We start from the raw sequence: 139,896 nt of genomic DNA, 5'->3' as shown, positions 1-139,896 counted from the left end.
AACCTTTAAAGCCCAATTATAGAAACTTGCTAATGGTTTGAGTATAGTTTGACCAGTCTGAGACCAGACAGTAGCTCCATATGAAAAATGTGAGAGAATCATTGAGTTCAAAAACATCTCTGCACAGTGAAGTGTTAAACAATTTCTAATAATTTTATAACAGTTTATAATTGATCTAACAGTTTTGCTGATTTTATCAACATGGCTCCTAAAATTAAACTGAGCATCCACAAATATTCCTAAATATTCTTCTTGTGATACTTGCTCGATAGGATCCCCATTGATCTGGATATTCAAGGACTGTAATGACATTTTCTTGATTGAAAAGCAAATAGACTTTGTTTTCTTTGTATTGAGAGTTAAACAAGAATCATTTAGCCATGATGATAATCTCCGCAGGCTGTCCTGAAGTTTTTCACTAACTACAATACTGCTCTTGTCCGATTTTGTCCGACAAATATCAGGAAGACTGTTAACATACAGACTAAAAAGGACCGGTCCTAAGATAGTTCCTCTTGGAATCCCTGTTACTATTTTACAAAAGACAGATTTACTATTATTAATGACAACACATTGTTCACAATCTTTCAAATATGATTGAAACCAAGACAATGCGCGTTCTGAATAATTAAATAATGAAAGCCTTGAGATCAGTAAATTACGATTCACCGTATCAAAAGCCTTTTTCAGGTCAAGGAAAACTGCACCAGTAATTTGTCCCCTGTTGAGTGATTGTTTAACCTTTTCAAGCAGTAGATTTATAGCCGTCTCTGTTGAATGATTATGTCTGAAGCCAAACTGAAGAGGATGCAAAAGATTGTTACTTTCTAAATACAATAATAGTTGTTCTAGAATAATTTTCTCCAGCACTTTTGACATGACCGGAACGAGACTTATTGGCCTGTAGTTGCTGATTTCCTGGGGACTTCCTGATTTAAAAATCAGTTTCACCAAAGCTATTTTCCATGCATTGGGGAATTGCCCTGTTCTGATGGAAATATTAACTATGTGAGTTAAAGGTTCTACTAGAATATTACTGTATTTTTTTAAAAACATAGCATCTAAATTATACATATCCTTTGCGTAAGAATTGCTTAAGCTATTGATAGCTTTTTGAACGTCAGAATAATGAATTTCCTTTATCTCAAACAAATCAGAACACTTTCATCTGTTTTGTACCATGTATAAACATTGGAGCTGGTAAGAACTTTGATGCCACGTCTTTAACTGAAGAGAGGAAAAACTCATTAAACATTGTTGCTAGCTGAGCAGGATCAGTTATGATTTTTCCTGCTACCGCAAGTTCATATTTGTGCTTAGTGCATGCATTGGGATTCAGTAAACTGTTTAATTGTTTCCAGATCATCTTACCATTCCCTGCTGGTTCTAACAAAACATTTATGTAATATTTAGCTTTAGATTTGAACATTTCTTTAACTACTCTGTTCCTCAAACTTTTAAAAAGCAGCCAATCTGTGGTCCTTTTGTTTTTAAGTAAAGATTTTAGGGCATAGTCTCTCTTTTTCATTAACTTCCTAATGTCATCCGATACCCAAGGTAGCTGTATTTTTCTTCGTCCCTTCATTTGAATTTCAAGAAACTTATTCATAGTATTACAAACTTTGAGAATATATGTATTACAGCAATCATTTATCTGACTCTGGTTTAAAATTGTTATGCTTTTTTAGTTTGAAGGGCAGTTTTCAGCTTTTCCTAAACCCAAATTGAATTATGAGGAAAGGTTAGTGAAGGCATTTTAAAAGCTTTTCTTTTTCATGATATTACTGTAACTCAGATTTAATAGAAGCAATATCATAATGTGTTCACTGACTGACAGTCTTTTTAAGAAAACAAAAAATGCAAAAATTCAGTGTAATGCAAATCTGAGAAACATTTGCCTTTCACTGTTCAATTGAAGACCTCATTTTTTTATCTGACTAAGCCTGCCTCATATTGACTTTTTATGGCCTGCACTTGCATAGCACTTCATCAAGTCTCCAGAGACCCCAAAGTGCTTTACACTAAAATCTTGCCAAGTGTCTTGCCCAAGGACACAATGACTGAGACAGAGCAGGGGTTCGAACAGGCATCCCACTGGTTACAGGATGAACCTCTACTACTGTTTAGACCTAGTTGTGTTTCATACAACTGCAGGTCCGGATGATGTCAGCCCTAGAGTCCTGAAGGCCTGTGCATAGCAGCTCTGTGGGATTCTGCAGCACCTCTTTAACCTTAGCCTGGCCCAGAAGAAGGTTCCAGTGTTGTGGAAGACCTCCTGTCTTTTTCCCACAAGAAAGAAAACTCACCCATCAGTCCTCAATGACTATAGACCTGTTGACCTGACATCCCACATCATGAAGGTCCTAGAGAGACTTGCGTTGGCCCACCTGAGTAAGCAAACAATGAACCATCAGGACCTCCTTCAGTTTGCTTGAGGTGGAGTTGAAGATGCCATCATAAACCTGCTTCAACAAACCCACTGTCATCTGGACAAAGCCAGCAGCACTGTGAGGATCATGTTCTTTGATTTCTCCAGTGCATTTAACACAATTCAACCTGATTTGCTTTAACAGAAACTCCAGAAGACTCAGGTGGAGGCCTCAACAATCTCCTAGATCAAAGACTACCTGACAAACAGACCACAGTTTGTGATCTCGTCTGCCATCATCTGCTGGAGTAGCAGCATCAGAGCCAGGGACTTAAAAAAGCTCAACAAGCTAATAAAGAAAGCTGGCTCTGTTCTGGGGACTTCTCTGGAGCCTCTGGAGATCATTGTGCAAAGAAGGATTCTTCATAAAATGTAGAACATTATGGAGAACCCTGAGCATCCTCTTCATGAGACTGTCCAACAACAACAGAGTGTCTTCAGTCAGAGGCTTCTTCAGATCTGCTGTAAGACGGAGCGCTACAGGAGATCCTTCCTGCCCACAGCCATCAGCATCTACAACGGCTCTTTGAGGAAACCTTCATAATGAGCCAAAACAACATTTAATTTCCCTTTGGGATTAATAAAGTATTTTTTCATTTGAGTTTGAATAGCTTGATGCAGGGTAGCTATATTAGCTGTGAAATGTTCCATATCATTGTGTTCTGATTGTATTTATATTTTGCACATCATATATGTTTGGTGAACAGAATTTTCTATGAACTTAATTTTTGACGTTTTTATTTTTATTGAAATCTGCTGCTTTAATCAGTTTTTTAGCTTTTATTTTGTCTCTTATTATTGCAGCTAGACACACTTGCATGTAGGTTTTGACTAAACATGGGCAAAAATGATTTGCTCACAAAGATAAAGCAACCATTGTGATTTCAAAACAAAACGGCAGCTTGAATCAAGATGAAACAGGTTTTGGGCTCACTGTTTCACTGCTTTATACGTCTTGGTCACCTGTGCACTCCACCCCATGTGACCCCATGTTGCCTGTATAGCTGATCCCCAGGTCTGCAGGTTTTTAAAAAGGAATTGGAGAAGAAGAGGAAGAAATTGGGTTGTACTGGGAGGATATGTCCAGTTCTGATCCCAGGTGAAGCTTTTCAACTGGCCGAGTGCTCTGTCTGTCCTGTCAGCTTTGAGCAAACACCCCGTCCTAAAAAGGAAGAAGGAAGGGAAAAAACTCCCAGATAGCATCACACACGACTGACCAGGGCCTCACCAGCAATGTGCTTGTCTGCTCTCCCCTTCGCAGAGCCTTCACAAGAGCTGGGAGGAATACTAAGAAAGCAGGCATAGATTTTCTGCAGGAGGGTGCGTGAGTAGGGGGGTCGGTAGAGAGACGCCTGTGGGAGGGTGGTGGGCTTGACTGCCCACATCAAACTCCCCTCACTTTCTCTCACCCTCTATCTTTCTCTCCTCCTCTTACTCTCATCTCCTTGGCTCTGGAGGGAACCTCTGTTTGTCAGCCAAGCAGTGGAGCGTCTCCCTCTAACCCTACCTCCTCCTAGTATTTCTCTTTTTTTCCCCTCCTTCTTTGTTTCCCCTTTCTTTCTTCCTATCTTGGTTTCTCTCTGAACCTCCACATCTCTCTTGCTCTATTTAGGTTTTATTTTTTGCAACAATCCTTGATATTTGTTCTCCTCAGGTCTTAAAAACAGCTTTTTACCTTCTTCTTTAACGGAGAGCTTGCTGAAGAATTGAATAAAGACCAGACACAGAGCTAAATATGACAGCAGCTGCTCAGCTTTGATCTGTCTGTATAAGCAAAGTATAAGGAGAGACGATGGAAGCAAATCTGATGCAAAGAATTTAGTCAGTAAGGGAAGGTAATTCAGAAACAAGTAAAGACTGAGAAGCAATGACAGAAACCTTGCTGCACTGCTGGTCACTGCAAGTGTGCAACTCACAGATTAAGTCTTCCTCAAAGGAGAACTTCATCATCTTTACATGTCATATCTATTACCCTTAAACATTTCCACGTCATGTTACAACTACAAACTTCATTGCATCTTTCTGAGAGTTTATAGGATAGACCAATTCAATGTTATGCATAGTCGTAAAATGGAAGGAAAATTATACATGGTTTTGAATGTCTTTTACAAAAAAATATCTGATGTAAGTATGGTGTGCATATGTATTCAACCCCTCTTACGATGGTACTCCTAAATAAAATTTTGTCAAAAATGACCTAGTCTGCTTTTGTAAGTTAGTTTCAGTATAAATACAGCTGTTCTTTGAAGGTCTGAGAGGTTTATTAGAGAAACAAACAGCAGCGTGAAGACCAAGGACCACAGCAGACAGGTCAAAGATACAGTTGTGGGGAAGTTTAAAGCAAGGTTAGGTAATAAAACAATGCCTTAAGTTTTGAATATTTTACAAAGCTCTGTTCAGTGCATCATCTGAAAATGTTTGTCCATCTAAACTAGCAGGCAGGGCAATGGGAGCAATAATCAAAAAAGCAGCCAAGAGGCCAATTGTTGCTAAAGGCCATGTTTGGAACAGCCACTATGTGGAGGAAGGGGCTCTGAGAACACAATGCTGTGCATAGAAGAAAACTACTGCGCATCACCTTGAACATAACATCCTAACAGTGACCCATGTTAATCATGCTGTGGGGATCCTTTTGTCAGCTGGAGCAGGGAAGCTGATCAGAGCTATTATGAAGAATGGTGGAGTTAAATACAGGCAGAAAACCTGTTAGACTCTCGAGGCTGAAAGAGAGGTTCAACTTCCTGTGGACAACAACCCTAAACACACAGTGATGTTCAGTAAACTAGAATCATTTGTCAGATTAAAAGCACGTTGTGAAAATAAAAACTTTTTTCATTAAGCTCACGTTTCAGTATTAAATTTGTTTTTATTGGTCTGATGTAATATTCTAATTTAAGTGGAAATACTCTTAATTATCAGAAATAAAGGCTTGAAAATGTCAGTCTCTGTGTAATTAATCTATATAATGTGTATTCATGTGTCAGAATGGTCCAGTTATGGTCCAGATTTAAATTCCATTGATAATTTGTGGAAGGACTTGAAAATCAATGTTCACAGATGCTTTCCATCCAATCTGACTGAGCTTAAGCCACAGAAATCTCAGACTCTATATATGCAAAGCTTCTAGAGACATATGCCAAAAAAACTTCAAGCTGTAACTGCAGTGAAAGGTGGATCAACACAGCTCCGCTGTCTTTATACAAATGCATGCCACACTGTTCAGATTTATTATTGTAAACAATCTGTAAATACCACATCTCACCTTCCTTCCAGTTTGCAAATATGTGTTGCTTTGTGTTGGTAAAGCACATATAAAAAACTGGATTTTACAGTTGTCCTTTTAAAAAACTGTTTAAAAAAAGTGTGAACACAGCAATGCACTCTATGTTCAAATATCAGTGATGAGAAAATGTTTTAAGATACGTTTTTCATGATCCAATTGCGATTATGTTGGATCTGAAGAATACCAGTTTGACAGTAAAAAGATCTAAAATGGGACCAGCATTCTGAAGGCATCAGGGTTTGACAAAGAAGAAGAATTTGAGGAATAAAGACAATTCCTCTTGTCCTGCCCAAGAGTGAATCCAGAAGGATTCAATGTTTTAGAACTTAGATTTGTACTAACTCCAGCATGAATGTTTCTACTGACAGATGTCCCCTTCCTCCATCTTCATCTCTCTTCCAGGTCTGCTCGGTTTTTCTTCTCCATCCCCTGCCTCTGTTTTTATCATCAGTCAGCTCAAGCTTGCTCCACATGTGTGCTGAGATTAAAGGTAGAATGTGGGGTTTCTATTGATTGCTGCCTCTGTGAGATGACAAGCCTGGTCTCATTTTATCCTGTTTACATCTGATTTGCTGCAATCCACACAAAACAAGAGAAAAACAAAGCACTTCTTTCAGCATACTGTCTTTCTGTATGTGCTCACATATTTCCCTCATCTTTTATTTCTTAGGAATACTTTTGTTTAGAGTTGTGCTTGTTGAAATGCCCAAGGCAGTCCACCGGAGCCCACAGCTAAGCTGCCATGTCAGATTGCAGCAAATGCCAAAACAAGAAGACGTTGAGTCACAGTGGCACTCTGTGAATGTGGCCCCCAGCGGATGAAGTCCATCATGCCTGCAGATGTGGCCTGCAGCTGGGGCAGGTGGATCACAAACTGCCACAACAAGGGAAGAACTTAAGATGGAAAAAACGAGTGACACTGACACTGACAGCATGAAACCTCCCAGACACTGTTTCCTTACACCACAGGATACAAACACAGCAGACTAACAGCCGGCTCTGTTTCAGAACTGACAACATTTACTCATTTAATCTGTGACTTTTGACCTCTTCCCTGCTCCCAGAGAATTAGAGAAAATTACTGAAAAAACAGCATCAGCAAGCACAATGAACACAGCAGACACGTTGTGGAGAAGTCTAAAGCAGGGTTAAGTTATAAAACAAATATATCAAGCTTTAGACATCTCAGAACACGGTTTAGTCCATCGTTTTATAATAGAAAGAGTACAGCACAATTTCAAACCTAACAAGACATAGAAGTACTGATAAACTGATAGGTTGGCAATAACAGAATTGATTAGAAACACAGCTAAGATGGTAACTTTGGAGGAGCTGCACAGAGCCAGAGCTTAGATGGGAGAATTTGTTGGGTTGACAAGTATTAGTTGTGTGCTTATTTAAAGACATCCTAATTAAAGTATTATTTATTTTTACCACAAGCCATGTAGGGGAGACAGCAAACATGTGGAAAAACGGGATCTAGGTCAGATTAACTAATGGCGTTTTTTCACAGAAAGAACTCTTGTTTTTGAACTGGTTCAGTTTGCATGCCTTCAAACTTTGATGCTTTCTTGAACACTGATGCCCATTTCCACCAGTTTTGCAAACTAAGCATGAGTCATCAACAGTGGGCGCTACACAGCAGATTTCATTTGCATATGTTCAGCATCCCTGAGTGTAACAAAAACAAGTAGTTATACATTGCAAGTTCAGTATGTTTTTACAAACATAACTAATGTTTATACGATATGTTCTCCATCATCGTACCTGCTGCTTCTTTTGTCCGCAGTTTCGACCCGCCCATAGTGACTTTACGGCTCGTTCAAAAGAACCAAGTATCCTGTGGTGCCCAAGTTAACCCAAAGTTCGCACTTTGGAACTTCTTTTCATTGGTGGAAACACACGTCACCGGTTCAAAATCACGTTCAAGAATTGGAATGGGCTCTGAACCGCGGCGGTAGAAAAGGGTTGTGAATGAATTACATTTGTCTGCATATAAAACCCTATGTGTGTGAAGTAACACACACCACACATAGTATAGTGAAACATGGTGGTGGCAGTATTATGTTGTGGGTTTACCCTAGATACTGGTCAGAGTTGATGGGAAGATGGAAGGAGCTAAATACAGGGCAAGATGGGAGAAGGCCTTCCAGGAGGCCAACAGCCCTTGGCATACAGCCAGAGCCACAATGCAATGATTTAGATCAAAGCATGGTATTATGTTAGAACGGCCCAGTTGAAGCTCACACTCAAAGGAAACTGCGAATATGTGAAGTAAGATATGAGAAGTCTTAAAAATTGATGTTCACAGATGCTCTCCATTCAGTCTAATTTGCTAAGTAAAATGGACAAAAACTTTATAATTCAAATGTATCCCTGTCCCTCTACTTTGCATTTATGCAATGCTTTATGCTTGTTCATCACAGTAAACCCTAACTAAATACTTTTGTGGTTTTACCATGACAAAATGTGGTTCAAGGAGGTGCAAGGAACTTCCATGCTTGAAGGCATCTAACACAGAAGTTGCGATGTGTAATTTTCAAGCGGGTTTCAGGTCCTAAACTAGACATGACAAATTTGTTTGTTCTGGTTGACTCACTTATTTACCCAGGTGTCTGGGTGTTTTTATCCTTAAGTGTTCAGTGCATGTATAAATCAGCCTTATGCATAAGTCAGACTCCTCCTGTCTGGAGTCACTCCGATGTGGACATTAATGGCTGTCTGTAAAGTGGCCTGCCAAGCCTTGCTAAACCTACCCCAAATCCCTTTACATCCTTTTATGCCAGCAACAAAACCTCCTTCTTCCCCTGAAACTATTTATCCACCTTTCAGTTCACGTCACTTTCCATTTAATGCTATTTTTTTCTTTCAGTCTTCTCATCCAACCCCTGGGATCTTCTCAAAGATGCATGTAGATGTGTGGCAGCTTGCTGCTAGTTTTTTTACCTTCTTAGCTCCGGGTTGTGAAGCTCTCCGACATTTTTCCCCAACATCAATTACTGTGCATTAGAAGGGGACAAAGTTCAGCTGATAGCTATGATACTTCAAGCATCAGCTCTAATTTTCCTTTTTTATACGTCTATTATTTTCATGAATTCTTGTTTCTCTGTTGCACGAGATTAATATTGGGAGTCTTTCTGCAGTTGTGTCCTTCATGTGTTATCACCGCTCTTGGTTTTCATGTTCCCCCTGGGGGAACATGCTGCAATAGTCGCCGTTTCCTGGCAGGAAGTCTGCGTCCCTCTTTTAAGCTCGGTATAAGTTGGATCTGCTCGCACCTTGCTGACATGAACTCCTCAGCAGACAACTTTCCTCACATGGGCTCAGCTGGGTGAGTGGCAGCTGTCTGTACGGATAAAACAGAGTAGGACATAAACTGTGAAGCAAGTCACCACCACTTCTGTTCTAACACCTTTGCTACTGCCAACCGCCTTTGGTTTGTTTTCATATAAAAAAACATTGCTTAAACTTTTAGCTTCCTGGTTTCGTGTAGAAGCCATGTTAAAAAGAAATACCAAATACACTTGAAACACATACACTGTAAAAAAAAAAAAAAAAAAAAGAAACATAAACTGCTTTACTCGTCTTAAAGAAAATTGAGTAAACCTTTCCTGTTTTAGGGCAGGTAGGATTATCACAATTGTTCCTATGACAGATAAATGTTGTAATAAGTTCTTCAAATTCAGACATTTACATTCACTAAGATTCCCTTGACTTTAAATAGTTAGGGAATGCCTAGATAAAGTCATAGCATTAAAAGCTTCTGTTAAATGACAACATTTTAGTTAAAATGAGGTACACCTGTGGATGTATTTTAAGGCAACACCTCAAACACACTGCTTCCTTGTATGACATCATGGGAAAATAAAAAGAAATCAGCCAGGATATCAGGAAGTAAATATATCCACAAATCTTGTTCATACTTGGGTACCAAAATGTGTGTATCAACCTCAGAGCAAAAGTAAAATACCTAATGCTGGTAAGAAAGTGTCATTATCTACAGTGAACCAAGTCCTGTACAGAAAATGTAGCGTTTGGACAAAATGGCCATTGTTACATTACAACATCCCAGCTATAAAGTAAGGGAGTGGCAGCATCATGTTGTGTTTTATTGCAGGAAGAACTGGTTGCACTTCACAAAATAGATGGCATCACAAGAAAAGAAAAGTATGTGGAGATAAGACATTATCCTTTAAAAATTAAAGCTTAGGTCATAATGACTCTTAAATGAACAATGACCCTATAAATACCGCATAATGTTTTACAAAGTAGCTTAAGGACGACAACATCAACAACAAAGTCCTAATCTCTGAAAATTTGTGGGCAGAAGGTTAGAGTTAGGGTGAAACTGTGTTTGAACAAGGCAGCCTTCAGACTTGCAATGGGTTCGCCAGTTCTGTTAGGAGTGGGCCGAAATTACAGCAAACTATTGGAAGGATACCCAAAATGTTTGATCCAAGTCTTACAGTTTAAATGCAATTCTAACAAATACTAAGAGAATGTATGAAAACTTCAGAATTTGAAGAAAATAAAAATCTCTAAAATTGTCTCTCACAGTAATTCTGGTAATCCTAACTGACTTAAAACGGAAATGTTTAAACAGATTTAATGTCACAAAGGGAAAATAAGACAAATGTGTTTTTATGCATTATATATGAGTATCTGTTTTAAGGTTATATGTGGAGTAATATTACTGCGAGCATCTCAAGTTTATTTAATTACTGAGCTTTAATAAAGATGACTTTGACTCAAACACTTGAAAAATAGTCAGCCATGGGAAAAGAAAATTCAGTCACAGGGGTCCAGAACAAGCCAGTGGCTGATGAAGACAAATGTGTAAACACATGTTGGCAGAATTGCTTTTTGGTTGAATGTGAATCGGCCACACTCAGGAGGGCAAAAAGCTGGAGTTGTGATTTATAGTTTCATGCTGTCCCCGGACCACCACTGTCTGCTGCCTCCCACTACTGTAATTACAACTTGTGTCTATTAGGATAGTCCTGCTGCCCACAATGTATTAGCTCAGCTGAGAGGAGAGATAGGGAAGAATCGCCTCCCCTAAAGAAATCTTTGGTATTCAAACCGCGTTTTCTTCAAAAACAACAGGAGAGCAGACAGAACGTAGATGATTAGATAAAGGTCAAAATAAAACATGTAGAAAGGTTGGCCGTACTTAAACATGCATTTTAAGATCCAAACCTCCAGCTGAACCTGGTGATGCATGGAAATTTATTCAGAGGAAGGATATCACATAAAAATCCTTATAGAGTATAAATGTTCAGTCAATAAATCAAATATTTATCCCACCTATTTGAAAAACAAATAACTTGTCATTAATGTAATTTATCTGCGTTGTAAAGGTTAATGTTGAAGGGTTTTTTTGACAATTCACTAGTACATTTTTTACTTTTGTTTCACATCACATCTCTCGCATTTCAACAGCCACTCTAAAAATGCTTTCAGTTTAAATGAATTCAGTTTATTTTAACTTGGACCTAACAGCATCTCCTAGTGGATAAATGCAGAGCTGTTTTTAAGTCTCTTGAAAAACACTTAGAATCACACAAGTCAATCAATTAAAGTCTCTCACATACAGAGCCCTGCACATTTATTGGCACCTGTGGTGAAGATGTGTATAAATCCTTAAAATGCTTCCATCATGTGTTGCGATGGCACAATTATTTACTGCAAAATTTAGAAAAATCCAACTTCCAATTTGAGGACAATATGGGGAAACCAGTCTCAAGGTAAGAATAAAAGATTGTTTTGCATAATTGCAGGTGCCACGTTTTTTGACACTTTTGACTATTTTGTAAATTATATTTTTTCATTTTTAAAGATGATCAGAGTTTCCTGGAACTCTTAACTACTCATTCATGTCTTCTTGTTTTCCTGTTTTCACCCGTTCCTTTCCACTGCTAGCCACCAGGCTGTATGAGGACCCACATTTATTTTGCCAACTTGCACTTGTCAATATGAAGATGGAAAGGTGTTGCCCTGCGATAGACTGGCGACCTGTCCAGGGTGTACCCCGCCTCTCGCCCATAGACTGCTGGAGATAGGCACCAGCTCCCCCGCGACCCACTATGGAATAAGCGGTAGAAAATGACTGACTGACTGACTGACTGAAGATGGAAAGGGACGTGAAAAAGATCTTCAGAACTTCCGGTTGGAGAACTGTTGCATTAGGATCACTAATGGGCCAGTACATTCTCAACAAGAAGCGAGGAACGTTTTCTCATTTCATGGGCTGCAAGAACAGAATGACGTCATTTCTCTCAGCTCTGGTACACGAGTTTTTACACGTTGTTTTTGACACATCATCCAGAGAAAACATTTTTCCTTGTGTTATGTCAGACAACGATTGTCTGAATGGGCAAAAATGTTTGCTGAAAAAATGGGGGTTTCAGCATGTGTGACATGGCACTTCTCAGAGTGCAATTATGACCAAATCAATGTTGTAGGTGAAGAGTAAACATTGTCCTAATGGTAGAATATGGTTGTACAAAGCATCAACTGAAGGAAGGGCGATAACTATGACGCTAGTGATTTTATTAAAAACAAGTTTTTCTAAATGTGCTTGTTTTCACCCGTAAATAAATGTATTCAAATTTTTGATTGATTTTTTATATTGTTCAGTGTGACATTGTGCCACCATGATAAAAACACTTTTTTTCTTAATGTTGCTCACACATTTTTACCAAAGAACATCTCTTCTCCAGGATAATGTCTTGCTGCACCATTACAGTCAGAGTGGGTGCCCAGTTTACAGGTTAAAGCCTGGACAGGAAATGTGTGCATGAGAAGCATTTCTAGTTAATGTCAGATAATCCCCTTTTCCAAACAGAATCTTACTTTTCTCTCCCGTAGGCATAGGCTTGGTCTGCCTATAAAAAGGGACTGATCACCTTTTACTTTTGTCCCTGGAACTCTGAACTGATAATGAGAGCTAGTGGTGAGCTTTGGTCAGTGTCATTTATGCTGTAATTGGCCTGAAGGTGTAAAGGGCAGTCTTGCATCAAAGAGCACCGAAAACTAAGTGGCTTGCAGTGACAGCAGTAAAAGAATACGATTAAATCGAGGAGGTGAACTCGCCTTCACTTCTTCACCTGAATCATTTGTGTAAATGCAACAAACTATAGAACAAAGTACATATTTAGATGCCTATTAATAGAGTTATATTATTTTACGAGAGGTTAATATGATAAAACATTCATAATCCACATTCAGTGCAACATTCAGTACATTATTAAGTAAAACAAAACATAAAAAAACATTGACATTTTAACTAAAATAATAATTCTGTAAACCTTGGTGCATTGTTCACAAACACCCAGGTCTGACCTTTCACACACGTTTAACTGTGTTCTTCTAGGACCTTAAAATTATCCTTGACGGACCTTTTGGAACAACCACACAGCCTCATAAACCAAGCCGATGGCACCCGCTGATGTGGGCCTGAGACAACCTTGCAGAAGAGGGCAGACTTCTACCCCCCTCACCTCATTAGGTCCTTTCACAAATCACATGTAGATGGTAAACAGCCGCCTTAATGTTTTGTTATGGGTGCTAATGTCTTAAAACATTCAAATCTATCTGAGCTATTTTATTTTACCCATTTAAGAATTTAAGATGCGAAGTCCAGTTCACTAGAAGGTGACACAATAAGATATTGACCTCACAGTAATGTGTTCTCCCTACTGCTAAGGCAATTCTGGTCTGAGAAACTGGTGCCCCGATATTTTGGAAAGTTTGAATCCCTCCTTAATATTTTTCCCAAAACATTTCCCCTCAATTGCTTTTAGCTATTATAACTTAAAATTAAGCAACCGACCCTTTCTTTAAACTCCAGAGAGAGAGAGAGCAAGACCAAAGATTTAAGTCTTTAATCAGCTGAGACGATATTCTGAATGTTAATTTCTTGTTTTAAAAAATGTCCTCGGTTAGTTTTGTTGTGGTAAGAATTTGACTTTTGGTTTTATTTTGTTTAAACTTCTTTTTACATTAACAGATCATTAGGAAATGATGACTTTATCATATGTAATTATTACAATTGATGAGATAAATCTTCTTTTCCATAAATATTCTTATGGTTCTTTTTTTAAATAGAGATCGCTGAATGGGTACTGAATGAGACTGATTATTTAGATACATTAATATAATGTTAAGTGGCCATCAAATCCACTACAGCAGTCAGTTCTAATTCTAACTTGGCTTTTGGGAAGAGAGAATAAGTAATGTAGAGGGAGAAAAATATATAAAACATCGGTTTGCTCTACTTCAGACATTTTTAGCTTGTAAACAATCGACATTGAGTTTAAAATAGAATGCTGTCTCATTTACTTATTCTTGACTCGTCATAGTGCGGTGGTGTTTTGGAGGAACAACGTGCAGACAAGAGTGTGGGAGCTGCATGGTCAGTAGAAGCCTTTAATGATACATAAACTGATAACTTACAAGAAGTAATAGGACACAGAGCATGGGTGAAGAGACAGATAATGAATGGACAGGCAAACAGTAGGATCCAGTGGCAAGCAATGAAAACCAGAGAGTTTAAATACAGAGGCATGGTGGAGAAATTACCAATGGGCTAGAAAAGCTAGTCAGATAAAATGTGGAGCAGCTGCTGGTAGGGAAAACGCAGAGAAACTGAAGGAGGGAGGCTAATGAACACAGAAATACAGGAAGAAATCTAACAACTCAAAATGTACAGGAAAACAAGAAATAAGTCAACAATAGGAAGAACTACAGTGGCAGCAACTAAAGAACATAAACAGGGAAGTGCAGAGAAACAGACAAGAAGGAAACTCAAATACCTAACACAGTTGAATCATGGCAGGAGTTAAATATTCAAATTAAGTAAAAAAGAAAACTTAATCAGGTGGGATTCAATGAAGCACTGACAGAAAACTACCAGGATACACCCTATGTATCTGAAAATAATATAAACGCTACTCTGAGGACCTTTTTAGTCCCTGATCATTCACAATCATCAATCTATTCCTCTGTTCACTTTTATTAATCACCCCTTTATTGCTTGAAACAAACAAATCTTGTAAACCAATTTGAAATTTATTAAGATTACAATTCTTTATGATCCGATACACCAGCATCACCCAACAGAACAGACTTCTGTTGTGATTTCATAACTGTGGTTAGATCCAGGATCCTGTGAATGCCTACAGTTGTAGAAAAGATGGTGTGGTGATGTTTGCACTATCACAGCTCATTAGTGAAATAGCTATGCTCTCGTCTCATCTGTGTGACCACAGACTCGAGTGGTTAAGGCTGAATTTGTGACTTATTGATTTCTACAGCTTATTTAAGACATGAGTATCTTGCTATACAGAAACATATGAAGGCAGGATTACTGGGAAATAGGAGTATTGATTGACTCAAGAAGTAGAGGCTTGCATTTCAAATTCCTAAAGAGAGGCAAGATTGAAGGAAAATATGTTTATTCTGAGATATCTGGAAATATTCTTATAAGTCACATCCTTTGTCCAATGATACAAAAAGGCATTCATTATTGCTATCAATATAGCACATTAAAAAAGGTGAGTGAATGTAGATTCGTATGGTTCACAAGGTTATTGTTATTCAAGATTTGTATTTTAATTATATATCTTTTTTTTTTAGGTTTTACTGTTTCTGTTTCTGTTGGTGCTGGTTCAGTAAATACTGGCATCCAGCTGCCAGTAACTGTAAAATTCACCCAAACCCATCAGTGAGGCAAATATCATCCTTCAATTTATGTAATTAATGTCTGATTTTTTTTTTTTTCCAGGGAAGTAAACCATTTCTATCTCTAATTCAGACTGTTGTTATCCCTTACAACTTAAACAGCGATGAGAAGCATCCAAGTCTATACTCAATATAATCTGTCAGGCACAATAAAACACTCAATTCTTTTTGATTTATTTCCTACCAACATTTATTAAAATTAAGCTATTTTATTTCGATTCATGCAGTTTTAATTTTTAAACTGCCATGCATAAATGCGATACGTAGTCATATGAATACGGTTATCCCTACTAGTCATATCTTTGAGTTTTCCTGCTCCTAATTCATTCAGTTTCAATCTTTGTTTAACAATGCAACATGTTTTTTCCATGATCAAGTGCCAGATGTGCTGAGTCATTTATGACTTTGGACAAATTAAATTTTAACGTCAAACGTCAAAAAAAGTGATTCATTTCTCTAATCATAGCTGCTGCGATTTTCCAGCAGGGGGCGTCGTTGCTTCACCATCAATCTTATTTTGGACGTCATCTGTGACGTAACCAGGAAGGAGAAAATCACTTTAGCCGTAGCTTTTCAACCTACAGGGAGCTTAGCCCTAAATGCTAAAGCAAAAACAAATCCTTTACCTGCTGTCACAGCGTAAGTTAAACGCTAAGTCAGAGACAGACCCCTTCAGTCACTTTCAACATCTGGTTTTAACGTTGGTTTTACTGCTAGCTAGCCAGCTAGCTAGCGGCTACGGCTGCTAACCAGTGTCTTGTTTGATTATTGTGGCAGGGTCTCGATGGTAATCGTTCAGCAGGCGTGCCAATAAGTTTTGCTGTGGAGAAATGTCTTGTAGAGCAGGATCCTGGATGTTTGCTGCAGCCGCAGTGATCGTGTGTCTGCTGGATGTTTTTGCAGAAGCGAAGGTAAAAACGACAGGCTGGTACTGGAATATTATGCAGCAGAAAGGCGGAGAAACATTAAAAAGCTGTGTCTTAAGTAACATGGAGATGTGCGTTTGTAAACTTGTTAGATTCTGTAAAAACGTTTTTAAACAGAACCTATTAAAAGACCTCACTTGTTAGTAAGGAGGAAGAATGCATCCCACCAAATTCTCTTTAATATTCTCTTTAAGTGCATTTTTTTTTTTCAAATAATTTTCTTAAATTGTATTTAATAACCTTTTATTATCAGATTAATAACTTGCTATTGATTTACTACAATATTAGGGGGATTGACTAGGAAAAAAACAGGAATGTGGCAAAAGTAATTATATTTGCAGATTAAGGCATTTCTTAAGAAATGAAGCTTATTGTATATTTTATAGGTTGTTCATTAATTAGTTTTATTTCATTGTTGTTGTTTTTTTCATAGTTGATCTCTTCTTTAATGTTTTTAAAAAACTGGTCTTGTGTGTTGATTTCTGAAAATATTTTAGGGATCCACTAAGAAAAAACAGAAATAAAAAAACCCAAGTAAATAAGCAACGTTTTTTAGGTGTGGCCTAAACAGATTTGTTTTCAGCACATAATGAGTGTTGAATTGTAATTACTCCTGAATAGTTGAAGCATGTGTTGGGCTCCTCAGGATGTTCCAAAAGCTAAATGATGCCACTGTCATCAAGTAATGCTGCTGGGATCCTGCTACTCACAGGCCCTTCCAAACATCTGTCAACACATGCAACATTTTCAAACGCCGACAACTTGTGTAAATTATTTAGCCTTTATTCATACGGCCCTTTCTAGGGTTTGTAAATTAGCACTTTCCCTACACACTAACCTCCACATTGGAAACACTTGCACAACCTGTTGTTTTGTTGTGCTGTGGACCAGCACATTTCTTCAGACCCTCAGGCTCATCTGTGATTCCTGCTGCTAGGACTCAGCTCATTTGCCACCTAACATATCACACCCTAGATAGCTGTTATTGCAACAGGACAATCAATATAATTCACTTTTAACTTTCAGGAGTTTCCATGCTGTAGATGTTCTGTGATTGGAGTTTGTTAATAGAAGAGGTAGAATAATGTCACGGGGTGGGGGCATTCAATTCAATTCGAAGATACTTTATGAATCCTAAAGGGAAATTCAATAAGTCCTTAAGCAGTTTTAAATAAAACCACGACGCATTCCTTCTGTCTTTTCTAGAACTTTGAGGATGTCCGCTGCAAGTGCATCTGCCCACCATACAGGAATATCTCTGGAAACATCTATAATATAAATGTCACCCAGAAAGATTGGTAAGAGGAACCTTTTAGTAGCACTCTGATTGGGAGTTCACACATTGGGTCCAGCAAGACTGAAGATTTCTCAGTGCAGATTCTGTATATTCTAAGAAGAGAAGCTTCAATGTTTATTGAAATAACCTGCGCTAGTTAATAAACCTTAGAGAGTTTCTTTATGGCAGAATAAAAGGTAATTCCATCCCATATTTCCTTGTAGTTGCAATTTAAATGATTTTTAATTCTAACAAGGATTTATATAAATGATATGAACAGGAATGGGAGTAGTGTTCATGTTTGTACCTTTTCAGTGTTTTTTTTCTTGTTTGTTTGTTTTATGTTTTTTTTTTTTTACCAATCTTGTTATTCACCATTTTTTATCAGCCTATGTCAGCTTCTAAAGCATCTTGTATTGGTAAATTGTAGATTCAAAACTACCGTAAAACAAAGTTAAGGGAACTTTTACATAACTTCGTTACATTTGCCAATGAGTGTTGCGGGACGACTTTGGCGGTGGTTTGTCTTGTAACCGGTGGGTTGCTAGTTCGACTCCCCGCTATGTCTATCTCAGTTGTGACACAGAGCAAGACACTTCACCCGCCTTGCCTACTGTTCGTGATCAGAGGGCTTGGTGGCGCCTGTGAATGGCAGCCTTGCTTCTGTCAGTCTGCCCCAGGGCAGCTCTGGCTACATGTAACATACCACTGTCAGTGTGTAAATGTGTGTATGAATGGGTGAATGACTGAATATAGTGTGAAGCACTTTGGGGTCTCTGGGGACTTGATAAAGCGCTATACAAGTGCAAGCCATTTACCAATGATGTGAAGAATAAAATATTTTTTTTTAATCTCGCGTTGTTTTTACAGAGCTACAGTATCGAAGCTTTGCTCAGGGTTTCCACTCCACTAATTTCAGTATGAAGTTGAATTCAGTGGATATGAAAAGGGTTTCAAAACCGTAAACCTGTTTAATTAAACAGGTTTACTGTTTTGTAGATTGTGAGGACATCTTTTGTCCATCTCCGTTTTCAGGTGGTCCCCAAGTTTTCAGTCAGATTTAGTTCTGAACTCTGCCTAGCCCATTGCAACACATAAAGTCATTCTATCGTTGCTTTGCATGTATGCTTGGACTCACTGTGAAGATCATAAAATAAAAAATAAAAGACACTTGAAGGTTTTAGTTCAAAAGTGACCAACATTGGAAAAAAAAAAGATCGTAATTAACCCCACAGCATGACGCTGCCACCGCCATGTATCACAGTGAATATGGTTTACTTTTATGTGTTGCTGTCTTTTGTTTTGACAAACTTAAATCTTTAAATTGTGACCCAAAGTTCAAGTTTTCTCTCACTAAGCGATAACACATTCTCCTGTGTGGCTTTGGCAGATTTTAGCCAGGCTCTTTGTTTTTTTATTCCCACTCTTAGTCATATGGCAAATACAGGAGATCGTTGTCACGCATAGATCATAACCAGTACCAACCAGAAATTAATGCAGCTCTTTCAGTGTTGCTGTTGGCCTCTTGCCACCACTCCCTGACCAGTTTCTATCTTGACTTTTTAATCGATTCTCAGGAAATGTCCAGCTTTAGTTATGTCACTGTTGCTCCGTGTTTTTCAAATTATTGTCTTTACTGTGTCATGGTCTTTGTATATAATGCTATAGATTTTGTGTACCCTTCTCCTGACTCACCTAACCTCTGAAAACTAGCTTTAGCTAAATGAGCAATTTTCTGGAAAATCCTACAAGAAAATCTAAAATAGCATCTAACTACTATTGTTCAGATTCACTGTCTTTGGCTGGCGTGTACCTAAATATGACTTGTAGTGGGAATTTAATTTAAATATGTTTCAACTATTAGTTTAATAGTGTGCTCAGTTATGCATTTAGGGTATTACAGCTTTAATTTTTGTCATTTGTTTGTTTTTAGTTGCATTTTTCAGGACATATGTATTATTAAAAGAGGAAAAAGAAATGTTTTTAATTATTCTGCGTGATGTAATGTAGGACAAATGGGGCAACAGGGGTTCGTGACACTTGTCAAGAAAAACGCTTCTATCAGTATGACTTCCTATTAGCCACTCTATCAGTGTCTGTATGGATCATTCCTGATCCATATTCTCCTAGTGAAGGATTTGAAGTTATGTAACCTACAGGTGTAGAAGTGCTGTAGTCATCCACTAGAGCCAAAAAAAAAAAACCCAACCTAAGGTGGCAGTTATATTTAACTTCAGTTCTTAAATTCATTGTCAGAATTTGTTCATATTTTGCTTTTTTGAATTTGTTGAATTTGCTTTGTAAAATGAACACATATTCTAATACATTTACAGCAACTGCCTCCATGTGGTGGATCCCATGCCAGTTCCTGGCCATGATGTGGAAGCATATTGTCTGTTGTGTGAGTGCAAATATGAGGAGCGAAGCAGCAACACCATAAAGGTACCTGGTGGATTTGTTCAAGTTCTGAGTGCAGATCTCGTTCAGTCTTTATCCTTCAATCTGACAAACTATCGGTTGGCATTCTTAGTTTGCATATCTTACGGCTCTTATACTTCTTAATAGAAAAAACATATAAGAAATGCATTCAGTGCATTGAAGCATTATGTTAAGTATGAAGTTTACATGTTAGATGTGGGTTCTGGGATCGGGCATTTAGATGATCTCCCTCTTACGATATTCCTCAGGTGACCATCATCATCTACCTGTCTGTCGTTGGGGCTCTTCTTCTCTATATGCTGTTCCTGCTGCTGGTTGACCCTCTTATCCGCAAACACGACCCCTACACTCAGCCTCTGCACAATGAGGAAGACTCTGAGGTAACAAGAAGCACACATAAAGGACATCGTTACATTTAAGGGGAGTGTGACGCTTTGGATTTTCAAATGCTCCTTGCTCTCATTGTGTCTTTTCCTGTGTCTGTGTTTTCAGGAGATGCGTCCTCGTGCAGACGCCGGGTCGGCCAGAGGAAACACGGTGCTAGAGCGAGTCGAAGGTGCACAACAGCGCTGGAAGAAGCAGGTGCAGGAACAGCGCAAGACTGTTTTTGACCGCCACAAGCTGCTGAGTTAAACCTCTCTGCTTCATCCATCTCCAGCGTAAAGAAATGGTCCCGGACTCAGTACTATTACACCCTCACCAGCTGCACTATTTCAAACCTAGCTTGTGTTGATGTGCAATGCAATGACTATAACATAAAAACTAGACAAGCTAATCTAACAAGCAGATTTATTATCTTGTAATTTGTGATATGATCACTGTAACAAAACTATGGCTCAACTTTGAAAAACATGCTTTGCACATTCTCTTCAGTTATTTTGAGCTGCTGCAAAGCATGAGATTTGCAATGCCTTTCTAAAATAATTTTAAGGTTTTCGGTTATTTCTATGAATAGATTTCCTTTTTGGTTTTTGAAAGAATTGTAAGACACCTATAGTTGTTTTGTTGCACGAGTTTTAAAAGTTACCTCACAAAGAAAAAGCACTCTGAGGTTAGTTTTGATCACACTGCTAAGAGGATTCCATAGTCTTAGCAAAAATAGTTTAGCATTAATAATTTATTGATATGCAGCATTTGAGCATATTCAGATTTCATTTCAAGTTTTCCTTGTTGGTATTTTTAACCTCAAGGTGTGCCTCTCTCTCTCTCGCTTTGGGAAAGTGTAATTCATCAAACCAAAAGGAACATTTGTCTTTAAATATTGGCAGGTCAACACTTTCTGAATGTCGTATAGAGTGCAGTCAGTCAAGTGATACTTTAAATTAGAAGCTTTGTAAATGTATGAAAATGTTGATGTTGCCATTTTCTTAGAGAGCAAATATCACAAAGCTTGAAGATATTTCAGAGCCAAAAAATCACAACCAGCCTTCCAATGGCTTCTTAAAGCAGATAAGTACGGTCATTTCAAAACACATTTTCTGACAGAGCTCGTATTTCTAGAACAGAATTACCATTACCATATGCAACAGCAGACCAGGACTGCTAATTGTTATAAACTGAAAACAGTTTTTAGTGGAAATATGTTGAATGGGAGTGAACCATAGCTACTTTTAGTTTTCACAAAGATCCACTTCCCAGGAAAGGTGTAGTGAATCTGGAAGAAGGGGCCTATTTTAATTGGCTGAGCTTAAATGCAATTCTTCATAATTGGTTATTTGGTAAGGTGTGTTTTATTTTATATCTTTAACATATAAATAAATATATCATAATCTACACATTCCAAACTAAACTGAGTAGGAAAAGAACATAAAAATGATAAAAATTCCCTTTAAAAGTCTTCATTCTCTGGTCTTACATAGGATATTGCCCCTTTTCCACTGGCTCGTTTTAGCCGGCACGGCTTTGCACCACTCGGTTTTGCTCTACTCGGTACGGTAACTGTTTCCACTGACCCGCCAACAGCTGAAGGTATGGCGACTGAAGCCCCACCTCAAGCCATGAGTGTAGTGCGCTGTGCTGCTATTAACGTTACTGTGTTACATTGTCACAAAGTAATCTGCGTGAAATGCCAGAAAATAAAAACATAAATAAGCTAAATACTAATAACGTTTGTATTAATATATACACAAGAACATCTTACGTTTTTTATGTCTAAAATGATCCACTAGGATAATTATCTGGACCACAGCCCAGCCAGAATTATAAACTAAGGCTCAGGGGTTCTGATGTGAGAGGGGGGTGGCAGGAGAAGCAGAGAGGAGAGATGCTGCTGTCTGGATGGTGAAGTTCCAATGTTTGCCTGAAGAAGTTACAATTTTGGGCTTTATGAAAAGGTTTTTGTCTCAGCCATGGCAATAATGAGGACAAGGACTTAAAAGCTCAAAACCGCAGACTTTTGACCTTTGAAGTTAGTTTTAGGTTGTTTTGTGTGTTTTGGGGGAAATGTTTGTGCCTCTGAACAGCTGATTTTATGTGTGATCAGCTGATTTAGGTTGTTATTAAATACATAGCTCTGCCTGCATGTAATTCAGAAAGCTGATTCGTCCTTTTTCTTTTCTGTCAGCCTTCACGCATGGTTTATGATCTGTAACTGGTAAAATTACATGTATGACCTGCTCCGGGCACTGTGGTCCTTAATATTATTGTAGTTGTTCTTGAGTTTTATTAACTTTTCCCTGCACTGTCTCAACAAAAACCTTCTAATTTATCCTCCTCCCACGGCCAATCAGTGAACAGCAGTGTGGTCACTTGACATGTAGTCCCTACTCATCCCCGGTGGCACCTGCTCAGGGCTGGGACCAAAAAACTAGGTACCGGTATGGAAAAAACAGTAATGGAAATGCTCGCATAGCGAGCCGAGTGGAGAAGGGCCAAATCGAGCCAGTGGAAAAGGGGCATATTTTTGCTCCAGAAGTTAGTGTAGCAAACTTTGCTCGTAGAAGGAGAAAATAAAAATGAGACCATAAAACCATCTTTGGATGAGACAAATTTTGAAAGCTGTCACTCACCAAAGAGCTGCTTGGTGTGGCAGAATCCGAACGCCTCTTGGCTATGAGAAGGTTTTTTGTTTGTGTACCAAAGCTCCCAGCTGAGGAAATTTTATGTCAAAGAAAGGCACATTTTCTCACAAAACCTTTAGTTTGACCTGCTGGTATTTAGTTGTCTGTGATTGTTGAGGTTTTATTTATTATTGTTAATGAAGTAAATTTAAGTATTGTTTCATATTGCTGTTGTTGCTTTTTATTTATACGTAGAAGAGATTGCAATGATTTACTACTGTTGAGGCATTTCTCTGGTATCGTTTCAATCACATCATAAAAATCACACAACCTACCATTACAGCTGTCAAATTTCACTTTATATTTATCGTAACTACTGATGTGTTAAAAAATGTCCTCTATTTCAATAAAGTTCTACAAAATAATGCTAAGATATATTAATTAAAGTTGTTCTGGTGACACATGGGGACAAAATGCACAGGTCCCATTGGTTTGTGGTGTTTTTTTACAGTTAATTTTCAGCTGTCTGTATTTTCATCTCTAGCCTCATAAAAATAAAGGGAACAAAATGTAAGATTTTGTGATATTTATTTTACTTTTGGAGTTACTTTAATTTATGGGCAATAGGGGGCGACACAGTACACTACATAATCTCTGTGAACTCAAATCTAATTCTACCTTTAATAGGGTCCTCACCTTTTATGAGGCTCCCATATAACATTTACTGAACTAGATAGGTTGGAAAATTATTATAGTATTTAAAGTTAAATATTCCCATATAATTAGTAGAGGTTTCTTTGCATGAACTCATTTAGAAGACCTTAGAGGTGTGTTTGTTAGTGAACATTAGTGAAAAAACATGAAGACCAAGGAACAAAGGATAAAGCTGTGGAGAAGTTTAATGCAGGATTAGGTTATAAAACAACATGCTAAGCTTTGCCATGTAGAGGATCGAGCAGATGCATGGAAGAAGGGGCTCTGGTCAGATAAAACCAAAACTAGATTGTTTTTTTGTGTAAATGCAAAAAACCCCATGAATATGGAGGTGTAAGGATTATGATTATTGATTAATGAATATTTATGAAAAGTTAAAATTAAAAAGTCAAAATTCATGAAAATAGTTTTCTTAACCAAAAATCCTTGCTTACGAATAGCAGTCAAAAGATCTCTGGTGTTGTGATTGTGGGCTCAAAGCACTTAATAATTACAATTAGTTAATTTTTATTAATAATTGATAATTATTAACCAAAACCACGCTAATGTCACTTTAATCAGCTGCTTCACCGATCAATGGGGGACCTTAGACCTAATTTTGACAGATAAATCACTCTTGGACAAAGTAAACACAAACGCTTGTCTTTATGCATGTGAACATTTATTGACCATATAGCCCTGATATAATTACTACTCTGGTCCAAAAAAATCTTCACTTAACTAAATATGCACTATTCTACAGAAGGGAGCAAAATGACTATCTAAAAATAATAAAAGAAAATATATGCACATTTAGGGTCTATGAAGATCAAACCAGCAGTTTTATGGACAAAATGTGCAATTTGGGTTAATCTGAAAAGAGAAGTCCTCCTGGTGTGCTCATGTCTCGATTTCGGCTGTCAGCTGGTAGAACAGTGGGGACGCACCCTTAGCCACTAGCAGCTGATTGCCCCAAATCTTGAACAAAGGGTCATAAAATCCTGAGGCGGGATCTTGGTGGAAAAACTCCAGTAATAATACTGGGACAAAGGAGTGGTCAGACCACGAGGTCCAGACTGCTGCTTTGAATGGAAAACTTTTAAAAGTCCAGCTTCTAACTCCTGGCTGATTTGGGATCAGCTGGACAAAAACATGAACCTTGCTGATCGCATCCGCGCTTCGTGATTCAACTGCAGAGCAAATCAAACACTCAGCATAAAACACTTCAATCAGTATTGCATGCAAACAGCTAATACCTTGGATTAACTACTGGTGATTCTAAATCACCTTAAACTATGCCTCATCCTGCCCAGACCTCTAAATACACCTATCCGACTAGAACGAAATTACTTTGGCGTTGATTTCTTGTCTTCACCGACATGAGGATGGGACATAGGTCTGAAGAAAAACGGAAGGGCGGTGGGGACAGTGTGTCACGCGTCTGTGATCAACTCAAAAATGGTAAACTTATCTGTCCAAAACAGGGAAAATATGAGGAACCGTTGCAGTCCGTTGAAAAACGAGGAAAACTCGTCTCCTTGGAAACACCTCTGTGGGTTTTCATCTGCGCCGGGTGTCGGCGTGGTCTTCGATCAGTTATAAATCTTCTGACCTACTTGTATCAGACAGATTTCCAGCTTTAAAGCTCTTCCGGGAATGGCCGTGTGGAGGAGACGTTCGCCTGTGAGATATGCGCCTCCGTTGCGTCGTCCCCGTGAGACACGCTCGAAATGGCAACGAAAGTTTGGTTTCTGCGGGTTTTATAATCCCGGGTGATGTCAGAGCTGTGACGTCTGTTGAGCTGCGCATGTCGAACTGCGCAGCCTAGTCGGTCTGTCCGACCAAAATGGATGACCCCAACAGAGGAAATTGGGCAACCTTAACACACTATTCCCCACTTTGATGCATGGTGGTGGCAGAATCATGCTGTGGGGATGATTCTGCCACCATTTTATTTAGCAGGGACAGAGAAGCTTGAAGAGTTGATGGGAAAATGGATAGAGATGAATAAAGGGCAATCCTGGAAGAAAACCTGTTAGAGGCTTTAAAAGACTTGAGACCGGGACAGAGGTTCTTCTACAAGCAGGACAGCATTAAAGCATATTAATAAATAAGAATGGCCCAGTCAAAGCACATACATTAATCTAACTGGGAATTTGTGATAACTGCTTTGTGAAAACTGCTGTTCACAAATGCTCTCCTTTTAGTCTGGGCCTGACAAAGGTTTTAGGCTCTAGAATGTGTGATAAGTGGTTCTATAAAGTACTGACTCAAGGTGGATAAATACAAATGCACGATGCACTTTTCAGATTTTTATGAAATGGTGAAAAAAACATTTTCATTTGATTTCACAATTGTGCATCACTTTGGGTTTGGCATTAAATTAGTACTTCTGCAAGGACTCTAATTAGCGGTATAACGCATCTTGAAGTTCTTAGCATAGGGATTCACACTGAAGCTCTCTGCTTTGTTACAATGACAAAGTTTACCATTTTATACATCTTAATTGTTGCTTTTCACATTTTTCCACATGCAGAAGAATGCACTTTATTGAAAACATGCCGGTGAGTTTAGGTTTATGTCAGTTGCAGGTTTGTTTGCTCTAGTTGCTTCTCCTCTTTGGATGTCTCTCTCACGTCATTTACAGTTGCCCTGCCCCTTCTACCTCCCCTTCTGCCCTCCCAGCCATTCCCAAGCATGGCCTGCCAGTGGTTCACAGTCTAAATTTAAACTGCTAAAGGGTCAACTGCTCCTTCAGCCACTCTGGCCCTCTTATTTTTCTCCACAGAGGTGAGCTTTTTCTGTCAGAGGTCCTCAGCCAGGAGGAGAAGTCTGTGGCTCCAAGCAAGGGAGAAGGAGTAGAGGGGAGAGAGAGGGTGGCGTGGGGGGATCCGCGCACAGGAAAGGCTGCTCTGGAACCTGGAGGCCTTCACAGAGGAAGATCTACCCTGTACCCAAGTTTGGGATTTTACATCAATCCCTGATTGTTTAGTGGATTTTTGGAAAGTTTGTGTAAGGCGAAGGCATCAGGATGGCGACCGACGCGGATGCGGCCAAGCCGGTCATCATGAACGAGGAGGAACTGAAGAAGAAGCAGAGGGAGAAACTGAAGAGGCTACAGGCCACAGGGGGCAATCCTCGTCCCGCCAGATCTCTCTTCCTCTTCACCCTGAAAAATCCTTTCCGAAAGGCCTGCATCAACATTGTGGAATGGAAGTATCCTTTATGGCCTAAAATTAGACATGCACATTCTGCATACACCATTACTGAATACACAGCATGTAACAAGTCATGTTTATAAAGTAATCACATCACATTTCTGCCAGGGAATTAAACTTATTTTCAGTCTGTCAGGTGATCATCAAATTGTGAAGACTTCTTTAATACTTGTGGCTTGTTTATGATTTTCTATTGAAACCAATTCATACTAATCTGTTCCCATCTGGCAGATGAAAGCAATCAACCTTAATCATATTCTGCTGATTTATGTGGAAAAATGACTGAAATGCAGCCAGTCTGGTGAGATTTTTGAACCAAGTGAGGCTGCTGACTGAAGGGAAGATAAGTTAAAACTCCTGTTAGTAGTTTAGAATATTATTGAAAAGTTCATTCATTTCAATAACTCAGTTTACTAATTGAAACACATTATATAGATTAATTACACGCAGATGTTTTCAAGCCTTTATTTCTACTTACAGCTAATGAAAACATGTTAAAAAGTCGAACTAATAAAAAACATTTTTAATGCAGAAATTTGGGCATAATGAAAAGTATGTTTAATACCCACTTAAAGGTTGTTAGTTTCAAACGATACTTTTAATTGGACAAACGAGCCTCATTGGAACGCCTGTTCCAATTTATTGAACATGACTGTAGTTAATAAGATTGGGAATATTATAGGATTAGCTGCTTACATGACCTTTTTAGGGTGTGCTGTTTACTGATGGATGATATAAAATAGAACAGACAATATAAAAGGTGCAGAAAATCAATCAGAAAAAAAAAAACATTTAGGATTTACAGATCAGTTGGTATTCTTGGACCTGTGGAGAAGTAAACATCTTACAGTCTGACCAAGAACATTTTTCCCCTGACGAGTAGGCCTGGTTTAAATGGCCTGTCATATTCTTGGGCTCTGCAGCTGTCTCTCATCATCACTGAGGGACATGATGCTGACCTGGCAGGGGAATTTTCTTGGAGAGCCCCCTATGGATGAGAATGAGGCAGCACACCAACAGCAATGCCAGAGAGGATTTAAAACCAGAGATCACTGCAGCTCATGTGTTTGATATGCTGTGTAACACTATATTTATATCACAAAAACCAGACCATCCCTCACACATAACGTTACTGCTGTCACTCAGCAGTATCATGTATTTCTCCACATGACATAAAAGGCTGACTCATGTACTTTTGTGATCCTGAGCCTTCCTCATCCAGAACCTTTGAAATTATCATCCTGTTAACCATCTTTGCCAACTGTGTGGCTCTGGCTGTGTTCCTGCCCATGCCTGAAGAAGACAGTAATAACACCAACGCAAATTTGGTAAGCCGAACAAAAACGCTTTAAATAAAGTATAACTTATGAATACATGAAAGCTCTAGTTATATATAGACCTGTGTTCTTGTCCAAAAGATGGCTTTGCAGCCTAACTAATCAGATACTTTTAGTTGTGTTAATTTGCTGGACAGTTACGTCAATGAGCATGTAAAGTATGATGCTGAATGGCTAAGGGCTCCAGCTGCTCATTGGGGTGAGTGCCAGGATCCATTTCTAATGCTTCCAAATACAACTGTTCTTTATTTGGAGTCCCATCTGCGTCTGTAGGGTCAATGAACAAATGTGCTCTTTGTTCATCTTTCCATGATGATCTTTTTATATGTATTTATATTTCTGATCACTGGCTTGTGAAGCAGACAAAAGTGCCAAAAGCATGCCATGAAGTATAATGGGCAGAAACTACAATTGCTTTGACTGTTTTAATATAATATAATACAGTTGACAAGAAAAAAGTACACATGTTTTGTGTCTACAAGACTAAACGCAATCAGCTCTCAGTCTTTATCTTGAAAAAACAAGTTCTGTTCTATATGGTTCAAAGTGTCAAAAATAATGCCTTGATGTCTTATATTAAAGCCGGTCCAGTATGTCATTTGTAGGGAGAGTCTTATCGAGATCTTGTTCCATATAATTACAGGCACTGTCCTATTCAGCTTCATGTTCTCCATGAAACGCTTCCAGATAGTTTTGCTCTCTGCCCCAAGTTTGTGTAGTTCTGGAGCAAAGTCTTCAAAACATTGTCTAAAAGTATGAACCAGATCCTATTTTAATTGTTGTGGGAACATAATAATTACCAGGGCAAAAAGCATTTTTTTCCCTTTTGATTAAGTAGCAAAAGAGAAGTCCCTAGTTTTGAGCATTGGCTCCAAGGAACGGCTTTATTTGTAAAAATAAGACTTGCTTTACAAAAAAGGGTTCATGGAAAGGGTTCATCTGTGAGATTGTGGTTTGTGTTTATATATGTATGTATTATACATAAAGTATAGGCACCTGATAGAGTTGAAACATGGTATTTATGTATTTCTGTATAAAAAACCCATAACCTTTCCTACTGGATGAACAATGAATCAGTTTTCCTGTTTTTGCTCAGTTAGGATTACCACAATTATTTTTTCTGCTAATGCTGGAATAATAAGAAAATTATTTAGACTTAGATTTTATTTAAATTAAGATGCTTACATACATTTTTGTATTATTTGGTAGAATTGCCTTTTGAAGTGATTGATTTGGGTCAAAATGTTTGGTATCCTGCCACAAGCTTCTCACCATAGTTTGCTGGAATTTTGGCCCATTACTCCTGACAGATCTGGAGTAGCTGAGTCAGGTTTGTAGACTGACAGGCTTGAATGCACCTTTTCATCTCTGCCCACAGATTTTTTATGGAACTGAGATCGCGAATGTTTGATGGCCACTCCAAAACATTGACTTTATTGTCCTTAAGCCAATTTGAAACCAAATTGCCTCCATACCTAGGCTCATAGTCCATTTGGAAGACCCACTTGTGGACAAGCTTTAACTTCTTGGCTGATATGTTGGGATGGTGCTTTAATATTTCCATGTAATTTTCTTTCCTCATGATTCTATCTATTTTATAAAAGAAGCGAGTACCTCCCACAGTAAAATACCAACAAAACATAATGCTACCGCCTTGGTACTTTACAGTCAGCTTCTAATGATCCTTACGGCCAAGCACTTAAATTGTAGTCTCATAAGACCACAGGACGTATATATAAAAATTAAGGCCTTTGTCTTTGAGTGAACTGGCTTTTTTTTATGTTGCTTTTGAAGTAATGGTTTCTTCATCTCTGAGTGGCTTTTGAGTCCATATCATTACAAGACTTGTTTCACTGTAAATAATGACACTCTCCTACCAGCGCACATCTCCTTCCTGAATGGTTAGATTGTCTAAATTAAAGCACAGAAGGGATCTGTTTTGCATCTTCCTGATATCCATACTGTAGATTTGTAGTCTTTTAAATCTTACCTGAAAACGTTTTTTACACAAGCTGTTTATTTAGGTTCTGTTTGAATCCCATCAGGTCTCTTGTGTGGCAGTTGTTCTTGTTTAACTTGGTTTTGGTCACTTTTATGATATTTTAGGTTTTTATGGTATTTATTTTCTAAATAGATATTTGTTTTAATTTTACATAATTTTAGACAAACTTGTTTTAAAACAGGTTGTGGACATCAAATTAACCTTCACATTATTTTTAGATTTTGCTTCCTATTGAATCTATTACAATAACTCTAAAATGACAAAATAACTAAGGCATTTTGTGCAAAGCGACAGTCTTGAGCTTTTGTCACTTATTAAATACACCTGTTTAATTGCTTAACACTAATAGTGAACCAGCCAATCACATGGCAGCAACCCAATGCATTTAGGTATCTAGATGTGTTGAAGACCACTTGTTGAGGTTCAAACTGAAGATTTAAACGGGGGAGGATTTATATTGGTGTGGAAAAAACTTTTATATATTGGTGTGGCAAACTTTAAGTACAATAGAGGATTTTTTTTTTACACCACAACCTACCTGCTATTGTTGCTGACTATGTCCACCTATTTATGACCACTATATACCCCTCTTCTGATGGCAACTTCTTGCAAGACAATGCAGCATGTCACAAACTCACAAATTCTCAATCTGGTTTATTAAACATGAAAATAAGTTTACCGTACTTCAATGACCTTCACACCAGATCTAAATTCAACAGAGCATCTTTGAGATGTGGTAAAATGATAAATTCACATCACTGATATGCAGCTACCAAGATGCTATCATGTCACCATGGACCAAATCCTTTTGAGGAATGTTTTTGACACAATGTTGAATATATGCCTAGAAGAATTAAGGCAATTCTGAGGGCAAAAGGGAGCCCGACCCAGAACTGGAGAGGTGGACCTAAAAAAGAGGCCAGCAAGTGTATGTAGCTCAAATCAAACAAAATAGAAAATGACGGTTTTTATAGTGTTTGGCAATACGTTCCGACCCAAATGCATCTGGAGGGGCTGTAGCTAAAATCCATCATAGTTAATAGGATTAATGAGAAGAAATTAAAAAGTAGGGGCAAAGAGTGGCTATTTTGAAGAATCTAAAATATAAAAACGTTTAGAGTTATTTCACGCTTTTTGTTTTCTACATAATTCCATGTGTGTTTATTCAAGCTTTGTTGCCTTTGGTGAGAATCTACAATGTAAATAGTCATGAAAATAAAGAAACCTATTAAGTGAGAAAGTTTATCTAAAACTTTTGACCGGTAGTGTGTGGTACATTTTGCTTTACTTTATTACTTTTCTAGAGTTTTAATTAGGGTTTTACATATTTCTAAGTACACAGTCTTATTTGGACTGCATGTTTAAGACTCACACTAATATGAAGGAGATGACACCTGACACAAATAAATACTCTCCTAATAAAACACCCTCCAGCTTCGTTGACATACAATAATTTGACCATTTTTTTTCCAACCCTGCTTCTTTGCCTGCTTTGTTGTGGCTCAGTCAGCCTCCTGCTAAAGCTTGCTTACTCCTTACCATCACTCTTTAGAGGGGAAAAATGTAAGAAGATATGATTCACCCCCCTGCTGCTGTCAGAAGTAGGTCAAGCGAGATCGAATCCAGAAATGTTTTCTCACGTAACCCAACACAGAAACATTAAAACGTTGTAGCACTAAGGCAATGCAGACATTCAACTCTCCATGTTTAGACAATTTTGCCAACTCTGCACATTGTTGTGCAGTGTTTGCTGTGTTGTTTGAATGTTTAGTTTTTGTCTGGTCCCAGCCCGGTTCTGAAGCCTGAATCTGACTGAATGAAGCAGTGGACAATGTATGATTAATAGTACACGTCAAATAAATCCTCTATTTGTGATGCCTGAATCTGTGTGATTTGCTTTGAGCTTTATTTTGATGTCATCATATTAGAGGAAAACCATGCCGCTATGTTCTGCATGTGTCCTATTATATGTGAACACTGATAATAAAAACATATACCTGCTTTTATTTAGCAACAAGCACAATTTATTTGATCTGTGTTAATTTTAGTTACAAGTATTAAAATAATAATCTTATCTAATACCAACAATAACTTAGCTGAACATTTTGTACAACAAATGCTTGAAAACCAGTCAGGGGTCATCAAACACCTGCTGTCTTAGCTTTACCTTTACATGTTGCTAATGTTAGATATATATACCGTCTAAGAGACAAAGGGCTTTACTTTAGGAGGAAATCTTGAGCCAAAACAACAAGGAATCATGTCTTTTTAAAGTTTTAAGTTCTAAGTTTTTAATAAATGATCTATACTAAGACAATTTAACCTAGGAAATGTGACATTAATACAGTTTCAGCTTGTCTGATTTGCTTGTCTTATTGCAGGAAAGTCTGGAGTATATCTTCCTGATCATCTTCACGTTTGAGTGCTTCATGAAGATCATAGCGTATGGGCTTGTGTTCCATGAAGGCGCCTATTTACGGAACTGTTGGAACATATTGGACTTTGTCATCGTTTTCATGGGGTAAGATGAGCTCTGTGCTGCAGCATGATATATCTTTTGCCAAAGAACCTATCCCCTTCCTTTGACACAGTAAGTTAAAACTGTTGTTCCCTTGAAATCCTCATTGTAATGCCTATTTTATTCCAACACAGCAATCTTGCAGTTTTAGGTGTTTATAGCATCATTATCTCTCCTACAGACTCTTTACCTTTGGATTGGACACCATAAACAAGATCGCAGGAGTGCCAATGGAGAAGGGTGGGGGGTTTGACATGAAGGCACTGAGAGCGTTCAGAGTACTGCGGCCCCTTCGGCTTGTTTCAGGAGTACCTAGTAAGAGCCGGAGGAAACCAGACATTTACATTTTATAAAAAGACAGATAACCATTTTTTCTCACTGTTTGGCATTTCATCAGACTTAATCATTCCTATTTTCTGCCATTTAGGATTTCCAAATTATTTCTATTTAATTTCAAAATTATGATAATCTTTTTTAGAGAATTGTTTTTATTTACTTTCTAATTCAAAATTTACACTGACAATACTATGCCTTCTGACAGGTTAAATAAAAATGTCTGCTCAATAAATTATATAAACACAATGGGAATGTCGTCCCATCATACCATTTAAGTAGACAGAAGTAGACAGGTCTTTTCCCAGAGATGAATGTGTTTTGGTTTAAAATGTAATTATCGCAGAACAAAAGCAAAATATCTTTCGAAGATGCTGGCTGAAGCTGTTGAGAAATTGTATCTCATTTATGGGCAGAGCTGAAAAGGTGTGTGTGTGTTTGTTTGAGCAAGAAGGTCTACAAACCTGACTCAGATACACCAGTCCAGTCAGGAGGAATGTGCCGAAATTCCAGCAAACTATTGCGAGAAGCTTGAGGAAAGGAACCTTAAATGTTTGAAGCAAGTATTACAGTTTAAAGGAAATTCTACCATACTAAGGAAATGTATGGACACTTTTAATTTAAAGGAAGTTTACAAAAAGTATTTAATTATTCTAACATTTAGCAAATGCAAAAACAAACCCGACTGACCTAAAGCATAAGAATGTTAGTCTGATTCAAGGTCTCAGTCTGTGAAAAACCTTTTTTACAGTAAGTGATTTTAATGTGGTTACAGTTAATTGTGTCCTGACAAACGCTACAGAAAAAGGTGTTCTCATATTTAATGAACTTAGTTAGCTTTTAAAGAGGCAATGATTAGAGTTTCAGATGCTCCCTGTGCAACTCTCCCTGGACAGCTTAGTAAATCTGAGCATATTGCAGAGCAGCTCACGTGACATAGACAGACATGAAGCTGCAGCAGCCAACACAGTCTCTCTTTCACTGTAAACATCCTTGTAAAAGGTGAAAGACACAGATTTATCAGATCAACAATATTTTAGGCATGACCTTTACAGTTGTGCTGGTTGTACACTTGACAATAAGCTGCAATAAAAAAAATTTTTTAAATGGCCACACAAGCTGCTGCCACATATCTCGGTCGAGCTGCAGCAGGAATAAAATCACAGACATTACAAAAGCAAGTATTGGCAGCTGCGTCAGGACAGCCATACTTTGAAGTACAATATCAGTAAAAAAAAAGATTCCTGACCCTTTTGGTTTTTTTGTCCTTTATCGTAATGTCCCGACCATTTTCAGAGAGCTTTAGCATCTCTGCTACTAAAAGTATAAATCAGCGGCAGTTAGAATTCATCCAACTAGCCAAATATAATAAAGTCATCTAGATGCATGAATGCATGGCAATATATTGTCCAGCTCTACTTTGGAAGATTAGTAAGAAATGTTTGCTCTGTTTCTGAAAACATCACTGAGCTCTTGTTTGGTTATACTTTCATTCTCAGGCCTTCAGGTGGTGATGAACTCCATCCTCAAAGCCATGCTGCCTCTGCTGCACATTGCCCTGTTGGTGTTCTTACTGGTCACCATCTACGCCATTATGGGACTGGAACTCTTCAAATGCAAAATGCATAAAACCTGCTACTACTCTGGCACAAGTATTTAACAAGAACATAATTAAACACGTTACCCTTAAGTCTAGACATCAGCCTGCTTTATTTATGTTTTTTTTTTTGCATCCACAGATATCTATGCAGCAGCAGAAGGTGAGCTGCCCGCTCCGTGTGCTCAGGCTGGGAATGGACGTCGCTGCATCATCAACGGTTCAGAGTGCAGGCCTGCCTGGGAGGGTCCCAACAATGGGATCACTCACTTTGATAATATTGGCTTTGCCATGCTGACAGTTTACCAGTGCATCACCATGGAGGGATGGACCAAAGTGCTTTACTGGGTCAGTAACCTACGAATGCGCAGTTTGTGATCCTTGTTACAACATCCCTATAGCGTTCATGATTTTACTTGTTAAATAAGTTGTGACCTGTTCTATTTTAACTGATAGTCTTGAATTGTCCCTCAGGTGAATGACGCCATAGGAAACGAATGGCCATGGCTTTATTTTGTTCCCCTCATTTTGTTGGGCTCTTTCTTTGTGCTTAATCTCGTACTGGGTGTGCTCAGTGGGTAAGATAGCTGCTGTGTTGTTTCTACTCACAATTGTGCGTGTTCTTCTTCTTCTGAAAAATGAACACTTACTTTTTTCGATCCTACACAGAGAGTTTACCAAAGAGCGAGAGAAGGCCAGGTCACGAGGAGAGTTTCAGAAGTTGAGGGAGCGTCAGCAGCTTGATGAAGACCTCCATGGATACATGGAGTGGATCACTCACGCTGAAGTCCTTGATGCTGACAGAGAAGGCAAAGGTGAGCTCTCTAAACCACCTAGAGTAGCTTGACAAAGTATATCCCTTAGACCTTTTGTAGTTTATCATTGTGAATTAGCAATAATGCCTTTTTTTCTAAGATTTTTACAAATTAAAATCTGAAAACACATAAATTATATATTTAGCCCCCTGTACTGTGATCATCATTTGCCCAACTGTGTGTAATTTAATATCAGTTTAAATACTTCAGTATTGTCAAGGTTGCATCATGAAGATCAATCAACACATAAATTAGAGCAACAGCCAAGAGGCCCATGGTAACTCTGGGGAGCTGCAAAGATTTTAAAAATTACACTCCACATTACCATGAATGCATCAACCACACCCTGAAACATGGTCCCCACATACCCACTTTTCTTCAGTAGATATGAGGTCAGAGTTAATGAGAAGATAGACGGAGCTAAATATGGGGCATTGCAATATTACAGGCCACAAAATACTTGAGAATGCACAGATGTTCACTTTTCATCGTCACAATGACTCAAAATATACAACAAGAGCTACAATATTCTGTTCTGTTCAGTTTTCACTATACCTGCTTCCTCTAGGTTCTATTCTGAGGAAACACGGTCTTTCTTTTCATTGTTATGTATTTGATTGCCAGATTTATCTGCCAAAAAAACTTATTAAGAGTTTTTCCTCCATCCACCTGCTGTTGAGATTTCTTGATTACATTAAGGCCTGGATGGCTTGAAATGTTTTACATTTAATGATGATAACTTTAATTTTCCTGTTAACTTTGGCCGAGCCATATCTTAAGCAGTCTGTAACAAATCTGGGGATGCTTTTAGACTCTGTTTTGAAGAAAAGCTTCTTCAAGTTAAGACAGATAGCTACACCTAAGTCAGTGTTAACCAGTCCCGACCTTGAGAAAATTGTCCATGCCTTGATTACAAGCCGACTTGATTGCTTTAATGCACTTTATGTTGGGGTCAGTCAGGTCTCCCTTTCCCGTCTCCAGATTGTCCAGAATGCTGTGGCTCGGCTTTTAACTGGAACTTGTAGCTTTTAAAACATTTCACCGGTTTTATCCTCCCTTCACTGGTTAGACTTTAAAATTCTCCTGTTGACCTACAAATGTCTAAATGGCCTTGCACCCATATATACTTACTTACTTCAACCTTATGTTCCTCGTCAGGCACTTAGATCATCTGAACAGCTGCTTTTGGTTGTCCCAAAAACCAGGTTGAAGTTTAGAGGAGATCAAGCTTTTTCAGTTGTGGCTCCTAAACTATGGAATAGTCTCCCCTCTGATATTAGATAGGCTTCTTTACTGCCTGTTTTTAAATCTCTTTTAAAAACAAATCTATTTTCCCTGACTTTTTAACCGATGTGAGTTGTCTTAGTATTTTATTGTTCTGTGTTCTATGCTTATTTTTCCAAGGCTTGTTTTTTAGTTATTCTTTTCTCTTGTGCCTTCTATTGTTCAGCCCTTTGGTAACAACCTGTTGTTTTTAAATATGCTTTATAAATAAAATTGATTGATTTGATTTGACAATGGAAAGGTTTAAATCAAATCATATTCATGTGTAGAATGACCCTGTAAAAGTCCAGAATGGAATCAAATTGTGAATCTGGGGCAAGACCTGGAAATTGCAGTTTACAGATTCTCGGGGGGTCAATAATTTATTCCAAACCCATCAGATTTATTTTGTAAATATTTTTGAAATCTTCCTTCCACTTCATTGTGATGTGCTACTTTCTCTTGATCTATCAAATAAAATCTTAAGACATACAACAAAGTTTGCAGTTTTGAGACTCCTCAAAATTGTACCTATTTTTTTAGGCCTTCTGCCTCTTACCAGTGGAGACTCTGACACAGACAGCCTGTATGACCTGGAAGGAAAGAGTCGCATCATCTACTACTAGTGAGTCGCTCACTCGGTAATGGCATCACTGCTGGCGTGGTGTATTTAAGACTGTTAGACACAGTGATGAAGGATTATTTTCATGTTTAGCCGCCTAGCCCGTCGCTGGAACCGTTTCTTCAGGATGAAGTGTCTGATTTATGTGAAAACCAAGAGCTTTTACTGGGCTGTGATGTTCCTTGTATTCCTGAACACTCTGACCATAGCCACTGAGTACCACCATCAGCCTGACTCCCTTACATCTCTGCAAGGTTAGCAGTTCATTTATGTGTTTCCTTAAGATTTATTGTAAAAATCACTTAACTTTCACAATTTCTTTCTTTCTTCTTTCATCTCCACAGATGTTACGAGCCGGGTCCTGCTGGTGCTGTTTGTCATTGAGATGTTTGTGAAAATGTACGCTCTGGGCCCCAGAGCATATTTCATGTCGCTGTTTAACCGTTTCGACTTCTTTGTGGTGCTCTGTGGCATCCTGGAGATGATCATGTTGTCAGCAGGTGCTGTGGCTCCCCTAGGTTTCTCTGTGCTCAGGTGTATTCGCCTGCTGAGGATCTTCAAAGTCACAAAGTAGGTTTATTTTCCTTTAACTTCTCTGCCATGCAAATTTGAACCATCAAAGCGTAATCTGATATCTCTGAATTGTTTTTATAGGTACTGGACCTCTCTAAGCAACCTGGTGGCCTCTCTCCTCAACTCTGTTCGCTCCATCGCTTCTTTGCTTCTCCTACTCTTCCTCTTTATTGTCATCTTCTCGCTCTTGGGAATGCAGGTGTTTGGTGGGAAGTTCAACTTTGATGACCACCGCCCGAGGCGCAGTAACTTTGACAACTTCCCTCAGGCCCTGATTAGTGTGTTTCAGGTAAGGCTTATCAAGATGATGTACTTTAAAGCAGCTCCAATGCAACATAAAAAACATTTGACAATAAATACTTTTTAATTACTTGTTTCTTAGATCCTTACAGGAGAGGAATGGACCAACATCATGTACAACGGTATAATGGCGTATGGAGGGCCTGAGATCCCTGGCATCCTGGTTTCCATCTATTTTATTGTCCTTTTCATCTGTGGGAACTGTATCCTTGGTGTTACACAGAAATATTATCGTTATCTTAAAAACTGAAATTAAACCAACTGAGGTTTTGTTTTTGTTTTCCTGAGCTCATTATGACCAGATATCCTCCTCAATGTCTTCCTGGCCATCGCGGTGGACAACCTGGCAGAGGCTGAGAGTCTGACTTCAGCTCAGAAAGAAAAGGCAGAAGAGAAAATGAGAAAGAAGCTCCTAAGGTGAATGAAAGGACACGTTTCATACTAGTCACAGCGATCAGTCGTGGGTGGAAAGCTAAAAGGTTTGAAGCAATTAGGTCACAGTAGCTGATGCTTTTCGTTTTGCCGCGTAGGTCCAAAATGCCAGAGAAGACTGACGAGGAGAGGGAGAGGATAGCAAAGAAACTGGCTGAGCAGAGGGCCAAAATAGAGGGAATGCCCACCACAGCCAAGGTTTGTATTCTTTCTGGCATCATATTACATAGTAGGGAGTATAAATACGTTTAGTCAACACTGATCTTTTTTTTCAGCTTAAAATTGATGAATTTGAGTCAAATGTCAACGAGGTGAAGGATCCATTTCCACCTGCTGATTTCCCAGGTAAAACAACTCTTTAACTCAAATATTGTTATACAAGCTGAGATGCGAATGGCAGAAATATGGATCACTTTACACATGTTTAATATTGCAGCTCTCTTGTACTGTAGCATAAGTACTGTTACCTATCATCACTGCTAGACTTAGCTGATCAATCAAATTCAGAAACTGAAGTTATTTTCTGTTTTCTGGTGATATAACGTATAGGATGTCCTGATCAGGTTTTTAGACCTTGATACTGATCACAGTAATAAACAGTAAGAGGTCTGATGCTTAATTAGAATCAATGCAATGTAAATGCTTGAAAAATCGGAAGCTATAAAATAGCATGCTTCATTTCATCAATGTTACATGGTCGGCATTAGGAGTCTGATTGTGTCCCACCTAACTTACTCACCAGTGACACTCATGGCGTTGCTGTCTCTCCTACCCAGGTTGTCCGGGAAGCAACAGATATTTAGTTTCTGCCATACAGCTTTATTATGCTGCTCCATCATGGGACTAACTAACATGTCTTGGTTCTGCTGACAATGTTTTCATGCAGAGCAATTTCCTAAAATGCTAGGCTAACACTAGCATGTTTAGACTGCTTTACAGTTTAGGTCATAACACACACTACATGGCCAGAAGTATTGGGTCCCACTACCAAATCAATGAATTCCAGCGTTACAGTCACTTCCATGGCTGCAGGTGTGGAGAAACTTGACTGGCCTGCTGAGAGTCCTGACCTCAACCTTTTTGAACATCTTTGGGATGAAGTAGAGCTGAGGCTGTAATTCTGTTTTTTTTTTTTCATCTAGTAATATGATCACATTCCTAAACCTTGAGGAAGATGCTTACGGAACAGTTTAAATTGCTATTGCTGGCAACTAGGGGACCATCAACAAATTGAACCTAATAGATTAAGAATAGGATGTCATCAAAGTTCATGTAAATGTAAAAGTAGACAGACAAATACGTTTGGCAATATATTGCATTTTAAAGGGGACATATCATGCAAAATCCAAATTTTTAGCCCTTAAATACATTTGGTTGTGTACTAGGAGTCTGTAGGAGGACAGAAAAGTTGAATTTAGCCTCTCCAGGTGCTGCATAGATATCTTTATATTCGGTTTGGGTCATATTTTTCAATGCGTTCAGTTTTCTCTATTCCCTGTTAAATTTTTTGAACTATTACATCACAATATTTGCTTCATAGGTATAACGTGCGCAGGAATTAACACTTCGTGGGAACAAATTAATATTTTGTGCACACTTTATATATATTTCGTGGCCACAAATTAATATTTCATGCGTACAAATTAATACTTCGTGGGAACGAATTAATATTTCTTAACGTGCACACGTTATCTTTATTTTTCCCCCAACCAAAGCATTGCAGTTCCACTTTATCGAGACCACAGTTGAATGATTTACACGTAAAAAGGAATAATTTTAAAGCATATGTGCCCTTTAAGTTCCCAGTTCCCAGTAATTGTGTGTGAAAAAGTTTTAAGCAGAAGTTCTTCCCCTGCCTCATAAACTTAACACGCTGCCTAAAACGCTGTAAAAGTTATTGACTAAAGTTTCAGCTGCTCTCTGTTCAGCACTCCCCTACACTAAATACTGTGGCTATGTTAGCAAAGCACACAGAGCAGGTTGCATGACACAGACAATCTTTTACTGTGAATCCCATTTTAAAGGGTAGAAATTTAATTTGGTCAGAGTTTACTTGGAGACCCATCATACCAATAATGACATAATACTTCATCTGGACCCCGATCTGACATTTGAGATCAGATCAGGACATGTTTATATTTTGTTACTGGAAGATTTAGAAATGTTTAGATTGGATGTTAAGTTGAATAACTTTGACATGAATGAGTCAGTGAGCGACAACATTAATATGTTTTAGGTGATGATGAGGAGGAAGAACCTGATATCCCAATCAGTCCTCGACCCCGCCCAATGGCTGATCTGCAGCTCAAGGAAGAAGCCGTTCCTTTGCCAGAAGCCAGCTCCTTTTTCATATTTGGCCCTCAGAACAAGTATGAGTCCGACATGTGTCCACTTGCACCTTATTAAGTAAAAGACGCATGTAGCATTCTGTTAGATATTGCAGTTAGATATCTTCCTGTGTGTGTTCACAATTTTCTATTTGGTATACAGGTTCCGTAAGCTGTGCTACAAGATCATCAATGCTTCGTCCTTCACCAACCTCATCCTCCTCTTTATCCTTCTGTCATCCATCTCACTGGCAGCTGAAGACCCCATCGATCCAAAATCCTATAGAAACCAGGTGACATCCAAGTGTAGTGCAGCGTGCTGAACAGTAGTTGTACATATAATGGAGGCAACAAATAACAGCTGTTATTCTTCACGCTTTTTCCAGATCTTGGCCTACGCTGACATTGTCTTCACAACTGTGTTCACCATTGAGATTGTGCTGAAGGTAGATCCAAGATTTAATGTATCATATAATCATTAAAACAGTTCTGAAGTGAGTCATAGGAATGATAAAAATAAAGCTAACAGCTACATTTCAGTCAGATGTGATGTAAAATAGAACTTCATTTAACAAGTTAGTAAATTACAAAGCCAGTTGATTATTCTCGATGACGTAAAAGTGTCTATAACTAAAACAACAGAAAAGACACAATATGTGTATTTATATGGAAGCAAATCGTTACCATATTTCAAATGAAAAAACATTTTCAGAAATGCTTTTTCATTTTAAGAATGTGGCTGCATTGTTTGACTCATAAATGAAATTAATAATCAATAATCCTATTTGCATTTTAATTTTCTTCTTCAAGACTGCTCATTCTTTCACTTAATTAAAATGAAAAATACTTTTGAGATTTATTTTTCAAAATGTACCCCAGCAAATAGATACCAAAATTCAATTTGAAATGTAAAATTTGAAAATGAAAAAGCATTTCCAGAAATGCTTTTTCATTTTAAGAATGTGGCTGCATTATTTGACCTATAAATAAAATTAGTAATCAATCATCCTATTTGCATTTGCATTTTCTTCTTCATGACTGCACATTTTATGCCATAATCAAAAAGAAAACAAAGCAGACATTGCTTTTTCGTTTTCGTGGTCTGCCCGCAAAGTCCTGCCCAGAACTCGAAAAAGAAAAAGCATTCCGAGCTGCGGGCGCAGAAGAGTGACGTCAGCTGCCGCTCTTCCTCAGCTCCCTGCTGACCGAGCTACCCATCTTGTTCGGTAGGGGGCGCTGTGCACGTCTGCATTGCATTACATTGCAAACGTGCCGAGAAATTGATTGAATTGCTGCAGGGCCGTGCTCAGTTTGTGGCAGTGGCAGGCAGAACTGGTAGTTCCGGTGGCAGCCTTATGGCCTGGGACATCCAGCTTGTTTTTAAGCATTTATTTATAATTTTCTGTGAGTGACAATTCAGAATAGCCGCTCATGCTCTATAATAAACCAGCTGTTTGTTCAATAAATCTTCGTCATCCTTTCAACACGTCACACATAGTGCTATTTATTTTCCATGTCAAGTAAATACAATCACCTTATGTTATGGATCTAAAGCTGTTTATTAAATAATAATCAATAATGAAATCATTATTTAAAGGTAACAGGCTATAACAATAATGACATCCCATTTGCCGATAATCAGCATCAGCTTCCACAAAAACAGCGGCAACCGCATTGGCAAGCTTTTACAGCCGGTCTGGCACCTTCTGGCATCCTCGCGGAATCCCCTGCCACCCTGCATTCCGCCACAGCCATTGCAGACGTGCACAGCGCCCCCTACCGAACAAGATGGGTAGCTCGGTCAGCAGGGAGCTGAGGAAGAGCGGCTGCTGACGTCACTCTGCTGCGCCCGCAGCTCGGAATGCTTTTTCGTTTTCGAGTTCTGGGCAGTACTTTGCGGGCAGACCATTAAAACGAAAAAGCAATGTCTGCTTTGTTTTCTTTTTGATTATGGCATAAAATGTGCAGTCTTGAAGAAGAAAATGCAAATGCAAATAGGATGATTGATTACTAATTTTATTTATGGGTCAAATAATGCAGCCACATTCTTAAAATGAAAAAGCATTTCTGGAAATACTTTTTCATTTTCAAATTTTACATTTCAAATTGAATTTTGGTATCTATTTGCTGGGGTACATTTTGAAAAATAAATCTCAAATGTCTTTTTCATTTTCATTAAGTGAAAGAATGAGCATTCTTGAAGAAGAAAATTAAAATGCAAATAGGATTATTGATTACTAATTTCATTTATGAGTCACACAATGCAGCCACATTCTTAAAATGAAAAAGCATTTCTGAAAATGCTTTTTCATTTGAAATATGGTAACGATTTGCTTCCATAAATTTAAAGCCTCAACCCTTGTATATTTGATGCAGCCTGCTGTGTAACTGCACTGTTTTGTCTGACAGATGACTGTGTACGGGGCATTCATGCACGAAGGATCCTTCTGTCGTAACTCATTCAACATCCTGGATCTGATTGTGGTCACAGTGTCACTCCTGTCCATGGGAATGGAGTGAGTTTACATTTAACAATCACTCATTGAGAATAGAAAGTTGCTGCTGGTATTCTCAACATAGCATGCTTTATTATGAAACCCAGCAGCAATTCATATTCCTAAGACATGGACATTAAGACAATGTTTTATGTTGTTGGCAGATCCAGTGCCATCTCTGTGGTGAAGATTCTCAGGGTGTTAAGGGTGCTGAGGCCTCTCAGAGCCATCAACAGAGCAAAAGGCTTAAAGGTAAATATAGTACTAACACACAAGGGTAACAATTCTCCACTGAAAGTAAAATAACTACAATATCTCAAAGAAAAAATGCATAAGAACATTTTTTAAGAGTACAAATAAATGACACTCCCAGTATTAAAAAATGTCCCATCTAACTGATTTATTAACACAACAATATGGAGCTTTTTTCATTTTATATTGTGATTATATTAATACATTTATGTGTAAATGTTATTTTCCTGGTACAGTTTTCGATCAGGTAGTTTAATCCATCGTTAAATACTTCTGAACTGTCATAAGATACATAAAAGGAAACATAAGACTATTAGAGGACCTAAACGATGGAAAACAAATACTCAAAAACTTTCTTAAGGGGCACATATCATCAATTTCACAACTTACCCCACCCAGGGATCTCAAAGCGCTCTGTGGTGATCACAGTCTTTCTGACTGCCACTGCTTGTGACAAAAACTAAACTTCAGGCTGCATTCAGGTAGATGTTTACATTTCTGCTCTGGTTCTGACCAAATTTGTTACTCTGATGCGTTTGGGGGCACGCATTCCCTGTTTGCCCAACAAATGTGTCACCAGAAAATACGAGTGAGCAGAAAATACGTTGCAGCTGTCACTAATTACTGTGAGTTAACTTACAGGGGGAAAGTTGAGAGAATTATTAGCTTAATGAAATAGACATTTTGTACTGACTGAGACACAAAAGGTAAAAACAATGCTGAAACAAAGCATTATCTTACCTAGGAAATTTTATGCTCACAAACAACGCCCAAGGTCACGGCAATGGCCTGGCTACTGACCCCACTAGAGCTATCTGTTGTAGTGATGTTTTGTGTTCTCTTGGTCTTTTTCTTGTTGCCAAGATTACACTTTTTTATTATCCTGGGACAAAAAGATTCTTGACAGCCGCTTTGGTATGGGAGAGTAAAAACATTTGCTTCATCTGTTTATTTTCACCAACAACTAACCCCCTTTTCTCTCTATGGAAAGTAAGAACGCTCACTCTATTCTTTTCTGTGATGCCAAAAAGCAGCTACGCATACATTTTGGCATATTCTTGTTAGAAAGAAGTATTTTCTATGAAGGAAACAATCAGCATCCTGTTTAAAGCAATAGACAGTCCTCTTCTGATGTTCCAGACCACTCATCACATCCATATATGGTAGTTCCTGTGTCTGGTTTCAAAAAGGTGGAGTTCTAACAGCTTTTTGGTAAAAAAAAATGGTGTTTAGAATTTAACCTACCTGCTTAGGAAAACAGTTAGGATTGTGATTTATTAATGAATCACACTTTTTTTATTAGATTTTTAGGTTTCCTTACTCTAACACGGCTAAGGGAAAATCTAACATTTTCCCTGTGAGGTTAATTCATTAGTTAAACTGTCTTTAAACTGTTCTGTGTTTGTTGCTATTTCCTTTTTCGTTTTTTTACAGCATGTGGTCCAGTGTGTGTTTGTGGCCATCAAGACAATCGGCAATATTGTCCTGGTCACCATGCTGCTGAATTTCATGTTTGCCTGCATTGGAGTGCAGCTCTTCAAGGTAGTTTATTTTAAAATAGGGCTTACTTGGTAAGCTTCAGCAAAGGTCACATTTCTAAATTGATCTACAGTAGGCATGAAAGCCTCGCTGCTTGAGGATTAAATTTGTCACTAATCTCTTCCCTGTCAGGGTAAATTCTACAGCTGCACAGACCCGACCAAAGTGACTGCAGAGGAATGCCAGTAAGGCAAACAATACTGACTTGCCATAGACTTATTTTATCAGAGCTGTAATGTAATCAGAGAGTCACCACTCTTTTTGGGTGTTCTTAGGGGATACTACTTGAAGCATGTGGAGAACTCACTACAAGACACAGTTCTGGCCAAAAGAGAGTGGATGAACAGTGACTTTAACTTTGACAACGTGCTCAACGGGATGCTGGCTCTGTTCACCGTTTCAACGTTTGAGGGCTGGCCGAAGTGAGCTCAGAATATATTTTGATTTGATAAATTGTGCCATTGTTTGACTGATTTACAAGTCAGGGAATGAAATTAAGTCAGTTTGTTGCCTGGAGCCTCCATCTGTCCTGTTCCTTTTCTTTGTTACTAGGCTCCTTTATAGAGCCATAGATTCAGCAGAAGAAGACATGGGTCCAGTCTATAACAACCGTGTGGACGTGTCCATCTTCTTCATTATCTATATCATTCTCATCGCCTTCTTCATGATGAACATCTTTGTGGGCTTTGTCATAGTCACCTTTCAGGAGCAGGGTGAGCAGGAGTACAAGAACTGCGAGCTGGACAAGAACCAGGTATGCTAAGATGAAGCTAAAGAGTTTTCATGTCGGTCCTACACAATCAGATAGATGATATGCCATGCAAAAGTATTCATACTGCTAGAACTTGTCAAGTTGAAACCGCAAACGTATTTCACTGGAATTGTATTTGACAGAGCATCACAAAGAAGTGTATATGAGTAGGAGTGAAAATGTTGCCTTCTTTTCAAAAGGTTTTCCAAATAAAAATATGAAAAGTTAGTTGTGCAATTGTGTTCAGTCCCCTGAGTTAGTACTTTGCTGAACCACCTTTTGTTGCAATTTCAGCTGAAAGTGTGGTGGGGTAAGTGTCCACCGGCTTTGTACATCTGAAGACAGAAATGTTGCCCATTTTTCTATGTAAGATGTCTCACGCTCATTTGGATTAGATTGAGAAAGCTGTAAACAACAATTTTCAAGTATTGCCACAAATTCATACTTGGATATAGGTGTGGATTTTAACTGGATCATTCAAATACATGAACATCATTAGAACTGAACATTCTATGTCTAGCTGAATGTTAAGGGTTTTTGTTCTGCTGGAAAATTCCATCTGAGTTTCTAGTCTTTTCAGCCTCTAACAGACTTTAATTCAGGACTTTTATATATAAGCTCCATCCACCAACTATGACCAACTCTCCTTTCCATACTGAAGAAAAGAATCCCTGCAGTATGATGCTCACACCATTAAGTTTCACCATGCTGATGGTTAGTTCAACATAATTTGCAGTATTTATTTTCTGCTACTCGTAGCATTTTGAAAGTTCACCAAAAAGTTACATTTTGGTCATATCTGCCCAGACGACCGTCTTCCTTTTTTATATCCTTTTGTCCTCTACATTTTTAGTGGCAAACTTTAAACGGGTCTTTCTATAGCTTTGTTATAACAATGGCTTTTTTCACTTTTCGGTTCTATATTTTTGCTCAAATGACACACAGGTGGACTGGATTATATTTAGGTGACTTTTAAAAGCAGTTGGTTAGATTGGATTTCCTTAGGGGTATCAGAGTAAAGGGGACTGAATACCAAATACACCCCATACTTTTCTGATTTTTATTTGTTAAAAACATTGGTATTCATGTATCATTTTCCTTCCACATCACAATTATGCACTACTTTGTGGTGGAGTTTTACTTAAAATCCAAATAAGATACATATAAATCTTTGGTTGTAACCTGTAACTCGTGTGTGGACTGACAGATTGTTTTATTTTTAACACTTACTTCCTGGCTGTCCTATCCCTGCTCAGCGTCAGTGTGTGCAGTATGCCCTGAAGGCTGGCCCTCTTAGGTGCTACATCCCAAAAAACCCATACCAGTACAGAGTGTGGTACATCGTCACCTCCTGCTACTTTGAGTACCTCATGTTCTTCCTAATTATGCTGAACACATTGTGTCTGGGGATGCAGGTAAGTAAGAGCGATGAGGCTGAATCCACAACTCATAATTATGGGAAACTTTCAGATTTTGTGCCAGAATCACAGGGATTTGTTTTTAGAGAATTTGTTATGTCCACTCTTGAAAATCTAAAATGTTATTCAAGATACTGCACAAGACTTTGATTACAAATACCAGATTTTGTGTGACATTACACCTGCACAATATATTGAATCGAAGTCTTTATTGCATTATTCATGTTTGCAATATTGCAATCGCTATGGACTGTCAAACTTGGTTGAATATTATATTTTAAGGGCCATGCATTCACACACTGCCTTCAAATAATATAATTCTCCAGTTGAATGGATTCCAGCTGCCCATCATGCCCACTGTTTTTGTAAATTGTTTATGGCTGAGATGCTAAAGCTCACAGAAAATGGAGACAACATTGTAATGATGGAAAGAAGAGTCAGGAAAATATGGGTTAATTGTAATCAATATCATCATCTCAATATTCAGCAGTACCATTGTGATGACATCTTCTACTGCAGCATTAATAAGCATATATACTTTGTGTAATAACGTATAAAAGTGCTCCTCTTAATAGCTGGCAGTTTTGCAAATCAGTTTTTTGTATGTTTTTGTGGTATTGTCAGATATTTGCCTGATATTTTCACAAACGTTTTACACACCTTACAAAATCAGATCTTTTGAATTAATTTATATTGAAACTAAGTGATTTTGTTTTCCATCTGAACAGCACTGCAACCAGTCGAATTATGTTACCAAACTGTCAGACACTCTGAACCTGATCTTCACTGTGCTCTTCACAGTGGAGATGATACTTAAACTTATGGCTTTTAAAGTGAGGGTAAGTGCTCTAATGTTTCCTGTGCTTATTAACTGATCCCTAACAATGAATCTGTGTGTCAGTGTGTTGCATTTCTTTATGCAGGGCTACTTCGGAGATCCCTGGAACGTCTTTGACTTCATCATAGTCATCGGTAGCGTTGTTGACGTCATCTTGAGTGAAGTCGATGTGAGTATATATGTCATATATTTAATGGCAAATTTAAAGAACTTGATGTATTTAGACTGTTGTTGCAGGTGCTGTTTACTGAAGTCCCCTGGCATGTCAAAATGAGGAATTCTTAGCCAGTATTTTGGGATAAGAGATTGTGTTTAATTCTTAATCTGAGGTTTTGACACAGTTCTATATCATTTGCTTCCCCATTTCTAGAGGTCTGCTGTACAATGTGCAACTACTGATTCACTTCCATCACAAAGGCACAATAATTTTTCACCCATTTAACTCTTGGCAAAGATTGTACATCTTGAATGTGTTGTGAGCACCTAAAAAGAGCACTTTTCCAGTTAGGGGATCAAATGAAATGTTTTGTTACACAAAGATTGTGTCAGTTTCCATCTTTTTGTTGCACTTCCAACCAATATTGCACTGTGCTACCCTCGTCTCATGCACAAACTTGCCTCAAATCCCGCATTTTCACAAATTTCTCCAGTTCTTCTTGATTTTATCTACACCCCCATCATACCTCCCTCTGTCCTTCATCAACCTCACTCCTCATATGTCTATCCTCCACAGGCCGCCCTGGACTCCAGTGGAGGACTGTACTGTCTCCATGGCTGTGCTGTAAATATCTGCACTGCTGCATGAGCCTTGCTGTGTGAGCAATCTGCTACATTCTTAACTAAAACACTGCTCTCTTTCACCTTAGCACTCTCTCTTTAGTCTGAAGAGTTGTGTGTCGCTACTTCGGTTGTGATTGTTGACGTAAAAGTGCAAATGTAAGACAGGCCTCAGTCAGGCTGATGTATTTTTCTGCAGGTTAGTTTTTAAAATATGCATTTACAGGTTTAGAGCTCATAACTACTTGACTCATAGAACAAATTTACTATTTTTGATGCAAATTGTGTGCATTTATTGCATTTGCATGGGTTACAAGATTAAAATCTGCAGCTTGTCTGATTTGCAAGCTTTATAATTATTTTAAGTTAGTAAGTAATTAACACCGTTACCCTTTTTTAAAGTTGAGAATGTACGTCGATCTTACCAAACTGCCTATTAATATTTTAGCCTTGCAAAAACATTCATAACCCTTGAATTCTTTCATATTTTCTCTTGCTATAACCACAAACCTGAGTGTATTTTAGCAGGATTTCATGTGAAACATCAAGGTAGGGTATAATTGTAAAGTGCAAGAATTATGATATACAATTTTTAAATATATCAATAAATAAAATACTGCCCCTTTGTATTCCAGCCCCTGATTACTTTCTAAATTCACATTTTTGCTGCAGTTACAGCTAGCAGCAGAGACTGAAATTTTGCCAATTTTTCTTACCAAAATATTTCAAGCTCAGTCATTAGCATTTGTTTACACTTTTTATTTTTCGATGAACAGAGACTTGTGGAATGTTCAAACCTACAGTATGAGGTCTTTACAGTTGTTAAGAAGTTTGTTAACTTCCTAACTGCTGTATTATCAGATTAAATTACACACAGGTTGAATAAAGTCACTTTATGAATACTTTTGTAAGGCACTATGTTTACGAAGGACTAATTTACACACAACTTTCTCTTTGTGCAGGAGACAGATCCTATGCAAGTAATTGCGGTAAGTCAATATAATCTCATCATTTAAAAACCTCCATGGTTTTGTGGTTTGCCTCTTTGAAGCAGTTATTCTCTTTTGTCTACAGGCATCTGAAAACGCCACAGTCTCCATCACGTTCTTCCGACTCTTCCGTGTTATGCGTCTAGTCAAACTGCTGAACCGTTCGGAGGGCATCCGTAACCTGCTGTGGACCTTCATCAAGTCTTTCCAGGTTTTTATAGTTCTCTTCACATTGTTTTTATCATCATTATACTTTCATTTACTGCAGTGCTTTTTACCAGTCTGTTTACTGTCTGCAGGCTCTCCCTCATGTAGCTCTGCTCATAGTGATGCTCTTCTTCATTTATGCTGTGATCGGGATGCAGGTACAATCGTTAGGATCAATTCTGCTAAAGACAAAACCTTGGGGATTGTTATCATGAATCTGGTTCTGGGCAGCCAACACCATGAGAATTGAATTTCCTCTGTAACGACCTACAGATCTTTGGAAAGATAGCCTTGGTGGACGGAAGCCAAATCAACCGCAACAACAACTTCCAGACATTCCCTCAGGCTGTTCTGATGTTATTCCGGTGGGTACCTTATCCAACCAGTAGATGTTTCTGATATTATTTCTGAGCCATGGTCCTATCTGTCAGAGTGTATCTATGTATCCAGATGTGCTACTGGAGAGGCTTGGCAGGAGGTCATGATGGCGTCAATGTACGGGAAGAAGTGTGACCCCAAATCTGACTTCCTGCCAGGAGAAGAGTTTACCTGCGGGTCCAACTTTGCGGTCTTCTACTTCCTCAGCTTCTACTGTCTGTGCGCCTTCCTGGTCAGAAGCAGCTTTATCTTCAACGCTCCTTCTTTATTTAGCCAATAATAATTTAGCAAAAATCTAAATATAAAAGAAGTGAAAACAGAATTTGGTGTGGATATAGTTATCTTTTCTCCTTATCCAGATCCTCAATCTGTTTGTCGCCGTCATCATGGACAACTTTGACTATCTCACCCGTGATTGGTCTCTTCTTGGTCCACACCATCTGGATGAGTTCAAGAAGATCTGGGCAGAATATGACCCTGAGGCCACGTGAGCCTAAATACTATTAGAAGTTTCACATCTTATATTCAGTTACTTGAAAGAAACATTTAAAATAAAATGGCTTTCTTACATACAGGGGGAGAATCAAGCATCTGGACGTGGTGACACTGCTGCGACGGATCCAGCCTCCACTGGGCTTCGGCAAGTTCTGTCCTCATCGTGCTGCGTGCAAGGTACACTCAGCCAGAAAGTTCCTGTGTTAAATGTAATAGTTTAGTTTACCATCATCAATTGTATTTTAATTTTGGCCTTTTAATTACAACAGACAACCACAATGATTGGTGAAAACAAGAATTAGTAGCACAACTTTGAATTTATTGTGAATTTTGCATAACCGCAGGGTCAGTACTATGCAAACAGGCTCAAATAAAACACCACTGATATTTCGATAAATATCCCTTACATAACTGCTGAGAAACTGCAAAGTTTTTGTAGCCATTAACAATCATCGACTATATTTCTGCCTGGATATTTGACCCACTTTTTATCAAAAATGATAAAGCTCATTTAAATGTATTTTTTTGGTACAGTACAAACTTCTAAGCATAGTCCATTAATTTTGAATTGGGTTTATGGTTAGCCTACTTTATCCGTACCAAAACCAGATTTGACACGTGTTTGGGATCATTGGACACCTAGTTGTGTCAATGTTTTAATCAACAATTTATTGATTTAAGGTGAAGTTGAAAAATCCAGACCCAGGCTTCCATCTTTATTATTTCCTGCACTTCGTGAGATGCACTAGTACCACTGGCAGCAAAATTAGGCTGTTTTGCTGCCAGTCAAACTTGCCTAAACTAGTTTGAAAGTCTGTCCTTGACTCCTCCAAACATATTGCTTTTCAGAGTGACCATACAGGTCATTCTTTGTTTTATTTTACCATAAAACATTTCTCCTGAAGACTTTGGGCATGTTTGCTTTGGTACGCACCCCCTCGGTTCATGTTGATGTTAATTTGCTTCACTGTGGACAGTAATATTAATGTTTACGCTTCATCCAGTTTATGACAGGCTTGAACCTTAGTGGTTCCTGGGTTGTTAATGAACATCCTAACCAACTTTCCTTCATCTGAGCAGAAGAGTTTAGGTCAAATGGTTGAAACTTTGACACAGCTGGGTTTTCCAGCAGGACATAGAACTGAACAAACATCAAACCTGGTTGTAGAATGGAAAACGTGGACCAGCATTGATCTGCTGGAATATCCAAACCTGTAAACTTCACCCGTGCACCAAATTACTTTTTTTTAAATATACCCTGGAAAACAAACTGTTCAAATGCATCACTAAATGCTCAAAATAGAATGAAACGTATGTCCGTAATGACTACAAACTAAAATGTAAAACAAGAAAATAATTTGTCCTCCATCTATCTGCAGCGTTTGGTTGGGATGAACATGCCTCTCAACAGTGATGGCACCGTCACGTTCAACGCCACCCTGTTCGCTCTGGTCAGGACTGCGCTGAAAATCAAAACAGAAGGTACAGCACATCAAAATCCGGTTAATGTCATGGCAACAAGAAATTTACTCCTTCAAAATGCACCTGTTGTTGTGTTTTTTATTCATACATGTTCTTACAGGAAACTTTGAGCAGGCCAATGAGGAGCTTAGAGCAATTATAAAGCAAATCTGGAAACGCACCAGCATGAAACTGTTGGACCAGGTCATTCCCCCTATTGGAGGTTAGTCTATGGACACAGAAAGACGCTAATTTCCTTCTCAAAAAAGAATCCAAAACCTCTAACATAGACAGATCTGACTTACAGATGACGAGGTGACTGTGGGGAAATTCTACGCAACCTTTCTGCTCCAAGACCATTTCCGAAAGTTCATGAAACGTCAGGAGGAGTATTACGGCTACCGTCCAACTAAGAAGAGCGCCTCGGGCCCAGAGATTCAGGTTACTTGAAGAGATCTAGTTCTCAGCAGATTTTTGTTAACTTCCTACTTTATGAACATCTTCACCTTTTTTCTAGGCGGGTTTGAGGAGCATAGAGGAAGAAGCAGCTCCAGAGATGCACAGGGCAATTTCAGGAGACCTGCAGAATGAGGAAGAAATGGACAGAGCTATGGGTGAGGCTACAGAAGAAAGCATTTATCAGGTATGAAACCAATTGCTCACCAAAGTGCAGTGATTTTAACATGTTTTCCTGCTTGTTATTGTGGCTATTTTACATTTTTTTACTTAAATCAAGAAATCTTAGTGCTACTTTCTTTCAACGGCCAAAAGTATAATTTTTATCAATTTGAACAAAATGGGAATCTTTGAGATGGTGTGATATCACTCACATTCAAATTCAGTGAAAAATATTTATCTCATCATTATTGAGACATTTTACCTGCTCTTGTGGTCGCCTCGGTTGGTATCTCCAGCGTTCTCATGGTCTGTTCGGTAACCGAGTAGAGTCCTTCTCCGCCGAGGCCGCCGGCACTCAGAACTCCCAGGTGACAAACCAGCGGCCCCTCCAGTTCTCAGAGAGCCAGTCTGAGTCTCCCCCCAACTCCTCTGCCTTGGTGCCCAGTGCAGATTTTTTCCCCACAACTGCACCCAAAAGCAACACAAACAACAACGCCTTCGCAGAGTGAGCATCAACACACACACTCGTATCCGGCAGGATGTGTGCGAGATACAAGCTGGTGGTGTCTGATTGGTTGTGATGTTTGTTGTTTTTAGATTTTTCTTTGAAAGAGAAGCCAGTCCAGAAGAGTTTTATAATCCCTCTGAGGATGAGGAACCAGGTATGACAGAGGACACTGAAAGACATGCATACACACCCTTACATACAGCGCCATGCAAAGTGTTTATACGCCCTGAACTTTTTCCCATTTTGTTCGCAATACCACCACACACTTTATTGTGTGTTATCAAGATTTTATTTGATAGACCAACACAAAATAGTACATAATTGTGAAGTGGAAGAACATGATGCGTGGTCTTCAACATTTTTTGTCAGATAAAATTCTGAAAGCCCCCCTTTACTCCGATACCCTTACATAAAATCCAGTCCAAACAGCTAGCAAGAAGAATCCATCTGGTTTGTGAAGGCTTCAGAGGTTTGTTACGGAACATTACTGAACAAACGGCATCATGAAGACCAAGGAACACAGCAGAGAAGTCAGGGAGAACGTTGTGGAAAGGTTAGAAAGAAGGAATGGGTTAGAAAACAATATTCTAAGAGGACATCTCTCAGCATTCATATGAAAACATGAAGAGCATGAACCAGCAACAAATCCAACGCAACATATCAAATCCAACCACCTAAACCGTCACGTCTGGCAAGGAGAGCTCCACCTCTGGAGGAGCTGCAGGGATCGAAAGCTCAGATGGGAGATTCTTTGAAAAGGACATCTATTGGCCATGCACTGCACAAATCTGGCCTTTAAGGAAGTGGCAAAAAAAAAAAACATTGTTAAAACAACAGCATAAGAAATATTTTTTGTAGTTTACCACAAGCCATGTAGGGAACAAAACAAACAAGTGGTAGATATTGCTCTGGCCAGAGCAGAACATAAATGATCTCTTTGGCCTATATGAAACAGACACAGCACATCTCCATGAACACATCATCCTAACAGTAAATTGTGGTGGTGGCAGTATCATGCTGTGGGAAAGCTTTTCTTCATCAGAGACATGAAAGCTAGTCAGAGTTGATATAAGATGGACGAAGGGCATCATTGGAAGAAAACCCGCTAGAGGTTGCAAAAGACTTGACACATTGGTTTGAGGGACACCTTCCAGATGGACAATGGTGTTGATATGATTGTTTGCACTTTATGAAGGGGTATCAGAGTAAAGGGTGCTGAATACATTTTTCTCCTTTTTTATTTGTAAAAACAATGCTACAAATCACATTCTTCTGACCCATGGATAACCTGAATTCACTGAGAGGGTCAAATTAATCTGCAAGCCTCACTTTTGTTTTGTGTAAAATAAAACCAAAAATTGTGTATATTTCCTTCCACTTAACAATTATAGACTTCTTTGTGTTGCATTGGATTTTGTGGTTGTAATGTAAAAAATGTGAAAAGGTTCAAGAGGAAAGAACACTTTTACTGCAACAGATTTAAACCACCCTAATTTCTTTTTTCCAAATCTTTAAATTGGTCTCGATCAATATTTCTCTTTTCTATTAGGGTCTATTTGTTTTTTCTCCAGTCCTTGTCTGTGACCATGATGGTGTAAAAAATGAGTAAAGTTGACAAGTAGAAAAAGAAAGACTCAGGCTTAAAGACAATTATCTACAGCATATGAACAGTATATGTAAGCCTTTATAAATTATAAAATGAGTGGAAAATGCAACTAAAGTTAAAAAAACACAAAAAAAACTGAAATACTTTCTGATGGACCACTTTAACAGATCAGCAGAACCGACAAATTACAAGCCTTATTTTGAAGGTTTTATTTACTCTGTCTGGATAAAGTGTAGCTAATGACAAAGAAACCTTAAAAATTGACATTTTGCCATATATTTACCATTTTTAGACCTAAGACACTCCTGGAACTTCACAGTGAGAACAAACAAATCACAGGTAATATTTCCCTCAACTCACACATGATAACATAATATGGACGATGATGAACATTTAATCATGCATGATTACGTTTTCTATGCAGTTCCCTTATGAGCCTGACTACGGGGACAGTCAGTGGGGACAGTCTAAGGCTGCAGCCGACCAGCTGGTCCAGGAGGTAAGAGGGAAATCTTGCTCTCTCATTTTTTACTTCCCACACAACAGTTACTACCTCTGTTATGGACCAGTCTCTTAGGTTATTTTTTAGTTACAAGATGACACAGCTAAGGTTTAGTTTTATTGTGTTTAGAAACCAATCGCATTAATTTCAAAAGCCTCAATTCTAAAATGCAGCAAAGACCATCGGATCTTAAATTTTATTTGCACAATTTAGACACAGTAGACAGTGTATACACTCTTTATGTAATGTTAACATGATTTCTTTTTTGCAGATAAAAGCTTATTTTAGTTGATGAGATATAAAAGATGTTGTGTTTTTAAAGTAACAAAGTGCTTTGCAAAAATATTCTGGAAGGTGAACCAGCCTCAAGTCCTTTGCAGCCATAACAGGTTTTCTTCTATAATCGCTTTATATGTAGCTCCATCCTTCTTTCTATCACCTCTCTTTGCTCTGAAGAAAACCATCCCCTTAGCATGATGCTGCCGCCACCATGTTTCACCATAAGAATGATCATGATCAGGAATCATCACACCAAGCCTTTTATTTGGCAAAAAAACTATTTTCTAGTTTATGTCGATCTTTCACATACGCTCCCAGTAAAACACATCGAAGCTTGTGTTTATATTGTGAGAAAATGTATAAAAGTTAAAGGGTATGAACACTTTAGCAACATACTGTATTTCTATATTTAGTAAATAAAAATGTGTATTCACGCAGGTGTCCTCTGAAAGCTTGATGGTCTTTTAAGACTTTGAGATTTGCTTGTTGCTTTTTTCCTCAGGCACTTGAAAGGGGAGGTCTTGTCTCCTTGTCAAAAGACCCGGGATTTGTCTCCGCAACGAAGAAGGAGATGGCCGATGCCATGCATATTCCTTTATCAGAGATGGAGGGCATGGCGAGGGGCATCCTCAACGAACGCTCCGACTGCATCCCCTCTGTCAAAAAACGACGTCCCATCCCTGTACCTCCACCTGTTGCGGCTGGAGGACAAAAACCCGGCCAGCCTGAACCAGCTGTTAGAAAGAAGAGACGTCCAATTCCCACAGTTCCAACCAGAAAGAAACAGGACGACTCCGAAGTGTAGAGGTGTGTTAGTTGAGTTTATGTGGATAAAGTGACTTCAGCTCATTCAAGTCGTACCAGCAAGCTTGTTGCCATCTGTATCTAGGCTGACTTCAGGTAAAATAACCGGCTGGATTGGGTACACTGATAATATATCTGACAGACATCTTTCAGATCTATAACTAATAACAGAAAAATATCTCAAAGTAAGCTGATTGATGCACTGCTTTCATTTTATCATTTACTGAGGATATCCATTCCACAGAGAGGGACAGCTAAGTGAATGAGGAAGGTGTCTTAGTGTAGCCTCGCTTAAGGAGGCAGGATGGTGAGCGAGGCTGTGTTTGGAAAAACAAGAAATGGCAGCAGCCTTTATTGGGCTGCAGTTTACTGAAGATGGTGGGAAAGTACTCTGCTTTGTGGAAACGACTAGTTTTTCCTCCCCTCCGGTAATGAAAAACATCTCAAGGATCTGGAACTTCAAAGTGACTTTATGACTGAGATTTCATCAGGTTTTCTCTTTAAAACTGTCCTTTGCAGTTCATTATAATGGAGGAAGCATTTTGTATAAAACCTAATGATTATCTGAAGGTATAACTGTAATAAATGATTTGATTTATAATAAATGTAGTAAAGTCACCAGTTCTAAGTTGTATGTTTATCCATAAGGGGTTTTCAACCTACCTGGAGTGGTTGGTTTAGCTTCAAACTTCAGAATCTTATTTTTATTCACATCAGCATGGACTTTTGCACTTAGTTCATGTTTTGTGCTAAAATTCAGACTTCCCAGAAGACTTTTACATGTTTCATTAATATTGTCCTCTGATGTGCCTGTAATTAACTGCCACACATGATGTTTTTAATGTTACCCTGAGTGTAAAATACCGACATCCTTACTCACCTTTTACATCTGATTCTGTACCACCATTACCCAGCCCCCAAAAAAATAAATAATCCAATGTGTTTGTATCAGCATCATTTTTTTCCTCTCAATATAAAGAACAGCGGCACGTGGATGTTTTGGTTGCCGTCTCTCCAGGACAGGTGAGAAAATTGAGAGACTATAAATAGCTTCTCAGGTCTCAGAAAGCCGAGACCTCTTCTTATGGAGCGAAAACGAAGCATGAAGCTACTAATAGGCAACGCGGCATCAATAAGAAAAAAGGCGAGCACAAATAATTCACTTTAGATTTATTAAAGCAAAGCCAACCAAACACAGAATCATCGTATTCGTGCTGAAGTGGTTTCAGACTATAGTCTTGCTTTGTTAAGACCAACATATCAGGTACTTTTGACTAAACGTAATCACGTCAGTTTCCAAAAAACTTTAAAATCTTCTTGTAGCGCTTTCAGCTGCAGCCAGTTATGGCTTTTATCACACAAGGGAATGTGTCCACCACACAACAACTAAACACTCCTGATTGAGCTTTTTAAAAAGTTGCACACATGAAATACAATTAGCATTTGAGCACAAAAAACAGAGGACAAACAAAGGCTTTAAGCAAACAAGTATAAATTCTACAGTTCATTAAAAGGCTTTGATACTCATTTTACTTTCTTGTTATTCATTAAAATAATGTATGAGAGTAGCCAAATTGAGAAAGGGTTGTTTTCCATTGAATGTGCAGAAAGTTGTTCATTACAGCAAGAAAAGGTTTTCTGAATGTCTGGTCTACAATATAAAAGAACAAAATACAACAGGGAAGAGGAAAAACACTGGAGGCCTACTGAATACATGATCTGTAACTATGGACTATATGGAACATGGTACTGAGTGGGCTCATATTACTCATTTGGGTTTGGGTTAGCATCTGGATACTGTGAGAGGTCAAAGGTGAGAACTTTGCTGATGACACAATCTCCTTGCTGTGGAAAAGAAAAGAAGAATCTGTTTAGTAATATCTTCAGATTAATAATCTCTTAAATACCATCTTCGCTGATTTTTTAAAGTGAGCTTTCAGTCCTGCCAACATGTCAGAAAAAAATCTTTGGAGAGGAAAAATGCTCAGCAGGAGACCAACGAGGTCGACACGTCCTGTCTGTTCTTGTTGCTGCAAATGAAAAGTGCTACAAAAATCAGACAACTCGTCATAACATTGAAAGATGGTAAAGACTCGCTGTTTATAGACAGAACAACCAAATTATACCTGCTTTGTCATGTTTCTATTACTGTATATTATATTTCCTACTGGTTCACTATACAGGTCCTTCTCAAAATATTAGCATATTGTGATAAAGTTCATTATTTTCCATAATGTAATGATGAAAATTTAACATTCATATATTTTAGATTCATTGCACACTAACTGAAATATTTCAGGTCTTTTATTGTCTTAATACAGATGATTTTGGCATACAGCTCATGAAAACCCAAAATTCCAATCTCACAAAATTAGCATATCATTAAAAGGGTCTCTAAACGAGCTATGAACCTAATCATCTGAATCAACGAGTTAACGAGGGTAAGACACAGAAAGAAATTTCTGAACGAATAGGCTGTTCCCAGAGTGCTGTATCAAGGCACCTCAGTGGGAAGTCTGTGGGAAGGAAAAAGTGTGGCAGAAAACGCTGCACAACGAGAAGAGGTGACCGGACCCTGAGGAAGATTGTGGAGAAGGGCCGATTCCAGACCTTGGGGGACCTGCGGAAGCAGTGGACTGAGTCTGGAGTAGAAACATCCAGAACCACCGTGCACAGGCGTGTGCAGGAAATGGGCTACAGGTGCCGCATTCCCCAGGTCAAGCCACTTTTGAACCAGAAACCGCAGCAGAAGCGCCTGACCTGGGCTACAGAGAAGCAGCACTGGACTGTTGCTCAGTGGTCCAAAGTACTTTTTTTGGATGAAAGCAAATTCTGCATGTCATTCGGAAATCAAGGTGCCAGAGTCTGGAGGAAGACTGGGGAGAAGGAAATGCCAAAATGCCAGAAGTCCAGTGTCAAGTACCCACAGTCAGTGATGGTCTGGGGTGCCGTGTCAGCTGCTGGTGTTGGTCCACTGTGTTTTATCAAAGGCAGGGTCAATGCAGCTAGCTATCAGGAGATTTTGGAGCACTTCATGCTTCCATCTGCTGAAAAGCTTTATGGAGATGAAGATTTCATTTTTCAGCACGACCTGGCACCTGCTCACAGTGCCAAAACCACTGGTAAATGGTTTACTGACCATGGTATCACTGTGCTCAATTGGCCTGCCAACTCTCCTGACCTGAACCCCATAGAGAATCTGTGAGATATTGTGAAGAGAACGTTGAGAGACTCAAGACTCAACACTCTGGATGAGCTAAAGGCCGCTATCGAAGCATCCTGGGCCTCCATAAGACCTCAGCAGTGCCACAGGCTGATTGCCTCCATGCCACGCCGCATTGAAGCAGTCATTTCTGCAAAAGGATTCCCGACCAAGTATTGAGTGCATAACTGTACATGATTATTTGAAGGTTGACATTTTTTGTATTAAAAACACTTTTCTTTTATTGGTCGGATGAAATATGCTAATTTTGTGAGATAGGAATTTTGGGTTTTCATGAGCTGTATGCCAAAATCATCCGTATTAAGACAATAAAAGACCTGAAATATTTCAGTTAGTGTGCAATGAATCTAAAATATATGAATGTTAAATTTTCATCATGATATTATGGAAAATAATGAACTTTATCACAATATGCTAATATTTTGAGAAGGACCTGTATTATTGTAAAATGGAGTAGTAATGTAACAACGTGTGTGAGGCACCAGGGTTTTACTCATCTTAAACAAAGATTAAAATTATTGCAGATTACTGCCAAATAACTGGCATTTTAAACTGGATATGACATCATTATTAGCAATTAAAATGAGCATTTCCTTTATATTGTGCCACTAGTGGCCTTTATTTACGATGTCCAAACAGGTCGAGGGTGAATGAGAGAAGATATGTGGTAAAAGTTCAAAGTCTGGAATTGAACTCCACATGGTTTTAGGCTGTGGCCTTCTCCCTAGAGAATGCAAATCCTCAGCTTAGCTCTGATATTTCCAGAAGCCCACTAACATTCCCAAATTTAGCATGTTCTGTGACAAAAGTTGAAACCAACCAGGATAAAACAGAGAGACTTCAAGGTACTCCGCTCAGCCTTACTGTTATCTGCTAAAAGTTCTTGCTCTCTCACAGCTGAGTTCCTTCTCTCCGGTCACAGACCAGAGCACACCAAGGCGACCAGCCATTTCTATGTGAATCTCTAATTATTACTGTTTGTTTTGTAGTGCAGGGTAGTTACTAGAGGCACATTAATATTGAGATTGAAAGAAAACATTTTATTTTGATGTTTTCAGGCACTGATTCTCTGTTCTATTGTTAGCTATGAACCCAAAGCAGAAAAACATCAACACGTTTTAATTATTTATCACAACTCCTATCAATAGTATGACATTCAGACATTATGGCATGTTTTCCTAATACCGTACCCTCGTTACAACTCTAAATACTACAGAAGCATTCAAAGGTGTCCAAGATGCCTACGCTTATTGTTTGTTGAACACATCTACAGCACATCCGTGTTGTGAATCATATGTTTGATGGTTAATGAAAAGGGAAACCTACCTCTGGATAAACGCCTATAAGAGAATCTGCCTTGGTGTAAAACTCCTCCTTCAGAGAAATGACAATAGCTTGGAAGTTCTGCACTGACTGGTCTTTGATGTAATTGGCCACCTTGAGAAGAAGAGGAGGATTTAATAAATCACAAGCATCTAAAAAAAATCACAAGCAATAAAAAAATTAAAAAATCACAAGCATTACTAAAAGAAAATCCGTAATAGGGAAACCTGAACCCACCTTGCCAATATTAGTGTTGTCCAGAGCTGCGTCAATCTCGTCCAGGACAAAGAAGGGGGCAGGCTTGTAGCTACGATGCAGCAAAAGAGAAGTTAAAGATATGGAAAGACTCAGAAATCCCACTGTCAGGATTTCAACATCAATGATCTACTTTTTAACCAGGTTTTAAAATGATTTAAACGTCACCTACAAACACCCCAGATTTCATTAAAGATTTTATAAAAGATTAAAATGTCCCCTTGTGTTACTTTACTGCCAGACCTGTGGATGGCAAAAAGCAGAGCCAGGGCAGCAACTGTCTTCTCTCCTCCAGACAAGTTGTCCATGGGTCTGAAGCGTTTCCCTGGCGCCACACAGTTATAGTTGATACCATCCAGATATGGTTCCTCTGGGTTTTCTGGGCCCAGAAAAGCCTACAGAAAAAAACGAAGTGATTTAACTTTCTATGCCAGGTGTCAGACCAACTATTCACAAGCCAAAATATATTTTTTGTGCAGCACGATGACCGATCAGTGGCGTTGAATATTATTTTAAATAAATTAGGGTTCTCTAAAACAGATTTCCCTGCAAGGGAAATTACCCAACCTGATGAAATTAATCAGCAGAAAATGAAACGTTGGGTTGTCTTGTACTCTACAACCATGAATTTGATCTTTTCTGCACTGATTACGCTCTGGTAATAGCTAAAACATACCTGGGCACTGCTGTTGCGTGACAAAGCTTTGTAGATCTCATCAATGTTGGTCGCCAGAGAGTCAAAACAGGTATTAAAACGATCAAATCTCTCTTTCTTGATCTGCTCAAAGGCTTGCTTTGCCTTTTTGGCTCTCTTACGAGCGGCTTCAAACTCTGAAATTGAACAAGTAAAATCATCACATCACACAGAGTTAATATTTGGCCATGCATTGAGAATGTATGTCTTCCTCTGGTAACGTCTCCAGATGCGCAACCATAATTTTGTCCTCTCACCATCACTGGTTTCTTGAAACTTGTCCCTGACACTCTCAAGTTTTTCCATGGCTTTCATGTTGGGCGCGCTGATCCTCTGCAAGATGCTCTGCTGCTCATTCAGACGCTGCTGCAGTGTGTTTGTCTCTGCTTTTATCTCTTCTTCCGACAATGCATCCTGTGGGAAATCACAAAGGTTTAACCAGCCTAATTTCCGTTTTTATAAGTAACGGAAACAGTACCGATCTGTAGCATAAAACAGCTCTATGCTTCGGTTTGTTAAGCAGTAAGCAGCTTAAAGCTTAGCAGATAAATCATTTATTTAGAGAGCAGACACTGCTTTAAAATAAAAGTGACGAACCACGAGTCATTTAGAACATCTACCTTCAGATCTTCAGACAAGTTGCTGTAGTCAATTTCTATTAGAGCTTCTTTAGCCAGAACACTGCTGGATGTCCTCTGACTGCTGGACTCATCTGTCTGGGAGCTGCCCTACAGCAAAAAAACCACAAAAAAAACCATTTTAATTTCTTTTCAATTCCTCATTTCAAAAAAGTATTCACAAACAACATCTTGGCCATGTTTTCATACTTCTCCCTGGCTGATATCGTCCATCGTTCCCGAGCGAAGCGGCAATCTGATGTCCTGCATCTTGCAGGCCTGCAGCAGGTTGTGGCGGTCACTGCGCTTCTGCTCCAATTTGGTCTCAATAGCTGTGACCTCCTTCTGGAGCTGGGTCAGTTCTCTGGAATACGAAAACAAAAATTAAAAAACAATCAAAGATTATATCCACAGTTCAATTTTAAATGTAATCTGATATTTAGCTGGCACTGACTTGTTAGCGCCTCCCAGTTTTTTGCGAATCTCTTCCATTTCATGATTTTTATCGTTGACTTCTGATTTCTTGGTGAGATGCTGGTTCTTCAGGTCCTGCAGCTGGGCCATTGTCTCATCAATGATTTTCATGTGTCTGTGTTCCTCCTAAATAAAACCACATGTCAGATTCGCCTTGATCTCAAACTAAAGAAATTTTAAACTCTAAATGTTTACTTCGGGTATATTTTTGTACCTTCTTAAGGCGCTCTATTTCAGCCTCATCTTTCTTAACAGTTTGCTCCCACATCATGACCTTCTCCTGGTCCTCCTTCAGCTGGTTCTTCTCATAGTCTAACTGGATTCCCAGACGCGTCTTCTGGGTCTCAAACTCAAGACTGAAGTCAGACAACATCAGTTAAACAACAAAAAAACCAAGAAGCTTTTTGCTATTGGAGAACTGATTTGATTTCTAAAACTGACCGCTTCTTTGCAATCTCATTCTGCCTCTTCACTTTCTCCTCCTCGAATTCTCTGATGTTTCTTACTCCAATCTCCTTACAGAATTCAACAAACACCTCATCCTCTACCTAGAAGACAAAAACCAGCGATTGAACCACAGTGAATAATAGAAAGGGACGTTTTTAGACATATTTTAAGTCAGTCTCACCAGGTTCATGCGGTCTCGGAGGTCGGTGATCTCTCGCTCGCGGGATTGGATGATCCTTTTGATGTCATTGATACGAGGACCAAAATTTGCAAGTTCGCTCTCCAGTTTGGATTTTTCCTGCATTAAAGAAACAAAACAAAAAAAACACTTTTAAAGCAATCATCACATCATAATTTACAAATTACAAAAAAACAGAAGACAAATCAAGAGCAGCAGGCCGTACCTGCATGTTGAGGGAGAGGTGCCTGGTTTTGGTCTGCTCCAGATCACTCTGGGAGTATTTGAGTCTCATCTGCAAACCGTGTGCTTGAGATTGCACCTGACGCAGTTCTGCCTCCTTCCTCTTCGCCTTCATTTGCTCCTACAAAGAAAATCCAAGAGTGATTTATGTTACAAACAAACTGCAGACAGTGAAAATAAAACATGCACTCAGATTCTTGACTTGGTCTTAATGGGTTACCTTTAACTCGTCTGTAAGTTTTTCTTTCTTCTCCTTCAGTTTGTCCACTGCCTTCTCGTCCCAGCGTCTGGCCTTGGCCTTCAGGTCGCTGGCTCCTCCGGAGATGACTCCAGACTTCTGGAACAACGTACCATCCAAGGCTACAGTCTGAATAGAGGAAAAATGTTAACAGAAGAGCATATAAAAGATCAACCGTATTCTCATCCCAAGTCAAGTATAGCACCTTGTGTCTGTAAGGCCCTCCGAAAGCAATCCTTCGTGCATCTTCGACATTCTCACAAACCAGAGCGTTGCCACATGCGTACTGAAGGGCTTTCTTGATGTGTGGCGGCTCATAGCGGATCACGTCAATCACCAGCTTGGCCCCTCGCAGTTCTCGCAGTTTTTCATCTGTTGGTTTAACCTTAGGGAAAACACGTTTTTAAGCTCATTAGGTGATCAATATTAATGACAATTACCTGCAAGATTGCTGGTAATAAAACCTGATGCAACATTTGGCTACAGCAGGGGTCTCAAACTCCAGTCCCCCAGGGCCACTGCCTTGCAGCTTTCAGATGCCTCCCTGGCCCAACACTCCTGGACCATATGAACGGATCATCGTCAGACTTCTGCAGAACTTGCTGAAGAGATAATTCAGCCATTTCGTTTAGGTGTGTTGGAGCAGGGATGAATCCAGAAGTCACAGGGCAGCGCCACTCGTGGACTAGAGTTCTGTGCTCTAAATCTTCAGAAATTTACTTACATTATCTCTAGTTTAAAATAAAACCCTTATTTAAAGTACTTTCCATTTAAATTAGTAGTTATTTTTCCAATCTGTAGTGTAGTATTCACCTCAAGGTAGTCAAGAGGAAGAAAGGTCTCAGGCTCTCCTCTTTGCTCCTTGATGTACTGAATGCAGTCTCTACCAGTCTTCTCCGAGTCAACAATGATGGCGTCCATGTTCTTGCCCAACACTTTTGTAACAGCAATCTGATATTTCTTCTGAGTGGGCTGACACAGGTCGATCAGGCGACCGTACTGAAGACAGAACAGCAGAGAGTTCTCCTATGCATCCAGCTCTCGCACTGTTTATGCCAGCAGGCAAAAAATTGCTGGGTTGACACGATTTTACTAATTGTGTTGTTCGAATGGACCCAGGGGTTGACTTACCACAGATCCGGGGTAGAGTCTTTTGATGCTCTCCATGATCTCTGCCTTGCGCTGCTGTCGGCTGTTCTCCTGTCTGTCGATCCTGGCGTCTCCTAGCTGCTCCATCACCTAAAGCAAACGGCAGAAACAATGGAAGTGGTCAGACCTGCAACAGTTGGCTTTTTCAAAAGTTCCAAGACCGTTCTGTTAGCATGGTTGTGGTTTTATTGTAATAAATTGTATTTTCTTAATTCAGACTTGATGATTTTTGTTTTTTTGGGCCCAATATGTTAATAAAGTATGTTAACACCAAGGGAAAATAAACATTAAATCATATCAGGAAAAATGATACTAAACACTGGTAAAGTTCTATAGCCTTTCTTTTTTTTTGCAAAACCACACAACCAGTAAATTTAGAAGTAATTTTTAAGTACTTACTGCACAGAATATTAAACCATTTTGGCAGTTCAGTAACAAATATTCTACCCATCCCAAACCAACATCCAAAGTTCTTACAACTGTCTAAACTGGCCCAGACCTCTGAGGTTTAAAGACACCAGTGAGAAACAGGTGGTCCACCTTAATAATAATATAGTAATAATATAATAATCCTCACAGCTTCCGCTTATACTTTTCCCAGATATATAAAATGTCTACAGCCTAAGATTCTTAGATTTAAAGAAGAGGAAGAAGTTTTCTTTGTCATGGACAGTTTTAGGAAACAGATATGCTACAGGAGAAGCCTCCAGTCAAGCGAAAGAGAAAGATGAAAACATATTCATTTTAACATAAGTGTAGCAGGTTAAAATGTTGATATATTTAATAAATAAAACCAGCACCTTTCTGTCTTATGTTCTGTGTTTCAGTTACCTGATTAAGCTCCATGTTGATCTCATCGATCCTCCTCTTGGCCATCTCCACCTCCTCTGTCAGCTCCTCCTCCATGCGCTTCTGCTCGTCTAGTGACTGTCTGATGTTTAACAATATAACGGTGTGTGAGTGAAGGAGTAAACTATAGCATACTATCAGATCAATGAACAGCAGAAATCTGCACATGGAGAGCAGATATATCAGTGATCTACCTGCTGGTGGTGATATAATCCTCTAGCTTCTCAATGCGTTTCTGGTTTTCTTCAATTTCACGGATCTTCTGCTTGATTTTGGCCTGACAAGAATTAATCAGACATTTGCAAAGTTGAATCAGTTCCTGTGCAAATCTTTTGATCAGAGAAAAAACTGCAGTCACTGTTTTCCTTACCTCTGTCTCCACTTTCTTCCTCTCCTCCAGGTCAAGGCGGTCCTGGTCAGCCTTCTGGTCCCGGTTGAACTTCTCCAGTTCCTGAGCCAGAGTGGCGGCACGCTTACTGGCCTCCTCCTTCAGACGATGGTACTGCTTCACCTAAGGGGAAGGAGAGACAGAAGGTCAAGCTCATTCTTTTACACTGAAATTAAATTATGAGATCCTGAAATAAAATTAAAAAAAAGTGTGATATGGACAAATTCTGAACTTTAAGATAAACAAATAATGATGGCAATAAGCTGAAAGGACTAAGTTGGCCTTAAATGTGTCATGTCGGACCTGGTTTTCCTCCAGAGTGAGGTCCTGACCCTGGCTCTGTGCCTCCTCCTCCATTCTTTCCTCGAACTCCTGCTTGGCCAACTCCACTGCCCTCATCTCCTTATCCAGCTCATCCATGTCTGCTTTGCGCTTCTTGTACATCTTCTGGGCGTTCTGCAAAGATTTTTTTGCAGCCTCCAGCTTTTTGATTTTGTGTGACGTGTTCTCTTTGGCCTTGATGTACTGAGGCCTCTTTTGGTTCAACTCGGAGTCCTTCTCTCTGCGAATAGAATGAAATAATAATCGTGCACTGAATATTTCAGGGGACAAGATGCAACTATGCGCACCCAGAGGGCTATCAGAATTATGTGAAGACATACTTGATTTCTTTCTCAATGGTCTGCTGCTCCCTCATCAGCCTCCCCAACTCTTTCTTCTTGTCCTTCAGTTCCTCCTCCACGTGGTCCATCTTTTTACGGTCCTTATCAATTTCTTTGTTCCGCTGGCCGAGCTCTTTGTTCAGCTTTTCGATCTCAACCTCATTATGGTACAATTTGAAGAGCTGTAATTGTACGCTTGCCCTGGCTACTTCATCTTTGAGGCGTTGGTAGCGCTCGGCCTGACGGTGATCAAAAACAAGGGACAGGATAATGTGATTAACGCTGCAACCATTTTTCATTTCCAAAAGTTATTTAGGTTGAACTTTATGGCATGAGGTTTTAGAAGCAATAGGATGCACCAATCAGGCTTTTCCAGGGTGAAAACAACTTTCTTTAGAGGTCTGACCTGGTTCCAAGGGAAACTGCAGTTTTTTGACTGAGGTAGCAGTTTTGAACCCAACAGAAAATGAAGACATTTATCCGATTTTTATTAAACTCAAGAAAGTGCATGGAAGTAAATGCAGTTAACTGATTCGTTTACAGACTGAAAATTGTAGATGTTCTTATTTTTGATGCATTTATTAAAAAGGACAAAAATGGGATTTTTCCATATTTGACGTGCTGATCCCCAATCAGAGCCAAACAAGGGAAAAATTGTCTCATTTTATCTTTTGGCCAGCCCACTGAATGTTGCATCTCTACTTAAAATAATTATTTTTCTTATGTCCTTGTCAAGACTGAAGAGAAACGATTATATAGAAATAACATTTATTTACAAGCCAACAAAAATAGACATCACGCCAATTTTTATATTAAAGAAAATATATTATTATAAAAGAGAGAATGCAGTTAAATATTAAATTTTTCCATAAACAGAAAGATTTATCTCTAAAATTGTATCAAGTCAGGAACAGAGCATGAAAATAATGCCTATAGGTCTTAGAACCAAGAGCAAATTCGAGCCCTGGTCCCTACTCAGACTTTAAAATGTTAAATATTGAACAAAAACTGAGTCCATTAACCTTATTTTAATTCCATTCAAAGCCCATACCTCCTCTTTCTCCTGCTTGGCTTCTTTCCGCTCTGCGGCAATGTTTTTCTTGCGATGATAATTGAACTGCGTGTCTTCTTCTGCTTTCACCATCTCCTTCTTTCTGCGGTCATACTCTTGTGCCAGCTCCCCAGAACGCGAGATCTCCTCCAACAGTGCTGTTCGCTCTTTGGGGTTCTTCATTGCAATCGACTCCACAGCCCCCTTTGATGTAATAAAACAATAAAACTCAGGTAAATAAAAACAGCTGCCCAAAAAATAGTAGCACCATATAAATATGGTGAAGAACAGCAGGGGTGTTAGCCAGAGATGAAACACTTAACCTAACCCACTTACAATCAACCAATAACAAAACAGAAGTGTGTTAGCTTCATTCTAATAGTTTGCTACTGAAATAATGTGAAGGAAGCAATTCACTAAACACTTACCTGAAAGACAAGAAAGTTTCTGGCCTTGATCAGAATGCCAAGTTTTTCCAGCTCCTCGCTGTATTCAGGCAGTCCCACCACTTTATTGTTGATGCGGTACTCAGATGAGGCCCCTGAGACAAACGGTGAAAAACTAAAGTGTTATTTAATAACAAAGCAAACATAACAGGGACAACACATTTAATGTTTCTCATTTGTTTGCAGAGAACTTGTTTTAAATTAGCTTATGTTTGTCATGCTGTGCTTATGGAAAGATATGCAATGACAAGAAGTTTGTTGTTGACTATAAATATTTGATATACGTCTTTTAATTCTGGTCCATAAGGGCCTCTTACCAATAATGACTCTTGTGAAGGAACGTTCCTCTCCATTGTCTTCCTGGTACACCATACTGACAAAAGCTCTGTTAGCAGCTGGCTTCCCCACAGGAGCTCCATGGATTAGATCTTTCAAAGTCTTCACACGCAGGTTACTGGTCTTTTCTGCCAGCACAAAGCTGATGGCATCCATAAGGTTGGATTTACCTACAATTAAAGTATAAAACTTTTCAGTTGTGTATCCACATCATATATGGATTTCCTTTTCTTTGTTTTCTTTTATATTTCATAGCTGCTGGTTTTATTTTTTACAGCTTTCTTGTGTCTGAGGTTTTCAAGTGTGTTTAAAGCTATTTACAAATGCATGTTTTAACAGTTTCTACATTGAATTGCGAGGGATAGTTTTTTAGGACAAATAATGACGTTTCCAAACTTCCTATTTTCTAAAATGGGTTTATTTTGTTCAGTAAATGTGTAAAAAGCGTTTAAAATTATTTAACAATTAGTTGTATTAGGGATCTGATCAAACTTAGAAAGCCCCATCAGAGGTATCTAAATGTAAAATGTATATATAAAAAAGTATAATCTCAACCTAAAGGTGGAAAAGGTTTATTGTTTTCTGATTAAGCTAATTTTGTTCAGGAAACGACCTCTGTAACTATCAACTAATATCAAGATCTCAAATCTACCAAAACGTTTTGTTAACTTCAGCGTTTTAGCTTCTTTTACAAACGTAAACTGCAAAAAACAGTACTGTCACTGTTTGTGACTATATAAACACACTGATGCAATAACACACCCTACAAAGCTAATACAACTAAAACAATGGTGCAGTGCTAAAAATTAAGAACAGATTATAAAATACCCGTCCCATTTTTAGTAAATGTTTTATAATCAATTATGCATAACTACTTTAAGAATAAGCAGCATAACGAGATGACACTGTGTTTACCGTTAGCCTATCCTAGCAACAATTTGCATTTTACCTTAGCTCTCCATCACAACATACCTGATCCATTGGGTCCGATGATCGCCGTAAACTTGTGAAACGGTCCGATGATTTGTCTTCCCTTGTACGACTTAAAGTTTTCTATCTCTATCAGCTTTAAGAAGCCCATTTTTGTTGTTTGTGCGCCGAAGTTTGGATGAATATAGGCACGGACAATGTTAGACAGTTAGCTAATAATGCTAGCAACCAGTCTGCAGGGAACAGCCAGTCTGCAGCGAACGAAGTGTTCTTGTAAATGAACGAATGCTCCAATTCAATCTGTAGCTGACCTTCACATGAGTTACATTATGAAGTAAACGCAAAGTCTCTCAAGCACAACGTCGTAAAAAATCTATATCAAAGGAATTTGGAACACTTGGAACAACAGAGCGCCATTTTACAATCTAACAGGAAAAGCTTGAGCGCGCGAGACCTGAAACCTCGCATTGTCTCGCGAGATGTAGTTGGACGCGTTGTAACCGCCGCTAGTCACCTTTAAAATTATGCTAACATATTTGCCACATTACTAAATATGTTTATTTTTAGGCTTAGATTACCTTTTTGTATAAATTAGAACACATGATGATTTTTAGAGCGTGCAGCTTTGGTAGCAAAACTCAGTGTTACCATGGTTACTAGGGCAACCAAACACAACATGGTGACAGCAGCAAAAAGGACCTTTCATTGATATTTAGCCAAAATACTTTTTATACAATTGTTATCTCACAGGTAAGACTCTAAATATGGGTTAATTAGTTGTTCTGATACACTTTTAATTCAATTTAAAAGCGTTATACAACAGGGGGTTTATAGACAGAGAAACCAAATAATTTACAGAAGCAATTAAATCGAGATTATCCGGTTGTCTTTTCTTAATCAGACAATTTGATTTTACAAAAGCAGCGTTATGTAAATTACCATGCTTCTCGTCCTCTGAGCAGCCAGTTTACTCCCGTTAGCCAGAAATATTTTTGTGTTGGTTTTATTGTGTATCTGTCATTTAAATGTCCTACTGTGCCCCAAAATGTATATGGTTATTTAACTTTGATTATCCTTTTTTTTAGAATTGAAGTGACTGACTTGCATGGGCCTGTATGAGATTCACATAGTATGAAACCTAAACTAAACATACCACTGTATTCATGCAAAGATTTAAAGCAGAGGCGTATTACATTATCTAAGTTTTTTTTATTTTAACATCATTTTTTACAAACTCATACTTATAGAGAAGATGAATCACAGTGAAGAAGTAATGAAGATGATAAGATGAAAGAATATTAGCAAGGAGAAAATAATGCACATTTTGGTAATATAGCACCTTTTAATGATAAAAATCATAAACTGCTTCACAAAGACGGAGCAAAATTAAGACACGATTAAAACAACAAACAATTGAATGAAATAAAAAATTAAATGTTACACATATTAAAATTGAGACTGATGAAGACGAGACTGAGAATCGGGATGAGCATGAGGGCAGTGAGGGTGAAAGTAAAGAGACATGTAGTATAGGTAGATGAGAAGTGTGACTTCTACTCTTTTCCCTTAAAGGGTTAAGAATGAGGCTCAATTTATTCAGTAAAATTGAGCACAATGTGGGGAAATTATAAGCAAATGGGACAGAAAGGTTCACTGTAGAATACTATGATCTACAGAGTAAACAAATAGCCTGGACTCTACTGCAACAAATGTCACATTTATTTTTCTTAAACAAAATTATGATGAATGACAATCAGACATTCTTGTAATGGTATGTTCAACAACAGTATACCTTTGTGTACAGGCAGCATTCAGACATTGAACCCATTTAAAGAGTTAATTTCATAATACTTTTATATCTAAAATAACATGTTTTGTAACCTGTTAAAGCTTTTGAATATGTTACATGTTAATAAATGACGCTAAACAAACCTTTTTCTTACATATGCACCATTATGGTACAGTGTTGCCTATAGGCAATAAACTCCCTAATCCACAATTTCTTAGTTCTTTCAGTATATGTAGAAACATAAGAACACTCTAGAAATATTTTGCCTAACTGCCATCATAATGCATAGCACAGAGAGTTACAACCATGATCGACTTACAATGCTGCTCCCTCTAATGCCTTAGCATTTGTGGAATCAAATAAGCTAGGATGCTCCAACATCGTGGACATAACTTGGATACCTGAATTAAACTTTGGTAAAATATCCCACAGTATTTCCATTGTAATGTTATTTGCTGACAGAACTGGATTTGTCTGAAGATGAACTTCATTATAGCTGAGGACGAATATTTTCTTTTTTTTTTTTAATGGTTTTATTTTGTTTTTGTCCCCTCTGAACCTGACTAGAAACTGTAAATATGTATAACATGGACTTGCCTTTGGATCAGTCAAAAGAGAAGGCCTTGGAGGCCCGAAGGTCTGCAGAAAGAGCACGCAAGGCCCGGGTCTTCAACACTCGTCTGCGTGTGATGGGCCTGGACCTGGATGCTCTAAACCAGCAAGTCCAGGAAAAGAAGTGCAGACAAAACATGGAGAAACAGCGAGACCAGGCTTTTGGTAATTCATGAAAATTCACTTATAATGAAATTTTACATTTGAAAAATTACATTTTATCTCTAATAAATATAGCTCACATGTATATTTTCAATATATTTTCAGATACCCTCAGAAGATGCCAAGATGAAACACTTCTTCAGCAAGACAACAATGAGAAAGAGAAGCGAAAAGCTTTGCACAAGGACCTGATCCAGCTCTGGAGATCACAGCAGCAAGTTGTGGACTCTCATGATGCTGACCTGCAGTGTGACCTGAAGGTGGCGTTCAAGATCACACTTCCAGAAGCTGAGCTGGGGCCTGACAGCATGCAAATATTTAAGATGAAATTGGCATAGGTGTGCTTGAAAGAAAAAGAGCAGCAAACCACCTAAGGTTCTTTGTATGTATTTAATTACAGGGAGAAGGTGTTGGAGGAGAGCAGATGAGGAGGGAGCAAGTAAAAAAAAATGAAAAAGATTTGCTAGCACAGATGGATGACAATAAAAGAAGGGAAATCAGAGCAAAGCACAAAGGTGAAAACAGTCAAACAGGAGCACAAACACATCCACGCAGTGATTATAGATGAGCAGAATTTACACCAGAGCTGCTGTAAATCACACACACGCACAAACAATCACATTCACCCACACAAAGTCCTCACTGTCAGGCAACTTTAATGAGTGCTCATCCCCAAGTGCTGTAATCTACGTGTGAGTGTGTGACCGGAAACCTTTTTTCAGTAGGTAATTACTAATGCAGTAGTAAGATACACACACATTTTCTTGTTCCACAGAGATGCTGGTGAACAGGGAGCTGGTGCATCAAGACCTAAGGGGGCTTCAGCAGGCTGCAGTGGAGGAGGAGCATAAGAAAGCTGCCCGCGTCGCACTCGACAGCTACAATCAAGCCCTGGTACGCAACAAACATGTGCATGCACAAACGCTCATGCACCATCCTTGGATGTGAACGTTTGAAGCCGAACCCAGCGGGGACTTTAAGCTGTGACAGAGTGTTCTCAGCTGGGACTTTCAAATTAAAATTACAAACTAAAAATGTTAAGTGATGCATACACACACTTGACACAGGAAGGAGGGAGTCACATTGTTTGGTAACAACCAACACGCACGGATTATCTGATATGATGTATGCATAGAATTGGTTGTCATTGATAGACCCCTCTTAGCTCTTTCCTCATTTGCCTGAGCACTCTTGTCTTAATTCCCCATTGAGTGGAATCCTTGTAAATCCCTCAGGTCATAGCATTTTTCATAACAATTATGTAGTTTTCCTAATAACCACTCGTGTGGATGATGCACAAGCAAATTCAACTTCCTGAGTTTATTGCTCAGGTGCAAATGCAGCACGCAGGTGCATCTCAATAAATTCGAATATCATCTAAAAGTTAATTATTATAATAATTTAATTCAAAATGTGAAGCTTATTATATAGTTTCACACAGAGTGCTTTATATATGTTAATTCTGGTCATTTGCCTCATAAATATTGAAAACCAAAACTTTTGTTACTCAGAAAATAAAACCAATAAAAAGGGATTTTTATTAAGAAAATGTTATGCTGTGGCTATGTAATGGCCTATACAGTCATATAGGCAGACAGTCATCAACACCCTACACAAGGAGTAAGCCACAAAAGATCATTACTAAAAAAGCTGGCTGTTCACTCAATGCTGTATTTAAGCATAATAATAAAACGTTGAGTGGAAGGAAAATACACTGTATTGCTAAACGTCTTGAATTGAATTCAGGTGTTCCAACCACTTTCATGTGTATAAAATCTAACATCTAGCCATGCAAACTGGTTCTATAAACATTTGTAACACAAAATGGGTCACTCTCAGGAGCTCCAGCATGGTACCATGATAGGATGCTTGGGAAATTGCCTCATTACTAAATATTTGACAGTCAACCTTTAGTAGTATTCTAAGACAGTAGAAGAAAGTGGGAACAAAGGCAATTTAGCCATGAAATGGTAAGCCTTGTAAAAACTCAGAATGGGGTCAGCTGATGGTGAGGCACATAGTGTGCAGTAGTTGCCAACTTTTAGTTGAATTAATAGCTACAGACCTACAAACATCATGTGTCCTTTAGATTAGCTCAAGCACAGTGTTTAGAGAGCTTGGGTAAGAGTGCAGTGAAAAGCGTCGATTGCAGTGGTGTAAAGCATGGTGGGAGTGTGCACAACTTGACTGTTCTGCACACTGGAGTCCTGACCTCAAACCAATAGAGCACCTTTTGGAATGAATTAGAGCGCAAACTGTAAGGCAGGCCTTCTCATGCAACATCAGTGTCTGACATCACAAATGCACTTCTGGAAGAATGGTCAAAAATTATTATAAACAGACTCTCAACATGTTTTCAAAGAAGAGCTGAAGCTGTTATAGCTGCAAAAGGGCGGGGGCAGGGCATATTAAATGAGATTTCTCTGGGTCTGTGGTAAGGCCCTACCATATGTTGCTCCCCACAGGCGGCAGAGCAAGCTGAAAACCTCAAGGAGCAGCGCAGGAGAGAAGAGAGGGAGAATCTGGCAGAAATGTGGCACACTGTGAATTCTGACATGATGACAGAGTGTGCAGAGGCAGCGGAGCGACATGTGGGAGGAGGGAGGCCACCGCAGGTTTTGCCAGACAGGTGGAAGGGGATGAGCCCCGAGCAGCTCAGCACCTTCCACAGGGAGAGAGAGCAACAGCGCCTTGACAGACAGGTACTGCTGGAGTCCCAGTTATATGTTGTCACTTCCATAAATGCACGAGTCTCCACACAGGCTGCACACATGTCTAAAGTTAAAAACAGTTCAGTCTTTTCTTGAGGACTAAAAATTAAAGTTGAAACTGAATATTTTTACTCTTTACTTTAAAACAAAAGGCAGCGTTCGATTTAAACATATGCACATACTAACACACAGGAATTTGTGTGTCATTCTGCATTGAGGTTAATAACGAAGAAATAAAGCCTTACAACCTCCTGTATATTACATCTACTCATGATTTTGCATCAAGAAAAAAAAAAAGTACAAGTAAAAAGATTATCTTTTTATATATGACATTACAGCCCATCCCAGGGCAACACAGATACACACAGGATAGACAACCATGCATGCACACACACAGACTTGAGGGCAATTAACCAAACATGCTTGTCTCTGGACTGTGGGGGGAGCAATTAGAGAGAACCCATACATCCCAGCGGTGAACATGCAAGTTCAACTTAATATTTTATATTTATCAGGCTTGCAACCACCGCTTTAGAGCAACAGTTGAAATGCATAATAGATAACTTATGCTACTTCAGGCTTTTATTTTTGTTTTTGTTTTCAGAGACAACTTTGGGATGAAAAGATTAGAAATGCAACCTGGGACTTGCAGCTCCTGAAGCTGTCGAAAAAAGCAGAGGAGAAGGAACAGAGAACGGCAGAAATGAGGAGAGAGCAGAGAATACAGATGGACCAGTACAACAAGCAGCTGGCCAGAGAGCAGCAGGCACAGTGAGTATTGCACACACGCACACAAACACACACACACAGACACACACACACACTTATCAGATAATTTGTTTGTAAACTAATAAATATTGTGAAATTTCTCATGTAAACAAATGTTTTCTGGCCATTTCTACTCACATTCTTATTTCTGTTCCAGTCAGGACTATCTGAACAAGGAGCTCTATACCAACAAACCCACCAAGGACTACTTTTACCAGTTTAACACTGGTTCCCGCTGACCAGCACCCAGCACCAGCTTGTCCCCTGTTAACAGTTTACTTATATTATAATATAATATATAATAAAGGATTGGATGTTCTTAATATGGATAATACCAATGATTTAGAAATAATCTAATGTCCAACACTAGGGGGTGCTATAATTTCAAGAAGTGTATTTTGAAAAGATGGTTGAATGGTTTTTCATTTTGTAGGTACTTTCAGGGTGTCCCCTAATGTAAGAGCTTCAACATGGTAATAACTGGCTGATGTGGGTGGGGTTTATGAGTAAAAAACTATATCTGACCTTTGAACCATGAAAAAAGAAATCAGTAAAAAGTGACGTATCTGTTGGGGTGAGTTGTGGGGTATAATTGATACACACTTGAAGTCAGTAACTTCACTTTTGGGTTGCTTTGTGATTTATGTCCAAATCAGTTTACACCATCCCTAATAAGTTGTTCATATTTTTTCTCTAAAGTTTTAGATTTGGTATGAACTGATGAATCTACGGTGCCATGGAGGGGCACTGTAGATTTGTAGTCCCCCTTACAGATTTCTTCTGATTTAGATTTTTTTTTTTTTTGTCACACATGAATCAGATCATCATTCAAATTTTAATATCAAAGAGTAATAAAAAAAACAGTTTTTAAACGATGCCTCCCCTCATTAATAAATGATTGAGTAAGTATCATTAACTACAATTTTTGGAAAGCTGGGTTCAATGTTAAGATCCCAGCTTTACTGCTACACCTACAAAATCAATTGATCACTTAAATAGTAATTGTCTGACAACATGAAGTTGCCTAGCCTATCTCAAAAGAACAACACATCATGCCCTGGTCCAAAGAAATTCCAGAACAGATGAAAAACAAAGACACTGACATCTATCAGTCTGGAAAGGTTTACAAAGTCATTTCTAAGGCTTTAAAACTCTATTGAACAACATTGAGAACATTTATCCACAAATGGAGAAAACCAGGAACAATAGTGAATCTTCCCAGGAGTAGCTGGCCTACCAAAATTACTTCAAAAGGTGCATCAATTTTCCATCCAGGAGGTCACAAAAGAATCCAGCACAACATCTAAAGCACTGCAAACCTCACTTGCCTCAGTTAAGGTGTGGGCTAAAATTGCATCCATGGAAGAGTTTCAGGGCAAAAAACACTGCTGCTTAAAAGAGAGCAATAGTCTAATTTTACATTTGCTTAAAACATTCTGTCAACTTATGAGACAAAAGTGAAAGTTTTTGGAAGGTGTGCCTCCTGTTACACCTGTTATAAAACTATCACCCATTTAAGAAAAATAGCATCTTACCTGTAGTCAAACATGGTGGTGGTAATGTGATGGTATGGGGCTGGTTTTCTGCTTAAGGACCTGGAGGACTTGCAATAAGTAATGGAACCCCTAGTTATACTTTCTGAAGGAGAAGGTCCAGCCATCAGTTTGTGACCTTAAGCTTCACAGTACTTGTGTTATGCAGCAAAACAATAATCCAAAGCATTCAGGAAACCCATCTATGGATGACAAAAAAAAAAACTCCAGGCTAAAATGCTTTTTATTAATTAAATGAAATTATCATTTGAAGCAATTTTATTTATGGTTATGAAAGAAAATGAGCTTGGTCAAGATACAGAATTGGTCTTTTGAGAATGACTTGACAATTGTGTATTTTTAGTCAATTATTTTAAATATATTTTGTGTAAATACTGCCAATAGAGCTGTAATGCATTTTCATGGCAGTCCTTCAATAGGTCCTAAGTCCTAACAGGTACATCAAAAAAAAAAAAGAAAATCAGAATATCGTGAAAAGTTCAATATTTTTTGTAACACATTTTAGAAAATGTATCTCATATAGATTCATTACACAAAGAGAGAATATTTCAACTAATTTCTTTTACCTTTGATGATTATGGCTTACAGATTATGAAAAACTAAATTTCAGTAATTCAGAGAATTAGAATTTTACATAAAATCAATAAAAAGGGATATTTTAAACAGAAATATCAGACTTTTAAAAAGTATGATCATTTCTATGCACTCAATGCTTTGTTGGGCCATCTTTTGCATAAATTACTGCACCAATGCAGCGTGACCAGTGTGCTGGCCAATCAAGCACACTGAACCAGCTTGTGGTACCTTTGGGAGTGGGAGCTGGTGCCAAGTCATGCTGGAAAATGAAATCAGCATCTCCATTAAGCCTTTCAGCAGAAGAAAGCATGAAGTGCTCTAATCTTTCGTATTAGTGGGCTGCACTGGCTGTAACCTTCAGAAAACCTTGTGGACAAACACCAGATGATGACACGATACCCCAAATCATCAATGACTGGAGATTTCACCCTGGACTTCAAGCAACATGGATTATGCCTATTCACACTTGGACTTTGATCTCCAAATAAAAGGCAAACTTAACTTTCATGTGAAAAAAGGACTTTGGACCACCAAGTAGCAGTCCAGTTCTTTTCCTCCTAAGCCCAGGCCAGATGCTTGGATCCCATGTGCAGAATTCATCTGTACGTAGCGGATCCTGATGCACTCACTCCAGCCTCAGTCTGCTTTTTGTAAAGCTTTCCCAAATTCGTGAATAGACTTTGCTTGACAATCCTCTCAAGGCTATGGTTATCCCTGTTGCTGGTGGACCTTTTCCTATCACACTTTTTCCTTCCACTCAACCTTCTATGATTATGCTTGAAAACAGCACCCCGTGAACCACTAGCTTCTTTAGCAATGACCTTTTGTGGCTTACCCTACTTGTGAAGGGTAAATGACTGTCTTCTGGACGTCTGTCTAGTCAGCAGTCTTCCCCATAATTGTGTAGCCTACTGGCCCAGACTGGGAGATGATTTAGAGGCTCAGGAAACATTTCCAAGTGTTTTAATTAATTAGCTGATTAGGGTGTGACATCATCAGTTTCCAATATTTAACTTTTTTTACAATATTCTAATTTTCTGAGACATTGAATGGGTTTTCATTATCTGTAAAACATAATCATTAAAATTACAAGAAATCAAGGCTTGATATATTTCACTATCACATATTTCATGTGATACATATCTATATATCAAACTTTTTCACAACATTCTAAGTCTGAGATGTACTTGTAATCTTGAAATAGCATGTTTTTTTATCAGGTAAATTAAAGACCAGAAGATACCAATTTCTTCATAAACTGCTTTCTTAAGCTATGCAGAACCTGCCGGGTTAGGCAATAGGAAGCTATTCGGAAACATCTATTTTAGGAATATTTTAAAGATCTATTTTCATCTGCGTTAAATACTCCTTCAAAAGCTTACTGTAATATTCCGATTAGTACAGCTATGTCATTTTAGCGGCTGGCATTCATTTTAGGCAATGACTCTGCCATTTAATGTGCAGTGGAGAAAAACATCTGCCTGCTCAGTGTCACCTCATAGGGACAAAAAATGAACCATTTGCTTTACAGATTGTTCAAGGTTCTTTATTTGTCAGTCATATATCCAGTTACAGTGGTAGATTAATTAAGCAGTTACAGTTTAATCAGCCCCATTTGCGGTTGCTCTCCTCTCAACCCGTCAAACACCCCGGGTACATGTAAGCATCATCACCGTGCTGACCGACACACCACAAAGAGACACACATCACCTACCCCTCCGCATCTCACACATTTTGTCTCATCTTCACTCAGCCACTATGTTAGTATGTCAGCGTTTAAAATTTTGAGAAGCTTAATTTAAACCAACCAGTTACTTTTTCGATGATTAGTCTGTTTAGCTATAAAAAGTAACAACCAGTGGAAAAGCAAAGGCCAGAATCCCACTGAATCCCTCTTGAAACATGAAAAGCAAAGAGTGAGTGGCAGTTGAGTGAGTATCTGTGTGTGTGTACACTCGTTCCTCATTCAAAGTTAACATTTGCCCCAAACATTAACAAACACAGATGTTCAGCAGCACTTATGCTAGGGTATTGGCATATTTTGAGTAGGTTGATGCTCCTGTATGAAAATAGAATTTTATTTGTCCTGAGCGTGTCTGTTTGACCCAAACCAAGGAGTGTGTACACCTCCTTTGGTGCCTCTAGCCTTTGTAGACATCCCAGATACTCCTACAGAGGCAGCCACGATATGTTTGACCAGTAGAAAGCTTCAATTTGAACAAGGAGGGCACTGATTGGCTTACTGCATTCCTGCCTGACATAACTGCATCACAGATATTCACTGCACTGCAACACATTGCTGAATGATCATGTGCATGAATCCTAACTTAGTTTTCAGTGTGATGTATCTACTTTCACTAAAAGACACTAAATGTACACATTTTTTGATTTTCAAAAAATGATATGTTTGCAAACATCTACAGAACAATGTGCATTTTTTTGTTTGTTTTATCTTTTTTGTTCTTCAGCTATGAACTATTCCTTTGCTACACCCAAGTCTTTCTGCAATCATTTGTCAAAAACAAAACATTTGAATTCATACCGACAGTACAGAAGAAGAAAATTTCAACTTTAAACATTTCTGAATAAAGTTGGGTGTTTTAAAAACGGCGCTTTTTCTTTTTTTTTCTATCAAACATGGTTGTTTTGAAGGGTTCTATTTACATTCTGTGAAAATAATGGTCCTTTCTAGATTATTTAAAACATTTCTTAACTTTCCAGAGTCTTGTTGCGCAGATTAAAAGCCCAGAAATACAATATTTACCTCGTCCTGAAAAGAATACATTCTCTTATGTAAATACGCCTTTATCGTACATCCTGTCTGCAAAACTCAGCTTGCGCTGATAAAGGTTAAAAACTAAAACCCGATTCCATGCTCCAGTGTGTAATAAATACTTTTTCTCAATCAGACTGTATTGTATGAGATGGACAGGTATGAAAAGGTTGTTAGTTAAACTCAACCACGTTTTAATACAGAGTAGAAAGAGACAAAGACAGTTACACAAAGGTCTCAACACCGAAAAAGTTACAATTCCATTTAAAATAAAATGACATTACGCTTGTTGTGGAAAGGCGAGACTGTAATGACATCAATCTGGAGCTTTAGGCAGACCCAGCAGGCACAGGAACTTATAAGGAGCATTTACATATCTATAATACTGTATTATGGCTGAATAGATAAATGCAGATGCAGCTATATACACCAGGTGCTACTCAACACATTTACACAGCAGGTTTCACACTGAAATCTGACTGTATGCCTTGATTTCAATGAAAACATCCTGGTCTATTCAAAATTGCTATGAGAGGTCATAAGCTTTATATAAATATGAAAATGATCATAAATAAAAATGCCAGAGAAGTCGTGTTTAGTCACAGTTATCATAAATGTAAAATAACATCTGCAAAGACAATCTGATGCATTCAGTGGCATAAGACATACAATTTCATACAAAATAATAAAATAATAAGATTAAATTGTACAGTGCCTTGAAAAAGTATTCACACCTCTTGAAGTTTTCTCATGTTGTCAGACTACAATCACAAATCTCACGTTTTCAGGTTTTTTTTTTTGCAGATCTGAATTTCTATTCATTTCTCATTAACCTGATGTCCCTAAATAAACTTTGTTGTTAGCAAACATTAGTAAATAAATATCTTTATAAAGACCAAGGAACGCAAACGTCAGAGAAAAAGTTGTAGAGAACTTTAAAGCAGAATTATGTTTTTAAAACAATATCCTCAGGTCTGAACATCTCCCAGAGAACTGTTTAAGTCATCATACACAAATGGAAAGAGTATGGCACAACTGCAAATCTACCAAGCCCTGACCATCAACTTAAGCTGACATGCAAGTAGAGCATTACTAAGCAGCCAAGATACCAATGGTAACTCTGGAGGAGCTGCTTTATCCACAGCTCAGGTGGGAGTATCAGTACATGACAACTATTACTCATTTACTCCACTCATCTGACCTCCATGGAACAGTGCCAATAAGCTTTAAGCTATAGTTGAAAGAAGGCCAGAAATTTTGCTTGGTTTGCCACAAGTCATGTAGGGAACATAGCAGACATGTGGAAGAAGGTGTTCTGGTCAGGTAAGAACAAAATTTTACTTTTTGGTCTATCTGCAAAACACCATGTGGACGAAAACGAGCATTGTACATCGCCAAGAACACACCATTCCCCACGGTGATACATGATGGAGGCAGCATCATGCTGTGGGGAGGCTTTTCTACAGCAGGGGCAGAGAAGCTGGTCAAAGTGGATAGGAAGATGGATGAAGCTAAATTGAGGGAAATCCTGAAAGAAAACCAGTTAGAGGCTGCAAAAGACTCAAGGCTGGGATAGATGTTGTCCTACCAGCTGGACAGCACCCTAGACATACAGCTAGAGCTACAGTCGAATTATCAAGATCAAAGCACATTCATGTTTTAGAATGGCCTAGTCAAAGTCCAGATCTAAAATAAAAATGAGAGATAAAATGAGAATCTGTGGTTGATGTTTACCGCTGGTTTGCATCAAATGATATTGAGTTTGGGCTATTTTACAAAAAGATTGAGCAACAATAGACAAAGCCCAAATGACTTGCAGCTGTAGTTGCAGTTAAGGGGGGTTGCACAAAGTGTTGACTTAGGGCAGCTGAATCTATATGCACATTACATTTTCAAGATTTTTATATGAAAAAGTGCGAAAATCTTCCTTTCATGTCACAATTATGTGGTAATATGTGTTGATCTACTACCTAAAATCCCAATAAAATACACAAGTTTGTGGTTATAACAGGAAAAACTGTCAAGAGTTCAAGGGGTGTAAATACTTTTACAAGGTGTCGATGCGTCTGTTTCCCTACACTGATCTCATCATCACCCTCCACGTTTATTTAATGCACTACTCTGTATCACTATTCGATCACACCTCGAAACCCTGATATTTCAAAATGTACAACATTCTGTCTATATGTCTCTGTGTTTTTCAAAGTAAGAAGAGGAAAGGGGTTCAGATAAACATCAGCTGTTTAAATTAGCTGTAAACTACACAAAAAAAATAGGATGGGACGTTGGGTGTCATGTGGTCCACTACTTTGGACTCTCCTTTGGTCACAAATGTCTAATCAGTCAGATGACTGCCAGAGGGCATATGAATAGTCTGTATATGATTGTGCAATGGACCTCGAAATAAACATCAGCAAGTCAGAGGGAGAACAGGACAGTATGGGCACATATGTGTTGACATTTTGGTCTGATGGTCTCTGGTAGGGGTTAATCGAGGATAGTGATTGAATTGGGCATGCCATTAGTGGTTGGGGCGATGGTAGTGGGGTTCAGCGGGGAGTTTTCAGGCATGCCATGAAACCCCTCTGGACCTTCACTCTGACGACTGATCTGGCTGGCCAGAGATTCATCCAGGTTGAGCTCTGTAGTGAGCGCACTGCTCCCATTAAAGTTCAGGGTATCCTCGCTGCACATCTTGTCCTCACACAGGGACGGCTGGCTGGCTGTCCGCTTCTCCTCAAGATCACTAGAGCAGAGGAGAACATAAGTAAACTCAAAGAAATCCACTAAAGACATGAAACAGTACATTAGTGGGGAAAGATTCAATCAGCAAAAAACCTCATACAGTGGTGAAATCACAAAGTCAAGTACCAACCATTACATCACAGCATAGTTATTATGAAGCCTTATATTCTAAAATTTCCCTTTACATTTAGTTTCTTCAACAAGAACACAATGAAGACAGCAAGTCAGGAAGTAACAGGGGGTGAAACATTGGTGGGTGAAACACATCTGCATACCTTTCAAGAGATCTGCAAGCAGAGACAGGCATCAGCAGGAAAAAGGAACAAAGAAATGAAGAAAAGGAGTTAGGAAACAAAACAAGGCAAAGGAATTCAGGGCTGTGTTCGGACATTCCACAAACACACAAAGTGAAATTCAGATGACAAACCTGTACTCTCCAAATGTTTCCTCCTTCATCGGCCGGGCCTCTGAGTCCATTGGACCGTCCTCTTTATCTTTCACTGAGGACGAGACAGATCATTGGATTTTATTATCAGTACAATCTTAAACATGTTAAGTCTCTGTTCAAGACATCAATAACAACCTTCTGTCAAACGAGCAAGATAACATCAAGTGAGTCTAAGATTTGGATCACCTTCAAAATCAGAATCCAATAATCTGAACATGGTTCCCTTTTTAACTTAGATCCTCTATTCTCTGAGGTTTAGATCATGCAACACTCACCACTTTTAACATTGGTATTCAGTCCAAACATTTGACGGAGCTGTGATTAGTCACATGGAGGCACTAAACTGCCAATGAAAGAGGAGCACATTTCTTGGAAAACTGCAGATTATAAATCTGGTGAACATGCTGGTATTAATAAACATAAACTCAATATTAATCATCCATAGTTGTTTTAGTTACTCAAAAACTATTCCTGCTAAAATACAGCTGGTTTGGTCAGTGGTGTGGCTGCTCAATTCGGACCAAAGTAAGGCACTCAGTTTTTCCTAATATAGTTTTTGTCTGGTCCTGGAAGGTGGATGACTCCAACGTGGTTCTGAAGACATTTCCTATTCCAGCGTATTAGAACTAGATTCATACCATAAAAACTTTCCACTAGGCTTATGAAAGAGTGACACATTCTTGGTTAGTGTTAGATTCCTAACCAATTTATTAGGGCTATTTTGAACATGTATTTCCCCTTTAGTTGCTAGTCTGAAGCTTAATTAGCTTTATTCACCTGCCTTTGTCAATTTAGGTGAGTTTGTTTCCTCTATGTTAGTTTGTTGTGAATAAATGCTAGTCAATCATTAACAAAACTGATTCTGGATTTTAGTGATTAGTGATCTCTTATCCTGAGAAACACTGTATACTAAAATCCCCTCATTTCTTGTTCTTCGAAAACTTAATAAATTGGTTCTTTCGATTATTGTTTTGAAATATTATGAGAGTGATTGTTTTATTAACATTATTATATATTTCAACAGCTTAATATTGTTACATGAATCTGAAAAATCCAGCAATAAAGACCTTGTAAAGACTGTTAAGAGGGAAAAAAATTGTTGCTCCAGTAGTTATTTCCAGGCATCTTTTTATTTATTTATTTAACATTATGTTAAGTTTTACTTGCCTGAGTATTTTCCTCCTTTACTCCTCTTGATGAAGCAGAGAATAAGAAGTATCAACAACAGCAAGACAAGGGCACTGACAACACCGATGAACCAGCCCTGCGTTGCAATGCTTGCCTGTACCTCTGTCATTTCTTTGTGAAGAAAACAAAATAGCAGGGAGAAAAAAAAGCGATAATTTGTTTTCCTCTGGTAAAACAGAATACGTTCAAGGAGAAAGTGAGTCAAGCAAAAAGACAAGATAAATGAAGAAGCAGAATCTAATGCACACTAGAAAGAGCATTATGCATTCTGACAAGGTGGCATTTCACCAGGGAAATATAGCACACACCAAACAAACACAAGTAATGGATCATTTTATATGGCTAACCAAGCTCTCCTCTCACAAAAGTCTTTGAAAGCACTTCACAGACAAAAAGAAAGAACAGCAAGGTGCTCTCTTTGGAGGCCAGCTTTATATTTAGACGTGAGGCCCAGAGGAGAGAGCAGGGGAGATGAAAGATAAGAGGATGAATGAAGGCAGAGAGCTACCTGTTCCTTCAGTCTTGATGCCTGTCTCCCAGAATGAGGCATTACCGTAAAAGAAGCGCAGAACATAATCAGAGCCAGGAGTCAGGCCCCGAAGCTGGTAGAAAGACTGAGAAGAGTTCACCTTCTCAGACTTTTTCCAGTTACTGCCACCTGCATAAGTACAACATGAGCCTCAGTTGCTGTTCAAAATATCATCATAATGGACTGAGTGCTAATAGGCTGAGTGTGTTATACCATTCTTTTTGAGATAGTGGATGTAGAAACCAATATTCCTGTGTCTCTTCTGGGCCTCCCAGCTGACATTTACAGAGTTTTCCCCCACAGACAGGCTGATGTCCGAGGGAGGAGCTGCAATATATTCAGACCAAAAACAGAGAAATTCGGTTTATTAATGCCTCTATAGACGACGTACATGTGCATCTAAATAAATGTAAATATAATCAAAAAGATAATTTATTTCAGTACTCCCATTATAGACATCTGGTACACACAGTGGTTTATTTCAAGCGTTCTTGTATGTTATTTTTGCTGATCGTTGCATAGGACCAATAAAAATGTTTATCATTAAATTAAAGTTGTCTACAATGTTTTGTAGAGTAAATACACTCTGTACTTGGTCTGGACTTCTTTTGCATGAATAACTGCATCAGTTAAGGATGTCCAGGTTACTTTAATAGCAGCCTTTAGGTTGTCTGCATTGTCGGGTCTGGTGTCTTTCATCTTCTTCTTGGCAATAGATTGTTGTTTGGGTTTAGTTCAGGTCAGTTTGCTGACCAATCGAGCACAGTGATTCTACAGTCTTTAAAGCAGATACTGATACTTTGGGCACTGCTGGCAGGTGCCAGGTTCTCCTGAAAAATGAAATTAGCATGTCCACAAAGCTTGTTAACAGAGGCAAGCATGAAGTGCTCTAAAATGTCCTGGAAGACGGCTGCACTGACTCTTGTCTTGATGAAACACAGTGGACAAACACCAGCAGAAGACATGGCTCCTCAAATCATCACTAACTGTGGAAACTTCACACCATAAGCAGCTTGATTTATGGGTCAGACTCTTAAGCATCAGATGAAATGCTTCTGATATTGTTTTTGGGTTAGGAGACATTTAACACTAGGAATGCTACAGTTGTAGCCAATGTTCTGGATACTTCTGTGTGTGGTGGCTCTTGAAGTTCTGACTCCAGAAGCAGTCCACATCTTGTGAATCTACCCCAAACTCTTAAATGAGGTGTGCTGGACAATTCTCTCAAGTCTGCAGTTCCCGCTGTTGCTTGTGCATCTCCACTCCATACGTTTTCCTTCACACGACTCGCTGAGTGTACAAGTTTCACTTTTTTAATAGAATTGCTGACATAAATTAACTTTTTAACAAAAGTCTAATTGACTGAGATGTACTGGTAATTATAAGGAACTAGGACATTACCTCCATCAAGTGTGGTGGCACCAGCCATAATTATGGGCTCTCCCTTTCCAGCACTAGTGAGCCCCCTCAGGTAGAAGCGATACTGGTTGTGACGGTCCAGGCCCTTCAGGGTAAAGTGGGTGACTGTGGGGTTATCTATCTCGTCCTTCTGTAAGGGGCTGTCATCGCTCTCTGTAACTGATGGCAGCAGATTCCAAAACTATTCATTACAGGTGACAAATGGCTGATTGATGTATATAATTAAGATGGAGTAACATTTTAAGAGTTTCAATGATTTATCTGAAACAGTGCAATTGTGCATCTTTCACGTTGTGTACAGAAGAACTAATGAATCAAAAGAATGAAATATAAAGGATGCTTACTGCGCTGGTACTGAAGCAGGTATCCAGTGAGGATTCCATTGGGGTGGGCTGGAGGTGTCCAGTGCAGGGTCATTTCTGTTTCTGATGGGCTGTCAAGGATCAGGGATGTTGGAGGACCGGGTACTAGCAGCAACAAAAAGACAAAGGATTGCAAAGCGCTCAGCTTAAATAGATTTATTTCTTTTTTTGATGAAAGCCCACATATCTGCTCCTCCAATCAGCTTTGTCACATATCTTTCCTACACCTACTGTATTTTATTCTCACCTCCCTCCTCAGTATTGAAGGGCAGTGGCTCGGAATGGGGTCCCTCTCCCTTTTTGTTGAAAACGGCAATGGACAGAAGGTAGCGGGAGTATGGTCTAAGATTACTGATGACCTTCATTTCTTCATTGGGACCAGTCTCCTCCACAGTGCTCTCAGCCTCCCTGGATCTCCTGCCTCGATTGTGGTCCCTGGAGCCCTTCCTGGTAAGGTGTATCTGGTGGGGCAAAATCAATCACAGAAATGCAAGTTGTTCGTTAGTTTTAGCTGTGAATTTGAAGGCTAATAATATTTTGACAGTACTGAAGGGCGGATGTAATGTATGCTGATTTTGAGCTTAACAAAACATTTATGACCCAAGAAGAAGCAGCAGCAGCACCTTGTATCCCAGCAAGTGTCCTCTCACTGTTTCTCTGTCTATAGCGGCCCAGGTCACTCTGATTGTAGTGCTGTTAATTAGTGCAACTCCTGCATCCATCGGAGCTTCTAGGGGAACTGGGAGACAGTGGAAGGCGATGGTTGTAAGGATAAGGCGCTAATGTTCATAATTCAACAAAAGCGCTTACAGTGGTGGCAGAAGTATTCATTCAACTTGAACTTTCTCACATTTTGTGTATGTTATTGGGATTTCATATGATAGACCAACACAAAGTAGGTGGCAGAAAAATGCATACAACAGAAAACATGCAGTTTTCAATAGTTTTCTGAAATCAGAGAATCTAAAAAGTGTGGAGTAAATTTGTACTAAGCTGCTCTTAGTCAATACTTTGCAGCCAACTCTTTTGGACTTTGTCTCAACTAGCTTTGGACATTTAGGGCCTGAAATCTTTGCTTATTTTATGTATGTCTTTCTACCCACTCTGACTAACTTCCCTGTCCTGTGCAAAAGAAAAACATTCCCACAACATGATGCTGCCACTGCTATCTTTCATCAAAATAGTCTGTTTAGGGCATTGTGCAGTGTATTGCATGTAGGCCAAAACCTTCAAATTTGGTCTTTATGTGACCAGAACCAATTGTTCCATATGTTTGCTGTGTCTCTTACATGACTTGTGGCAAACTGGAAACAGAATTTCTAATAGCTTTCTAAAAAAATTGGCTTTGGTCTTGCTGCTCTTCAATTAAAGTACGAATAAAATACTAAGAAGTGTAATGTGCATTCACTTTTTGTCCCTTTTACACTGATATCCCTACATGAATGAGTCCACCTGCGTGTGATTTAAACCTTAGAACAAATCCAGCAGTTCTGGAAAGGCCTAAGAAGTTTATTAGAGAACATAAAGAACATAGAGTACTTACGATGACAGAAGACAGTTCAGGGATAAAGTTGTGGAGAAGTTTAAAGCAGGGTTATTTTATAAAACTATATCCCAAGCTTTGATGTATCCAATGTATTCTCTGAAAATGAAAAGAGTAAGACTGCAAGCCTACCAAGAGCTGGATGTCAACCCTAACTGACAGGCATTCATCAGGCAGGATGCTTATGGTAACTCTGGAGGAGCTGCAGAGATCCACAGCTGTATCCGCAGGTTGGATCCACAGGTTGGACAGGTTTCAACTGGACAACTATGAGTTATACACTACAAATCTGTTGAAATCATTTTGCTTTCACCTACCAATTATGCACCACTTTGTGGTGTGTTATTTTTCAAATACAATCCCAATAAAATACATTGAACTTTCTGGTTGTAATCTGGCTAAATGCAAAAAAGTTCAAGGGTTAAGAAAACTTTTTCAGGGCACTGTCATTGTAGTGCGTCTTTTGATCAATTTACCCTCCTCCCCTGAGTAGCCAATAACAGGGTCCGGCTCCGGTCCGTCACCATTTGCGTTGATGGCCTGAACTTTTATTTCAAAAGCAGAGAAATTGCCAACATCAGTAACGATGACTGGTGGCTCAGTCGTTTCGCTCTTGTGCCACTTAGGTCCACTGCCCACCGCTCGCCTCCACTGCACCTTGTACTTGAAGTCAGGTCCGTTGAAGTTACGTTTATCCATTTTCTGCAAGGAGATGAACACAGGGCAATAAAACATGACCTTGTTTGAGAATTTTTAAATACTAGCACACTAATGTATTAGGTGTACCTCCCAGGTGACGAGGAGAGTGTCTGGGTCTATGGACTCACTTCGGACATCTTCTGGGTTGTTGTCTGGAGCTGTGTTATGGGTAAACACGATAGTTCAGAGGGGTTTAGATTTAATCTGATCCTAACTATTTTTCTCTTTCTTACCTTCAGCTGGTGTGTTGTGGATTTCAGAGGGTTTGCTAGGGTCGCTCTTCCCCACTTCGTTGATTGCGATGGCCCGGAAACGGTAGGACATGTAAGGCCAGAGGGAGAGGACGGCATGCTCCTGATTGCCTCCTACTCTCTTCAGCTCTTCCCAACCCCTCTCCTTCAAACCCTGGTCTTCAAACTCGATTATATACTCTGTGGAGACACAGTTTGTCAGGGCAAACTTAATGTTGGGAGACACTGAACTGGTTAAACAAGCCCTCATGTAGCAAGTCATTAAAACATAGGTTGAAGTCATGGTATAAAGAGCATCAATGGGTAGGTTCAGGTAATTGTAACAATAAAGATGAGAGAAAAATAACTGATTATGTGAATTGAGTTTCAAAAGGAATACATATCTAAAAGAAAGACAGAAAAGAGAGCTGATGTTTTTGTGTTGGTACTAAACCTAGAACAGTGCTCTTGTGGTTGTCTCCAGGAGTCCAGCTGAGAGAGACTGCACGATGTTTGGGATCAGAGATCTGGAGGAGGCCTGGAGGGTCTGGACGGTCTGAGGGAAACACCAGTAATAGTGTAATCAATGCATCTGTCTGTGCATATTTTAATTTTAGAAATTAAAACATGGTTACAAAACAAATTGTGTTTAGGCTTTTTCCTGTGTATAATTTTGCCTAAGACAGTTGTTGGTGTGCGATCCTACCGCATATAGTGAGAGTGGCTCTGGCTTCAGCGTTGTCCAACAAAGTGATGATCTCACAGGTGTAAATGCCCTCATCATCTGGTTCCACATTAGTGATTATGAAGTCTGCTCCATCAAATGTGTATCTGACAAAGTATAACCATCGTTATTGTTATCAGTGTCTTCCAGTATCTTCCTCTTCCTGGTCTATGACCATCCATTTTACCTTAAGGTGCATTGCAAAAATATTTATTCACACTAAACATTTTTATTTTGTTGCAATGTTACAACAAAACTCAGTATATTTTATTGGGATTTCTATGTAACAGACTAACAAAACTTTGAGTATGTCAACAGAAAAACTTATTTTTTACAAACAAAATCTGTGCTGTGTGCATTTGTCTTCAGCTGCCCCCGAGTCAATACTTTGTAGAACAACTTTTGCTTGCAGTTACAGCTGCCAAAAGTTACTGTTGTTCTGCAGGAAGGTGAACCTTCCCAGTCCAAAGTATTTTGCAGCCTCATACTTTCTTTTTCCCAATATTGTCCCGTATTTAGCTCAGTTCATCTTCACTTCAACTTGGTCTGTTTGTGTTGAAGAAAAACCCTAAAATATGATAGTGCCATCACCACGCTTCACTGTAAGGATGGGCTCTTCACTGAGATCTAGGATGCAGTTTTGCAGTTGTGCTGTATTCTATTCATTTTCGGGTGACAGATTGCACAGGACTCAGATGTTTGAGAGGTTTTTATCCACCTTTCTGTTATGCACTAGTTTACCCTGGTCATGTAAAATCGCAATTAATACATTGCAGTTTGTGATTGTAATGTGACAACATCTTTAACACTTCTGGAACCATGAATACTTGGGCAAAGCACCACTTTTACACTATTTGCAGCAAACTGCAACACTGGCAGAAGACAGAAAGGCATGTACATGTGCAAAGGAAGCTAATTCATGGCATTCATCTTTAGTCCTGTAGTCAAATCCAATATGATCTTCATTGCTGTGAGATCTCTACCAGAAAGGTCACCAGAAAGTCTCACTTTTCATCACTGGAGGACTCCATCAGCTTCTGGTTGTTCTTTCTCCACTGGATTTGAGGCATCCTCAGATTTGTATCATAAAGGCCCACACATGTGAAGATTGCTGTGGTTCCAGGCTGCACCTTTAGGTCCTTAGGTGGTGTCAGGATAACTGTCCTGTCTAGGAGGAAATGTGACAAAATAAGGAAATTAAGCATAGTCAAGCTGCAGGAGGTAAAAAATTACATGAAAGGCAGGGAGATGCACTGTGTGTGGCTGTGTAATTGTGTGTCTGACTTACTGAACACTTCCAGTTCAGCAGTGATTGACAAGTTGGCATTTTGAACTGAGCAGGTGTAGAAACCCTCCTCATCATGGCTGACATTAAAGATCTGAAGCCCCCCATTGGTGAGTGGGTTAACTCTGGGATCATCCAGAAGGTACGATGTCCCTCTCTCCCTGAACACATCAGAAAACTGGCAAGCTGAGTACAGAATTAGGCCTTTTAGCTACTCCAGTGAATTTACCAGTTTGAACACCACTTTGCCTGTTTTACATAAAAAAAAAAAAAAAAACCCAGGTTGGACAGGTGCCTAGCTAACAGATTTCACAGTCACAGCCCAGATGTAGCAACATTTGGCTGTTAATTTATGTATATGAAGAGCTGCCTACACAAGAACACCAACTTTATGAAATGAGATATGAAAACCTGCCAAACTCCACCGGAAAACTAAATATAAATCAGTAGGAATTTGCCTCACCATATGACTTCTGGTTTAGGAGAGCCAAAGGTCTCACACTCCAGTGAAATGCTCTGGCCCTCAGTGACAGAGTAAAGCTTCCTGTCTTCTGTAATGATCTGGGGAGGCAGTTCTGAAAGAACACACAGAGTCATGTCTATGGAGGTCCTAACCTGCCAAAATCTGGAACAAGTGCATAAACAAATAAACTTTTCAATTAAGTAATTATGTGTCAAAAATGCAGCAAAAAAGAGCTTTAAACATGTATCACAGTCTTCCATGTGGCATAAATTTATAATTTTTTTATTTCTAACTATAATAATTTACATGTAAGTTATTATCCGTGATTAGTTTATTTGTTAAAATTTATGATTCCAATTTTAATCATAATGTTTATTTATTAATTTCTTTAATATTTACTTTTTAATTTATTCTTCAGAAAATATTTAGATCTGTATTTGTTCAACATTATTTATCAGTATAGTTTTTTCTCCTATTCTTTATATTGTGTTTTAATTTTAATAAAGCAATACTGATTTTTTTTTTTAATTCATGGTCACTTATGATTTATTTCCTTCTCTATTACTTCTCAATTCTTTTGAATAGCGATAATGGCACATGAATAAATTCTGTCAAAATAAAATACATGGAAGGTTGGTTTGGATTGTTTTATTCCCTCTTAATCAACGTGATGATCTTATGAAATTTTACCAATTTAAATATTTTTTTCAGAGCACTGTCTATTTTTACTCTTGTTCATGCCAGGTTTGTTTCTTCATGTGTGACATGCACAGAGATGCACACACTTAAAATACTAATTAACTAACAACAAGTAAGACATAGATATTCACCAATGACGTATACGTAGGTGTTGGTGAGGATGGTGCCATGTTCGTTGGAGGCCCGGCACTGGTAGATAGCGGTGTCGCCAAAGTTGACACGATTTAGGATCAGTGATGCATTTTCTGCTATCACAGCATGTCCGGAGTCTGTTCCTGTTAAGGAGTTACATGTCTCAGAACATCTAAAATGCATAAGGATATTTGCTGAAATAGTTTTAGCAAGATGGATGTTCTGACCTGAGATTTCCTCTCCGTTCCTGGTCCAGCTGATAGTAGGAGAGGGGGTACCCTCTGCTGCACAGTCTAGTCTTACCGTCTCACCAGGGGCATAGATCAGACTCTCAGGGATCTTTTTCCAGTATGGCGCAGCTGCAAAACACACAATGTGGTGCATAAAACCATGAACTCAATCATTATTGATAATAAAGCAAAGTCCCAACAATGAAATAAATTCCTGCTTAGAAACATGGACGGACAGACGGATGGATGGATGGACGGATGGATGGATGGATGGATGGATGAATGGATGAATTATTGTTTGTTCCAGATGTGACAGTAATTCTCCTTTGACAGGACTTTATAACGGCATATATATTTACAACATAAATTACTATAAGACTACAATAAAAAAACACATTCGTGCATTAATTAACCAAAGAACCAAATAAAGGAAAAGTGACTAAGATGGCTTGTTTAGAAGGGTTATTGAAAAGAGGAAAAACAGGGGAGAAATTATTTTTTAGACATCTTTTTCATGGCAAGGAGAACTTTGTTTCACCTTCCATAGGAAGGAAGCTAGAAGAAGACATGAAGAGGATGAGGGTGCTCTAGAGCAAGGTGTGGTTCTACAGTCTCTTGACTTATTTTTGGTTCTGTGTGTGTCTGTGAAGAAGACAGTGAGACACACCTTCGACTTTCAGATGGTAGGTGTGTATGGCAGTCCCTTGGGTGTTCTTGGCTATGCACTGGTACTCGCCACTGTCACTTTCAGAGATGTCACTGAGGCGCAGGAGTCGGTCAAACATATCTTTGATTGTCCGAGAATCATCCAGCTCACCTTCCTTCTTCAGCCATGTAATTTCAGGAGTTGGGCTGAAGAAGAGAAGAGAAGGGTCAAGACAGGCACGGTTAAGGGCAGAATGTAAAGATTAATATGAAAAGGGGCAGATATGAAAAAGAGAAAGGAGAAAAGGAAGTGTGTAAAAGCAGGCAGAGAGGAAGATACATAGGTTAGAAAGAGAAGGAAAGAAGTACCAGATGAGGCAAGAGCAAAGGGAGTCAACAGTATAATGGAAAAAGAGGATGAGTGGCAGTAAAGATTGATTTAAAAAGCATCTTTATTTATCTCTTTAATGGAGGAAAAGGTGCATATGTTGCCATGCATATATGAAGATACTTACAGGCCTTGAACAATGCACTCGAGTTCTACGGTCTGTCCCCTGAGGGCGTGGTACGTGCTTTCGCCTTCAGCAGGCCTCATCATGTGTGGTCTCCGGTTCCGCAGTACCGAATTGGCTGGACAAAAAGAGGCAGAAATACATTTAGACAAAGAGAACAACTCATGCATATGGATGGGCAATTTTCAGATAGCTGTGCTGCTGACACAGCAGCCTCTTTTACTTACGCTGCCACACCCTTGCAGTTGTAAGTAGCGTTTGGAGATTGTGTCGGAATAAGTTTACCTCAATGGCAACAGATGCAAATGTACACACAGGGGTCACATGTTAACGCATGTTCATCTCTGTGACCTCTAGTTGAGCCACAGATGCTTGCTGCGGCCTCTCAGTGTGAGCTGCATCTCATTACAACTGTGCTAAGAAGGTACCTACTCCCTGCTGACCATGGGATGTCCAGCAGATTTCCCCGATGCTTTGGTCAGGAAAGCATGCCACCACACATGGGTTTGACAAATATCTAACTACACATGGCAATTTGAAACATAACCTTTTTCTACACCAAGATTAGTGTACCACGTTTTATTGTACCACTAAAGTGGAGAAAAGTAGCATATCCACTCAGGAAACAGATCAGTTGAAATGTAAATATTAAAGTTTAGAGCTAATTAACCTTATTAGTCATACTCGGTCATTACATTTTATTCACAGCAGGTAAATCATTTAAAAAGCACTTTTAAAAACAAAAAAGCCTTTGTAGTCACGTCTGGCTTAAAAACAGGAAGTAAGTTCGACATACTGATTATAAAATCACCTAGATCTGCAGCATCTGAGGATGTTTCGCTACCTAAAGGCAACATAAAGAGAGGACTGGAGGTTTACTCAAAAATCATCAATACCTGAAACATGGGTGACTGTGGAAGCAAATAGATAAGGAGGATGGATTTATCTTCGCCCACCAAAAAAAGTGTATCTTGGAAATCTTGGATTGAATAGAATGAAACCTAAACCTGAGGAAAACCTGAGGAAAACTGATACAATACAGTTGCTGCCATGGCTAGAACAGATTGCAGATAGTAAATAACTTGACCAACAAGCAGTTGTTTGTGAGCATAAAGTTTTACCAAGGCAGGGCAAATCTTATAAACAAATAATTTCTATGGGTATGCTAACAACCACAGAAAATAATATTGTACGTTAGTAAACTTCTGTAAAAATATCTTAGGACATTTTAGACTTCAATAATCTGGACAATAGTCATGTAAAAAATAGGACACTATTTTTTCTAACATATTTGGACATTAATTTTAGCAGCACAGTTAATGTTAAGTAATACTATTACACAATAAAAACTGCAGAAAATAAATTTTTTTTTATCCTGTAAAATGCAATTACAAAAATGCAGTTTCAGGTGACGAATAACTGAAACCACATTTATATCCTCTTAATTTGTTTTCATGGGACTGTATGTAAACTTTATGTAAGTCTGTAAAAATTTGATTTGTCTTACATGCCTGACATTCATTACAAAGACTATAACAAATTGTTATATTTGGATTTCTTAGATGATGATTTGGAATATGATTTAAACCTCCTAGTCTTGTTGGTTTGAGATCTTTATTGAATGCTTTGTAAACCTCAAGGCATGTTTCAGCCTCACAGTTTTGGTTCAGGTTGCATTCACATCTGTGGAGTCAAGCTCCAGACCAATACTCACAGGGGTTGACCTTTAGAGTGATGGGCTCCTTTGCCAGAATCGTGCGTGTCGCCAGGTACTGGACGTTGCAGGTGTAGTCTTCCCTGCTGTCATCCATTGTCAAATGTGCAAAGTAAAGGTTGCCGTCCTTTCCAACCACCACCCGCTTACTCAGCTGGATATGGTGCAGCTCTGAAGAAAAGGAAAAAGAGATTGAAGGAGGTATACAGGCACAATATGTCTCAGTCAGTTTGTTCCAATCATTCAGTATATGGTAAGCTAATAATTTAGATAGAAAGCTTAAAAGGCTAATTTTTGTAAAAGCAAAAGTAAAAAAGAAGATCCTACCATAAATGATAAAGTGGGGTTAAGAACCTATCCTTCTAATGTTGCAATATACTCAAAATCATTTAGAAATGCTTTTTGAAATGCATTTTCCCTTTTTCTCAGACAGGATCAAAGTGGATTGCAAAAGGATAAGCAAACACAGTAAGAGTCCTTTTTAGTGAGACACATTTAACAGAAGCAGAGATAATGGACTCACTCCGATCCATCCAGTGAATGATGGGCTCCATGGAGCTCTGAGGGGGATTACACTTCAGCACGATGCTGCTTCCCTCATCAGACTTCACAGTGACTTTCTTCTCCTTTTGCTGGGTAGGGGGGACTGCATGGAGGTAAACAAGGAGCAAATACCCAGAGGTGAGTTTGTGTGGAAACAGGTGGTAAGCAAACAGCAACCCACAGAGAAGATTTCCTGAGGCAATCTTCATCACATGTCATCTTAAATACACACTGATGAGGAGAGGAGTCTTATTGGATTTCCTTTACAGAATCCTCAGACAAAACCACAAATCTTTTTTTTTTTTTGCCTGAAGACGCAGAATGGTGAGACATGTGAGTCATCTGTGCATGCTCTCCATCTTCCCCTCCTCTATGCTCAATGTTGATAACCCCACAGGAGCCATTGAAGAGCGCATCACATGACATCAACTCAAGAGTGTTTCTCAGGAAACCGTTGTCAGGGAAACTGTGAAGGAAGGAGGTCGCCCAGGAGAGAGCCAGTCAGGCAGGTGGATGGATGGATGTTCAGAGGAGCTCGTTGGCTCAGGGCTAGTCTGCATGTGCGTGTTGATTATCATGTTGCTGAATATAATTAGGATGTAGGAGTGGGCTACTTTTGATTCCAGACAGACAATTTGAGTTAAAGCAACCAAAGGGAAACACACTCAAATAGCAGCTATTTTAAAAGGAACAATCTGGTTGTTCCATCCATCCTTCAGGCATAGGCATAAAAAGACCAGAAGGGAAAATCAGACATCCCTCTGCCCCATCAAATTTGAGTTTTGGCTCTTCTACCAGTGGGATGTGTCCTCAAAACCCCCAAATGGAAGCAACCAGGAGGCTGGACCACCTTTACTGATGGGCACCTTACCTAGGATGCTCATTTCAGCCAGCCACCAATCAAGTTCTTTTAGTAAAGACCCATATCTCATGACCATAGGTGAGAGCAGGAGCATAGATGGATCAGTAAATATAGATGTTAACTTTATGGGTGAGCTCTTTCTTCTCCATGACCAGAAACCACCCACATCAATTGCAGCCATCCAGCTATGCAACTCCCGCTCCATCCCGCACAAAACAATGTCCCTGGGCCACACTTTGGACACCTCTGATTTGCAATGATATTTTGTTTTCATTTAAAAACATCAAGAGCCAGGTGGAGATTGCCCAGGGCCTGGTTCTGAAGGTTTAGATTATATTTCCCTGTGTGTGTCCTGAGCTCTGCCAGTCAGCGTTTGACTTCCAACAGACCTCTCTACAAGGAATGATAATCCACTGATTGCACTCAGCTTTGCAAATCAACTACATAAATATACAATGGCAAAGCTAATCTCTGATTGGTCCCTAAATTTATTTACATGACAACAGGAACTTCTTGTTATTCCTCTGATGACTGAAAACATATAATAACTTGCTTGTATGCCAATTTTCAGTATTTAAATAAACAAATACCACATTTTATGTTAAACATACTACCCATCAGCCGGGTATTTTTTAAACTGAATCTCTTACCATCAGTCCTGAGTATGGCTTCATTTGACACAGCCGTCCCGAGCTCATTAGTGGCATAGCAGATATATTTGCCTTGGTACGGCTTCAGGGTGTCCATAGTATTACTGAGCGTGTAGAATGCAAACGAGCCAGAGTTCTTCGTCACCTTAAGCTCTGTGTCGGTGCTTGGGTCAAATGGCTTTCCATCCTTAGTCCAACTGAAACTAAAGCAAAAGGAGAAAGAGACAGTGAAAGGACAAAGACTGCTCATTTAGACATCAAAGTCACACAATCATTTTCATGTCTCTGAAAGCAGTCATTTATGCACAGAAGGTGTCACTGGAATTGAGGGCGCAAATGGATTGCTGTAAAATGTAAACGGGATTCCCCAGTGGGGCTCAGATGCGTATACTGTGTATAATTGCGATATTCATCTCTTTTCCTCTGCAATGGGAGCAGTTTTCCACTTCAGAGCAACTAAGACACTTCGAGAGGAAATTGCCCGAGGGCTTAATGACATTTATCCTCTGTTGAAACAAGAACTCTGACTGGGAGAAGCTGTGCTCTCGTGTAATGCTAATATGTAGATGTCAGCCGAACAAGGAGAGGGAAGGTCACTATTCTCAGTTGCCTAAAAAGATAAGTGAAGGTACTCTGCAGTTATTATGGCACAGCGCATAATTCTGAAATAAAAGGAAACTGAAAGATGGTTTTCAACATTTGTTTAAAAATAAAAATGTAAACAGAGGGACATGTATTTCTATTTAGTCTATTTTGCTCTCATCTTTCAAACAACTGCCTTAAGAAGTCACCAAATTAGCTAAAGAATCCACCTGAAAAGGCAGCTTCCGTCAATCTCATCTTCCCTGTGCTTGAAGCCTGTGATCCTCTTTGTCCCTGACCACACATCTATTATATTGTTCAGCAGCAGGTTACTCTCCAGCCTCTTTCTGTCCACCTCCTTGTGGTCTCTATTCCTGACTTAAGTTACCTTTGTATACAATAATTGTCTTGCTCCCTAACAGCTCTTTTTTTGCTTAGGAATTCTTGCAGGTCATTGTTTATCCAGGGTTTTGGCCTACATGCAAAGTGCTATGTGTGGTGGAAAACTAAGAGTACACACACCGCGCCCATGGAGAAACATGATGGTGGCAGCATCATGCTTTTCGGTTGATGAAAGAACCTAAATGCAGGGCAATTCTGGAATGAAAAAACTTGTGGAGGTTTCAAAACATTTGAGACTGGGGTTCAGGTTCACCTTCCAGCAGGATGGTAACTTTAAACATAATCCAAAAGCTACAATGGAGTGGTTGCAGCTGCAATTACTTCAAATGTTGACTCTGGGAGGCTGAATACAAATGAAAGCCACATTTCTCACAAATTTACTTACTATGAATATTTTTACTGAACTACTTATTAAAATTTAGAAAACTGTGTATTATTTTCTTTCGACTTCTTTTTTATGAACTTATTTGTGTTAGTCTGTCACATAAAATCTCAAACTGTTGGTTTTAATGTGCAAAACATGTAAAAGTTCTTGGTGTATGAATTCCTTTGCAAAGCACAGTAGCACAGTATCCACTGCAATTATACATTCATATGGATGTGGGTGTGCCCACTAACCTGGGTGAAGGGATGCCAGAGGCTTCACAGCTCATGACGAGGTCCTCGACACTGAAGACAGTGACAGACTCTGGGTGTATGGTGATCTGAGGAGGCCTTTTGTCTGCACGGACCAAAACAAGAATGAGTTCAGTCACAAAACACATTGAAACAGCCAACTTGTTCAGTACATGCAGAGAAAAAAGGGACAGGAATATGCTGCTGAATTCACATGACCTCCTTTCACAATGCATGCTGCCATAACTCTAGTTCTGACATCTACACATACTGCAAACCACACCACTGTGTCACAAAACATCTGTGCTGTCTGTTCGAAGGTCTTACAAACAGCACAGATCAACCAGAGATACTAGTCATTCTCCACTTAATAGATGCCGATAAGTATATTCAGTCAATATCCCTTGACAAGGCTCTGCACACAAAGAAATTAAATATAGGCCAAGAAAAGAGCAGGAGCGACAGAGCAAGGAGAGGAAGTGTGCTATCAATGAGGGGAAATTGATACAAATTGTACAGAGGAGAATTAATGCAAAAAAAAAATAAATACGTGGCAGTGTTTCATGTGAGACTGAGAGAGGGAAGAGTCTGTAGGGAGAAAGAACAAGGATAATGAAAACGTTTGTTCATTAGAGTCTCTGATTAAGACACAGTGGTATAGTCTGTTTCTGTTTGCTAAATAATAGCTGAGGAGTTGATAACTGAGCTATAGTTTTTCTTTATATTAGGGAAATTTGTCCTCTTTAGTCTGATTCAGCATTCTGCTCCTAGAAATACACACAGGATGTGCAGAGACCAGGGTTGAAAAACACTGATCTAGAAAGTACGTCCTGCCATTTTTGGTAACCCTTCACCATGTGGCTCTGACTTGTGAATTTGTTCCAGGCCCAAATAAATATTTTTTCTTAGTAGATGTCTGACATCTGTATGAACTCCAGACACTATGTGACTTTCCCCTTTAAGATTAAAGTGGGTATTAGAACTCAAAAATAGGCAGTAAAATAAATTTTTAGGCTTCTCAGAGACTGATAAACATATGATAAACTTTAAAGGTTTTAGTTGTTGAGTAGAATTGGCATCGTTGTTTTTGTTTGTTGGTCATTATATTTGAGGTTTTTCTCAGTAAACTATTAGTGATAACTATTAAGTTAATGAATAATACATTTACTTCTTGGTTCTATTAGTGATTGATGATTAATCTTTGAATTTTTGTTAAAAATGCAATTATCTTTGATTATTATTTTATAGATTATGAAACTGTTTGACTTATGAATATTATTGCGATTTAAAGTAGTGTAACATTACAATGACAGCTTTGAAAATATATACTGTAGACCACACTTCAGAGGCTTTCTCCAAATAGGTTGTTTAACAGCAGATTACATGTCAGTGTTTCATAGTTGGGGTCAGTTTTTTTATTTTGTCTCTAAACAAAAGAGAGGTTTTATGTCAGGGATCACCCAAATATGTAGTAACGTAAATGGGGGGAGCAGGAAAAGGAGAAAACAAGATGGCTCCAGTGGAAGCAAAAAGGCACTAAAGATGGAGAGCTGAGCAGGGATAGAAGATAGACGAAAGGGAGAACAAATGGTAGAGCAGATAAACAAATAAAACAAACAAGCTAAATTCAGAAAGAGACAGATGGGAAGAGTGTGGAAATTTAATGAAAGAATTCCCACTCATAGAGAAAATAACCCCATTTTCTTAGCTGATCAAATTGAAGAGAAGGCTGCAGGCGCCGCTCCACTATTGGCAGAAGACGAAGAGGAGGAGGAGAGAAGTTGTTGCTTAGTGCTTTAACTCCTCTTTATTTCTTCATGTCTTTGATTTGACAGCCTTGCTGCCAGCTCCTCAAACTTTCTCCTCCTAGCTTCTACAGGGATATTACCCATTGAGAGCCAACAAGACTAAAACACAATTCCCCACAAACTCAAACAGGCTTGTGTTCGCAAAGTTATACTCACGTTGACAGGCACATGAGCATAACACAGCTAATAAACATCCTAATGCCAGATTCATTTTAATGCACCACTGTCAGCATGATGGAGAATGGCCCATCTGGCATGATGAAAGTGTTTACAATAAGCTTTGGTAGTATAGTCATTAACATAAGACAAACAGCAATAAAGTTAAAAGCACTTACGTTCCCCTGTTTAGTTTGTTAGTCCACAGAGTTGGCCAGAGTGAAGGCAAAGAGGATAAATATATTAGTTTAAGACACAGAGACAAACACATTGTTCATGTTTTTATTGGGATTGCATCTGACAAACCAACACTCATTGTGCCTAATTGTGAATCTGAAGAAAAATTATTAATGTTTTTTTTTTATTTCTTTACAAATAAAATCCAGAAACGTGTGGCATGCATCTTTATCCCACCCCTTTACTTTGACCCTCCTAAATAAAACCCTGTGTAATGAATTTTTTTCAAAGCTATAGATTCCAACTTTGTGTAATTTCATGTCTGTATAAATCCAGTTGTTGTGTGAAGGCCAGAGAGGTTTGCTAAAGAACACCAGTGAAAAACAGGACCATAAAGATCAAGGAACATCGCAGACAGGTCAGGATGTGGTATTATGTTAGAAAACAATAACCCATGCTTTAAACATCTGATGGAGTACTGAAAATACTAAGAGTGTGGCACAACTGTGAAACAACAAAACATGGCTGTCTACCTAAACTGAGGTCAGACAAAGGGGGAATTAATCAGAGAGCTAGCTCAGAGCCCCCTGGTAAATCTGGAGGAACTACAGAGTATCACAGCTTGGGCTCTAGTTGGATGAGACCTACATTTTATTTGTTAGCCTATATCTAAAACACTTTGTACAGCTGAAAACTAGCCCTACACGTTACTCTGAACACTCCACCTGATGAAGCATGGTGGTGGCAGTATCATGCTATGGAGGGATGCTTTTCTTCAGTAGGGACCCAGACGCTGGTAATAGTTGATGGATGAAAATGTATGGAGCTAAATACAGGGCAGTCAGTGAAGAAAATGTGTCTGATGCTGCAAAATAATTCATACTGGGGCGGAGGTTCCCCTATCCAGGACAACAAGCCTCAATATAGAGTTTGAGCTACAATCGAACGATTTAGATCAAAGCATATTCATGGATTCGAATGGCCTAGATTCGAATTTGTCTTCCACTACTTTGTGTTGGTCTGTCACATAAAATCCCAACAAAATGCAAGGATGTAGGTGTTATGTTAGAAAATGCTGAAAAGTTCAAGAATTTATGAATAGACGGACGGACAGACAGACGGACAGACGGACGTAGTGTAATTTCTTCTGTAATCATGCTTTTGGGTTTCTTGACACACATTCTTGTATTGATCATGATCGCTGCCTCTGGAACTCTAATCGACATGTTAGAGGCCCCCTAATTGAAAGGCAGGAGACACCTTGACCTTTCCCATTGCTGTGTTTGACCCTCCTCCATCACTCCTCTTTCTCTTCCTCCTCATCATCCCTTCATCCTCCTTGACCTTCTCACCTCCGTGTCACCTTCCCCCTTCAGGAAGATGACAAAAATCACTGCGTTTCATCTTCTTTTGGAAGGGTGTGTGTGGGCTTGGGTAAGAGCTCACACTGCTTGTTTGTGTTCTCACTTTTTCAAAGTGTGTGTGGGTGGTGAAGGATTGTGACTTATACTGATAAAAGAGTGGAAAAACAAAAGCAGCAGAGGAAACTATATTCTGTGGGCCGGCCAGTAGCAGGAGCAGCAGTGGTGGCAGAAGAGATGAGGATCAATTTCCCTGCGGGCCCCGAGCTCTGCTGTATTTTTAATGCCCACATATTGCATCAAGGAGAAAATAAGACGAGGGATGAAAAATGCTTTCTGAATTTTTGTTTGTGTAACTAAATTGTTGATTAAATTCCCTTCAAGCAGGTTTCACCAAGGAATCCAGATCAATAGAGGGACTAATCAATGCAGTATGAAGGGATCAATTACAAAGTAATTAGACACACCATTGGCCCAGATGAGCGCTAAGCAGAGATACCTCTGAAAGTGGTATTCTGAGCATGAAAAAGCTTTCTTTCTCTAAATATTAAGGTTACTGAGAAGGAAACATGTTTACATAGTTCACTTACACTAATTAATCATGATTACAGCTTATTATTGGTGTGTGTTGATGAATCAACAATGCAATTAACATAACAAATAGTTATTTGAAGCTCACTGCAGTATTCGGCTATTGTTCTGGATGTTATGATATTAATCAGTACTCACAGTTGGAGGGCATTTCGATGGCTGCTCGGCTGGGCAGGACTTCGAGGGAAATGAGGGCTAGGACAAGGGGGAGGAGGTGGGAGGAGCTCTGCCCCCTACTGCAAACCTGCTGTCGCTGTATGTGAGGCATTGCTCACAGTGCCATCAATGTCCCACCTGCTCACAGACGTACAGTGCAATGCACACAGAGGCAACCACACAAACACAATGAAGATGAGCAGGTGTCAGGATGTGCTTCACGTGCTAGAGGTCTTGGCTTTGCTTCATATGTCTCCAGTCCTGCTGGTCTTCCGTCTCTCCTTTTGGTCTTTAAATCAGTGCCACACCCTCCTGCAGGAAACTGTCTAAAAGATGAAACTGATAAGAGAGGTGGGGGTTGGGGAGGGAGAATAAGAGAAATAAGGGAGGGCAGAGAGGGGGCCATGTGTTAGAATGAGAGAAAATGACCCTGCACCATGTGGTAAAACTGAGACACACAGTTAATGGATAGTTTAGTGTCTTTGAAGAAAGGTTCTGCCAAAATGTTTCTAAGCAGTTAATATTTCACCTGCATTAAAGCTAGCTTGGCATTTTTATTCATATAAAAAAACAGACAAGTTGGTCGCAAAGTCCAGAAGCTAACATCTAGCCTGATAGCGGCTGCAACGAAGGCGGATCTGTCGTCTTAAAATTGTTATTTTATTTATTAAGGTAAAGACAAAATTCACACTAAGTTGACCCCCACTAACCTAAACTGATGGTCCTACCCTTGTCAGCATTACCTACCATCAAGCATCCCCAATAAATGAATGTTTTACATCACTGTGGAGGAATATTGGGCTCCTTGCCTTTGCAGAATCATATTAATTCAGCCACTTTTCAGGGTTCCTGAACATAAACAGCTTGTTTAAGGTCATGCACTCCATCTCAGTCAGGTTTAGGTCCTTACTTGGTTGGTTTTTGTTGTTGTTTGGTTCAGTTCATTCAACATTGTCCTGGAGCATAACCCAAGTTTCCTCGAGGTTAAATTGATGGACAAACATTACCTTTCAGGACTTTCTGCTGGAGAGGAGGCTTACCGGCTCCATCATTTATTGCAAGTCATTCATGTCTTAAATAAGCAAAGCAGTCCCAGACCTTAATACAGCCAACGTGTTTGATATTACATATGATTAGGGTTTTATGTTTCTGAAATGCTGCATTAATTTTAGGCCAAATGTAACGAGATAAACATCTTCCAGAAAGTTTAACTTTTTCTCATCAGTCCACAGAATGTTTTCCTTGAAGTCTAGCGGATCATCAAAACGTTTTTAGGCCAATGTGAGATGGACCTCAGCTGAAACAGGTGAGGCCTACAGTGCTCTAAATGTTTTTCTGGCCTCATTTGAGACCTCCTGGATAACTATTCCAGGGTTTTTCCATTTGTTGATGAAGGATGTGGTTCACTGGAGTCCTGAATCCCTAGAAATGTCTCTGTTACACTTTTCAGACTGATAAGTGTCAGTGACTTTGTTTTCTTTGTGTTGTTGAATTTCTTTAGATCAGGGCATAATGTGTTGCTTTTTTAGATCTTTTACCATACTTCATGTTGTCAGACAGGTTCTGTTTATGTGATTTCTTGATTGAGAAAAAGCTCTGTTAGTAAGCATCAAAGAGGTAAGTAACTTGTCTCATATAGGGTCAGGTTGGTTTGGACAGTTTATACCTTAATCAAAAAGTCATCTTTTTAAACTGTGTTTTATAATTATTCAGGGTATCCCTGTTTGATAATAAAACACGATGGTCTGAAACACCATACTAAGTGTGAAGAAAATGCAAAAACAAAAAAAGAAATCTATCAGGGGTAAATACATCTTTGCTCCATAGTCTCTTTGTCATGTCTGGTTAATCTCCCTCAGTGCCTCAGTTCATGCTCCCCCACAGCTGCTGTAAATTATATTCACCTGTTCCTTGTTCCATTAATCACTCCTCCTAGTATATCCTATGTTATCTGGTTTACTTACAACTTGTTGGATTCTTCTGTTTTGATGACCTGTGCTCTTCATCCCTCTTTTTCTCTGCTTTGCCTTATATTTCTTTGTTTCCTTGATTATTTAAGTTTTGAACAACTGTCTTTATTAAATCTTCAATTACCCTATGATTCTGCCAGCCTCTAGCCTGCATTTTGGTCTTCCAGTAACAGACAACATGACAAGAGGTAGAAGGAGGTGCTCCACCAATGTTCTTCCTTTGTGAAACAAGTAGCAAAAACAGAGCACATTAAGCTTTAAAAGTAAGTTAGTGTAATAGTTCTTCCCAATAATATTGTTGGTTTTCACACTGCTTTACTTTTATCTCTGGAGCATTTCCTGACTGGAAGCCTGTTATGTTTTCAGTTTGTTTCACACAGGAAGAACATTGGGGACACTCAGCCTCCTACCTCACCTTCCTGTGAACATAATCGCTTCTGGGTTAATTACCTTTTCACCTTTTCGCCAATTCATTAGCCCATTTCCTACATGTAGCCATTCTTTTCCATTTCGTACTTGTAAACAAATCAAAGTTAATTAATTTATCTTTCTACATAGTTAAGTATGTTGTGTACATTAATAAATTATGGAAACAACCACCAAAATGCTCAAATCTCACATATTGTTGTATAGTTATTTCTGAAAAATGTATGTTAAACCCTTTTTTTTAACCTTAGTATTCTGATACCAGTTTGGGTCACATGATTGCTTTAAAATGTGAAAGATTAGGACACCAAACCAAAGTATAATAAACCACGTTTCCTTACAGTACACTGTGAGTAGAAAACAGAAGACTGCTTACCCCCTCCAGACACACACACACACACACACACACACACACACCCTGGAATTGAATGATCCACATAAAACATCCGACAGCAGATAGATTCATGTAGTACCTGAAAAACTTGGGAACGAAATTATCAAACTGCAGACACATGCACCCAAATAGTTATTGACAACGATTTAAATGTTCATAAAACATAATTTTGCATAAACCTTTTAGGATGGACAAAGTCTTGGTCACTCTAGGACAAGCCATTAGTTTTCATCAGAGTTAGCTACTGCAGGTGAGATATTAACTGCTTAAAACCTTAAAACAAAACTTTACTTCAAAAATCCCCAACTCTAACTTGAAGAAACCAATCATCTGGAACATCTCAATAAAAACCCTGACAATAAATGCCCCAAAACCTTTCCATATTCCAGCACAAGAAAAACAGCCTCCATTCCTTTTTGAATTACATGATCAGTGGACCACATGAAAAGGTCATTCACCAGGACAGATGGAGAGAATACCACAACAAAAGGCTCCCAGCACACAGAAAAAACAGAGGAACCTCCAAATCTGATATGCCACAAGACAGACATACAGTCTAAACAGTTGACAAATGGTTTGATTGGAGCTGCAATCTCATGTTAAGAAAATAATATGACACGCCTAGGTGGCGGTGTTGCGAGAACGGTGCAACAAAGATGCTATCACTCGTGGGAAGAGAGGTGAGTCACCCCTCCTGGGAATCTATCCATACTCCATCTGTACGGTTGGAGCCAGTGCCCACTTCTACAAGCCGGCTATCATCTCCTGCGGCACCACATAGAGCAATCCTGCTGATTGTTTACACTGCTCAGTATCACACAAAAAGAGCTGTTATGGCACACCATGATTAAGACATGCGCATGTGAGACAAAAGAAAGTGACAATAATAAACACATGGAGGGTACAGAGGGCTGTTTGACAGCTCCACAGGCTGAGTGGAGGACACTTTTGGCTCAAATTACCACTTTTGTGGCAGTGCCACAGCAGCCAAGAGAGGGGTGACCTTGACAGAGAGAAGGTAAGAGAGAGAAGAGACGAAGATGATGAGGCATGGCATGGAGAGTGGGAAGAAGGTAGAGAGTGGTGATTATCCTTCATTTTCTTTCATTGAGTGGGTAATGGATGCCACAGTAATTAGTGTTAATATTTTTTTTGTCACTCAGGGGAGAAAGTAAAGGAGAAGGAGTGTAAGAAATGTGGGATTCTTCTAAAACAGAAAAGACAAATCAGATTAAATTAAAGAACAAACAGGAGCTAAACCCCTAATAAGGCAGTTTAAACTAACAGCTTTAGGATTAAATGAGGCATTACACTCACTCATTTGCCTTTCAGAGTAATTGTAAGCAGAGAGGAGACGGAGGGGTAAGTTGGAGGAGGACTTTAGGAAAAATAAAAAGTGCATAAAGAGGATGTTGAGGAGGAGCACAGAGGAGAGGGAGAGGTAAAGATGAAGAAGACCAGGAGGAGAATAAGGATGACACAACGCAACAAATGTAACACTAATCCCATCTTTCCACTTCCTCACACACACATACGCTCTCCAAGATCCTTACAATTAGAGTGCATCATTCACTTTTTCCTTTGTCTACTTCTTCTCTCCCAGCCCCTCCATCAGACTAAAGCCTCTTTAGCTGTTGTTCTTCAGAGACAGGCAGCCAATTAGTCTTAAATCAGCATCTCCAAAATGCCTTTGGAGGCAGATAAATGCAGTGGAGCTAGTTGAGGTTTAAGCTCCGGGATTAATCTGATTTAAGATGGGAACTTGCCTGTTAGCGTTCTCCAAAGAGACTGTGAGGTAATCCTGAGTAGAGCAAAGTAAGATGGTGATTATTGATTAGCAACACAACACCTGTCATCCTGCCAATCACAGTTCACCAAGAAGACTGTTGCACAAGCTAATACCTATAGAGATGCACAGAGAAATCAGGTGGTGGCTATAATCAGATGATGTTCAGCTTGACCATGTCTAATCGGTGACTGGCCAGTCAGAAACCCATAAATCGTACATTTTTCCAATGACTGAATCATCAGGTTCCCTCAAGGTTTCTACTGTGGGAAGAAGACTAAAGTTGGTTACCCACAGAAATGGTGATGTGTTTGAAAATAAAAGTCAGTCAATCTTAGCTTGATAAAGAGCTTCAAATAAATTCAGAGCCATTGTTGGAAAACGAAAAAGGAAAAGCAGACAAATCAAAAATCTTAACTTAAAACATAAAATCATATTGAGTAAAAGTTGGATAGAAAAGCAAAATGCAAACAAGAGGCTTTATTATTTCTCGTGACAGGCTAAAACTGTCAGAATGTGACATTTTGGACTTAGTTTGTGGTTTTGTGTTTTGTTTTGCTAGATGTTTCTTGTTTGAGGTTTTGTATTCATGTTTATTGCCTTCTGTTTTCCGACAGTTCATGGTTATTCTAGTTTCTTATGCTTCATTTGATTATTTATCTTGTCTATAGGTTTGCTTGGTCTGTGTTTCTCTTTATTGTAGTTTAGTCACTTCATCCTTGCTCAGTCTTTGTATTTGTTTCACCTGTTCCTTCTGTCTTCCTGCCTCCTTGTCTCTCCTGTTCTTAGTTCCTTTGATTACGTGCCTTTGTTCTCCCTCAGTATATTAGTTAGTTTTGTTGCATTGTCCTTTGATGGATCCTTCGTTCACAACTTCCTGCTCGTCTTTGCCATGAGTACCTGCAAGGTTCATGTAAGTCTTGGATCTGACTCTGTTTAGACCTGCAGTGTTTTTGTTACGTTTGATATGTTGAATAAAGTTGAAGACTGCTCTGAAATGCTCCTGCCAAGCTCTTGTCTGCGCTTTGGTCCACCCCAAAACCTTAATGTGCCAAAAATCAATGAGTTCTCCTGAAAGAAACCAGGTTTTTGGGGTGATACTGGCATCTTTCATCTGCAGGAAATCTCCAACCAACAGTTTGGTAAATACTTGGTAATAGAAAGTGTGTGATGAGATGATTCGATAATTTTATTTCTATTTTTTTTTCCTTTAGCAGCTATGCTAATGTGGCCCAAAGCTGCATTGCCATTGTGTACTTTTGCAGTTCTGGAGCAATGAAACAACATTGCTGACTTTTTCTAATTACAAAAAGGAGTCGTCTGACACAGAACATCAGTGTGATGTGTTGTTTATTTTTCGAAGGCGCAAACTGACCAGGAACCAACTTCAGCAGATAACAGGAGGTCTGGACGTATTACAGGAAAGTTGTTATATTTTATTCTATGTTTATTCTATATTTTGAGCTTTAAATGTCTGTCATTGAATGGCTGGAATTTCAGAGTTGAGGTAAGAATCCACATTCTAAAGGGAAGACACACAGACTCAGCTGTTTATAGTTATTAACCTTGCTAAATGTGCTAATTCTCAATATAAGACTTTAAAGTCAGTTAAAAATATCAACTCTGTAATTCTTTCATCTTTGTTTTAGATTAGACACACTGTTTTACAGCGACTGCTCTGTCACACACACTGTGACTTTGCCTCTGGTCCTAATATAACTTATTAATGACCAATCACAGCAGAAAGAATAGATACTGTATGTTGAGCATTGTTAATTATAACTCAGAATCAGCTAAAAAACTGATATCGGCAGGTTAGATCTTTACAAAAACTAGAGATGGGAAATGGGCAATACATCTCTGATCTAAACACACACACACACACTTGTAGACAGACACAAACAAAGAACAGAAAGGAAGGAGGGCAGGCAGACACGCACCTCTATCACACAGATAAAGGAGCATGGTTCAGTGGGCTTCATTCAGGGGGCAGACATTGCCTGAGACAGTATTCCTGCAGTGCTGAGAAGGAGCAGTAAAGGAAAACACTATAATGAAGTAGAAATAAATGACTGCAATGTGAAAGTGCGTTGCTATGTAACAAGGACAACCCAAACATGCTGATTGCCCAGACCGATGTGACCCGAGACACACAAACACACACACATGGACAACTTCCAAGATGCGCACACGGCATGAAGCCAGAAGGTTGCTCCATTATCACAGAGGCGAGACATCGAAGCAGCTGTCTGACTTCTCTCTTTCTGGGCGACCGCTGCGCTGCCGTCAATGATCTAATCTTAGCACTGTTACCTGCTTCATTGGACTGGGTCAAAGGTCAGTCGTGGGATGGCTGCTTGCAGCTGAGGCTCAGATGACCTGACAGTGCTTTTAAAAACTATTAGCACCACTGGAATGTCAAACGGTGCCATCAGAAATCGTTCAGCCACTGGAAGATTGTAGAGTGATGGCAGACATGTTGAGATGTGAGGGCGTGGCTGGTTTTTTTTCTTTCTTCACAATAAAACTCTGAGTGAAAGGAAATTAGCTGCCAGTGGTTCATATATCACACAAGCTAAATCGACCAAGTCAATTTTCTAGATGCATCAATAATTTATGTATGCACGCTTTGAGGTGTTTTGCACATAAAAAAATTCAAGTGTCATTCAAAAATAAAATAATAATTCAAGTGCCTTGACATTCTGCATTACACTGTCATTGCTGGTGTCATTATCAAAGTTTAACTGCTACATTTTAGTTATTACATCACTCAATTATCAAAATAAAAAAGAAAAGGAACCCAATCATTAACCAAAAGGAACAATAAGGTGTAGGCTCACCTTCCTTTATCATCACCTTATCATCACAAAGAATATTACAAATACTTTTTTAGTTTACAATTATAAAACAGTCTCCATTTATTAAAATAATTTATGTAATTACCTTAATACATAAACATCAACACTACAACTAGTCTTGTAGGATCTTTTTCAATAGGAATTTGCTTCTTTGCAGAGAACCATTAAGATAAATTCACAAATAATCCCTAAAATCCCTTAACTGAAACACGTCTCTTTATGTTGTGGACACAGGCTGGAAGCATTAAAGTTTGCGTTTTCTTTGTCATCCATTTGCTCCTGCCTTTCCTTAACAAAATGTTTTAATTTGAAATTGACATGTTGGGCATTGCCAAGCATATCGAGTCCTTAACAGGTTCTCTTGTCTAAACTAGAAACACAAGATCAAACCTCAAGAGTCTAATCAAGTCCTGAGTTTCGCACATTATCTGATCCCCACCGTGCCAACCGCCTACTCTCTCTCTGTTTGATTCATATCTGCACACATCCTCACGTGAGGAGCTTAGACGCCGATGAATGTAGCCTGGTAGATTTTCTCTCCTAATTTTGCAGATTATGCAAATGTAGGTTTTGAAAGGCGTCTGCAGTGTACTTTTGATCAAATGTGACTGGATTTGAGTGCGAGCATGTGCGTGCATGTGTATTCAAACATGCGTGTTGGTCCTGTGTGTCCTGTCGGGCATTGCTTTTAAATATTAACTACCTCCAGCTGTGAATATGTGTAAGGAGGAGAGGATGCAGGACAGAGGGAGAGGGGGAGAAAGAAATGAACACATGCCCCTCTTTACCCCCACTTGTACCCCCAGGGTTGTCTGTCTGAAGAAACATAAAATGAAAGGAGACTGAGGGATATTGGCAGGATGAAGTGATTTAAACTGTAATAAAGACAATATTTACTAAAAAAGTGAATGAATAAGGAGCCCATCAATAAGAAGAAGTAAGGGTTAAAGTAAGGAGTTGTGTTTAGAATACAAGCTCATGCTGATAAGGGGTTCATGATCAGGCACCCTGCAGAGTGAATTATTCATAAAATTCCTCTTCCTGTCAGCACTATTTCTCCTAAATTCACCCAGATACATAATTGATTTTCTTCCCTTTCATTCATGTGGTTTGGCCTCTGACGGGTGCTGCTGACCGTCCGTACCTCTGTCTTTGGGGTGGCTGTCTTATTCTCTCACATTCACCCTCCCCTCTACCTCTCTCTGGCAGCGTCATACCTAATGCATGAGCCTGTTGCAGTGAGACAAGTCTCAGCCCCACGTTGTTGCCATGGCACACAAATACTACAAATCATGTAAAATAATGCTCACTGCTTCTGTGTCTTGCAAAAAATTTTGTAACCTTTGGACTTTTTTATATTCTGTTACGTTACAACCATAAACCTTTGTGTATTTTATTGGGATCTTATGACAGACCAACACAAAGAAATATTGAGGTGGGAAGTGGAAGAAAAATTTAAAATTTTTTCAAATTGTAATGCAAATAAAAATCTGAAAAGTGGGGCATTCATTTGTAATCACACCTTCTTACCTGGATAAAATTCAGTTCAACCAATTAAATTCAAAAGAATGTAATGGGTAATTATAGTCCACCTGTGTGTAATTTAGTCTCTATAAATGCAGCTATTCTGTAACAGAGAGAACAAACATCATGAAGATGAAAGAACACAGGAGAAAGGTCAGCAAAGTCTGTGCACACAAACAAGGAATTTGACTTTGGTTCCACTTTGCTCTCAGCGAAGGCATGCTAAATACAAGTATATGAGAAGGAAAATAAATATAAAGGTTTTTGTCAATATGTACAGTATATATACAGTGTTTTTACAAAAGAGAGAGAGATGGTTGAATTAGTGCAAACATGCATGGTATCAATCTGGAAACTCTGACTGTTAAGTATTCATCATAGAGACAGCCTGGGGTAAGAAGCTCATGCTGATTTTTGCAAACAGTACTCTGCAGTGCCGACCTGAAGTAAAAAGCCTAAACAGTTTGTGTCCAGGATGTGTGGGTTCTGCAGAGATGTCAGCTGCCTTTTTCCTGAAGCCCTGGACTGAGGGAAGGTCAGCCCTGATCATTCTCTCTGCTGACCTTATTATTTAATGTAGTTTTGACCTGTCCTGTTTTCTGGAAGAATCAAACCATACATTGATGGACAAACACAGGACAAACGGAATAATGTCAGTGATGAAGATGACCAGCAGCTCCTGTGAAAGGTTGTACTTCTAGAGTTGCTGCGGAAAGTACAATTTCTGCTGAGCCTTCCTCCGAACAGTGTCTATGTGTGAGGACCATCTCATGTCCCGAGAAAGGGTGGTTCCTAGGAACCAGAATTGATCCAGTTGTGGAGGAGTTTAATGCAGGATTAATTTATAGAAAAATATTGCATCCTTCAAACTTCTTGTGGGTCACTGTTCGCTTCATGACATGAAAACACCTAAACTTAACAGTTTGGCAAGGTGAGTGTTAATCAGAGAAACAGCCAAGAGACCCATGGTCCCTCTGGAGGAACTGCAGAGATCCATAGTTCAGGTGGAAGAACCTGTTAGTCATGCACTCCATAAATCTGGTATTCCTAGGTGACTCAAAATGGAAACTGTCTGAGGAGATGACAAACCAATTTTCCTGTCACCTTTTTATCGGTCTCTGGCTCTCTCAGCCCTCTCAGTGTCTGACACTAAGAGCTTTTTTCATTTCCCAACAACAATAAATTTCATACTTCCCCACTCCTCTTTACATCAGCTCTGTTTTCTCTCCATCACTCTAATAAACTGCTGCGGCAGCTATCCAGCTCGGTCAATAGACAACACCGGCTGCTTAATTCAATATTTGCAACCTTAATGGAAACGGGGCTTTGCAGAGCAACACAACGGGATTCTAGCAACCCCTCAATGGTGATACTCTTTATTTAAAAATCCACGTAACGTGTTTCAAGACGGGTGACCCATGGTCAGTTTAAAATGGAAATTTACCGGCAGGAGGGGGAAAAAAACTGCAGAGCCTCAGCTTATCAGGACCCAGACAGCACATTTATCAATACCCGCTATTAGCATAAGCTGAGCAGTTAGTAGCTTTGCTACGCCCACTAGGGCCAAATGCACTAATGTAAAATCACCCCTTGTTGTGTTGTCCTCATATCATTAAAAGCCCACGCCCTATCTAGTGAGCAGCCACCACCCCTTGTTGTTTGGACAAAGGTTAGGGGCTAATACCAGGGTGGCTCAAAGATGGAGAAAAGAAAGGTTGTAAAAGGAACCATAAGGGCAATCACCCACTCCCTTTTCCATCATGATTGCCATGACAACACGGTCTTCACAACGGAATTCACAAATTCACTTATTCACACATATGGTCACTAAAGGGGTTTTGCGGTATCGCTTACATATGCGCCCACACATACGCACTCTGTTCTGTGCTGCTGCAAAGCGACTGACAGACCAACACCTTGAAGGCAGCATTCACGCCCATTTACGCATCACTGCAAAAACGGCCTTTATGCCTGTTTACACCTACTTAACTCGATGTGTAGCACTAAAAGCTGAATGTTTTTAAGCATTTATAAGCATGCATAATTTATAGACCCATCCTACTCAAACTTAAATTACAAAATTATAGTACAAGATTCACAGAAGTCATCTTATATTCTTACTCCACACTGATAACCTCACAGAGCCAAGAAAAAGAAAGGAAAAACACAACCTGTGTGATTTATTTATTACTTAAGATACAATAGGTACGTTAGAGGAAAAAGGGTAAATAATTCAAGAAGAAAGGCATAGACTCATTAAAATACCTGAAAGAGATGGAGAAACAGGAAGGAAAAAAGATGACCAATGAAGAGAAAGAATGTCAAAACCAGCGGGACACCAGAGTAGAGGCTTAACAACAACAAAAAGTCTGAAAAATTCATAGAAAGTTAAAAAGAGGTAGAAGAGAAATAAGTAGTTTGTAGATAACAGGGACACAAAGTAATGTTAATGGCCAACATGAAACAATTGAGGGATTAAGAAATGGGATCTGTGACCATTAAAAGTTCTGTGATGGTCAAATCAGGTTCCGTCTATATGTGTGTGTGACTGTGTGTATCAGTAAAGATCAACCTGTGTGTCAGCAGGTCAGCTAATCTCTCTCCTCAGCTAATGGAACCAGTCTTGTAGATGGAGTGCTGCCTCCAGCTCTCTCTGCTACCACCTTGTTTGCCGCTGCTCACTTTAGTCCACATCTGATAAGGTAATATGTTTATAGTCTGCCTATCAGTCACTCATTTACAGGAAATAAAGGCTCAGTGCCGATATATCCAAGATTCAATAAGCAAAGAGTAAAAGAGGCAGAGCGTGTGTGTGTGTGTGTGTGTGTGTCTGTTTGTTTAGATCAGCACTGTTGACTTTTATATGGGAGGAATAACTGGAAATATCACGAGCCAGGTTATTCTCCATGGATATGCCCATTCATCTGCAATCTAACTGAATAAAACATTGACAGAATGCCCTGCAATCAAACAAACAAAAGAAAAGTCAGACAATAAAACCACCAAATTACAAAAGAATGAGGAAAAAAAAAAAAACAATACACACAGAAAACACATAAAAACAAATATTTGATGAGTTTTTTCTGAAATAATGTCAGTTTTCCTTTTGGCAACATAATAAACAAGATATTAAAAAATGCGAAAAAGTAATGTTGGTGTGCACTTCTTGTTTGATAGATTTACCCAAATCGTGTCATTTTACAAGAAGGGCAGGATACACTGGAGCATTATGTGCATGGTTATTTTCCATTTCATTTCACCTGTTATCAAATTAAAGAACACATTGAATGAAAGCAAACATGTTCTCAGGGCAGAAATAAAACAAACTCAAAAACATTTCACCAGAAAGCATTTAATCAGGTTTTAAAGCCAGTATGTAATAAATATATATTTTTTAAATGTCTAATGTCCCAGTGGGGTAGGTATGTGCCATCCCATTTTAAACTTCAACGAGGCAACAAGATTTTCTTCTAAAATCTTGGTTTGATAAAGTTATGCATTTTAACAATTTATATCAAGGGGGGCATTTAAAATAAAATCAAGAAACAGGTCCAAGAATGGACCCCTGATGGATAAGGGTTCTTACAAACCAGATGTAGTGCCTTGCCCAAGGACACACTGACACAAGGCATACCCATGGTTGTGGTTCCAGTCCATTTAAAGATAAACCCAACTCCTAAATCCTTAATTCTAAAACCATTCAGACATCCAGTGTACAGAAGCCAAGCATGAAAGTAACGTGGACCAGCAGCAGTTGACCAATCTGTGACTCTTTCCAACATAAACATAAAGATTATTACAGGTGTCCCAATAGGACAAAATGAAACATCTAAACCTTTGCAACTATCTACATTTGCAAACGTTTTTACTGTAGTCCTGAAAAACTGAAACACTTGTAGCAATTTTAAAAGAAATATTGTACTTCTGTTTTCTCTACATTTAATTTTTGAATATTTAGTTTCCTGCATGGCTTAATAGAAACCGAATACATTAGAAACCTTTATTCATCCTCACTGGGGAAATTCCCTTGTTAACCACGGCTCTTATACAGAAAAATGTACACCTTTACACACCTTCATATAAACAATATTAAAGCAGATTTTTGTCTAGAATGAATATTCAATATTCTTGAGGATTGATGACGGTGTGTGATGGATAAGCATGTTGCATGTTTCTACTGATATTACAGTGAACCAAAAAAGTTATATGATTTATTGCACATGTTTGTTAAAGAGTCTGATGGAAGAGGTTTGGTGTTCAGTCCTGCACTGTGGGTGCTGCAGCCTGCTGCTAAAGGAGCTGCTTACATAGTGTCATGTAGGGAATGATAGATGTTGTCCATGATGGATGTCAACTTTGACAACATCGTCCTCTCACCCACCTTCTTGGTGAGGCCCAGAGGCTAGTCCTGCTACGCAGTTTTTCAGTCTCTTTCTGCCCTGCCTGGTGTTGCCACACCCTCAGAAGAACAACCTTTCTCGTTTTTGTGTCTTCTTAAATTCTGTTGGCTTATGTTTGGTGTTGAGATGCCAGGTCTTCCATAGTCACACTTGTGTTTTGGGAGTTGTTTTGCTCTGCATTTAAGACTGCTTGCAGAAAACAAACCGAACACATCAAAACTAATAACGATAAGCGAACAAATCAAACATCTCTGCTTCTCTAAATTAGAAGCATTCAGTTTGTGCACATGTCTACACTCGCGAACACAAACCTTCGTAATGCCGCTCCACTCTTGCTTGTAGGTGTCATTTGCTTCATTAGCTGCAGCATCAGTCAGATTCTGTGCCTGCAACACCAAGTACCCTAATTATAGGCACACCCTGAGTGTCATGTAGAACATAAAAAATGTGATGCTTGCCAACACCCCCACTCATACTACACATCCTCAAAGAAAGATGAGATACACAAGGGTCCTACTTACTACCAAAGGAATGACTGAACTGTAAACCACACACTGCATCTCAGAGGCACGCTGACAGATACTTGCAGCCATCCTGCAGCATGTAACTTACAAGATACTGACTGTAGCAGAATGGTTTAGTGTCCATACAGCAGGTAGTTAATGGTGTTAGCTCAACCAAAGAGAGACAATCATGATGTTATGAAAATTACGTGGAAGAAGCTATTAGAAGTGACCTTCTCTTCCCCCCTCCCTGCTTCCTTTCATCCTCCCTGCTCCATCTCACAGACATCCCTTTCTCCCTCTTTATCTCTCACAGTCAGCCTCTCCTCTTTTCTCCCATTCCTCTGAACAAACAGCTGCCCTTGTATTTACGCACATTTTGACCTTCACTGGAGCTTCTTCATCTGCCTTTGTGACGACATGCTAAGTGAAGACACTTCAGTGAACATGTTTGTGCACAGATGTTTACTCCTCAGAGAGAAAAATTAGAGGGAGATCAGACAGATGAAAAAAGGAGTTTTTAAATGTGTGAACCACTAAAGCCTCTGGGGATCAAAGCGGAGCCAGGCGACTCAGTAAAAAGAAAAGAAAATGAAGCCGACATCAGTGTAGTGTCTGCCAGAGCTTGCCCTGAAACTAGATGCAGCAGCTTAACACAGCTGGAGATGACAAATCAGTTGCGTCAACAGAAACAGAAACAAGTCCTGGGGGAAACGGGTCACTGCGATGGATGCATTTCCACACCAAGGCTTTTACAAGACTGAAAATCACCAGCATTTACACAATGATGGTGATTTGTTTTTCATACATATCATTGTTATTCAAGTCAGCTGTGCATAAATTTAGTACAAACCTCCATATAAGAGGAACTGTGCTTCAAGTGTGCAAGGGAGTACATGTGTGCGTTTCTGTGCATGCCTGGGTCGCATCAAGTGAAGTGTGCATGTGGGGGGAAGCTCAGGCTGCCTGCTGCAGGTAGAAATGTCTGAGGAGGGGCTGTGCCAGCAGTCCTTCAGACAGGGAGAAGAGGAGGGAGTGGTCCCTCGGGTCAGGTGATAAGTGGCCTATATAGTGCTGCAGGACACAGCTGCCAGCCGTTCATGTGACACGCATGGAAATGTGGCCACGTCCGTAGGGAAAACAGACATGCCACAACCTGAAGGGAGGGGCAAGGGGTGGGTTTGACATTTGGTCTTCAATACAACAAATAGGCAACCGAGATTATTTGTATCAAAGTAAAGCTATAACTCCATGTAGTACAGATGCATTGAAAAATTGACTGGTGATCGTAGTTGGATGATTTTCAGCTTGACAGTCACTGACTAGTGAAATCAGAAACTAAAAAAAATTCTCATATTATTTTGATAAATGAATGCACCATACCTAGGTACTAAAAGATCACTCATAACTTTTTTCAGTTTGGAAGTCCTTATTGAGGGAAGAAGGCATAAAGTTATTTATCTTGGTATTGTTGAGTTGCTTAAAATGAAGTCAGGAACTGCAAAAGATCTCTAAAGGTATTAAAGGAAAACTGCATATTCCAACGTGTTGGAATATGTCTGACGTTGGAATATGTCTGCATTTATTCAGTCTACTGCTCAAGGGCAGGAAGACCAGTGTGGCCAACACTGTGATTATAACATATACTTAGCACAAAAGATAAATATTTACTTTCACTCCAGAGTCTTAGAAGGTTTACAATAACATTATAAGATGTTGCTAAATTTGTCACCAGTCGCATTTTGAAGAAAGGATGTGAGGTATGGAAAGGAAATTGGCTTTGATTGAGTATTCTTTGGTGTGACAATGTTTCTTGGCCTTTTTATTTGCTTAAATGCTGCCACATTTGTAAGGAAATTTAAAAGTAGTGGATGCCTCTGTTGAATGCTGTGAATAATAGTTCTTAAAGGAACCTCAGATCTGTATCAGCGGGTTTGAAGCCGTGCAGAGCCAAGGGTCAGAAACTGGCCACAAAATTCTTATCAGTGCATTTTTAGTTATGGGTTGTTGGGTTTAGTGTAAACTTTGGAATAAGGACAGAGGGCAGAGAGGAACTACTACCTTACAGAATATTAGATGCCCCAATTCTAACTGGTTTCATGCCATTAAGACGTTTGCTTGAATAAAAAAAAATCTGTAAAATAAAAACTGTCAAAACTTTGCTGTGTCGGTTGACTTTGGTTGAATGTAATCCCCTCTTTTCCACCACGTCAGTGAAATGAGCTGCTGAAAGAGCAAGGTCAATCAATTCTTTGGTAAAACATTTGCATGGGAGGGCTCCAGTCGCTTAACGAGTCGAGAGTTATGCAGGAGTCACACATAAAATTACACAATTCATGAAAATATGCCCAGCTCCCTTATTCAAGGCAAACAAATCAAATTAGCAGTTTTAATTGTAAACCAATGAAAAAGTGATAATGTGATCATCAAGACTAAACAGGCCTCAATAATAATCTGGTGTAGTGTATATCAGAGGTAAAGTGAAAAGTTGCTGGTTTAACTAGGAGAAACTACGTAAAAGACCTAAGAAGGCCAATTAGCATTTTTAAAACAACTAAAGATTTAAAAATCTGCTTCTTGGTGACTCCAATAACTTTGTTCAGCATTGCAAAATGAGCACTTCTCTTTTAGGGCTTCTTGCCTAAACCAAGTAAAATTTCCCTGCACAGCTTTGGCAGTCGATGGAAATGATGATATACAGAAAAGAAGGAATAAAACAGGACATCATGATATAATGATTGTTTTGTGGGTATGTTTAAATGAATTTCATCAAGTGCCTTGCAATCACATCTTGCCTTAGCAACAACTAGGCTCTAACTACACCCACTTTCAATACAAGTGTGGATCATGTGTCTCTGGAGCAGCTGCAGCCGAGTGGGAAGAGGCCTGGATCTGACTTAATATCTAAGGTTTATGGTTCATCTTAACCCAAAACAATGAAGGATGGGGGGGGGGGGGGGGGGGGGGGGTCGGGGGGGGGGGGGGGGGGGCAAGCCAGGAGCTCAAGTATTTTGGTGTCTTGTTTACTAGTGATAATAGGAAGGAGCAGGAGATGGATAATGGATAGACAGATGAGGGCTTTGTCTTTGTAATATAGTCACTGCTTAGGTCTGTTGTAATGAAAATAAGAGCTAATTAAACTGCTGATTAAACGGTCCATCTATTGTTCGACCTGCACCAATCAAGATTAAGATCATGACCAAATAAAACTTGACAGGTTCACAGGTACAAGTGGCTGAAACAAGCTTCCTTTGTACGATGGCTGGGCTCACCCTTAGAGATAGGGTAAGGAGCGTTTGTCATCTGGGGGGAGCTTGGAGTAGGGCCACTGCTTCTCAACAACTGAAAGATGTCACCTGAGGTAGCATGGACATCTGATCAGAGTCAGCCTCCTTTTGAAGGTCTTTCAGGCATGTCCCACTGGAAGAAGACCCCAGGGGAGAAACAGCTTTATTTCCCTTACTGTTAAGGAACCGCTGGAGATCCCCCAGGATGTTGTGGAAAGCGCTTCCAGGGAGAAGGTTGTCTGGTTTTCCTTCCTAGATCATTACTCTTGCAATCCAATGCTGATAAGAGTAAAAAAATATGTGGCCTGGATGAATGGATAAATGCTATTAATATATACAGTAAACAAAACCATGTATGAAAAGTAGCCTGCCTTAACAGCTTGCCACACAAATCAAAATCCACAGCAAAGCTCAGATTTGTAAACACTCACCAGCACGCACGCACGCACACACACACACACACACACACACACACACACACACACACACACACACACACACACACACACACACACACACACACACACACACACACACACACACACACACACACACACACACACACACACACACACACACACACACACACACATACACATACACACACACACACACACACACACACACACACACACACACACAGGTGCATACAGCTGCAGACTGCTGGTTTGGGTTAATCATCAAGTCAGAGGAGTCAGTTTAAAGAAATTTGCCTCCCATTCAAATGTGGCTGACAGAGGATGAAAGACAGCAGGGAGACATGGGAAACAGAGTTTGCATGGTAATGTGGCTCTTGGGCTTCGATTTAACCAGCACACACAGCCAGTGGGTTTCTAAGTGTTTACTCGGGGTGTGACGGGTTAGTATAGTTATGCGTGACTCATTTTGTTGGTGTTGCATCTGTCAGTCCATGTGTGTGTTGATTCCTGCGCATCCCTTCGCCTTTCTCACCTCCCAATCACCATGACAACCTCCTGACTCCAGCTCAGCCACACACTGCAAATATTTCTCCCCCTGATACATGTTCACCTCATTACCTTCTTCTCCATGCCTTGCTCTGTCATACATCTACCTTCCTCACTCTGTCTCTCTCTTTTTCCTCTTATGTCTACATGGAGCTGAAAGAATTTCCCCTTTCTGACTGTCGTCCTTGCCGAGCGTCTATCTTTTATTTGCACTTCTGTCTGTCTTTTCACTCTTGCTCTCTGTTCTTCGCTCCCTGCTGATTGCCTTTCGCTATTTAATATGGAGCACCACTTTTTCCTTCTCTATACTTCTTTTCACTTCTCCAACCTCTTGGAAGATTTTGCTTAAGAAAAGCTTGTGGACCACACTGCTCCTACACTGCACCCTAATTACAGACAAGATAACACTCAATTTAATTAGAGGTAACATTCTATCAACCTCTACCATCAACCTCTATGAACTTAGAGAGAGAGAAGCCAATCTGAGGCGAAATTTGCCAGCTGGCAGTGCATCGATACAGTCCCTCAACCCTAAGTGGCTCTCTAACTCCCATCACATCTGTTATCATTATCATCGGGAAACCAGTTTTGCTCTGTAACTAAATCAAATCATGACCAATACGATCTGCGGTGGGGATGCGTTTGAGGGGGAGAAGCTTGTGTTCTCCAGCAGAGGAAGGCCAAGCACCATCAAACGCTGTTGTGTTATCTGAGGCCCGCAGCACTGTTTGTGCACCAGACCCCCGTTTCTTTAAATCCCCCCTTCCCCATGTGTCAACGCAGCTCAAACTACTTCCATGTAGCAGCACTCTGTAGTGGTGCAAAGAGATCAAGGACGTGACATTTTCAGCAACGGATTCCAATTTTTCCGCAAGGCGCAATATGAAAGAGGGTAAACAGACAATCTCTTCCGTCCCGTCTGTGTTTGCATCAGTCTACATGTGCGTCATCTCCAGTCAGACATTTAAAGAAAGTGACGAGCTTTATATGTTCTATCATTGGAGACAGTCTAACAGTAAATATGTTAAAAAAAAAAGTGAAGATGGAGTTGCGTTTCTTCTATATTTATAACGTTTTGCTTTGGTTTATTGCTCACCTGCTTTCTCACTCCTCCATTTCTACAGCTCGTCATCCTCATTTTAGGGTTTTGTATGAACACAAAAAAAAACATCTCTGCAATGCCGGATTAAAGACAATGTGGGCACTTGGGCTAGAGCTAGTGTTGGTCACACATATTTCTTTTATGCATCAAATTACAATAGAGTAAACATGTTTTAAATGTTTTCAAGCCTTGTAGCTGTCCAAAACAATATATGTTTTTGTCCTTTGTAAAAAGTTCCCTTTAAAAGGAGTCTCACTTCTGGAAATATTTTCATCCACACAAAAAAAGACACAAGACTGGAGATCAAGACTCGGGTTGCCATTAAGTCAATAGAATAAAGACTTTTAAGCCCCAACTTGGACTTGAGGTCTGTGGCTTGAGTAACCTTTAACCCATGTAATTAAAGGTGGAAGTAAGCCAGTAAGAGGTAGATCATTTGAGTAAATGATTAATGTTGTTCCCTCTGAGTTATATATACAAATTGCTAGTTGTCATGGTAACGTCTCCAAAGTACAAATGGGTTCACTGTTTCTCAACAGTAAAGAGAGTTAAGAGCAACTTCAAAGTTTGTCTGTGTTTTTCCTTCAATGCTTCCATTTAGCAAACATTTACAGGAAGAAGCCCCTACAAGGATGCACATTTTCTCCCATTAGAGTTCATTAACCAGAAGTAGGTTTCATCATAATAATGATCACACAGATGTCTGTCAAACTGACCTCTGCATTAAAAGACTCCGTTAAAATGTAATTATTCTCTCACTAAGTTGGTTCTTCGAAATGAAAGCACTTCCTGTTTGATTAATTCAGAAATTCAACATTAACTTTGGTTAACCGATATCTACTAGTTAATATCGCTTTTTCAAACAAAGCGTTCAGAAAATGAGAAAAATGTTAAATGTTCTTGTGTTAAATAGGCTTGAAATTAATGATTTGAATTTGTAACCTACAAAAATTAAAGAGACGGGAAGAAAAACAGATGCAGAGAGGTAAAACACAGCAAAGCAGAGGATACTGCAGTGACCTTTGCCTGCGGCTAAAAAACCAAATGAGATTTTCATAGAGTTGAGCCAACAATCTTTGACAATTCATTCTACCACTTCAAATGCTTATGCACTGCAGTTAATGCGCTTGCAAATACTCACACAGTCAGGCTTACAAGCAGCTTAATGTACACAGAAACACACCTTTATGTGGAGAAAATAAACCCAATGCAGTACTCTGGCACACCTAATCCCCTGCTACAGTGGCAAATTTCTAAATCATTCTCCATCCCATGGTAGCTGAGTTTAAAACATGCTGATACTGCCGTTTCCTATATAGGACACCTACAAAAGCACATCAGTGACTCTTCCCAGCTGGTAGAAGCCCAAAAACAAATGCAGCCACTGCACGAGATTAGTCAAGACTGTCAGATACTGAAAACCCAGATTGTGACAACAGGAATTGATAAGGATGGCCAGGCTCATGCCCCCCGTCCTAGCTCACCACCCGGTTAACACGGCCTCGCAGGCGGCAGGCCCTTGCAGAGGTTTCAATGTTGAACCTGCCCAAACCCCACAGTCCAAGGCTTAACCTCTAGGCCTGGCTCTGGGAGGGTGCCATGGTTTCCCTTTCTTTGTGAGACACACCAATCAGTAACTGTGGTCTTCTTTTCTTTACATGGATCTTAGTCTCACCCCGCCCCTGACACTAATTATCTGACGGAGCCCCTGCCAGGGACAACATAGCTCCCAGGATCTTAGAAGTACACAAACTCCTTCATCACATTAAGGTGGTGCTATTACAGACAACCATTAGGATGCTCCCCCAGGGTTGGAGGTCAGTCTCTGCCTCAAAGGGAGGAGTATTTTGGTGTATTGCTCCTGAGCTATGGTAGGATGGCGTGAGAGACGGACAGACAGAACGGTGCCTTGTCTGCAACAATGCAGCACAGCTCCAGTCTGCTGTGGTAAAAAAAAAGACCTGACCCAAAAAGAAAAGCTCTTGATTCACTGGTTTGCCTATGTTTCAACCCTCACTTGTGGTATAGTGAGGTCAAGACATTGTTCATGACTGAAGATCACAGATATAAGTGGCTAAAATGAGCTTCTTCTGTAGGGTGGCTGGGATCAGTTTTAGACATAGCATGAGCAAGATGAGGTGGTTTGTATATCTTATCAGGATGCATCTTGTGTGCCTCCCTTTGGATGACCCAAGGGCATACCTAGAACTTGATGGAGGGACTATACACCTCTTCTGGTCTACAAGCACCATGGGATCCCTAGAATGAGCTGCGAAGTATTGGTATTGAAGGGAAGGTTTGAGCTCCCCCAAGACCTGAAACCCCCTATGACTATCTCAGATAAACAGCAGACAGTGGATTAATAGACGGATGGAAGTCAGAGATGTTTTCTTTTATTTGCACTGAAAGTTGAAACAAGCATTTTGGACACATGTGGCAGATAGTTCAAAACGCAGAACAGCTACAAGCTTTGTCACTATAATTTTCTGTTTGCTTCTTTGTCTGCGCTTTAATAAGAAGCTTTTCAAAACTGCTCACATTAGACAAAAATACAAAGGGACAGGGGTTGTTGGGTGTGAGAAGAACAATTGGGATGAAGATGATAGTAAAAGTACTGAGAATAAAGTCTTCACTGACTACTGCAGACATGCCTCAGCCTTAGCACTGGTATAATCAACTTAGGATCTTTATCTTTCCATCCCTCTTAACCACCTTTTTATCTTCCCACATTGTCTTCCTCTGCACTCTAATACTTCCTGCCTTTGGCCCTGAGCAGGAACGAACTTTAATGTTTCCATCAAGATCGTTAAAAGGATACTGATAGAAAAAAGACCTTTTATTTTCTCTGCAGCCCCACCTTTCTGTGTAAGGCCTAGATGATTAAGCCCTTGCTTCTGTTTATAATTATCTCATTAAGCTCATTAACAGTGTCCGGACCACTCTTTCCGTTTTCTAAGTCCTTAGGGTTTGTTTTTGCTGAACCCCTCCTTCTGACATCTGCACCCCTCCATTTTCTTTCTTCTTGTTGCTCCTGTGTTTTCTCCCAGAGGGATTACTCCATTCATCCTGTCTTCACATTGACAAGAAACCTCACCCCGGATACCTCCTTAGCGCTTCCTGCCACATCACCGTGTCAAAAAGACTCAACAAAAGAAACAAATGCATTTACCATTGCAAGTGTGGTCACAACAACATCTCAGATCCTTTTTGGTGTAAACAGAAAAGATCCACCAACTCATTATTGCAGCTTGGGTTTGTGTGGGGTTATTTTGCAGCTCCGTGCCTGATTAAGTCTAATGAATTCAGACAGCGAACCCAAATAAATCCAACACCGCCCTGATTTTAAAATTGCAAAGTCAAACGAAGCTTGCAAGTACAGTTACACAGGCATGATTCTCTTCAGTACAAGCAGGGAATATAAGAATGGATGATGGATCATCTGTTAATAATTATAAAGAACACTTCAGATGAAACGTTATGCAACCTCTTACTTTCACTGTTATATTCCATGTGACTTGCAAATGATGACTAACATATAGTGTCTTGCAGAAGTATTTAACTTTTCCTAATTTTTTCATGCCACGGCCACAAACATTAGTGTATTTTATTAGGCAGATAATATGTTGACAGATAACATAAAGTAGGGCACAATTGTAAAGTGGAAGAAAAATGTTAATTTAGACCAAACAGGTGCTTTTTTGTCTTATCTGAACAGAGCACCTCTTTCCACACGTTCCACAATCTCCTACATGGCTTGCGGCAAACTGAAAAAGCACCACTTATAACTGTTCTTTAACGTTGACTTTCTACTTTCCATTCTTTCCATCTCCACCTTAACTGCAGATCTCTGCAGCTTCTCCAGAGTTATTGTGGGGATTTTTGGCTGTTTCAGACTGTTGCTCTTGCGCTTCCTGTCAGTTTAGGCGGATGGCTATGTAGAGTCGTGCCATACTCTTTCCATTTTTGCAGGATGGATAGTGTAGTGCTGACTAAGATTTTAAAGTTCGGGATATTGTTTTATAACCTGACGCCGGTGTAATATTGTCAATAACTTTCCCTGACCTGTCTATTCTGCCCCTTCTTCCTGATGCTGTTTCTTCACTAATGTTTTCTAATAAACCATCTGGGGCTTCACAGAATACCAGTATTTGTACTGAGAATTTATTAGACGCAGGTGGGCTTGATTAACTATGTATGTGGCTTCTGAAGGCAATTGGTTGCTGTGAAATGTATTTAGTGGAATCAAAGTAAAGGCATAAAGTAAATACATGCCACAGTTTTCTGATTATCTGTAAAAAATGTTGAGGACCATGCAACATTTTCCTTCCACTGCACAATTATGCAATACTTATGCATTGATCTATCACATAAAATCCCAATAAAATACACTGGAGTTTGTGGCTGTAACATGAACGAATGTGAAAGAGTTGAAGCTGAGTTGAAGAAGTATTTTTCCGAGGCACTGCAGCCAGACAGAAAACAGATGGGAAACACACTGAGGAAAGTGGAAAAGTGACAGTTTTAGGTGCCAGGCTTGGTATCTTCTGAGCTGTATACACTATTTTCCTGCATTCAATTCCTGTGCAGATACAGTGCCTTGTGAAAGTATTCGGCCCCCTTGAACTGGTCCACCTCTTGCCACATTTCAGGCTTCAAACATAAAGATATAAAATTCAAATTTTTTGTGAAGAATCAACAACAAGTGGGACACAATCATGAAGTGGAATGAAATTTATTGGATGTGTCAAACCTTTCTAACAAATAAAAAACTGAAAAGTGGGGCGTGCAATATTATTCAGCCCCTTTACTTTCAGTGCAGCAAACTCACTCCAGACGTTCAGTGAGGATCTCTGAATGATCCAATGTTGTCCCAAATGACTGATGATGATAAATAGAATCCACCTGTGTGTCATCAAGTCTCCGTATAAATTCACCTGCTCTGTGATAGTCTCAGAGTTCTGTTCAAAGAGCAGAGAGCATCATGAAGACCAAGGAACACACCAGGCAGGTCCGAGATACTGTTGTGGAGATGTTTAAAGCCGGATTTGGATATAAAAAGATTTCCCAAGCTTTAAACATCCCATGGAGCACTGTGTAAGCAATCATATTGAAATGGAAGGAGTATCACACCACTGCAAATCTACCAAGATCCGGCTGTCCCTCTAAACTTTCATCTTGAACAAGGAGAAGACTGATCAGAGATGCAGCCAAGAGGCCCATGATCACTCTGGATGAACTGCAGAGATCTACAGCTGAGGTGGGAGAGTCTGTCCATAGGACAACAATCAGTCGTACACTGCACAAATCTGGCCTTTATGGAAGAGTGGCAAGAAGAAAGCCATTTCTCAAAGATATCCATAAAAAGTCTCGTTTAAAGTTTGCCACAAGCCACCTGGGAGACACACCAAACATGTGGAAGAAGATGTTCTGGTCAGATGAAACCAAAATCGAACTGTTTGGCCACAATGCAAAATGATATGTTTGGTGTAAAACCAATACAGCTCATCACCCTGAACACACCATCCCCACTGTCAAACATGGTGGTGGCAGCATCATGGTTTGGGCCTGCTTTTCGTCAGCAGGGACAGGGAAGATGGTCAAAATTGATGGGAAGATGGATTGGGCCAAATACAGAACCATTCTGGAAGAAACCTGTTGGAGTCTGCAAGAGACCTGAGACTGGGACGGAGATTTATCTTCCAACAAGACAATGATCCAAAACATAAAGCCAAATCTACAATGGAATGGTTCACAAATAAACGTATCCAGGTGTTGGAATGGCCAAGTCAAAGTCCAGACCTGAATCCAATCGGGAATCGGTGGAAAGAGCTGAAGACTACTGTTCACGAACGCTCTCCATCCAACCTCACTGAGCTCCAGCTGTTTTGCAAGGAAGAATGGGCCAGAATTTCTTTCTCTCGATGTGCAAAACTGATAGAGACAAACCCCAAGCGACTTGCAGCTGTAATTGCAGCAAAGGGTGGCGCAAGGGGGCCGAATAATATTGCACGCCCCACCTTTCAGTTTTTTATTTGTTAAAAAAGTTTGACACATCCAATAAATTTCATTCCACTTCACGATTGTGTCCCACTTGTTGTTGATTCTTCACAAAAAATTAGAATTTTATATCTTTATGTTTGAAGTCTGAAATGTGGCAAGAGGTTGAAAAGTTCAAGGGGGCCGAATACTTTCACAAGGCACTGTACGTTACAGTTACATCAAGATACTTACCAGACATGTCCTCCTTTATAATAAATTAAAGAGCCCCTTCGTCTTTATCTTGTAATATTTTCTAACTCTTTTAAATGTTTTTGTTTCTCTGTACTTGGATCGCTCTCCTGCAATTTGTAATCCTGTGTTGCTTGTCTGAAGCTCTATTCTTACTATTCCCCGTCTTTGTCTCCAGTCCTCTTCTCTGACATTACCCCGTTTTAACCTTGTCTGCCCCCTAGTCTGCTGTCCTCCAGCAAGCGCCTGCATGCCTGTGGTGGGTGTAGTGTGTAATAGGATGGCACAGTAGGTGAGATTAAATTAGGCGAGTGTATGGGGATTACAACCCACTCCAAACGTGATCCATTCCCACGCTCTGTAATCCATCTCTAATGAATACATCATGGCTGACACAGCAAATAAAAACTGCCTCCTAGAACCTCGTCTCCAGTCACAACAACACACCGAGACACAGAAAGGAGACAGAACCAGACAGCTTGTTTTCTTACAGCTCCAACTCGAGGATGCTGTGTCAGTGTAAGTATGCCGGTGTGTATTATGCTCCATCTGTTTTAGCTAGAGCTGGTTTAAATGAAGTGTACTTTGGGAGTGGGGAGGTGCCAAGCAAAACCACAATCAATACATTTAGATGTAAACACGCTAAATAAGTAAGCCATTAGGTGGATTCATAACACTCAGAGGATGTTGTGTTTTTTTACATGTGAGAGAGGCCTGTGCTGCGCTTCTCAATCGTAGCAGATTTAGATTTTTGTTTTGTTTTCTACTGTTTGGCTGGGCTTTGACCATGGTGCTTCTTTTTCTTTCTGCATCAGCCTAATTTGTAATTTGAAAGTCAAATTTGAAAACTTTGAGAAAACTTTAACTAGTTAAGTAAAATCTCACATCATTAAAACCTGGGCAGTTCAGAGTCAACATTGCAATCCAGTTTATTCCTTCAGGGAACATGAAAAAAACATGCTGGTTTATTATGACTGTTGCAGCTCAGTGCCAAAACCTAAATGTAATTCAGAAAAAACGTCATCAGCTTTGATGAGAGATAACTCTCAACTTTTGCATTAAAGTGCTCAGCATTGACAAGTAATATCAGTGCACATTCATTTGCATGTGATGCCACTGGAGTTTATTGGAGGCTTACCAGGGGTCACAATAAAACCGTCTAACCATTGGCAAATGAAAAAGCGAGCTTGTATATAAGTCTTCCCAAGGACATGAAGGATCATTTATATTTTCAAAGGGGGAACAGACAAGAAAAGCACACACTACAGATAAATAATGAAGTATAAAAGAACTGAACCCCCCCCTTTCAAAACCTCAGCACTGCTGTAAAACATAAAGCAAAGCACCAGCGCTGCAGTACAGAGATATAGTATAGCCCAAGTTTCATTAAAAATGCAGCAGGCCTCTTAGCAACAAATCAATAAATTAGTAAACTGATCTCCCTTTAATGAAACACCCCATGAACTGTAATGAAAATCAGAAATGAGTAATAACACATGAATTCCCTAAAGAGTCCTGATATCACAATGTAGGCAGGTGTCAAAGATACCATCAATATATACAGGTTAATAAATGTATAAGACTGCATCATATTGACATATATTAACTTTTTTATGATGGTGGCAAAATCTGATGTTGACATTGTAGGATGAGCCACTGTATAACCTACAGTATATCTTCTTTTTATTACTCTACAAGATCATTTCTTTATTGTTTTGCATAGTTTGCTTAGTTTACCAACTAGTTGTAAAATAAAATTCTGCTGGCTTATATAAAAGACAGGGCCAACTCACTTTTACTTTTGACGTTTTGCATCTCATTAAATCCTCACACAAATACTGTACAGGCTTTGTTAGTGAGCATTTAAAAAACTGTTCCAAAATGACAGAAAGACGTTATTGTTAGCCAATAGCTATTACTAAATGGTAGCTGGTCCACTGGTTTGACTTGAGTAAGTTGGATTTGGTGCTTTTCTTGGTTCACTGTTGTTTGCTTCAGTTTCTACTGGGAGCTCTCAAAATATTCTCCACTGCACTTTTCTCTGAGTAGTTTCTGAAGCAATGACGCTTCTTTTTGCACTGATAACTTTCTTTGTTAATGGTTGATGTCAACAATCTTATTTAAATCCACTTAAAGTAATCTCTGTTTGAGAACAATGAGAAAGTCTCGGTGTTTTGTTTGCAAAAAAGCCCACATGTTTTCTATGACATTTGAAAATCAGTCAGGCCAGAGAAAATGTTTTTGTATATTAGAAAGTGGTTTAGCATAAGTTGTGGTATACTCAGTCAGGGTCAAAGCAGAGACAAGGTTTATACTGTGAACCAGCATTTACCTGACCTTGAAAAACGTACCATGACTTGTTAATTTTGTTACTTGTGTGCCAGGCTGTATTTATGCAAAAGCTAAATTTTATTCGATTTAGTTTAGAAATTTGCTTTGCCAACTTAATGGAAACTTTAATGCCCATATGCTTAAGTGGAAGCATTAATGATTCTGTGTGATGCCGTTATTGCCGTAAATACTCAAACTAAATACTAAATCTATTCAGAGGCCATTTAGCTAATGGGTCTGAGCAATGCAACTACCAGATGCAATCTTTTATAAAAGAAATCCACCAACTGAACATTTTAATTGAAGATATTTAATTCATTCATCTCTTGGACCGGACAAATTATGATTCATTCTTTGTATAAAAAATCTTTGACTATCAACAAAAGACCTCATAAAAACAGACGTAGTCATTTGGGAGACAGAATCAGTTCAGTCTAATTATAGTCACTGTTGTGGACGATAAAGCCTCTTTGATGGAGCTGACTGTGGACCAGACGCAATGACGCTGCGGGGAATTCTCTCTGCCACCGAAACAAAGATGTAATTTTGTCAGAAACAGGAAAGAAGATGAGAATGGCGTCAGAGGGGCAAACAGTATGACACATGTGGAGCTTCCTGTCCAACATAAATTTATATTCAATGTGCAGTTTTATTGTTGTGCTGTAACTGGATTCATTGTTTATGGATTAAAAAGCACACTTTCAAAAAACTGCATTCTTGCACTACAATAATTTCATTATTTTTAATTCCTGCATTAAAAATCAATCCCAGTGTCTCGCTCCTCCAGTGTTGTTATTGCTTTGGCAGTAATTAATTTCTCGGCTGGTTTCAAGCAGTATCCCCTCCTCGGCTCGGGTTTTGTCATTTTAACTGCCTATATCTTATTTGATGCCCAACGGAATTCTATTCTTCTCCCATCACTATGAAAGCTGTAATAAGGTAATTCACTCTGACAAATTAAATTCGTTCCCATACATGACGCCTCTGTTTGAACTTCATACCCCATCACAGGTTCAACAGGATTGAATTTATGAGTCTTTATGAGTCTTTGTCTGCAGCCCTTTTTCTGGGAAGGTTAACGTGAGCCATTATTTTGATTAAGATCTCAATGTTTTCCTCACTGCATAAATACTGATTTGGCTTTTGAAATAAAACACATAAGGCAGGTGATTTAGAGTCAGAAAATAGAATAAATAAGGCTGTAAAAAGAGAACAGTTTTTTTAGGGTTGAATCTGTTTATTTAAGAAAAAAAATAAAGCAGCCTGCCTCCTTCTTCAGGGTTTCCTCCTGTCGCCTCATGTCACCTTTGCAAATGTCGGTCACCCCTCTTCTTGGCTTCCTTACCCTTCCTCCTGTATTCTCTCTAATCATTTACCGCAGCTCGCCTGTCAATCCACCTGACCCTTAGCTCCCTAAATCACCGCAATGTATTCTGCACCAAACCCTGACAGCATGTCGACATGATCCCATGCTTGACATCCAGTGGGCTGACTCCCATCTGCACAAATCTTTATCAAAAAGCCAAGCTGCAGGCTGAGGAGGGGGGCGATGGGCTTTAGTTCACCAGCCTTCTGCAGGTGCACATAGATGCTAATGCTGAACTACAACCATAGCATTGAAAATAAAGTTAACTTACCTAGCCGCCACTTAAGCTTTCAGTTTGTAACTGCAGCTATCATCCTCAAACAGAAATTAAAAAGAAAATGTGGGTGAAGATAGTTTACTAATTTAAAAATGATGAAGAGACAACTGGTAAACTTTAATGTCAAAGCGACATGGCCGGATTCAGGATATCATAATTCTTTCCAGCCTACAAGTTTGCTTCTACAATAACAAGTCCATCAGTCATTCCTTATGCCAAGACCTTTTCTCTAGTGTATTCTGTTTTGCAGAAGGCTTGCATGTTTACTCAGAGTGAACAATTCTTCACAGAATTCATCTTATAATGGTAAACACAATAATAACACTTTCAATATACTCAAACAAAGCTTTAAGCCTCAACAAAAGCAGACATGAAATTATTATTATTGACATTTCTGTCTCAGAGACAGCTCCCCTCTTTTACCCTTTCTTACCAGGCTGTTGCTTTAATGGCAGAATACCCCTGAAACTGCTGAGCGTGTTGTTTGATCATCAGCAGAAACTTGTAATCAGGGCAAAGAGGCAACATAACAGAGTGTTTAGTGTGGTGTTCTGCATCTCTGTAGAGCATTTGTTTGTGTTGAAGACGTTGCACGCCTCAGTTGTGTTTGTGTGTGTTCATGTAAAAGCTTTTGATGAACCGGATGGCTAACACAGATGCCCTGTGGCTATAACAGGTGGCACAGGAGCAGAGGACAAGCGCTGCCTGGGCCTGACCCGGAGCTGCACCTTTAAGGTGCAGATCGGCCCTCCCCTCCTACATAACACCAGCGCTGCTTCAAAAAGGGACCAACAGGCTCTTAGAAACCAGTAGAAATCAGACAGTTTAAATCATAAATAGGAATATTTGACCAAACATTTAATGGGTTTATCTTTATTTCAACTTGTAATCTTTTCAGACATAATTTGACCTGAAAACTGCAAACAGAATATGAAGAATCCTCTTTTGGCCTGTTTTGGCCTTGTTTTCCTCATGAAAGACAACTATTTAGCTAAATCATATATTTATCTTGAGACCCTAGGTGATTCTTTACTGCTAATTCTGTCGATACTTGCAGTGAACAAATATGATACAATGAGAAATAAGTTGCTGACCACAATCAGACCATTTTCCACATAACTCAAAATTCCAATCTTTATCTAATCAGTGATCAAATAATTGCCAAGCTCCCATAGCTAGCTGTAAGCCACAATCCTAAGAGTGTACATTGTAACTGATTGAGGAATTCTCAAAATCAGCTATTTTATGTGTCTGAGGTGTTTCAAAAAAATCTGAAGAAGCATAGAGATGTAAGAGGCTAAATTAAAGAAAACTGTATTTTCCACAACATGACGAGACAGGACTGTGATTCATTCAGGCTGCAAGAGCCTCAGAGAGAGGGAGACTGGAAGCAGATAATAGAAAGGCTAAAACCTGAGCTTTAACCTGTTAGGCCCGAGCATATTGGTATGAACAGAGCAACGCCCATTTTTTTGCCATCTCTAAAACTTGATCAAATGCTGCCCGTTTTTTTTTTTCTTAAATGCATCGCAAGAGATGTCTGTATAATGGAACAGTTCAATTAAACAGTCAACGTCAGAGTGGAGATTACATTGTGCACTATACTGTAGCAAGGGTAATCATAGACTCTGAGCCTTGCTATGTCAACAACAGAATCGCTGCTGCACCAGTGTGTCCTATGACGCCCCACAGATTTAGCTGCCACTGCTACACAAAACTCACAGTATTAAATAGTATGATAATGTGACCAGCAGTGGGTCTCTGGGGCATTGCTGCTACATAGAGGATCCATAAAAACTGACTCATTGACTGCAAGGCACCCTTCAGCAGCAGCTGCATCTTCATCTATTGTGTGCTGCATGTTTATGGATGTTGTACAGATGGTAACAAGTCATTGTCGGGTGCAGGGCCTTCCCGTTTTCCTCCTGTCCCTTGAAAGGGTGCATCTAGGACAAGCTGCAGGCAACTGAGACACGGAGCGAGCGGAAGAGCTTCTTACAAGCTCAAACATGCACTGGCATGATCTTGCTGGTCTTCTCAATTATCACAATATTAGACATGTTTGTGCTCAGTGTGCCCACAAAACACCAGAGGAGAGATAACAGCCACCATGGTACAAGACCACCCTTAAAGCAAATGCTTCTGGCAATAAAGCTCTCTGCATTATTAACACAACTGGTTAAAGTCATTTTATATGGTGGTCACAATTTCATCCAACAGGCTGCAGGAACTGACAGTAGGTATCTGTGAAGCATCCTGGCAGGTTACTTCCTCCTTTTTCACTGTAACACCTCCACCGTCTGATGCGTGCGCTGCCCCACCCTTTTTCCGTTCAGTGGCTCCTCCAGACTGAATGTCTCTCTTATTTCCCATCTCCTGTTGATATCTGAATCTTTTCTTGCATACTTGCAGTTTTTTTGTTTTTGTGTATCTATCTGCTTCTGTTTCCTTCCTTATTAGCATTTCAGGAAATACTGGACTGACCATCAGATCCTCTGCAAAAGATAATTCGTAATTTGTTCAGCTGTGCTTGTAGCCGAGTTTCATCCTCTGCATCAGTGAAATTCCTCCCAGCGCATTGCAATCAAGGGCTTTACTTAACATTGAGCCATGCAGCTCTTAGCTGGGGGAGGGGAGGAGAAAATTCTAATTTATATTAAAACTGCAATCAATAAACAGGAAAATGTAAGAATTTAGGAATTCATCCAGTTTTCCAAATCTGCTGATTGTCTGATATCTTGCATGCTGTTGTAAATGCATACTAACACAATCAAATCCAAAAACAGATCAATACACTACACATGCAGAACCATCCCAGCATCATGTTGCATTCATTTCCTTTATATCACATTTCCCAACTTTCAGCATATTGGATAACAAAGTGAACACGAGGCAGCTTTAAACAGAAATAATTGGCAGTTAGATTTTATCAAGGAGGTACAATGGTTCCCAGCACTGCTAAGTATTTAATATTAATGCCACACAAGACCCTGTTGCATGTACTGTACTGAATGCAACATTTAAATACTGCAATGAAGCATGTTTTGCAAAAGGAAAATTAAATGTGACTCCATATATGACTATGTTTTCCAGTGTTACAATTAACTCTTCATTTTGTTTTACAAATAAATCTCTTTTAATTGTTTTAAATAAATATAAAATAATATGTTTACTTGTAACCGACACAAAAAGGGAAAAAGTCCAGTTGCAACTGAAGAAAAAGGCTTTTAGAGTGATTTTAATGAAGCAGGTAGAGGTTAGTGACAAAAGATGAAGCAAAGGTGAGATGCCACAACAAGCCACCACCACATAACAACCTAATTAATCCTATCACTCCAGTTCAGCACTGCAACGTGTCCATTTAATGACAATCTGCCCCCTCTCATCTATAGAAGATCCTCTTACCTCCAGAGTGATGCTCCTCTCCGCCAGCAGCTCCTCACGTCCCCTTTTCCTCCTTCTCTTCCTGATCTACTTGTGCCTTTTCTTCCTCGTTTCAATGAAATTGATTGCGCTCCCTCTTTCCTCTCTGGTGATGCTGCAGTGATAGAAAACACACCCTCCTCTGGCCGTGCTCTCTCCCTCCTCTCCCTGACTCTCATTGGCTGCCTGTTAGGGGTGACATCACCCTTCTTCTCTGCCTCCCTTTCTCCTCCTTAGTTCCCTCCCTGCCTATCTCTCTCTCTCTTCACCTCAGTCTCTAACCATTCCTTTATTGTGCTCCTCTTCTGTCCTCCCTCCTGTCCTCTATGCACCCATTACTCTTTACACGGTCAGGGTTATTAATTCCTACAGCTTCCCTTATTTTGGATCAAGCAGTGCCAGGTATGATAATGCATGCTGAGAACATTGCCTGTGGCCCTTTAAAATATCTCCTCTGTTTCCTGCTGCTTTATTCCAGGCTGATATTCTGAAACACAATACATTTACTTTAAACTTTAACTAGGCGTCAATTCAATGTAGTCTGACTGTAAACATTGCTAGGCTAAACATTACATAATGGCGATGAATACAAAAGCGTCAGGAATCAGTTTTGTCTCTTATCTGAGTTGGAGGGTTGGTGATGCACAGATTTTAGGGTAATAAAGATCTGTGCAGTCCAGGGATCGCCTGGCTCTGTTCATTGTTGCTGAGAGAAGATAACACAGTTGTTAAATGTCATTGGGTGGCTTTAATCCAGCACACACGCTGATAGAGATCTTTTGTTTGACATGCTTTTATCTGCTGCTCCCTGATTAATACTAATTTATGTTTCAGTCGTTTGTCTCTGCTTCCCCTGCAGCTTATCTGCAATTCTGATATTTTCTGTGCTCTTTCATTTCCTTTGAACAAACTGTATAAACAGGTGCTTGATGTTTGTAAGGATTCCCCCTCCCCTTCCTCACGACCCCTTTTCTCTAAAACCCACCAAACAATTGCCTCGCTCAATTTCACACTTCTTAAACTCAAAGCTATGATGAAATTTTTTATTTGTTGCCTGCAGACTGTTAGACTGCTCACCCCTCGCTGTTCTAAGACTACTCCTAGGTTTTATTCTTTTTATTAATGCTTAAATCTGAAGCCCTTGAGCATGTCTGTAAATAACCACTGAAATATAACAGGTACAAACAGAAGTGAACATTACTGCACCTACATTGATGCAGGAATGTTTGAGTTACTCTGTGAATGGATTAAGCTGTAGAGAGATTTGTACAGTCATTTACTGTACAAACTTAATTCAGCTTGAGGGTTTAAAAAAATTGCAACAGGTAAAGCAAAAACAGGAAAAAATGTAAAAAACGGGAACAAAATAATTCAGTTTGATTGAACCTCCAGAACAAAGACGCCGCACATCCAGATAAAGGGACAAATTAAGTGTGAGGAAGCTTCTGCTGGTCAACAATATTCAGTCATATAACCACACGTACTTTTAGTAGATCATAAGTGGATTACAGAAAATTACTTTAAATAAACCAAAGCAGGTATGAAATGTCTGAAAGATCGTTATCAATTGATACATGATCAGTATGAGACCTTACTTCAAAGTAAGGCCCCTTTGTAGTCAAAAAAGTGACGTATGCAAAAGACCAAAACTGCAAAAGTCCAAAATACAAAGTATTAAAATGACCACCACCCACAAAAACACATAGATGCCCTTACACTGAACACATTTGTCCTTGCTTCTGAAATAAGAGCCAAGAAAGAAAGACAATTAGCTCAGTCACACACATACAGTCCACACTTGTTCCTAAAAATAAAGCTCAGAAATTAGGACATTAACCATGTCCAGTCAGAAATCCCCCCCTTTCCTAGTGAGCTGCTGCTGTTTTTCCATTGTTTCTCCAGCCTGAGCTTTGCCAGCGGGCCCATCTGCCCCTGGTGTCCAAAGAGCTGCCAAGCATTTGGACAAAAGCTGCCACAGCAGCAGACAGCATGGGAATAATGATGGATGGTGCGCAGAAGGTGAGACTCTCCGCTGTTTTCCCAGCAGAGGGTTGATGGCTGTAAGTGAGGCTGAGAAAGGAGGGTTAAAATGTGTGT

At 39.3% G+C, this 139,896-nt stretch overlaps 5 protein-coding genes across 7 annotated transcripts; 3 read left to right on the top strand and 2 right to left on the bottom strand.

Annotated features, from left to right (window-relative positions):
- Positions 1-15,974: 15,974 nt before the first annotated feature.
- Positions 15,975-21,061, top strand: tmem9 (transmembrane protein 9). The gene is made up of 6 exons (XM_047382262.1): positions 15,975-16,094; positions 16,233-16,366; positions 17,588-17,679; positions 19,991-20,099; positions 20,345-20,476; positions 20,589-21,061. Exons 2-6 carry the CDS (start codon positions 16,286-16,288, stop codon positions 20,727-20,729), a joined length of 555 nt encoding a protein of 184 aa, XP_047238218.1. The 5' UTR covers positions 15,975-16,094; positions 16,233-16,285; the 3' UTR covers positions 20,730-21,061.
- Positions 21,062-26,576: 5,515 nt separating this feature from the next.
- Positions 26,577-57,984, top strand: LOC124869521 (dihydropyridine-sensitive L-type skeletal muscle calcium channel subunit alpha-1-like). The gene is made up of 45 exons (XM_047367410.1): positions 26,577-27,004; positions 28,229-28,334; positions 32,727-32,866; positions 33,045-33,178; positions 34,696-34,848; positions 34,936-35,141; positions 35,268-35,371; positions 35,463-35,608; positions 37,415-37,496; positions 37,587-37,747; positions 37,838-38,063; positions 38,148-38,355; positions 38,449-38,569; positions 38,669-38,783; positions 38,897-38,996; positions 39,074-39,143; positions 41,035-41,167; positions 41,289-41,418; positions 41,512-41,571; positions 43,535-43,641; positions 43,785-43,872; positions 45,307-45,414; positions 45,544-45,596; positions 45,687-45,833; positions 45,964-46,165; positions 47,419-47,577; positions 48,309-48,419; positions 48,504-48,587; positions 49,152-49,199; positions 50,158-50,184; positions 50,270-50,395; positions 50,484-50,549; positions 50,665-50,756; positions 50,842-51,001; positions 51,129-51,256; positions 51,345-51,441; positions 52,644-52,746; positions 52,847-52,948; positions 53,033-53,166; positions 53,243-53,368; positions 53,640-53,848; positions 53,941-54,005; positions 55,750-55,796; positions 55,882-55,956; positions 56,741-57,984. Exons 1-45 carry the CDS (start codon positions 26,820-26,822, stop codon positions 57,041-57,043), a joined length of 5,547 nt encoding a protein of 1,848 aa, XP_047223366.1. The 5' UTR covers positions 26,577-26,819; the 3' UTR covers positions 57,044-57,984.
- Positions 57,985-58,195: 211 nt separating this feature from the next.
- Positions 58,196-70,988, bottom strand: smc1a (structural maintenance of chromosomes 1A). The gene is made up of 26 exons (XM_047373409.1): positions 70,588-70,988; positions 69,597-69,785; positions 69,262-69,374; positions 68,834-69,037; positions 67,783-68,021; positions 67,424-67,682; positions 67,103-67,243; positions 66,927-67,009; positions 66,715-66,814; positions 65,866-65,973; positions 65,548-65,733; positions 64,940-65,119; positions 64,717-64,863; positions 64,480-64,617; positions 64,257-64,373; positions 64,070-64,176; positions 63,843-63,984; positions 63,609-63,754; positions 63,365-63,518; positions 63,158-63,265; positions 62,795-62,951; positions 62,520-62,674; positions 62,087-62,238; positions 61,826-61,895; positions 61,592-61,702; positions 58,196-58,887 (listed from the first exon to the last, which is right to left on the bottom strand). The coding sequence occupies exons 1-26, from the start codon at positions 70,694-70,696 to the stop codon at positions 58,807-58,809; spliced, it is 3,696 nt and encodes a 1,231-aa protein (XP_047229365.1). The 5' UTR covers positions 70,697-70,988; the 3' UTR covers positions 58,196-58,806.
- A 36-nt stretch (positions 70,989-71,024) lies between these two features.
- On the top strand, positions 71,025-76,910 carry ribc1 (RIB43A domain with coiled-coils 1). Its single transcript, XM_047373396.1, has 8 exons — positions 71,025-71,295; positions 72,902-73,111; positions 73,214-73,368; positions 73,509-73,623; positions 73,884-74,002; positions 75,574-75,810; positions 76,424-76,590; positions 76,745-76,910. Exons 2-8 carry the CDS (start codon positions 72,913-72,915, stop codon positions 76,824-76,826), a joined length of 1,074 nt encoding a protein of 357 aa, XP_047229352.1. The 5' UTR covers positions 71,025-71,295; positions 72,902-72,912; the 3' UTR covers positions 76,827-76,910.
- A 3,336-nt stretch (positions 76,911-80,246) lies between these two features.
- Positions 80,247-137,935, bottom strand: l1cama (L1 cell adhesion molecule, paralog a). 3 transcript variants are annotated; one of them, XM_047369236.1, is made up of 29 exons: positions 137,782-137,933; positions 104,942-105,298; positions 102,854-102,859; positions 100,714-100,816; positions 99,112-99,314; positions 97,580-97,702; positions 97,057-97,227; positions 95,346-95,460; positions 94,853-95,037; positions 94,183-94,314; positions 93,955-94,098; positions 93,125-93,236; positions 92,665-92,822; positions 92,385-92,544; positions 91,359-91,483; positions 91,107-91,208; positions 90,656-90,853; positions 90,510-90,580; positions 90,200-90,425; positions 88,804-88,919; positions 88,428-88,641; positions 88,163-88,285; positions 87,801-87,977; positions 86,613-86,726; positions 86,379-86,528; positions 85,850-85,981; positions 84,662-84,734; positions 84,510-84,521; positions 80,247-84,235 (listed from the first exon to the last, which is right to left on the bottom strand). In XM_047369236.1, exons 2-29 carry the CDS (start codon positions 105,069-105,071, stop codon positions 83,977-83,979), a joined length of 3,834 nt encoding a protein of 1,277 aa, XP_047225192.1. In that variant the 5' UTR covers positions 105,072-105,298; positions 137,782-137,933; the 3' UTR covers positions 80,247-83,976. The 3 variants fall into 3 exon arrangements, with proteins under 3 accessions (XP_047225192.1, XP_047225209.1, XP_047225201.1); XM_047369253.1 differs by lacking the exon at positions 84,510-84,521 and having other exon boundaries at positions 137,782-137,935; XM_047369245.1 differs by lacking the exon at positions 102,854-102,859.
- Positions 137,936-139,896: the final 1,961 nt, after the last annotated feature.

The sequence above is a fragment of the Girardinichthys multiradiatus genome, chromosome 1 (assembly GCF_021462225.1).
Source record: "Girardinichthys multiradiatus isolate DD_20200921_A chromosome 1, DD_fGirMul_XY1, whole genome shotgun sequence".
NCBI classification, from domain to species: Eukaryota; Metazoa; Chordata; class Actinopteri; order Cyprinodontiformes; family Goodeidae; genus Girardinichthys; species Girardinichthys multiradiatus.
This window is presented reverse-complemented; position numbering and strand designations above follow the sequence as displayed.

What these genes read in the sequence shown, in the direction of transcription:
- ribc1 (XM_047373396.1), top strand. Translation starts at nt 72,913, where the DNA reads ATGTATAACATGGACTTGCCTTTGGATCAGTCAAAAGAGAAGGCCTTG. An exon ending in AATCAGAGCAAAGCACAAAG is followed by an intron (nt 73,624 to 73,883) that starts GTGAAAACAGTC and finishes CTTGTTCCACAG; the next exon opens with AGATGCTGGTGAACAGGGAG. An exon ending in AACAGCGCCTTGACAGACAG is followed by an intron (nt 75,811 to 76,423) that starts GTACTGCTGGAG and finishes TTTTGTTTTCAG; the next exon opens with AGACAACTTTGGGATGAAAA.
- l1cama (XM_047369236.1), bottom strand. Translation starts at nt 105,071, where the DNA reads ATGCCTCACATACAGCGACAGCAGGTTTGCAGTAGGGGGCAGAGCTCC. An exon ending in GAGTGCATTGTTCAAGGCCT is followed by an intron (nt 95,038 to 95,345) that starts GTAAGTATCTTC and finishes TCTCTTCTTCAG; the next exon opens with CCCAACTCCTGAAATTACAT. An exon ending in CTCTCCTCGTCACCTGGGAG is followed by an intron (nt 90,426 to 90,509) that starts GTACACCTAATA and finishes ATCTCCTTGCAG; the next exon opens with AAAATGGATAAACGTAACTT.
- tmem9 (XM_047382262.1), top strand. Translation starts at nt 16,286, where the DNA reads ATGTCTTGTAGAGCAGGATCCTGGATGTTTGCTGCAGCCGCAGTGATC. An exon ending in ATGTTTTTGCAGAAGCGAAG is followed by an intron (nt 16,367 to 17,587) that starts GTAAAAACGACA and finishes TGTCTTTTCTAG; the next exon opens with AACTTTGAGGATGTCCGCTG. An exon ending in GAAGCAGCAACACCATAAAG is followed by an intron (nt 20,100 to 20,344) that starts GTACCTGGTGGA and finishes GATATTCCTCAG; the next exon opens with GTGACCATCATCATCTACCT.
- smc1a (XM_047373409.1), bottom strand. Translation starts at nt 70,696, where the DNA reads ATGGGCTTCTTAAAGCTGATAGAGATAGAAAACTTTAAGTCGTACAAG. An exon ending in TCAACATGGAGCTTAATCAG is followed by an intron (nt 65,974 to 66,714) that starts GTAACTGAAACA and finishes CGTTTGCTTTAG; the next exon opens with GTGATGGAGCAGCTAGGAGA. An exon ending in TTATAGGCGTTTATCCAGAG is followed by an intron (nt 58,888 to 61,591) that starts GTAGGTTTCCCT and finishes TCTTTTCCACAG; the next exon opens with CAAGGAGATTGTGTCATCAG.
- LOC124869521 (XM_047367410.1), top strand. Translation starts at nt 26,820, where the DNA reads ATGGCGACCGACGCGGATGCGGCCAAGCCGGTCATCATGAACGAGGAG. An exon ending in CCATTGAGATTGTGCTGAAG is followed by an intron (nt 41,572 to 43,534) that starts GTAGATCCAAGA and finishes TTTGTCTGACAG; the next exon opens with ATGACTGTGTACGGGGCATT. An exon ending in CTCCTGTCCATGGGAATGGA is followed by an intron (nt 43,642 to 43,784) that starts GTGAGTTTACAT and finishes TGTTGTTGGCAG; the next exon opens with ATCCAGTGCCATCTCTGTGG.